Source organism: Lycium barbarum, chromosome 10 (genome assembly GCF_019175385.1).
Source record: "Lycium barbarum isolate Lr01 chromosome 10, ASM1917538v2, whole genome shotgun sequence".
Lineage (NCBI taxonomy): Eukaryota > Viridiplantae > Streptophyta > Magnoliopsida > Solanales > Solanaceae > Lycium > Lycium barbarum.
The window spans coordinates 109,666,414-109,810,592 of NC_083346.1; the positions used below are offsets into that span (position 1 = coordinate 109,666,414).

A 144,179-nucleotide genomic window follows, 5' to 3' on the forward strand; every position below is an offset into this window, starting at 1 on the left:
GTTAGTGGAGGAAGCTCTCATTAGACGGAGATGGCAGTCATACTTCCATAAACTCTTGAACGAAGACGGGGACAGAGACCTTGAGTTGGGAGATTTGGAGTACTCTGAGAGGCATCGTGATTGTGGGTATTGTAGGAGTATAGGGGTCGGCGAGGTTAAGGGTGTTGTTCGTAGGATATGCAGGGGAAGAGCGACCGGACCTGACGAGATTCCTGGGGAATTTTGGAAGAGTGCAAGTAGGGCAGGCTTGGAGTGGCTGACTGGGTTTCTTAATGTCATTTTTAAGACGGCGAAGATGCCCGAAGAATGGAGGTGGAGTACAATGATTCCTTTTTACAAGAACAAGGGCGACATTCAAAGTTGCAATAACTATAGAGGTATCAAGCTGCTAAGTCACACTATGAAAGTGTGGGAAAGGGTGATAGAGATGAGGGTGAGGAGAGACGTGTCTATTTCAGAGAACCAGTTCGGATTCATGCCGGGGCGTTCTACTACTGAAGCCATTCATATTGTTAGGAGATTGGTATAGGGAGCAGAAAAGGGACTTGCACATGGTAATCATCGACCTAGAGAAAGCTTACAATATAGTGCCAAGAGAGGTTCTATGGAGATGCTTGGAGGCTAAAGGTGTACCTGTGGCGTACGTTAGAGTGATCAAGGACATGTATCATGTATCCAAGACTAGGGTAAGGACTATAGGAGGAGACTCGGAGCACTTCCCAGTTCTGATGGGTTTGCATCAGGGATCAGCCCTTAGCCCATTTCTATTTGCCTTGGTGATGGATGGATTGACGCGACGAATTCAATGTGAGGTGCAATGGTGTATGTTGTTCGCAGATAACATTGTCTTGATTGATGAGACTCGTAGCGGAGTTAACTCTAAGCTAGAGGATTGGAGACAGACGTTAGAGTCTAAAGGATTCAAGTTGAGTAGGACCAAGAAAGAGTACTTGGAGTGCAGGTTCAGTGGCGTACCTCAGGAGGCTGATGTGGAAATAAAGCTTGGTACCCAGGTCATTCAAAAGAAAGGAAGTTTCAAGTATCTTGGGTCTATTTTACAAGGAAATAGGGATATTGACGATGATGTCACACATCGTATTGGTGCAGGATGGTTGAAATGGAGGCTCGCTTCCGGAGTTCTGTGTGACAAGAAAGTGCCACCAAAACTTAAGGGCAAGTTCTACAAAGTGGTGGTTAGACCGACTCTGTTGTACAGGCAGAGTGTTGGCCAGTCAAGAACTCTCACGTGCAGAAGATGAAAGTCGCGGAAATGAGAATGCTACGGTGGATGTGTGGGCACACTAGGAGAGATAGGATCAGGAATGAGGACATCCGGGACAAGGTAGGAGTGGCATCGGTGGAGGACAAGATGCGGGAAGCGAGACTGAGATGGTTTGGGCATATGAAGAGGAGAGACATTGATGCCCCAGTGCGGAGGTGTAAGAGGTTGCCTATGGACGGTTTTAGGAAAGGTAGAGGAAGGCCAAAGAAATATTGGGGAGAGGTGATTAGGAAGGACATGGCGCAGTTTCAGATTACCGAGGACATGACCTTAGATAGGAGGTTGTGGAGGGCTCAGATTAGGATAGAAGGCTAGTAGGTAGTCTCGCTTTTTTGTCGCACTAGTAGGCGTAGTTTTGCTCTACTTTTTATTGCCCTTGATCCCTGCTTTTATGTGTTGGGTCTTGTCTTTTCATGTTGTTATCATGACTTCTTTACTCTTGTTATTTCTCATTTTCGCATTGCTTTGATTTGCTTGTAGGTATCTGACTTTTTTCCCTTGTTTTGTTTTTTGAGCCGAGGGTCTTTCAGAAACAGCCTCCCTACCTTCCAAGGTGGGGGTAAGGTCTGCATACACTTAACCCTCCCAGACCCCACACTGTGGGATTCATCTGGGTATGTTGTTGTTGTTGTTGTATCCCCATGGTCGTCAGAGGTAACAAGAACGCATTTACTTCTCCGTATTCAATTAAGCAAGGATAAGCGTTATATTCCTATCCTCATTAGCGAAACGATTATATCGAACAAACCCTATTTATTCTTATTACGCATGCAAATTCCCTATCCCTAGTCCAATTCACACACCACAAATAGTGTTCAACTATTGGCCAAATAATCAAACAATTAATATCAAGAATAAATAAGCAACCCAATGTAAGGAAATTTAATCAATACAATTTGTCGCCAAACCAACTGTCATGTCTTTCGGCACAACCCCGAAATTAAGAGGTTTAGCTACATATGATTCTAGATGAAGAACAAGAATTCATGAATAATATAGGGTTGAAAAGAAGAAAATAAAATAATTCTAGAGGGAGAAAGTAGGACGACAGCTTACAAGTCTTGACAAAATCCCTGCACGTCGTTTACAACTCATAAAATGTCTATTTATAGTCTAGGGTTAAAACTAAAATAAGTAGATCAAATCCCGATCGAAATGGGAAAACGTTGCACGAAATTGGCTTGGGGCGTCGCCCAAGAGGTATTTCCAGGTTCTCTTTTTCTCTTTAGTAATTTCTCCCTTTTGTGCTGGGGCGTAGCCCAGCGCAACGCCTGGGGCGACGCCCGACGCCGAAGTGTCAATTCCTTCTATTTGCAGTGCTTTTCTTCACCTCTTCACGTGCACATTTGGTTCTTGATTCTCAACGTCGACCAAACTGCTTGGTTTCTCATAATTTATCCTCATTGTACCTAAAAACACAAAACATAACAACATAAGCGCTAATACAACAATTCCATCATAGAAAATGCGATTGAAGTCCTAATAATGAGAGGTAAAGTGACGCTAAATATCGATATTTGTACCACATATCACTACCAAACGAAATACTACAGACTCAAAGGGCTAACAAGTGGTAACACTATTTGAAAAGACTAAAATTTCACAAGACATATCAATAAAAGCCTACTACCATCTTTTATACTGAGCAACACATATTATTTCACTTCAATAACATGCAGGACAAGTTCTAGACTAAGATGCAAAATATGAAATATATGCAAGAAATTTTCACCTCTCATAGCACAAGTCTCAATCAAGATGGTTCAATATACTCTATGACAAAAGGGGTCATCGCGAACTACAGAAATAAAAAAAAATAATAAAAAAAAAAACTATAAACAGAGTCACTACCATGAGCCTAGATGTAAGTAAGTTTGCTATTTTATATTAACACTCAAACATCGAAAAAAAAGTACTACTCAAACTTAGGCCTAAATATGTCAGCATCATACAAGTCAAATGGCTTTTCTTCTCTCTCCTTCACTATTCCTAAATAAAAAGCCAATTCTATTTTTTAAAATCACCCGGTTCAAGCTACCTCTCTCGAAAAGAACGAATGCACAAAGTAAAATCGAGAGGATTATTAACTACAATGAATTGAATACTAAACACGGATTATCTCCTCACCCCGCAGTTAAAAATGTGCATTGCTCCCAATGCTCGCCATACATAACAAAATGGTAAAAGAAACTCCTTGAAAGGATAAATGCCGAAGCATTATGAGCTCATGGGGTACTCAGTCTCTCCTAGCACGACATGATTCTTTATGTGGGCATCCCATGCTTAGTCCCAATTGTCTGGCTTGTTTTTGCATACTTCCAATAATTTTCTTCCATACTCATACTCCTACAAAAACAACACTACAAAAAATAACACAATGAAAAAATAAACAAACAACAATATTTTATTTTATTTAAAAAAAAAAAAAACAATAAAGTTGGGTTACCTCCCAACAAGCACCTGATTTAACATCGCGGCACGAAACACTATCCTCTTACACATTTTTAATTTATTGTAAAGTCCTAAATATTAGGGATTCAATCAAAATTTAGTTGATTTAATGTCCTAAATATTAAAAAAATAAGTGAATTACCATTTTGTCTACTGTAAGGTTCATTTATAGAGCAAAAGGCAAGCTACATTTCGCTAAGAGATTTCTTGCTTTCAATATAATATTAGATTAAGTTATTTTCTGTAAAATATTAACTCGATATTAATGCTTTTTAGTTTTTACCTTGTCACTTATCAACTTTTTTCTAGGAGCTAGACAGCCATCCTCTTTGTTCCAATTTTCCAAAAGACGAAATGATTAAATTTTTCAATGTGTTGTTTGAAAAATCTTTGAATTATTCTGATTAAAGTATTTTTGTGTTATATTATCTGATGACTTCAGTGCAGAATTTCTTTGTCCAAATCCACTCCTCAAGGAGAAAGTGTACGCAGTGGTATGTAATATAATTTACCCAATTATGATGGGATCGAATCCCATAGGAAACAATATACTAGTCAATCAAGCAAGTAAGGAATTTTCACTTTCTACACTAAGCCAAACACTTGATGATAATTTGATTTTGAGATAGATTATAACTAATGAGGAAATATAAACTACGCTAGAAAGGAAGTAAAATAATCAATGGCGACAAGCATGGTTACAAGGAACTCTCAAGTAACGATCCAATATATTTTACAATTTTAAAACTAAGAGCGGGTCTATGTTAATAGATAATCATGTCTAAAATCTCATTGAAAGTCTCCCAACCAAATCAAAGAATTTCACTCTAAGCTTTTTCAAGCCTTAGAGTGTGATATTAAGCACAAACAATTGAATATCAAATTTATTTTCCTATTCTTAGCTCAAGTTATCAGATGAGGTTTAAAGCCTCAAACTCTTGTAAATTAATCTTTCTCAAGCTCAATTTTCCTCTTCCGAGCTCAAATAAAAGTAAATGGGCGAGTCCTAGAGTTAGGTAATCCCTTAATAAATATTAAAGAACAAGATTAATTAAAGAAACAAAGACTCACTTCAATGGAAATAAAACTCATTCAATACATAAGCAAAACAAGAGATTTAATCCAACTTTGCAAATGAATATTCCCATAAATAAGATTAAAGTGATAGAATAAAATGCTACACACTTATATATACAATAAAAACAAGAGTTGAAGAAATGGATAAAGAATTTCTCATTGAGTGCCTCCGAATCTTCAACCCCTCAGTGTAGTTTCTTGCTCCTAAACTTGAAAGAATGACCAAAGATGAAAAATAATTTCTCCAAGTCTTGCTTTTATAGTTCCACAATCTTCCCAATCAAAATAAGACCAAAAAACCCCTTAGTTTGTAGATTTACGAATCTGGCCGTTTTTTGCAATTTTAACCACTTTTCTCATTTCTTCGATTTGACCTAATTTGTTTTTCACTTACTTTCTTCCCGATCACTTCTCAACCATATAAAACCTGTAAAAAAATAAGAAAACATAAGTGCATTATTTTCTCGAACAAACATAACAAAAATGTGATCAACACATTCATCATTTTCAGGAACTTATAATTTTTTCTTTAATTTAATTTTATTTTATAATTCAAATACATAGTTTAATATATTTATAAGATTTCTTAATATTATAACCTCAGTGATATAGGGTACATGAGCAGGACGCGTACCATAAGACTAGTATATTTAAAAGTACGAAAAGCAAAAGAAAAACAAATCTTTGAAATTTCTGAAATTTTTGGCATTCTCTCTTAGTGGCCATTTGATAAGAGGTATTAGAGAAAATAATATCGGTATTAGCTTTGGTATTATTTAATCCCCTTGTTTGGTAGTGTTTTCAATTTATGTATAATTGATAGTCTATTGGCTAAGCTTCTAAAATCAGCTTATTTTGAAAAGTGTTCTTTTTCAAAAGTATTTTCGACGAAAAGTAGTTTGTGTTTGACCAATTAATTTAAAAGTCACTTTTAAACAGAAATTAGTGTTTGGCCAAGCTTTTAAAAAGTGCTTCTAAGTGTATTTTTCTCAAAAGTGCTTTTCGACAGATTTTTTTTTTTTTTTAGCTTCTGAAAAACAGCTTCTGCTACTCTCAAAAGCTTGGTCAAACACCTCACTCTTTTAAAATAAGTACTTATTGGAAAAAATAAGTACTTTTGGGGAGAAAAAGCCTGGCCAAACAGGCTATAATATATTTATTGGTTGTACACCCTATTCAGTATTATTCTTATACATATATAGTAAATCAAGATATTAATAGCACTAGTATATACTATATTCCTATTTTAATGCACCATATTCAATACTATTATTAATTATGCAATACATTTTATTTAATACATGTAACACCTCGTACCTTTAAACTAAGCCGCGTCTATGACTCAGGGATCCCGGAAGCCAAAAAGGGAGAGTTTAAGTCGAAAAACAGACTCAGTTCTACAGGTGGCATTCGACGGACTTTCTCAGACTACTGATAGTACGATCGAATCGAAGGACCGTCAATATTACACCGTCCCTAGGAACCTCGTTTTGCAAACTCTCTGGACTTTCTTAGATTACTGACAGTACAGTCGAATCAACGGACCGTCAATGATGTACCGTCAAAATCAAACTCGGACCATCTAAGAAACTCGACGAACGTCGACTCGTCGACGAACCATTAAGTGCACCTTCAATCCTTCCCGATAGCAAATAGTATAAATATAACACTTCATTCTAGAAAATCAGTTCTCACAATTCCCAGGCCCTAGCACCAAAGTTTTCTTCTCCCGTCAATCCAAAACATCAAGGCAAGCTATTCCAAGCCCTTCCAAGTTAATTCTAGTATGTATTCATGTAACCTAACAAGGGTTCATTATTCCTAACCTAGGGTTTTCAATAAAACTCATCTCACGGTTCAAAGTTCAAGCTTTTGGAATCCTATTACAAGTTTTAGACGTTTACATGTATGTAGAGTTATCATTGTTCTTCCCCATGCCACGTTCCTCCATGATTATATGAATGTTTACCAAAATTGGGGTTTGAGCCGTGTTCACCATAATCCTAAAATCATGTACCATGATATACCATGTTTGTATGATTACTTTATTATTGTGTTCTTAACATTCCTTTTTGGTTATTGAGAATCTGTTCTTAATCCATGAAAATCCATACTTTGCCTTCCATGGGTTCTTAAATGGAAGATATGAACTTTTATGTTTATTTTCATGAACTTCTATATGTTTTCCATGTTTTCATACAAGTTACATTATATATTACCTTCATGTTGTAATACAAGCAAGAATCATGCTTACAAACAAGTTATATAATTCATGAGCTACTAAGCCAACTATATCCATGTTCATGTTTTGGGAGTTATACAGATTCCCGAGAAGGCTCAGATAGCGTCAAACTACGTATGCTAGTGTAAGATAAGGATCGCTCCACCCAGTTAGGACGATACCTTCATGTTTACCCATTATGGTTATTGGATCCATTCATGTTCATATTCATGTCTTGTACCCTGACAAGGTACAAGATGGCTTAGCTGGTCGGGTAGAGATCAGATGCCACGTTCTTACGTGGTGGTTACATGTCGGTTGTGCTAATGCTCTCCCACAGATATCTTTACAGACTTAAAATATTTTACTCATGTTATGCATACATACTCATATCATATGATATTCATGTTCATGTTCCATTTATAGTTTCGGTTTCAGTTTCGGTTATATTACTTCGTGTGCCATGCTTTACTTCATTCAGTTGCTTTACATACCAGAACAATTCAAGTGTACTGATGTCACCTTTATTTTCTCGGAGGCCTGCATTTCACGATGCAAATTTACAGGACGACGGATCATCTCGTTAGGATTTTACACGTATCAATTATTCATAAGCCCCATGATGTGCCGGGAATTTATGGCACATTCAAGGCCTTTTTACGAGAAGTTTTACTAGTTTTTAAGCAAGTTCGTGTCTATTTAATGTGTTTTTAGTGTTTTTCAGGTAACAGGACAGGTTTGAAATGAAAACAGTTAAAAGTGCAGAAGTGATCGTAAACTCAGTTTACGGACCGTATTCTTAAATACGGGTCGTTAAGAATAAGAAGAACCAGAAACGCAGGCAAAGGAAATGGTGATTTAAGAACAAATTTTACGGACCGTATTTCAGTTTACGGTGGTCCGTCTTTCAAAGCGAATTTAACCATTTGAGCATCTGGCAGAAAGTCGAAGTTTTGGAAGTTGAAAGACGACTATGCAGTTTACGGACCGTAAATCAATTTACGGCCCGTATTTCAAGAGATTGCAGTTGTTCAAAACTGGAAGGAAGACCTGGTCGTAAACTGGTTTACGGTCCGTATTTCATTTTACGGATCGTATTTCATATCGACGGGGACCAAAGTGCAAATCTGCAAATTTTACATTTTCAGAACCTATAAATAGTCATTGTAGGGTTTTAATAGTCATCAGTTATTATATTTTTGTCTCTTGACTTAGAATATCAAATACTCTCTAATTTTTGAAGGTTCAACCATCAATTCAAGTATTATCAATTCCTCTTTTCTTCCAAAATAAGCAATTATGAATCCTTTAATTTCTTATTTCTTGTTCTTTGTCATGAGTAGCTAAATTCCCTTACTAGGGTTGTGAACTCAATGATGGTGTTTTGTGATTGGGTTTTGTGAATGATATACACATAATAGATTGTTATGGTTTATTTATTCTTCATTCTTCATTCATAATTAATGGTTGCAAACAATGATTAAAGCCATAAACCTTGATTTATTTGAAAAAATAATTAGGGTTGGTAAGAATAAATAACAAGAACTCAAAGCTTTAAACTTTATTTAATAGATTCACTTAGGAATAAGACGAATCTACTTGGCATAATTAACCCTTCTTCATATCACTTTCTTATATTTGGGAAAATCATAGAAAGAAATAATCTTTATTTATTGGGAAATAGTAGAGGTTCACATAGAGGTTAAGTGTATTCATATAGCAATCCATTAGAAGTATATCAAGATCAATATCCATGATTATACACCTCATCCTAAAGGGGACACAACCTTAGTTTCTTTTACCATAAATTTCCACCAAAGCAAGTAGGTAGCAATTAGTCATAGAAAAATAAACTTTTACCAAAATCATCGGATTAAGATATTAGACCTAAATTTAGCATCCTACGACTTTAGTAACCTTTTCACACTATATCCCCTGTGGGATTCGACCCCAACCTTGTTGGTTACTATATTTGACAACATCCGTGTTATACCATTAATAGGTGTAATTTGAGCGTATCACCGTTGCCGAGGAATACGGTTTTGAAATTACTAAATAGTATTTGCTTTTATTGAAGACTTCTGCTTATTCCATCACACCTTGTTTGCTACTCTGTGTAAACTAGGTAAACATGAATCAGAATCAGCAAAATCAACGTGCTGGTAACCAGGGGAATCAGTTGAATAATCAGGCGAATGAATTTGATGGTGAGAATGTTTTCGCTAATCTTGTTCTAGAGTAGGACTATGCATCTGCCATTGTTCAGCCTCGAGTTGGAGTTGCTACCATGAAAATTGAATCCTCTTTATACCAGTTGTTGAAGCTTGAGGGATACTTTCGGAACTCGACCAAGAATGACCCTCAACGTCATTTGCAGAATTTTATGGATGTGTGTGCTAATCACATCCATAACAACGTTCCACAAGATGCTATTCGGCTGAGGTTATTCAAATATTCCTTGGCGGGAGATGCAAGAACATGGTTAGAGAAGCTGCATCAAAATTTGATTACCACATGGGCAGAGATGGTGACTGCTTTTCTCACGAAATGGTACCCTCTTAGCAGAAAGGCTACAATTCATGACAAGATCTATGAATTTAAGCAGCGACCGGGGGAACAACTATATGAAGCCTGGGAGAGATTCAAAGAGTATTTGCAGAAGAAAACGAATCATGGTTTTTCGGATCACATATTAATGGAGAAGTTCTACCGAGGGCTAGATCCAGTGACGTAGTCAGTTGCTAATAATGCAGCTGATGGTTGTTTCATGAACAAATCTTATCGACGAGTGACCAACATACTTAACAAGCTTCACTCATAATCAAGCTTGGCACTCAAACAATGCTGATGTGGTACCGTATAGTAGTGTTATGATCCAGAATATAGTAAAGGATAATCAAGATACCCAGCAAACATTGGCAGAACTTGCAACAAATATTTCCTTGCTAACAAAGAAGTTTGACGAATCCCAGATTAAGAAGGTAAATGTTTGTGAGGATGAAACAGTTTTGCCAAAAAGGATGTACCATACTCAAAATGTTCTGTTCCATGATGGGCCCTCTATGCAGGTTGAAGATGCTAATTATGTGAATAACTCTCAAGGGGATTACCAAAGACAGAACTACCAAGGTGGTTACCAGAATCAGAATCAATGGAGACCTCAGCAAGGTCAAGGTGCTTATAACAACTCAGGGAACTACAACAATAACTATGGTGCTGCGAACCAAGGGAGCTACAACAACAGCAACAATTTTGGGAACAAAAGTTCCAATCCTTATATACTATTGAAAGGGCAGTGAATAGAATAAGGTAGTTCAAAGGTTAAAGAAATGCTTAAGAAGATTCTGGCAAATCAGTCTAAATCTGAGATGACTTTATCTGGGCTGACAGAGACAATGGGTTCCCATACAACGACTATTCAGAAGCTTGAGTCATAGATAAGAGATATCTCTAGAGAGCAGCACCCTCCTAAAAGGGGAGGACTTTCGAGTGACACTATCCCGAATCCGAAGAATGGGGGAGGTAGTGTAGACCGTGTGTTTGCCATCATTACTAGGAGTGGTAAAATACTCCAAGGGGCTGAGAAGAAGATGGTTGATCTTGAGCCGATAGATGAAGAGGATGAGGTGCAGTCTGAAGCACCCATTATTGTTGATGATAATCCTGCTGACAAGAAGGTTGCTGATATTCCAGAGATAGTGAAGGATGCTGATAACACAAGCAAGAAAACTGTGAAAGGGGCTCTCCACCCTTTGACTCAGCTTTTCAAGTCTAAGTTTGAGAAGTTTTACGATCAGTTGAAGTAGTTATCTCTAAATTTTCCCTTCTTGGAAGCTGTCAAGGAGATGCTCGGTTTTGCTAAATATTTGAAGGACCTGCTGACCAAGAAGAAAACGGTTCAACATGAAACCGTAAGTTTGACTCACATTGTGAGTTCCATCATCTCAACTACTACTATTCAGAAAAAGGGAGATCCTGGAGCGTTCACCATTCCTTATTCTGTTGGGTACCATGATTTTGCTCGTGCTTTGTGTGATAATGGGGAGAGTATTAATTTGATGCCCCTTGCTATATACAAACAATCAGGTTTGGGGATGCCAAGGCCGACTACTATAAGGTTATAAATGGCTGATAGGTCTATCAAAAGACCTGTTGGGGTGGTTGATGATGTACTTGTGCGGGTTGGTGATTTTATGTTGCCCACTGATTTCGTGATTCTTGACTGTGCTGTTGATCGGGACATTCCTATTATTCTGGGGAGACCTTTCCTTTCTATAGGGAGAGCTCTAATGGATTCGGAGAAAACTGAAATCAAGTTCCAAGTCAACGATAAAGAAGTTACTTTTCAGGCTACCAAGGGGATGAAGTTACCAAGTGCGTACGAGAGTATTTCGGTAATTGATTTGTTTGATGTTGTTGATAAAGCAATGGAGTTCAAGATGGAAGAAGAAAGTTTGGGTGAAGCTCTAGATGGTATTCTTGTGAGCTTTGATGTTGAGGACATGGCAGGTTATGTGGAGACAGTTAATTCACTTGTTAGGTTGGGTTCATATTCTTACCACCCAAAGAAGCTAAATCTTGATCTGGAAAATAGAACAACTCCTCCAGCAAAGCCTTCGATTATTGAGCCACCTAAGTCGGAGCTTAAGCAGCTCCCATCACATCTGAAGTATGAGTTCCTTAGTCCGAACAATACATTACCGGTGATTGTTTCAGCCCTACTGACTGAGGAGCAGATTCTACAGCTTTTGAAGGTGTTGCGGGAGTATAGACGTGCCATTGGTTAGACTATAGCAGACATTCGGGGTATCCCATTTGGGATCTGTGAGCATAAAATTCAGTTGGAGGAGGATAGCAAACAGAGTGTAGAGCATCAGAGGAGACTGAACGAGAATATGCAAGAGATCATCAATAAAGAGATCATCAAATGGTTAGATGCGGGAGTGGTTTATCCAATTGCTGATAGTAAATGGGTGAGCCCAATCCAATGTGTTCCTAAGAAGGGCGGCATCACTATTGTGCCGAATGCAAAGAATGAGTTGATCCCAACTAGAACTGTCACCGGATGGAGAGTTTGCATGGACTATCGCAAGCTCAACTCAGCCACATGCAAGGACCATTTACCTATGCCTTTTATTGATCAAATGCTTGGTAGGCTAGCGGGGCGTTCCTACTATTGCTTCCTTGATGGTTATTCAGGCTATAATCAGATCAAAATTGCTTTAAAAGATTAAGAGAAGACTACTTTTACTTTCCTTATGGGACGTTTGCATTTAGCCGGATGCCTTTTCGTCTGTGTAATGTACCAGCCACTTTTCAGAGGTGCATGATGTCAATCTTCTCTAACATGTAGAGGACTTTTTGGAAGTGTTCATGGATGACTTCTCTGTTGTGGGTGATTCGTTTGAAGATTGTCTTGGTCATCTGGGTCAAGTGCTGAAAGGATATGAGGAGACAAATCTTGTGCTAAATTGGGAGAAGTGTCATTTTATGGTGAAGGAAGGGATCGTCCTCGGTCACAAAATTTCTGAAAAGGGAATTGAGGTTAATCAAGCCAAAATTAATGTAATTGCGAAACCCCCTTCACCTATCTCAGTCAAGGATGTTTCAAGTTTCTTAGGACATGCTGGGTTCTACAGGCTCTTCATCAAAGATTTCTCCAAGATTGCTAACCCGATGTGCAAGCTTCTTGAAAAAGAGGCTAAGTTTGTGTTTGATGATAAGTGTCGGAAGGCGTTTGAGGAGTTAAAAGAACGTCTCACTATTGCTCCTATTATTGTTGCTCCTGATTGGTCTTTGCCCTTTGAACTGATGTGTGATGCTAGTGGTTTCGCAATAGGTGTTGTGCTTGGCCAGAGGCACAATAAAATTATGCACCCGATCCATTATGCAAGCAGAACACTGAATGCTGCCCAGATAAATTACACAGTGATGGAGCAAGAGCTGCTAGCCAATATGTTTGCTTTCAAGAAGTTTCGGGCCTACTTATTGGGGTCCAAAGTCATGGTATACACTGATCATGCAGCATTGAGATACTTTATGGCAAAGAAGGAAGCAAAGCCGCGACGGATTCGATGGGTACTACTGCTGCAAGAGTTTGATTTTGAGGTAAAGGATCGCAAGGGCACCGAGAATCAGGTTTCTGACCATCTATCTCGGCTTGAAGAGTCTGGGAGACCTGCTAATGAGCTAGACATAGATTATGCTTTTCTAGATGAGAGGGTGTTGGCTGTGTCAATGGAGGTAGCACCGTGGTATGCTGACATTGCCAATTATTTGGTAACAGGCGTAGTTCCAGAAGATATCAAAGCTTACCAAAACAAGAAGTTCTTGCGGGATGCTCGGCAGTACTATTGGGACGAGCCTTATTTGTTCCGAACATCCGCTGACAACATCATTCGGCGCTGTGTTTCGGAAAGTGAAGTGATGGCGATTCTAAAGGCGTGTCATGACTCTCCTGTTGGGGGTCATCATAGTGGTAATCGGACTGCGGCTAAGGTACTTGAATGAGGTTATTACTGGCCGACCATCTTTCATGATGCTAATCTTTTGGTGCGGTCTTGTGATCAATGTCAAAGGCAAGGGAATATAGGCAGAAGGCAAGAGATGCCTATGAATTTTGTTATGGAGGTGGAAGTATTCGATGTCTGGGGGATTCATTTTATGGGACCCTTTGTGAGTTCGGGTAGCATGAAATACATCTTGGTTGCTGTGGATTATGTATCAAAATGGGTATAAGCGGTGGCTTTACCTAATAACGAGGCCAAGAGTGTCTTGGGGTTCCTCAAGAAGAACATATTTACTCGCTTTGGTACTCCGAGAGCTATAATCAGCAATGGTGGATCCCACTTTTGTAATAGAGCTTTCGCAGGATTGATGGAGAAATATAGTGTAAAACATAGGGTGGCAACACCCTATCATCCTCAGACAAGTGGGCAAGTTGAAGTATCTAATAGAGAGATCAAGAGTATTCTGGCAAAAACAGTAAATGCAAATAGAACTGACTGGGCCCGCAAGCTCGATGATGCTCTATGGGCATACCGGACTGCTTTCAAGACTCTGATTGAGACTTCACCCTTTAAGCTTGTGCTCGGAAAAGCTTTTCATTTGCCGGCTGAACTTGAGCACAAGGCCATGTGGGCTTTGAAGAAATTGAATATGGATTGGGAAGAAGCGACCAAGCTCAAGTTGTTTCAATTAAATGAGATGGATGAGTTTCGGTACCAGCCATATGAGAGTGCAACACTGTATAAAGAAAGGATGAAGCAATACCATGACAAGAAAATCCTGAAGCGAGAGTTCTACAAAGGTGATCCTGTCTTGCTGTTCAACTCTCGGTTGAAGTTGCTACCGTGTAAGCTAAAATCACGGTGGTCTGGTCCGTTTGAGGTGGTAGGTGTTTCACCCCATGGAGCGATTGAGTTGAAGTCTGGAGATGGAACTCAGACATTTAAGGTGAATAGACAGAGGTTGAAGCACTATCACGGGATGGTTTCGGAAGATACAATTGTTGATCGATACGGTTGAAGTACCTCCGAACGAACAATGATCTGGTGTACGCAGATAAGGAGTGAATGGGTACCGCCATCGTGTCACGACGTTAAATCAAGCGCTTCTTGGGAGGCAACCCAAGTGTAATGTTTATTTTTTCTCTTCTTGTTTCGGTTTGAATATAGGGTAACGTTTGTTTTGGTGCAGGAAATATATTGCAGAAATTAATGCTGAAAAGTAGGTAAGTTAAGTAGTAAGAGAGACTGTTTCGCAACATTGCAAAATACGCCTGCAGTTTACGGACCGTATTTCACAATACGGCCCGTAAAACAGGGTGTATTTAACAATGTCACAAAACAGTAGCACTGTACTGCAACATGAAAGTTTACGACCATAGAATACAGACCGTATTTCACAATACGGCCCGTAAAACGGATAGTAATCTTTCATGAGATAATACAGTGTACTACCCACTAGTTATCTCTAAATACGGGTCGTAAATCACTTTACGGACCGTATCTATCTAAAAAAAATTATATTAGGGGAGCACCATCTCATTCGGGGTTTTATCTTGTTTATGTTATTTCAGTTATGCAGTAAAGTTATGCCGGGGGCCTTGTCCCAGTAAACAGTTTAGTAGTCAGACTCATGTCAGAGGTTACATAGACTAGTCAGTCATGTTATGTCAGATATTCAGAGTCGTATAGTTATCCTTGGTTCAGTATTTATGACAATTTGTATTCACGTTTAAATCAAGTATTTCATTTACTACTATGACACCTCATGTTTACTCAGGCTCATCATGTTTAAGTTATATTCCGCTCATGTTTATGCCTCGTGTTGATTCAACAAGCCATGTGGTTCGTTCGGTATGCAGTCAGGCACCGAGTGTCATGTTACGCCCAGGCCATAATTCAGGGCTTGATAATAAAACAAACCAGTCGATAAAAAAATAATTTCATTATAACTAATTTCAGCATTACTAAATACTAATACACCTTATTGATACGCCCAAATTACACCTCTTAAAAGATGCAAAGATTTCGTTGTATCAAATATAGAACCCAACTAGCTTGGGGTCGAATCCCACAGGGAATACGATAAGAAAAGTACTAATTAAATGTAAGTCTCGACGTTTAGTCTTAATTTCTAAGAGGGGGAAATAATATTGATTGTTATTGTAGTTATCAAACTACTTTGCAATGCGTAAATGACTGGTTTTAATTAATTAAAGGGAGGACAAGGGTTATGGTACCTTAGGACAAAGTCATGTGAATGAGGTTTTTCTTAGTTTATAGGGGAGCCTTCATGTCTTAATTAATGGGCTAATTAGTTTATCACAATTTTTCCAACCTATATGATAAATTTCCTCACAATCTTTTTCAAGCCTAATGATATGAAATTGAGTACGCCCATTTTCAATTCAAGTTAACTATTATATTCCTAGCTCTAGCTATTAGATAGGGTTTAAAGCCCCAAATCCTTGCTAATAACTCTTTTCCTATTCCTTGCCTTCTTTTCCAAACAAGACAAGAGTTTTAGGCACTATTAATGTTGTCCACCATTAATTAACAATACAATATGAAAAGTTATTGGAAAACATTCAAGGCAATAAAATTAACAAAATGACTACCTTTTGGTGGTTTCCTATCATTTATAGCTACCTTTTAAAAATTACCATTTGTAACTATGTTTTCCCAAATTAAGGTATTTTTTCGGAAGTATTTGATGCTTATAAATACATAGTAACACAGTAAAAAATAAAACATATCCCTTGATTTAAGGCCATAACGGTGGGATCAATTAATTAGCTATTAATTGGTATTTTTTACCATACCCTTCCACAAATCAGATTTTAGATTACCTTTCCATAAGCATTTTCTATTCCTCCATCCAATCTTCAACATTCAAACATAAAAAATCAAAAATTCAAAATTTGAAAACATTCAACAGCCAATATATTTGAAGTTTTCAATATTGATTTCGTTCTTGATTTATCAAACCCCATGTATTATATTTTGATGAAGTCATGTATTAATTGGTATTATATATATATATTTTGATGAAGTCATGTATTTTATATTAAGTCTCATGTATTTGTGTGAGTAACAATTTGCATCACCCATGTATTTTAGCGGTAATGCATTTGAAGTTTTCAATATTGATTTCGTTTTGATTTACACATGTATTTGATAGCATAACCAATGTATTTGAAGTTACCAATCAAACCCCATGTATTTTTATATTAAATCTCATGTATTTATGTGAGTAACAATTTGCATCACACATGTATTTGATGGATTAATTTGAACAAAATACACAAATATATGGAAAACTTACAATGTATTTTCGTCATTCACGTATTTGAAGCTAGATGAATTGATGGAATTAATTTGAACAAAATACACAAATATAGAAAAACTTACATAAACACACCACCAACCACAACAATTGGTAGCTATATCATAGAACATACAAAAATACATATATTTTTCATCTTCTCAAAACCCTAAAAAACCCTAGACCACAAAAAAAACCCTAGCCACAGATCAAATGTAACTGGGTCCAAATTTATGGGGACTGGTCCACGGCCCAAAAGTCTTGGCATTTACAGCTACAACTTGCCCACAATGGGAGATAAGCCCACATCCATAATGAATGCTCATTCTAGTTGGAACATCATTCACATAAAAAAAATGGAAAGGTTTGCCTTCTTATGTTTAATTTGTCCACAAAGCTTGAAATCATGGAAATCAAAAAAAAAATTGAAGAGGGGCGGCCGCCACCCGTGGCAGTGGTGGTTGATAGAAGGAGAGGGAGAATTTTTTAGGGATTTGAGAAATGAAAAATCTGAAATGAGTAGTGAGTGAGAATAGAGAAAGTCAAAAATTTATGAAAAATGAGAGAGAATGGTAATGTATATTAAGTGATTAATATTGTTACCATTAAAAGGGGGATATGGGATTGGGGGTGCTAAATTTTAGGTGTATTTGTGCACCAGTAACTGAAAGTTGCTATATAGCTATATTAGTTAAATTCAAAAAGTATTTAGTTATTATTAGTAATTAAAACAAAAGGTAGTTAATATCACTAATTATGTACTAAAAATAGCTATAACACGTAATTTTTCCATTCATTAAACTAAGGTTATAATCCTTAATCACATACTAAACCCATTAGGCCCTACAACCCTAGCTAATAAATTAGCTACTCATAATAAAGATAAGAACAACGATAATAAATAAAGCATTCATTTCTTACAATTGATTGGAGTAGAAAACAAAAGTATCCCTTGAAAGCTTAAGATTCTTCTTCAATGCTAAAGACTAAAAGTCTTTCAGAGAATAGAACATTTAATGATAAGCTCAAAAACCTACACAAGTCTATTTAGAGGTAAAGGACAAAATGTACAAAAATAGCATAAATGATGGTATGCGGTGACCCGAATACGGTCGCATCAAGAGTGTGTGGCCACATTCTCAAGCCCTAGCTTCTTCAATTTCCAATCCCGTGATTTATGCGGCTTAGTTGCGGTGCCACATTTGTGGGATGCGGTCACATTCTTCCAGAATCGCTACATACCCTTCATCCTGTAGGTCTTCAGTGATTTGACTGCACTTCAAGTATGCGACCGCATAAGCAATATGGGTGTCGTATTCACCTCGCACTTCAGTGCATTTTGTCAAGCTGACTGGTTGCTCGAGTGGAGAGTATGCGGCCGCATTTCGCTTTTGAGGTTCCGCATCTCTAGTAAGCGGTGCAGCATTCTCCCCGCATCCAGTGATTTTGGCCTTTTTTTGCTACTTTATTCCCTTTTTTTCCCTTGACACTCAATATCCTAAAAACAAGAGAAAACCTAACAAATATAGAGAAACAAAACTCAAAAGACTCCTAAAAAGTATAAGGAGTGGATGCAAAAAGTCTCAAAATCACGAGTTATCACTTACACAATATTATTGTTATACACCCAGCCAGACGACCCCTTACGGATTTAAAAAAGGGAAGGGAAAATCAGTTTTCTACTACAAAGTACAAATTATGTGAATGGAATATCCCGAGCACACACAACACGAACCTTTTCTATTTTTGAAAAGATAAAATAATTATTATGTGTTGTAAATATTTAATGTGCATTAACTTGGAAACCAAGTTTGATACGCAGAATTCGTTTAGTAGCTTGGTGACCAAGTTAGTTACTTGGCCACCAAGTTACTTCTCGTCTATAAATAGAACGTTCATATATACATTTGTATATCAGTTCAAAGTTGAATAATTTATCAATCTCTCTCTATATACTTGTTTTGGTGTATTTACTTTATAGCTTTTATTTTATAACATGTTATCAGCACGGGACTTTACCATCTCGAGCAAATACTTTGAAAGCCTCGAAGGTATTGACTTTCTTTTTCTTAATTGATTGCAAATCTTTCTAAACGCAAATATGTTGCCTTAGATATATCTGGCAAAATCTTCCTGTCTTGGGTTCTTGATGCCGAAATTCATCTTGATGCGATGGGTCTGGAAATACCATCAAAGATAAAAATTAATGTAACGACCCGTCCGGGCGTTATTTAATATTTCGCGAAACCATGCCCAATTTAAGTCTAAGGTTGTAGTTAATAAGCTTCATAACATGTTTTAAGAGTTAGGAGTGGGAAAAATCAAGTTCGAAGGGGTTTGGAAAATTTCGGGCCAGAAATTAAAGCGGACCGCTATAGCGGTCAGTGGACCGTCGAAGCGGTACCGCTATAGCGGCCTTAGGACCGCCGCAACAATGGCCGAAATTGTGTACTTAGTCTATTTTCTCTCCTTTTTCAAACATAAGACTCTCAAGGGCTGCTCCTAGGGTTCCTCCTGAAAGAAAAACCATGACCCCCAAGAAAAAGAAAACCATTCTAATCCTTTTTCCACCCTTCCCTACAGATAATATTCGCTCATGGATTCGGATGGAGGTCAAAAGACGAGCAAATTATGGAGTATCAAATATCTATTCGCCAAAGATGTAGGTTACGGTTTACTTTAGTTAGATTTTGATTAGCTAATCGTATATACACTTAGAGTTGACGGTAGAATGCATGCTTAGGTCTTCGGACACGGAGTTTGGTTGGACGGACTTGCAATGTGATTTAAATAGGGTATAATTAGGGCGATAATAATAAGGATTTAGTGCAGTAGAGAATGATGTTGTCACTACGGAGATACCTCATATTTACTTGTTGCAACCCTAGAGGGGGTGAATTCCGTGTGTATATCTTATTGTTTAACGTTTGTGTGGTTGTTTCCTTGTAATCAAGAGGTTGTATAAATTGAATTATATGGAGCTGGGTTTACATTACGACCATCAAGGGCTACAATTATGATCAATTTGTCATGTAGTCTCGTGCATTGCATTTGCATTTGTTCATGCGAAAACACAAGTAACAGGTAAGGCTAAGTATGGCACTGTGTATCCGGCCTTGTGGCTGTGGGATTGAGTACTGGAATTACATATATGTATACGAATTGAAATCTGTGACCGAGGTTCGTTCCGGGCGAAGGTTTGTGCTCGGGTCCGAGGAGTATTCCGGAATGAGTGGTACATGGACACCATGGGTCCCCTGCAGGTCATGGCTACTGAGCAAGGACATCAGCTAGCATGTATGTACAGCGAGTGAGGTTATTGTGGTAAACTTATACCGTTGGGGCATATGTGTTTGTGATGTTTGACATCTTAGTGATTTGATTGTGATTGTCCTTGGCTGACTCGTTGTGATTATTGATATTCATGTCTGTTGACTGGCTTGTTTCTTTCTATTGATTTTATGAAATATGCATGATACAAATCTTAGTCGACCTATGATGCTTACCAGTACGTGTGGTGTACTGATACTACTCTTGTTATGCCCTTTTGTGGTGTAGATGTGTTGCAGGTTTTAGTTGAAGTTTTGCCGCATGGGCTATCGGATATTCCCCTACAGCTTCGCCCATCTCACTTCCGGCGGAGGCAGTGTCAATTATTTTGTCTTCTTGTATTTTAGGAGCTCTTGTACCTGTCTAGACTAGATCCCGGGGTTGTTGCGAATTTACTTATGTTGAAACGGGTCTGTAATAAATGTCTATTTTAATTTTTATTATTTTTAATGATGATTGTCACATGCTCTTTAAGTGTCGGATTCTTTTAGGTAAGGGGTCGCCTACTAGTTCTCGTCGTATGGTAGGTGCCCGCATGACCTGTGGGTTGGGTCATGACAATCAAGCATCGACTCAAGACTGTGCCAAGGCAATGTATTCCGCCATCATCTTGACGAGAGCTTGATAATGGAATATCTCACTGTTAAAGATCCTATTATGCTGTGGAATAATTTGAAAGATAGATATGACCACGTGAAGATATTTGTGCTTCCGCAAGCACATTTTGATCGGATCCATTTGAGGCAATAAGATTTTAAATCTATATGTGCGTATAATTCCACCATGTTTAAAATTATTTCTCAGTTGAAATTATGTGGTGAAAATGTTACTGATCATGATATGCTGGAGAAAACATTCTCCAATTTTCCTACTTCGAGTATGTCCTGCAGCAGTAATACTGAGAGATGAGGTTCAAGAAATATTCTGAAATGATTTCACATCTTCTAGTGGTTAAACTACATATCTCGGGTCATAAGAGAATCAGGTCGATGTAGTTCGAACAAGGAAATGGTAAAATTTTGAGAGGTCCTCAAAATTTTGCCCCAGGTCTGAATTATGATAACACTGGCCTTACTTGTTATGGAGAAGAAGGATTTTAGCATGAATGGAATGAGTATGGTTGTGCTCGGAACTGAGCTATTCCTGCAAGAAACGGAAGTCAGGTTGGTGGGAAAAGAATAGGTTGTTGGAGTTTTGGGAAGGCTTGAGTTGTAGCAATTTTTGAGTGATCCTAAAAATTTTGCCCCAGTGTTGTAGTTATAGTCACACGGGGTTTGGGATATAGAAAAGGTAGTAGTTTCAACATGAACGAAAATAGCTAGAATGGAATACGACTGGCTTAACTCTGAGTACCCTGCGTATTGAAGAGGATAGGAATTAATTCAGATGGGTTTTAAAGAAAACAAGAAGATAGAAAATTTTGAAGGATCCTCAAAATTTGTCCCAGTGTCGAATTATGGTGACACTAGATGTTGTTAGAAGATGTGGTAAGTTTGGAGGGAGAAGATTGCTGATGAAAAAGATTTTGAAGATTGCTGATGAAAAAGATTTTGAAGAAGACGAGATGTACTTTTGAAGCCTCCTGATTATAAATGTGGCGGCCGCAACACACCCATAATCGAGACTCAACACAAATGCATCTATGTGCTGTCATAGGATCATATCAGCCCGTCGCAGAGGATTGACCCTTGAAATTGTCCCAGTATCGCATTTGACGACCTTGATGTGGGAAGAATTTGACTAAGTCTCCAGAATGTAGATTCTCAGAGAAAGTAACTATCCTCTTAAAAACTGAAAGAAAAACTGATTGGCGAGCTAAAGCGGAGAGCAGATTCATTGACTCTAACTTGTGAGTTTGATGTCCTCATCAAGCGGGGGTGCCTCAGTTCGTTGTGTCGGAGATAGTTCCACGTTGTATTGTGTTAACCTGCAAAATATGTACAGATACCCGTGCAGTTCAAAGTTGTAATGTAATAATAATATAAAAAATAAAGTAAGAGATTGTAGACAAACTAGAATTGAAGTCCCCGATTCGCAGAGCTGCTTCCGATTAGCGAAAACTTGACATAATTAAAATCTCCGATTTGCGAAGCAACCGTGTTGAAAACTCTGATTTGCGGAGCAACTCATATTGTTTAATCTCCGATTTCCTGAGCGACTGAAATGTAAAGCTTCCGGCTGGCGGAGCAACTGTAATGTAAAGGCTCTCGGTTGGTGGAGCAACTGTAATGTAAAGGCCCTTGGCTGGCATAGCAACTATAAAGTAAAGGCATCCGGCTGGCGGAGCAACTGTAATGTAAAGGATTTTGGCTGGCGGAGCAACTATAATGTAAAGCTTCCGGCTGGCGGAGCAACTGTAATGTAAAGGCTTCCCGCTGGCGGAGCAATTGTAATGTAAAGCTTCCAGCTGGCGAAGCAATTGTAATGTAAAGACTTCCGACTGGCGAAGCAACTGTAATGTAAAGTACAACCTCCGTTTGGCGGAGTTGTTGGCGAAATTACACGGAGGTCCCCGATTGGCGAGGTCATTGATGTTGTTAGACGATATCCTCGATTAGCGAAGTTAGTTGACGCAATTAGATGGTATCTCTAATCGGCGAAGTTAGTCGCAGTGAGATTGTATCTTCGATTGGTGGAGTAAGTCATAGTTAGATCGTATCTCCGATTGGCGGAGTTATTCGACGCAGTTAGAAGGTAGATCTCCGATTGGCGGAGTTACTCGCAGTTAGATCGTATCTTCGATTGGCGGAGTTATTTAATGCAGTTAGAAGGTAGATCTCCGATTGGCGAAGTTTTATTGAGGAACATGGCTGCTACGGGGGGCCCCACCTTTACTCTGCTCCTGGAGATACCTGCAAATATACACGAAACGTTCAGAGGTGTATAAGTTAAGATAACAAAATAAAATAGGAGAAGGTTATTTTGGCTCATATGTAGTGATAGATCTTGTGACGCCTTCGCTGGAAGCTCATTTCAATGTCCTCTCGTCCCAATTCCTGTCAATCCTGTACTCAAAGAAAAATTCTTAGTTTCGGAGGAGGTGTTGATTTGTGTCGATCGTGGCCCTAGCCTTGTCACTTGAATCCTTTGAGCTTCTTCGGTTGCTGAGACCTCTGTCCAGAGACTTGGTAGGTGGAAAAGTACAGAAATGCACTTGAAAAAAAATGGTTTTTAGAAATCGGATATGTATGTGTATATACTACCTATAAATGCAACAAAACTCTATCATTTTTTAGATCATGACATGTTCCGAAACGCATTGAGCTTCTCCATTTTGACGCTTGCATCCAAACGGTGTCTTTGCATAGTCTGTTCTTCTGATGACGCTTCTTCGTATTCAAGCCAAGTGTCGTGATGTCTTCGATGATGAGATCGATCCTCTAATCTATGGTTACGTTACAAATAAAAGGGTTCCTAAGGGTATGACCGAACCTTTTCAGGTTGCCTACGTATCCCAAATAGGAATCTGTTCTGTACGTAGTTCGGGGGTACAAATGAAAAGAAATGATGTGTAATGTGATATGACAGAGCCTGACTCAGGCTGCCTACGTATCCAAATGGAATCAGGTCATAACGTAGTTCAATTATAAAAGACGTACAGATAAACGATAGCAAAAGGGCGGGCAGGGGAAGAATGGAAAAGCTGCCAACTAATTGTATGATAAATCTTGAGAGCTCTCTCCGATCATTCTTTGAGATAGTGTTTCTTTTGTAGAGATTTGTATGGTCGGTCGTCTTTCCTCGCCCCTGATAGTAGAGATAGGGACGCCTTTCTTCGTGTATTGATATCCCGGTAGCTTGTTGGCATCTATCTGCCGAACATTAGGTGGAGCTTCGATACGCAAGGGTAGGTACCGTATTGGATAGTATTTGCAAACATATCGTCAGCAAGAGTAAGGTGAGATTGATTAGTAGAAGAGACATTCGCGATCGGATTAGAAGCGTAGCTTGGATTTGGGTAAGCGAAGAGATTCTCCGTGTTGGATCTCGTAGTTGTCTCATGTTTGCAAGGTCTTCAAACTATCACTGGTTGTGGGAAAATTCTTTGGCATTGTTACTTCGTTCTTGAAGTAGATTCGCAACGAATTTAGGCATTCGGTACAAGTCAACCTCAAAGTGGAATAATGCTTCTAGGGAAAAAAAATGCAATTTTTGTTGTTAATTATCTTTTTTAAGTGCATGCCTAAGATGAATTTTAGTATGGAAATTCCACTTAGACTGAAGAAGATAGCGAATGCGATGAATTTGGTGAGTAAGAAAAGCTTGCATCCAGAAGAGAAGGATGGGGAGTTAAACATCTCGGTCTTGGTTCGTATCAGATCCTGATTATAGCTGAATCTCGGAGCGTCCTCCGAGAATCTACCCCCGCTTTTGGGAAGGCTTTCTTGATGTTTCCTTGGCGTGTTTCGAGATGATTTGACCGAACATCCTAGTCCTTTAGACCAACACTTGTTCTTCAAGAATTTCACTCGCAACGTCTTATCATCGTTAGAAAAAGAGGGGAAATAAAATTTCCTATTCTAAGGGGATCGAGCCTTATCTAAGCTGCCTACATATCCCGTCGAGGGAAATCAGGTCGCACGTAGTTCCAAGATCGTGCTCTCTTTAATGAGAGCGCGTTGCGTAGGGCGGATCTTGTCGCTTGAGTCTTTCTTCATGCTTTTTCCCGTCTTTTCTCAATCAATTTTTTTTTAATGCGGCGTATAACCCAAGAAAGTCTTGGACATTGAATTTCGTATCCTATCGAAATATCTAAAGCGGTTAGAATATTTATGTCGAAAGGAGTAACGGAAGAAACTTTTGAGGCTACGTCCAATGGCCTCACGGGGTCGATCAGCATTTCAGTGATATCAGTGATTTCTCATTCTATTCGGGTCACTCTGGGCTGAAGTCAGTCGATTCTGACTTGTTGCGTTCTCGATTAGCTGCACGCGAATTCGTCCTCTACTGGTTTAATCACTAGGATCTGACATGTTCCTGAAGTTCAACTCAAATCGATTTTTCGAAGAAGAATAGCATATCGCCGATGACCAGAAAGTCGTTGTGATATGATTGACATTGCTAGAATAGCTGCGATAGAATAGACTAATCATGTGTCGTTCGAAAGAATATGCAGGACTCAAAGGGATTGAGGGGATGCATGTAAGATTTGGATTTCGTCGTGGAGCAAATGTGCTTCTAGGTTAGAAAACCAGTGAATTCTGAGGACCCATGATGGGTGGGTGGTGGGCTAAGAGAGTAAGTAGTGTTAGCGGATACTCCAACACAATATGATGATTAGTTAAATCGTAATATGTCTAAGATATGTAAGTAACTATAAATTTAAACTAAACGATCCATCTTCCTGCAAAAGGAAGACGACGTTAGTACACTTGGCAGCAAAAGTTACGCAACAAAATAGATCACTCAGCAAGCAGTCTAAGCTAACAAACAAGTTACACAAAATTTTACTCTTCCTAAGTTTGTGCATGACCTCTTTTTGCTGGAGGTAGGCTTACGTTGCACACAAACTTATGGTAAATGATCCATTTGACACATTTGGATTCAGAAAAAATTGTAAGCTCTTCATTAATAAAAGTGTGGCTTGAAAAAAGGTAAGGCCGAAGAAGTCCCAATAATCCTTATGAAAATACCATGAGATGCCATGAGGGAGTTCGTTTGGTAATGAATAAGAGAAGCGAGTTGCATGGCAGTTTATAAGGAATGTAAGAGAGAGGATAAACCTTAAATCCACATCGCCGAAAGAGTGACACAACAAAGGATGTCAAATGAAGGCGGAGCTTTTAATAACTCCTCATCTGTTGATGACTAGGAAAAAGGGGAGTCAAATGTAGACGAAGTTTTGGGAATTCTCCATGTTTGTTGACTCAAAGAGGATGTTGGACGTAGGTGGAGTCCTTGAGAATACTCCACGTCCGTCGATTAAAAGGGATGTCAAACGTAGGTGAAGTTTTGAGAATACTTCACATCTGTTGACTAGAAAAGGACGTCAAATGTAGGCGGAGTCTTGATAATACTCTACGCATGTTGACTCAACAGGATGTCGAATGTAGGCGGAGCTTTTAGACACTCTACATCCACGACATGGATGAAACTTTAAAGAAAGCCAACATGTTTGATCTGAATCCGTAGTGTCCAAATTTTGTGGATTGTTTTCATTGTTTTACACAAAAAGATATGTTGTTAGGTCTCGAACCTTTTGACACAAGGGCGGTTTCCTATTTGCAGCGACAATACCTTCGATTGTCCTGCCTAGGGTGTATGCAGCATGACTTTCTAAGAGTAGATTATTTTTTCTAGATTTTGAGAGTGGGACCGGACAACTGTGAGGTGGCTCGGAGTTAGGCTCGTATACCGACCTCTGAAACTAAAGAATTTAAAAGAAATTCGGAGAAGCACAACTCGCGTGTACATTGTGTGTATGTGTGCGACCAAGACTCGATAGGAAGTGTGATGACAGTGTAAGGAAAGCAGTAACATGTAGTGCTTTTCAACCAAATAAGGAACGCAAGTTTGGCTTTGGCTTTCGTCCTTTCAAATATAGCAGTGAAGCAATTAATAATATGTAAACAACAGGTAATAACAAATACATATAAATAAACAAGAATCTCTCAAGTATCTACTTCGTAAACTAAGTCTGCTAAAGTCAAAATCTAGATTATCCCCAGCGGAGTCGTCATGCTGTTATGTCCTATTTTTAACGGATTAAAACTAGTTCACAACTTATGACTATGTTTCCTTTGGTTTTGCAAATTTCAGAGTCGCCACCTAATTTTAAGAAATATTAGGAAACCATTTGTAAAAATGTAAACTCCATTTTTTAGTCTTTGAAACCTGTGGGATTCTGCATAAGGGTTTTATTTACCTCGAGGGGAAGGTGTTAAGCATTCCTCAGAGCCTATCCGAAGACAGTCTTTAAACTTAGCTTAATTAACACTAGAGGGGGATTATTTAATTATTTATTATTTATTATTACCTATTTAAACAATTGCGGAAAAGAAACTACTCTCTCAAAACTATTTGTATAAAAAAGGGGTTTTAAGGTAATTATAACTATGTGAGTAAATGCATATTTATAAAGGAAATAGTTAATGCTAATCATATGTACGACATTTATCTTATATAAGAGTAGTATGTATAATATAGAATAATGAGGGGGTGTAATTTTTATAAGAAAATAATGTATATATGCGACATTTATATCCTATGAAAAAAAGGATATATAATTGTTTAAAAACAGCTATTTGTGATATGGAAATAGTATATATGTATACACGTGATGAAAATATGATTAAAAGAATTACTGAAAATAAGATAGTATGTATATATACTTGTATATAAAAATAGTATATAGATATACTCATGGTAAAGGAAAATAATTAATACGAGATATACATGTGCATGTGATGAGAAAAATCATTAAAGAAATACATGTAAAATAATATCTTTGTCTATAAAGTAGAGTATATACCTTGTAGTTTTTAAAAATATTTAAGCCACTATACTTGGGCCCTAATAGGAATCCTTGTATTATTACATTTAGCCTGCTCAAAGTGTTAGTACAAACTGAATTCTGAAAAGTAAAGATGTGTTTGGACTTTTATCTTTAAACATTTGGGCCAGATCCATTAAAGTGCAAAAACTCACATTTTAACTACTGTTTTACCGAAATTTAGAGCCACTAAAATTCTCATTTTTAATCCTCCAAAACTAGCGTTTTTTCTCACTTCTAAAAATCCATATGTGAGCCTTTGCATATTCTATACCTAACTCTTACTTGAAACACTTGGAAAACATTGTCAACAAAATCTTTATTTGAAAAGAAATCTCCAGTTTCATCTTTTAAAAATCCCGATTTCCTTGCATCCTGAAAAGGTTGATATGATTTATGAGATTACTCTAATAGGCTGCAAACACAAGCTTATAAATACAAACCACAAAAACGTTAGTCAAAAGTTGTAAACAAACATGTGCGTATGATAATATATAGACACAATAATTTTGAAGAAAGGAGAAGGGATATGGACTCGAGACACGAATGAGATGGGATTGCTAGCTCGAACAAAACCGCAGTTACTGTTTACTCCTAATTCCAGGCTAAACTTGGAGTTGCCACAACTCCAATATTCTCCCAAGTGTGTTCATGCAAAAGAAAAAGGAAAAGGAATTAGAAGCAGTCTTAACAAAAGAAATATAGTAAGTAAGAAATGCAATAAATACAGCTAGTTAATTCCACAACATGTCTTCAATACATAAAACTTTTCAAACGCAGGCTGCAACTTCTAATCCAAAAGAATAGGATAGCAGTTAGCCAAAGATAAAAAGTAGTAAGACAAACTAACAACATTTAACCGAGACAATAGAGATGAGTTCAGACGCTTCGGGGTAACCAAAACACTTAGCAAGTAAAGGGAAGCCTACTGTTGAAAGCATGCTTTTCCTAGTTTCAATAAGCTAAAATGATCCCAAAATACATGACTATATCACAACAAACTAACAATCATCCTATCTTGTGTTCAAATCCTTCTTTCTCACAGAACCTAATAACCAAATGACATAAAAGACGTCGCTATCCCAGGTTTGTAGAAAGGATTATTGATTTTCTTATATTTTTTTTTTAGGATTTGTTAGCCATGACTTTCCAGAACATCAAAGCCCAAAATTTATAACAAGAATGGAAACCTTTCGTCAAGTAAAACACATTTTTTAACATGTACTGTAACAAATTCTATCTGAAAGTAATCCCTGGTAAAAGTAATTCTAAACAAAAGCATAGCGGGACTGTTGCAAGTGTAACCTCAAATCTGTCCAACCAACTTATTCTAAAGCGCTAGAGCTCACATGAATATCCCCTTCGTCAAAATAAACAGAGATGAACAAAACGAGACCAAAAAGTCACACTAAGTTCACAACTACAAAACTCGAAGCTAGTAATGGACTCACACAAAACTCTATATGTGTACAACTGGTTCCAGACACAACAGGTCTTGACAGCATGTAATTACATAACAATCCCAAAAACAAAGGGATTGCCTACTACCTTATAATTTCAATTCTGTTTCATGTGATAAAATCTCAAACTTGACCATTTGAACATTATAGGAAGCAAAGTTTAAAGACGTAAAGCTCAAAAGTACTGCCCAAGCAATCATAGAATGTAAATCCACAACGCACTTTCACTACTTGGGGGGATTTAGCTAAAGAGATATGCTACTAAGTTAAAAACCTTTCCAAAATCTTATAGTAGTGATTTTAAAACGAGAAGACTAAAGTCACAACAAACCTACTCAAAATTTCAACATGAACCAATTAACACATACCTAAAACAAGGAAGATTTTAAAACCAATCTTGGCATTCTTACTGCCTCGTGAACTTATTTATATTTCAATATTGCAGCATTTCAGAATCCATACGAACACTGGTTTAGACGCAGGTTTACATCCTAAAGGGTCGGCAAGTTGGCTTTTGAAACTCACAACTTACGCCAAAATCTTTATGTAATGTTTTCAGCTAGAATTATGATAAAAATAGTCCCTCTAGATTAATGGATGGAGTTTAAAAAAAAAAAAAAAAAAAAAGACAACAGGATGCTAGTATGTTTGAGATGTTAGACTGCCATTTTTTGCCAAGTGATGTTAGCTCATCTCAACCATTCTAGTAACAAACAGAAGACAAGCAGGTTCAAACAAACATAACTGAATAAATAATAAGAAAAATCACTACGTTTTCTTTTTAGTTTGATAACCTGAAAAATGAAATGTAAGCCGCGGACGAAGATGATTACTATCTTAGTTAGCCATATAATGAGAGCAACTCGCAAGACAGAGAAATTAGCCCAGCGACGAAGTTAAACACAGATTTGACGAATTTAATTTTCGCGAATCGGTAACTTTTTGGTTCGACCAAAAATGGTAACTTTTCTTTTTTCTCTAATCAAAATAGTGACTTTCCTAAACCTACAAGGCCATTCAAAACTGATTTATTTTAGTGACATTATAGCAAAGCAGTAGCATCCGAAACAGCTCTTATGTCTTATGAAGTTCTCATTAACCTTCCCCAAAAATAAATACAACAAAAGACCATAAATTCATGTGGAGAAACTGTGGGGATAGCGTGTGAACGAGCAGAAATAACAAACAAAGAACACAACCCCCTTTTTTACCTGATAAGGATTCTTTGAAACACCTCATCAGACACACAAAAAAAAAAACAGAGAGAAACGAGGGGTAGTTACAGCAGGTATGTTCCACTTTTAAAATTCATAATCTACCATTTTTTCTTGTCGCATATTGATTCTCTAACACACAAAAAAAAAAATCTCATGAGTAACGAAAAACAACATTTTTTAGATGAAGTGAACACTACCGCACATAGTCGATTAGGTAGTTGACAATTCCTAACTGTAGTTCATATTCCTTAACCATTTTTATGAGACAAATTAGAGCAAATAAGGAAGTAACTGGGTTCAAGTCCACAGAATCAGACAAACAGCCACAACCATTGACCGATCACATTTCAGTCCGTTAAACCCGGAGAGAAGACGAGTGTGATTAACTTCTCTGGGACAGTGAACTGAGGCCACTATCATCGTTGAGTCTTCGAATTCGCTCAAAGTAGTTTGTTGTTTAACGGAGAACTTGAAAGAAGATTTTGATAACCCAAAAAAAAAAAAAACTTAAGAGTTAACAATAGAATTTTCTGAGTGTTAAGAAGCTTAAAAAAACAGTGGGGAATTTTCAGTTGTTTATATTAAAGACAAGGGATCTTTTTTTTTTCAATTGTCGAAACTTAAGGTAATTTTTGGTTGTCAAGAAAATTATGAAATAAAGGGATTTTTTCAATTGTTCACCCCTCTTTAACAGCCCATGGATGGTTGTATTTATAGCTGAAGGTTGGGGTGTTTCAACAGCTTCTTCAAGAAGCTTTTTGCCTATGAATTTTGAATTAAAGAGGGGAAAATTCTAAATTTTCGAAAAAATGAAATGATGAAGAAAAAAAGTGACGGATTCTCACCTTTTCAGAACGATTTGAAGGCTAGAGGTCCGAATCTAGTGGATTCTTCATGGTTTTAGGCTCCAACAGACTGAAAAGACCCTTTACCCACCAGGTTGAAGGAGATTCGAGCTTGAAACCAATGGTTCATTGCGCTCCTCTTCTACAGAGGTTTACATGACCTCCTATTGGCTCTGCCACCACGTTAATCAAAGGGAAAGGAGACATGGTAGCAGTGGAGGCGGCTATCGTGTTTGTCCGGCGGTCTGTTGGGCGTGGTGGTGGTGAAGTGAAGTGATGTGATGTGATGTGATGGGAGAAAGGAGTGGCAGCGATGATTGAGGAGAGAGGAGATGAGAGTATAAATTAGGGCTGTTTGGTTTTTGATTGAACGGAAAATGGGTCGTTTAGTTCATTTGGTTGAAGTGAAAAGTTTAGGTGGGTATGGGCCGGGTAAACGGGTTGGTGAATTGGGCTGGGGCGGTTGGGCCACAGATTTTGGTTAAGGGGAAAAGGGAATTGGCCCAACATTATGGGTAGATGATTTAATTTCTAATCCCTTTTTACTTCAATCAATTAATTAAAGTATGCTTCTTTGTCCTAATTAATTCCCAAAAATATACATCTATCTAAATTACAATGCAAGTAATTTAATATACATATTTAGTTTAAAATAGAGAAAAAGATGATTAACATAGTAATAAATAGGATTAAAGGAAAAATTCCAACTCCAATATTGATATAAAAATACCAACACTATTTTTGAGTGATTTAATTATAAAGTATGATGTTTAGTAATTTTTAATTATAAAATAGTATGTTTGGTAATTTTCAAGAAACAATAAAAATGATCTTAAATTAGAGAAATAACATCTCGAAAATTAGTGTAGTAATTAATTAAAATATTCCAAACTCATTTTGGGGAATTTTCAGGACTGAGAAGCATAGTGAAATTAATTAAATGAAAAAGGGGGGATAAAATTGGGTGTCAACATACTATATGGAAATTCCTCAAATTTTGTTTGGATCAATGACCAATCATGAAGATATTTGTGTGATTGACAGTGGAAAAACGCATGTCATATTCAAAGATAAGAAATACTTTTCTGGCAATTTGAAATTGATTGAAGGCTCCGGAAGAGCTACCATATTTCTGCATAAGGGGACGAAACTTGTTATAGAAGATGCATTATTCTCTTCTAAATCTTCAAAAAACTTGTTAAGTTTCAAAGATATCTACAGTAATGGGTATCATGTTGAGACATTAAATGAAATAAATAATGAATATCTTGGCATTACAAAGAATATCTCCGGCCAGAAATATATTTTGGAGAAATGACCAACTTTGTCTTCTAGCCTGTATTATGCAGAAATTAGTATAATTGAAGCACACTCAATCGTAAACCAAAAGTTTAATGATTCAAGTACTTTTATGATTTGGCATGACAGAATAGGTCACCCTGAATCAATAATGATGAGACAAATTATTAAAAATTCAAATGGACATCCACTTGAGAACCTGAAGATTCTTAAAAGTGGTGAATTTTCATGTGCCGCTTGTTTTCAAGGTAAGTTAATAGCTTAGCCATCACCAATGAAAGTTGACATTGAATTCCCTGCCTTTCTAGAATGTATACATGGGAATACATGTGGACCTATTCACCAACCTTGTGGGTCATTCAGATATTTTATGGTCCTAATAGATGCATCTTCAAGATGGTCTCATGTGTGCCTCTTATCGTCTTGCAACCTGGCTTTTGCAAAATTATTGTCACAAATAATACGCTTAAGGGCACAGTTTCCGGATTATCCCATTAAAGCTATACGCCTCGATAATGCCAGAGAATTTACGTCTCAATCTTTTGATGATTATTGTTTGTCAATTGGGATAAAAGTTGAATATCCTATAGCTCATGTTCTTACCCAAAATGGCCTTGCAGATACATTTATTAAACGACTACAATTGCTAGCAGGACCAATACTTATGAAAACAGGATTGCTAGCTACCGTTTGGGGTCATACTATCTTACATACAACATCTCTTATTCGTCTCTGACCGATTCATTATAATAAATACTCCTTGACAAAATTAGTATTTGGTCGTGAATCAAATATTGCTCATTTTCGAATCTTTGGTTGTGCTGTATATGTTGCACCACCACAGCTTACTAAGATGCGGCCCCAAATAAGGTTAGGAATATATGTTGGGTTTGAATCACCCTCTATTATTCGTTATCTTGATCCATTAACGGGAGATTTATTCATTGCTCGATTTGCAGATTGTCGATTTGATGAAACAAATTTCCCACAATTAGGGGTAGACAGAAAAGAAATTAAAAGAGAAATTGCGTGGAAAGTTTCATCACTTTCTCATTTTGATCCACGTGCCCCTATATGTGAACATGAGATCTAGAAGATTATTCACTTGTAGAAAATAGCAAATCAAATTCCAGATGGATTTACTAATTTGAAAAGAATAACTAAGTCACATATCCCTGCAGAGAATGTGTCTATCCGAATTGATGTCCCAAAGGGACAATATACAAGTGTCACTCTGTATCTCATACACGCCTGAAGCGTGGTATGCCATTGGATTCCAAAGATGAAAATCCTAGAAAAAGAAGCACAAAAAAAGATCAGAATGACACTATGAAAGAATATCATGAAAATATTCAAGATCTAGTTAATCCTGATACTCCTGAAGATATCAGGGAACCCGAGACTCAAGTAAGTAAAGAACTATTATTAAGTTCTTCCAGTGATGGGATAGATTTGAATCAATCGAAGATTATCGTGGATAATGTTTTGGCATATAATGTTACATTCAATCTGCCAAAGAATGTCGACGAAGATATGATTGGCCAAAATGGTAAGAGGCAGTTCAATCAGAAGTGAATTCAATTGATAAGTTTTTGGACCGGTAGTCCAAACACCTAATGGTGTAAAATTAGTTGGCCACAAATGGGTCTTTGCGTGGAAAAAGAATGAGAGAAATGAAATTGTAAGATACAAGACAACCTTGTTGCATAAGGATTCTCTCAAAGACCCGGTATCGACTATGAAAAAATATATTCACCCGTTTTGGATAGCATAACATTTCGATATCTCATCAGTTTAGTTGTATGTGAAAACCTTGAAATACATCTTATGGATGTGATCATAGCTTACCTTTATGGTTCACTTGATAATGAAATTTATATGAATATTCCTGAAGAATTTAACATGCCTAAAGCAATTAGTTCAACGTCTCGGGAGATGCATTTAATCAGATTACAAAGATCATTATATGGTTTGAAACGATCAGGGCACATGTGGTATAATCGCTTGGGTGAGTACTTGATAAATGAAGGTTATACAAATGATGTCATTTGTCCATGTGTTTTTATTAAGAAAACAAAATTAGCGTTCATTATACTTGCTGTTTATGTTAATGACATAAACCTAATTAGAACTCTAGAAGAGCTCCAAAAGGCGATTGAATATTTAAAAAGAAAGAATTTGAGATGAAAGATCTTGGAAAAACAAAACTTTGTCTTGGATTGTAGGTTGAACATTTAGCAGACGGAATCTTTATCCATCAACCCGCTTAGACCGAAAAAGTTTTAAATATTTTACATGGACAATGTGCATCCATTAAGTACTCCAATGGTAGTTCGCTCATTTTAAACGAGTAAAGATCCGTTCCGACCTCAGGAAGAAATGAAGAGCTTTTTGGTCCTGAAGTACCACGTCTTAGGGTAATTGATGCACTAATGTATCTTGCTAACGCTAGCGTTCTCCGTTAATTTGGTAGCAAGATATAGCTCTTCGCCTACAAGAAGACATTAGAACGGAGTTAAGAATATATTTTGATATCTGAAGGGATTTTATGCTAACAATAGCATTACAGATCTCGTTGGTTATGCTTATCTGATCCGCATAAAGCTCGATCTCAAACAAGCTATCTGTTTACATGCGGAGGTACTACTATATCATGGCGATCTACAAAGCAATCCATTGTTGCTACTTCTTCGAATCATACTGAGATAATAGCTATTCATGAAGCAAATAGAGAATGTGTATAGTTGAGATCAGTGATATATTTTATTAGAGAAAGATGTAGCTTAAAGTGTGATACAAAAATACCCACAGCATTATATGAAGACAATGTTGCATGCATATCTCAATTAAAAGGAGGCTTCATAAAAGGAGATAGAACGAAGCACATTTCACCAAAGTTATTCTTCACACATGATCTCCAGAAGAATGGTGATATTGTTGTGCAACAAATTCGTTCAAGTGACAATCCTATAGATTTGTTCACTAATCTTGCCAACATCAACTCTTGAGAAGATGATATTCAAGATTGGAATGCAAAGACTCCGACATCTGAATTTTGGTCTTCGTCAAGGGGAGTGAAATACGTATTGTACTCTTTTTCCCTTAACCAAGTATTGTCCCATTGGGTTTTCTTGGTAAGGTTTTTGATGAGGTAGCATTCAAAGCGTATTACTAGATATGTGAACTCTTTTTCCTTCATAAGAACTTTTTCCCACAACGTTGTTCCTAATAAGGTTTTAATGAGGAACATTATCTAATAATGGACATCCAAGAGGGAGTGTTGTAAATATTTAATGTGGTTGTCCATTAACTTGGAAACCAAGTTTAACTTGGAGACTAAGTTCACTTAGAAACCAAGTTTAATACGCAGAATTCATTTAGTAGCTCGGTGACCAAGTTAGTTACTTGGCCAACAAGTTACTTCTCCTCTATAAATAGGACGTTCATATATACATTTGTATATTAGTTCAAAATTGAATAATATATCAGTCTCTCTTTATAAACTTTTTTTGGTGTATTTACTTTATAGCTTTTATTTTATAACATTATGGATAATAAATTTTGTCAAAGAACTTGTAAAGATAGAACTTCGAGAAGTAGTAAAACTGTAGTATACCATATTTAGTAGTAATTAGTTTTGTTGTTAAGAAATTAGATCTTAATTTCTCTCTTATTGATTATTGAGTAGATATTTCTCCCTTATTGATTATTGAGTAAATATAATTCTTGGTTTTAAAGTTAAAATGAAAAAAGAGTCAATAATACCTTCATCGACGGTATCTTAAAGTTATTTTGTGATTTGAAGCAATGTAATCAATTTGAGATAATTACATCCTATGTTAATTAGGGTAACAATGCTACTAAAGTTGACCCATTTTTATAAATCTTACAAAAAATAACCCACTCACTCCTCTCTCTCTCTCTCTCTCTCTCTCTCTCTCTCTCTCTCTCTCTCTCTCTCTCTCTCTCTCTCTCTCTCTCTCTCTCTCTCTCTCTCTCTCTCTCTCTCTCTCTCTCTCTCTCTCTACCCACTCCCTCTTCCTCTTCTATTTTATTTCTACATACGCACTCTACCCACTCCCTCATCCTCTTCTCTTTTATTTCTACATACGCACATGAACACCCTATCTTTTCTTCCACCAAACAAGCCTATGTGTGACAGTGTCTTCAGTAAAATTTCAACAATTCAGAGAAAATAATGAAATGAAAAAAATATTAACAACAATACTTGGAGTAATTAATTTTATTTAAATACAAGCCAAGTATATGACAAAGCTCAATTTTCACATTTATAGATTTCGAAGTTGTCTTTAATTTGGTTCGAGGAGTTCGAATTTGTGGAATAGAATTTGTTGTTTGAAGCCAAAAAACATGATTATCTATTGATTTAACATGAACAAGAAGGAGAAACTCCGTAACTGGCCATTGTTGAAGCTCGAAGCTCCAAAGTCTGAAATCAGGTTTCCATAAATAAGCTCCATTTTAAGTGGGTATTGTTGCAAAAAATCGGGTATGTATTAAGGAATCTAAATTTGAAATTTAGGGTGATGTGGTGTAGCTTTTGAGGTGTTTTGGATGGATTTGGTGCTTAGATTTTCAAGGAAGTAGATGAAGTTAGTTTTTGTACAGTAGTGTATAATAGCGTATATGGGTGTATAAACACCTCTTATAATTTTGTATAATGTTGTAGAGTATTGTATAATAAAGTATATGAGTATATAAACACCTCTTATAATTTTGTGTAATGTTTGTATACTGAATGTATAATATTGTATATCGAGTTTTTAAAAATTGTTGTAAAAAAAAAATTGGAGTTTTGTATAATGTTGTATAATATGTGTATAATAATTTATACTATATTTTTGGATAATTGTGTATAAATGTGTATATGCGCGTATTTTCATGTATAATATTGTATAATTATATTTTTTAGTGTATATACCTACACATTATACAATATTTTTATAATTGTGTATAAATGTGTATATGTTCGTATTTTAGTGTATATACCTACACATTATAAACCTTCAAACACTTAGATACATAATGTACCTATCTTTTATATATAAGTGTATAATACTGTATAAATGTGTTTTTGGGCTAAAGCTTTGCAATGTAAATTTTGAGCTATTCTTTTGCAATGTAAGTGAGCAAATTGTATATTTCTGAAATTTCCCCATAAATTTTCTTATTTTATGGCATTATAATTGTTGTAACTTAACTTTATAATCAAGGATTATATCAACAAATGTTTATCCTACTTCAATTCGGAAAAAGACTAAGAAATCAAAATATTTCCTATTTTCTTTGGAAAAAGAATTATATTGTTATCTAAATGAAAATTGATGATGGAGTTACTATGATCTTATATTTATCAGTTAAAAAAGTGCACGGGGTAGTTTTATTTTCATTGATAAAACAAGACTAAGAAGAAAAAAATTGCTTCTCACTTTTTATTTAGGTAAGGGGATTTAAAAGAAAAGAAACAAGAAAATGTTTCTTTCAAAATAATATTTTATTAAAAAAAATGTGTTTAAAAAGAAAAGAAAAAATATGTTTATTAGAAAAAGGGCATCGTTGACCCAATTAAGTACTAATAGGGGCATTTTTATTCAATTTAGCATAGTTTAAAGACATTTTTGTTCAATTTCACATAGTTTAAAGACATTTTTACCCTTTTCCGTATTGCAAATTACCTAGCCGTGCTAAATCATATTCTTATCCTTTTTTAGTTTGAGTTGAAATTAGGTGTACTTATCGGAAATGGCAATGAACTTTAAATTATGTGTAGCATATACCACACAAAAGTCAAGACACAATTATTGATTTTGTTTTTGCATAATATGTCAATTATAACTTTTGTATAAATTACAAAATGTCACTAGCGACTCCACATATTTCATCAATTCATACAGACTTTGTCCGAAAATATTCGTCTATATTTTACTTCAGAATTCAAAACAGGTATTAGCTCAAAATCATTTGACTAAATTAAGAGAAAGCCTATACAACAAAAAAGATAAGAGTCGCAAAACGTAAATTTATGACTTTACATAAGAGTATGAAATTTTCAACACGTACCGCATAAATCCGTGTACAAAAGTGTTCGATATATCAGTTTAATTTTCAGAAAGACAACGTTAGCACATATTTTGGAGAATATAAAAATTTAATACACAATCAGATTTGCATGCAGGTTTCTCTTTTCTTTGTTGATATACAGTCAAACCCCTCTATAATTATCATTCGTTATAACAACATTTCACTATAACGGTCGGATTATCTTCGGAACCGATTTTCATGTTATATTTTAATTATCTATAATAGCAGTGACATTCATTATAGCAATACACTCTTTGTAAAATTACCTCTCTATAACATTCATACTAAGCCTGTCAAGTGGGCCAGGCCGGGCCGGGCTAAAAATTTAAATGTGGGCCACATAGGGTCGGGCTGGGCTGGGCTGTTGTTAAGGGGCTTGGCTGGGGGGCGAGCTGGGGGAGGAAAAAGGGTGTCCGGCCCAGCCCCTACCCGGATAGGAGCTACACCTCGGGCTAATTAGGCTGGGCTGGGTTTTAGTTAGTGGGCCGGGTCTCTCTCTCTCTCTTTTTTTTTTTTTTTAAGTTCTAATACAAAAATAGACATTTACATTTACCATTTACATCTAATGATAAAATTTCTAAACTAAAAAAAAAAAAAAAGTTTAGTAGTTGTCAAATTCAAAAAGCTAGCCGTTGTAAATTTAAAAAACTAGTCGTTGCCAATTTTATTTGAACCCTTAAATTTATGAATAACTGCACTTTAGTCATATTTTCAAACTATAAATAGCCCTTCATTCTTCTTCATTTTCACACAATTCTCTCTTTATCTAAATTTGTTATTCAACTAGTGTACATTACTACTTTTAACTTCCATGGATAATCCTCCACCTCCACCTTCTCCTCGAGTCCAAAGATCAACTCCAAGTGTGGCGTGGATGCATTTTGAGCGAGTAAACGAGAACATGTTAAATGTCAACATTGTGGTGACATATATTTTCACAAGTCCGGAGCGCTGGGTATTAGCCTATTTTGGGGGAGGGGGAGGGGGTGGGGGGTGGAGGAGGGTATCGGTTTGTTGTGTAGGCACTTGTGAAAAGGCATGAAATTGAACTTTGAAGCTTATCTCTTCTTTAAATTTGCCCATCGATGTTAGCCGTTTAATTTGTATCTTTTGAACTTTTGATTTGCAATATTTCGCCGTTCAAGTTTGTATGTTTTGAATATGTTATCAATTTAAGTTTTATTTTAAATTATTTGTGTAGATGTTGATACGTCTATTTGACTGGACACGAAGTTTAAGAAAGAAGAGAAAACTTTCAAACTTGTGGTGTTAAATGAGTCACATATATTTTGTGTGGCTATAAATCATTGCATAAAGGTAAATTGTTTCCAAATATAGAAAGAGGTCATTCTTTTTAGCACGGACTAATAAAGAAATAGGTTCACGTAAATTGAAACGGAGGGAGTATTATATTTGATATAATCTACGTATCCACAGTATATATGACATGCTAATGGAATTTTACGTTTATATAAAACTATCACAATCTAATATATATATATATTGAAAATGTATCAAAGGCATATTTGTTGAGAAAACAAGATTGTGTAGCTTTAAAATACATTTAAAAAAAAAAAAAAACTAAAGTGCTCCGTAAAAAGAGACTCCTAATTTATTGGGATACAATGTTTTTAAAATATTTATTATTAGTAATAAATGTAGTACTTATCTTTTTTTTTTTAATTTGAAGTGGGCAGGGTCTGGCAGGTGCCCTGGTGGGTCGGGCTAGGGGGCTGTCCACCTTGTCCGACCCAGCCCCCTAGTAAATCTCACCTAGCCCAGCCCCTTACACCTCTTAGTGGATTTGGGTCGGGCCGGTGGTGGGCCGGGTTTACCAGGCCGGGTTCGGGCTGGCCCGGCCCACTTGACAAGCTTAATCCATACTCAAGTATTGTGTAATAATATTTTGTAAGAAATATACTATGTGTAAATTTTCATTAATGTTATGCACATAGTAAATTTCAAGAGACATCGCATGCGAAAGGTGACAACGGAAGCATTGATAAAGGTCCTCAACCTACTGCTACTTGGGGTGAGATAGAAGAGTCAACTGTTAAACTTTTAGAATGTCTTCAAGGGAAAGCTATTGAATTCCCTTTTGCTGAAAGTTTGTACAAAATTCTTCATCAATTCAAGCGTTGAATTATCATTAAAAGATTGGAGTTTACAAAACAACCTACAATTGTAGAATTCTTAGATCAAATTTGAAATAATTAAATTCTCAATTAATTTTTCATGAATATGTTCCTTAGATTTTAATTCTCTATCGTACTAGTTATGAATTAATGAGTAATTTATTATTCTTTTTAAGTTTTAATTAATAAGATATGAAAATCAATTGAGACATTAAAATTAACGAGTATATTATTTTCATTTATAACATAAATAGTACAGAAAAAATTGTTTACGTACTTTTGGTTATAACAGCTAAATGAGATCTAAACATCAAATGCCAGTACATATACATAACAGTACCTCAGTATAGCAGCCATAAAATATCCGGAGAAAAGCTGCCATTATAAGGTTTGACTATATTCCCAACATTTCATATTAAAAACAAAATTTATCCTTGAATCATATGGACGAAAGAATATTTATATTAAACCCAAAATAATGTTTGAACATATTTTATAAAAATAAAAGCTAAATAGGATGTGATGACATTTTTGCGTAATTAATAAACACTATATATAGGAGTATATAAGTTGTATCCAAGAAAATAAAATATCCTATAGGAACATTCCAGGATATTTGGCCAAGTAACATGAAGTGGAAGGAAGACGTGTAACATTTGTACAAAGGATCGGGAAGATTATATTAGATGGCATGGAAACTCAAAAAAGTGTCTTCATGGATGAATTAAAAGATAATAAGCAGCCGTGTCATACATGGAATCTTTTCTCACTTTTCTGAAAACTATCACAAGTAGGACTAACATGAGATGACGACGATAACATGCTCAGTGAAATCTCACAAAATAAAAAAGAATATAGTGTATGTAGATCTTATCTATATCTTGAGAGTCAGAAAGGACTAACAGGAGAACTTTATGACAAAATAAAATCACTTTTTTTTTTTTTCGTAATTTCATTCATTCAGAAGCATATCATAGATGAGTAGCAAACAAGTATAGAAGCAGGGTGTGCCTGCGAAGAATAGATATGAACTTTAAAACGTTCGCAACTAATGTAATGGTTAATTATGGGTTCACATTAACCCTATATGACAAGGTACGTACATAAATATATAGTATGTGTGTATACGGTAAAAACCAGATATGAGGCAAACCGGTGGAACGAGAAACCAGGGGAAAGAATGAGGATGTGTCGGATACTATTCGCCCTTGACCGGGGTAACGCTTGGGCCGGAGCTGAGCAAGGGTACCGATGGGTCTGCCTTCGACGTTGTTGAAACAGCCAAGCCCGGTGACCCGAGCATTCAAGCCCGGTGACCCGAGCATTCAAGCCCGGTGACCCGAGCATTCAAGCCCGGTGACCCGAGCATTCAAGCCCGGTGATCTGAGCATTCATGGCCGTTGGTCCGAGTAGCCGTTGCATGCGGGCCACGCGCCAGTAGCGTCCTGTCACGGTCAACTACCTACCATGCGTGTGTCAGACGGCGCCGTCAGTCTCATCCCACCAAATTCGTGCAGAGCTGTCCTTGTTACTATTATTTTATTAGTTCCCATTGTATGAGACCCATGGAGGTGGCACTATAAATAGGGCATATCCCCCTCCTTTGTAAGGGTTGGCTCCATTACTCACCAAGAACATTCATAATAAAAGAGTTCATATATACAATCTCTCTTTCAATATCCGATTCGGCCAGGGCCGTTTGTTTCCATTTATATTGTGTTTATTTGTGTTTATACCATCAAATATTAAAGAGATTATCATTGTTAGCCGTATTCTCACTACGTATTCACACACTTATTTTACACCATCAAATACACATCAAGATCCAAGCGTATATCCTATACCCGCGTACAAATTCAATTGGTTTCCCAAATTCGGGGTAAACAGTTTAGCGCCCACCGTGGGGCTAGGATAATAGTGGTCTTTGGCCTTGATTTCTATCATATTCGTCAAAATAAAAAACGTCCCTGCCCGTCTCTACGAAAACGGACTAAATGGCTGACATCGAACAATCCGACCATGTCAATAACACCGAGATTGTGGCGGAAAACGAAGGAAGCGGACTACGGGCATTGCCAAACCACGCTGACCCGAACCCCGTCGATTCAAGGGAGGGACTCAACCGGCAAAATACCGTGGATCAAGAAAATGCCGCCCTACCGGCCACTGATCCTCTAAATACTCACAATTCCGTTACATTGTCCCGGGATCGGGGCCGGAGAGAGCCGGACGAACCAAACGACGGTGTTAACTTACGTTTAATTTTTGAAATGTTGTAGGAACAAAGAGCGGAAATCGCCGAGCAAGGAATAGCAATTGCCCAACTGCAGAGCGGAAAGGGTGAAGCAGGGCCAGAAAAGACAAAGGGTACTGCCGAAACCGGAAGAAACGAGGCACGAATGGTTGAGAGCGACGGCTCCGGAGCCGGCTCCTCTACCGAGGTCCTAAAGATGCTCGAAACTTTGGCGAAACGGGTAGATTCGACCGAAAAGAGGGTCGAGACATACAATTCTCGGGTGAACCAGATACCGGGGGCTCCACCTTTGCTGAAGGGGCCGAATTCGAAAAGGTACATCCAAAGGCCTTTTCCACCGAGTGCGGCCCTGAAACTGATCCCGAAGAGGTTCAAAATGCCCGATGTACAGAAGTATGACGGTACAACGGACCCGCACGAGCACGTGACCTCATATACTTGTGCCATAAAGGGCAATGATATGGAAGAAGATGAGATCGAGTCGGTGTTGCTGAAGAAATTTGGGGAAACTCTGTCGAAGGGAGCGTTGACGTGGTATGACCACCTACCCGAGCACTTGATCACTTCTTTCGAAATACTCGCCGATGCCTTCGTAAAGGCACATGCCGGCGCCATAAAGGTGCAGGCCCGCAAGGCCGATATCTTCCAAATAACCCAAAGGGACAATGAGCTACTGCGAGAGTTCGTCAACCGGTTCCAGAGGGAGCGGATGGAACTCCCCCCGGTGTCGGAAGAATGGGCTGCACAAGCTTTCACAAGGGGGCTCAACATGCTAAGTTCAGTTGCTTCGGCCAAATTGAAGGAAAATTTGCTGGAATACGAGGCCGTGACATGGGCCGATGTCCACAATCGGTATGAGTCAAAGATTCGGGTGGAGGCTGATCAGTTCGAGCTCTCTTCGGTGAGGTTGAAAGTGAATAGAAGTTTCGAGAAACCGAGGAAGGGCTATGTAGCGAAGTCCGAATCATCAAAAGAAAGGTTTCGGCCATACTGTCACACCCCGATCTCTCTAGGGTGTGATGGGCACCCGACCCCATATTCGGAGCCGAGCGAACCCGCTGACTCTTATTACATATATAACCTTTTTAAACCTTAAATCAAGTACACATAATAAAATTTACTGAAATATTCTTTTGTTGCTTTCAAATCAAATAAAATCTGCAACTGTGTAAAACTTATATCATAATACAAACTGACTCCCGAAACCCACGACTCTGTCTGCAAAGTCTCTAACTTCGAACAAAGCGTCATAGCACATGTACTCTGACTCGGCAGCACTCCAGGACAAGTGGAGCCTATCAACTCCGCTGGAACTCTCCTATGCTAGCTTCAACTCATCTGGGTGTACCTGCGCGGCATGAAACGCAGCCCCCGAAGAAGAGGGGTCAGTACGAGCAATGTACTGAGTATGTAAGGCATCAATAGCAACATAGTAAGAGATGAACATACGAGTATTAACTGTATAGGAATATAGTACATATCATAAGATAAAGGAGTCACCTGTACATGTGAGTGCCCCTTAGGGTGGATGCCATGCATGCTTATCTGGTCATATCATATCGTATCATATCATATCATATCATATCATATCATATCATATCATATCATATCATGTCATATCATATCATATCGTATCGTATCATATCATGTCATATCATATCGTATCATATCATGTCATAGCGCCGAAATACGTCAGCTCGCCCATATATCCCGCGTCCGGGCATCCCGCATCCGGGACGATATCATGTCATACAGTGCCAACTGATCAGGTGGATAGCGTCTATAGCGCTCTGCCCTTTTCCCATCTTCCCCATATACATATACATATATTAACGTCTATAGCGCTCTGCCCTTTTTCCCATCTTCCCCATATACATATATAACATGCATGAGAGCCCAAAGAAAATCATGTATCCATCGGAGTGACGTAAGGTCGGTAACCTCCGATTATATTATGGAATGGCCATGGGTGTCGCGTCTCACCTTGAAGGGACTAGTATTATAAGGCGAGACTATCAATGAAGAGTGTCATCATGAGAAAACATAAAACAGGATCATAAGGCATCGTTTCATATACTTGGAACCTTTAAAGTAGTCATTGTCCATAGTAGAGTTGAGATGTCAAGAAATAGTTTAACATTTTCATATTGTCATATTCATGGTAGGAACATATCGTCAACATATTTATCATAGACACTTTCTCATATTTGACTTCATCGTTGTCATTATAACATCATATTCATCATCTTAGTCATAAGAGTTTCCTATCTCTTAAAACTTGGTTTTCGGAAAATATGGGCATTTTGAAGAAAAACAATTATGAACTTTTAGGAAAAGACTTATACCTTGGAGTCATAGACTTATAGCTTTTGCAAGTAAAGAAAATATATAAAAAAAAAACATTTGAGACATTACGACTTGAGGATCATGCCTTTGGAAGAAAAGGGACGAGCCTTACATACCTGTGCCGCGCCTTACTAGCTACGCTTATTCGTCCAACTTGTTAGTCTACATGCAAGAAGATTGACATTATAGTTAGATTCATTGACATATACTTGTCTTAACCTTTCAAGTACATTCACTTATGGTCTGCCAAAATTTCGGTAGCACCTCCCCTGTAAATACACCATCCCCGAGATTCCAACTCGACCAATTTTAAATCAACAACAATCCGGGAATTCAACCCGGCCAAACTATCAACAATACCAACAATTATTCTAGCAACACTTCAACATTCAATTCTATTCAATTCAATTCAATTCAACTCAATTCACATGACTTTCAAAACGATTCAATCAACATACTACTTCGTCCAACACTTTCCAAATTTAACAAAAACAATAACAACTTAATTCCTTCTTTCAATTTAATCACCACAACCCAACTTACAACCTTCCAAACAAATGTCTCACTTTCAAGTTCATGCATTATATTTATATCCTACACATTATCACATATAAGAAACCATACCAATGTCACACTAACTTTTTCCATAATGCACAAACAATCACAACTTCACTTCTAGCCATTAAATTCTCATTTCACCTCATGGAATTCACAACGACATCAACTAGAATATCAAATGAAATCAATTCATCATAGCTTACCAAAACATCACCATTTTCGGCCACAACACTACATACATATTTCCATGAATTTTCCATCTTTTTCTATACATGCAAGAACATCATATTCAATTTACATAAACTTCCAAAACAAGCCTCCAACTACTAAAACTCCACTAAAATCATCCAACTTTTATTATCAACATAGCATCCATAACAACAACAACCAAACACTAAATAAAATAATTAAATCATTATTCCTACACCTACATATACATGCACGGCCAAACACCATATATATGGCCACAACATACATCTCTATTTTCATGATTTTCATTCACTTTTGCATGCTACCACATACATAATCATCCATAACATATAAGAAAGGGATTAAACCTCACCTTTTTCCTTGATTCTTCACTTGGATAGAACTTACAACTTGTATGAATATAGGTTTTTCTTGCTTCAATAACCACTCCACTTTGTTAAGGACCCTTCAAGGGATTGTTTGGCTAGGAGAAAATAATTTTTGGCAAATTTTTTTCAAAATTTTTGTTGGGGTTGAAGGTGGCCGAATGCCCCTTTTATTTTTCTCCTCCTTCTTTTGTTCTTGGAGCTTCTTGAAATTTCTAGGGAGATAAGTGAATAAGATGACTTAGTCATCTTTTATTTATCCATTAAGCTTCTAGATGGGCTAAGCCCACTCCAATTGGATGGCCCAAATGGCCCCTTTAATTCCAAGCCCATTTTTTTTTATTATCACTTCATGACAATTTTTAATTTTTCCAAATTCCAAATTTGCCCTTCACCTTCCTCCATATTTCCACGAGTTATATTGCGAATTTACCTTTTTGCCCCTAACCTTTCTTAATATTTCCGCTTCTAAATTCTTCATAAGCAACTCATATGCCAAACAAAATAAAAATAAGGCCTTGCTTGTTATCTTCCCGCAATTATCTTGAATTATCCGATCGTACAAAATGCGGGATATAACACATACTCCCACTCAGAGAGACCAAATTGCAGGTCGGAAAAGTCAAGGGAGAGCCCGAGCCACTTCTCAAGTCGAGGTAGCAAGCGGGTCGAGCACCCGTCAAACAGCCGGGGACTCTCGTTCAGGAGCGATGCCGGAAGTTCTGCCAGCAATAAGGGTCCACCAAAGATTTCGGAGTACAACTTCAACGTCAGTACTTCGGACCTTGTTTCGGCCATTGGCCGTGTCCCGGATGTGAGATGGCCGAAACCACTAAGGTCAGACCCGGGACAACGGGATCCGAACATGGTGTGTGAATATCACGGAACCCATGGTCACAGAACCGAGGATTGCCGCCTGTTGAGAGAAGAGGTAGCTCGGTTATTGAAAAACGGCCATCTCCGGTACTATTGAGCGAGAGAGCCAAAAATCACTACAAGGAGAGGGAAGCTCATCGAAGGGTCGAACCGGTCGAACACCATCATACAATCAACATGATAGTTGGGGGTATTGACGTCCCTCGGGGTCCGGTAATGAAACGGACCAAGGTCTCTATTATTCGTGAAAAACGCATCCGAGACCATTCAACAGGGGGCTCTATTTCCTTCAATGACGAAGACGCGGAAGGCATCATTCAACTGCACAATGATGCACTGGTAATTTCTATACTCATCTTTAAAAATAAGGTTAAACGTATTTTGGTTGACCTAGGTAGCTCGGCCAACATCATCCGATGGAGAGTAGTCGAATAGCTAGGGCTGCTCGATAGGATCGTATCGCTGGCTCGGGTGCTCAGTGGGTTCAATATGGCTAGCGAAACTACGAAGGGAGAGATCTCGCTGCCCGTGAACGTGGATGGAACCATTCAGCAAACGGTGTTCTATGTGATCGAAGGGGACATGAAATATAATGCGTTATTGGGCAGACCTTGGATACATAGCATGAGGGCAGTTCCCTCAACACTGCATCAGTTGCTGAAATGCCCCACCCCGGAGGGGGTGAAAACCATCCGGGGTGAGCAGCCCGCAGCAAAGGAAATGTTCGCAGTGGAGGAGGCGGTGCCCCGGCCCAAGGAGCCGGCTCAGGAAAAGAAGGGTGTAACTGGGGGAGAGGTCCCCCAATAGCAACCAAAGTATACCGGGCCAGATCCGGTGCATGAAGAAGATGACTTCGGGATACCCAGATCCTTTGTCATGCCGGATGACTCGGACGCGACCAAATCGACCGTAGAGGAGCTGGAGCAGATCGTCCTGTTCGAGTTCTTACCGGACAGAAAGGTATACCTGGGCACGGGTCTTACCCCGGAGCTCAGGCGCAAATTAATTGAGTTTTTTCGGGATAACGCCGATTGCTTTGCATGGTCGTATATAGATATGACAGGTATATCACCAGAAATAGCATCACACAAACTCAGCTTGGACGGGAAGTTTCCCCCGGTGAAGCAAAAAAGGAGGCCCATGGCGGAACCAAAACACGCCTTCGTGAATGACGAGGTAACAAAGCTTTTAAAAATAGGTTCCATCCGAGAGGTGAAATACCCGGATTGGCTTGCTAACGTGGTGGTGGTGCCCAAAAAAGGTAACGAATTTCGAATGTGTGTCGATTATAAGGATTTAAACAAGGCATGCCCGAAGGATTCATATCCATTGCCTCACATCGATAGAATGATCGATGCGACGGCCGGACATGAAATGTTAAGTTTTCTCGATGCTTAATCCGGGTACAACCAAATCCGGATGCACCCGGAGGATCAAGAGAAAACATCCTTCATCACCCGTTATGGGACTTACTGTTATAACGTCATGCCTTTCGGATTAAAAAATGCCGGTGCAACTTACCAACGCCTAGTTAATGGGATGTTCGAAGAACAAATAGGGAAAACAATGGAAGTTTATGTTTACGATATGGTTGTTAAGTCCCTGGAAACAGAGGACCATTTAAAGCATTTGCAGGAAACTTTCGATGTACTCCGTAGATACAACATGAAACTCAACTCGGAGAAATGTTCCTTTGACGTAAGGTCTGGTAAATTTCAGGGGTTCATGGTGTCAAACCGGGGAATTGAAATCAACCTAGACAAGATCAAGGACATCGAGGACATTGAGGTCGTGAACAACATAAAGGGGGTACAGAAGCTCACCGGGAGGATAGCGGCGCTGAGTCGCTTCATAACGAGGTCCTCGGACAAGAGTTATCATTTCTTCTCTTTGCTCCGGAAGAAGAACGACTTCGTTTGGACACCGGAGTGCCAAGAAGCCCTACGAGAGTTGAAGAGGTACTTGTCTAGCCCCCCGTTGCTGCACACACCAAAGGCCGATGAGCCACTTTTCCTCTACCTAGCTGTCTCCGAAATGGCGGTAAGTGGCGTTTTGGTCCGAGAAGAATCAGGTACGCAATTCCCTATCTATTATGTAAGTAGAACTTTGGGGTATGCGGAGACCCGTTACCCCCACTTGGAAAAGTTGGCATTAGCACTGGTAACCACTTCCAGAAAGCTCAAACCTTATTTTCAATGCCACCCCATATGTGTAGTAACCACTTACCCTTTGAAAAGCATCATGCATAAACCGGAGTTGTCAGGTAGATTAACAAAATGGGCTATAGAAATTAGCGGTTACGATATCGAGTATAAATCTCGAACGGCCATTAAATCCCAAATCTTGGCCGATTTTGTGGCAGACTTTACCCCGGCTATGGTCCCCGAGGTCGAAAAGGAACTTTTGCTAACCTCGGGAAAGACCGCGGGCATTTGGTCTCTACACACGGACTGGGCCTCGAACCTCAGAGGTTCCGGGCTAGGGATTGTCCTTAGGACCCCGGCCGGGGATGTCATTCGACAGTCCGTTAGAACTGCTAAATTGACTAACAATGAAGCCGAGTATGAGGCTATGATTGCAGGTTTGGAATTGGCTCGAAGCATGGGAGCCGAAGTAATCGAGGCAAAGTGCGACTCGCTTTTGGTCGCAAACCAGGTGAACGGTGTATTCGAGGTGAAGGACGAACGGATGCAGAGGTACCTCGAAAAAACCCAAGTGGTACTTCATCAATTTAAAGAATGGACCATGCATCACATACCGAGGGAGCAGAACAGCGAAGCCGATGCATTAGCAAATTTGGGATCCTCGGTCGAGGGGGAGGAAATCAACCTCGGGGCAACGGTGCACTTATCAAACACGGCCATAGAAATCGGGCACGCCGAAATATACACAATGGGCTTAACCTGGGATTGGCGCAATAAGTACATCGACTACTTGCGTGATGGTAAGCTCCCAAATGACCCGAAGGAGTCACGATCACTACGGACCAAGGCTGCCCGTTTTTGCTTGGTGGACAGCCAACTGTATCGACGCTCTTTCTTCGATCCTCTGTCTAAGTGTTTGGGCCCCGGTGAAACGGAATACGTGATGAGAGAGGTACACGAGGGAACCTGCGGCAACCACTCCGGTGCAGAAGCTCTGGTTCGAAAAATTATCAGGGCCGGTTATTAATGGAACCGGATGGAAGAGGATGCGAAAAGTTTTGTCCGAAAATGTGACGGGTGTCAGAAGCATGCTCCAATGATTCACCAGCCTAGGGAGTTGCTGCATTCGGTGATCTCACCTTGGCCTTTCATGAAGTGGGGAATGGACATTGTTGGCCCATTACCTTGGGCACCAGGTAAGGCCCGTTTCATTTTGTTTATGACTGACTACTTTTCTAAATGGGTTGAAGCGCAGGCCTTCGAAAAGATAAGAGAGAAGGAAGTCATCGACTTCATATGGGATCACATCATCTGCCGTTTCGGCATCCCCTCCGAGATAACTTGTAATAATGGTCCTCAGTTCGTGGGTGGCAAGGTCAACAATTTCCTCGAGGGGTTGAAGATCAAGAAAATCGTGTCAACCCTGTATCACCCATGTGCAAACGAACAGGCAGAATCCATGAACAAAACGATAATCCAAAATCTAAGGAAAAGACTTGAAGCATCGAAGCACCATTGGAGGGAGATATTGCCGGAGGTGTTGTGGGCTTACAGAACCACATCCAAATCGAGCAGGGGGGAAACCCCGTTCTCATTGGTTTACGAGGCCGAAGCCCTTATCCCCGTAGAAGTTGGCGAACCGACCCTCCATTTCAGGTATACCACCGATGAATCAAACGAGGAGGCCATGGCCGTGAAGCTCGACCTCGTAGATGAACTACGCGAAAGCGCGTCGGTCCGCATAGCGGCCCAAAAACAGAGGATGGAAAGATACTACAACCGAAGAGCCAACTTTCGGCATTTCCAAGTTGGGGATTTGGTACTTCGAAAAGTTACCTTGCACACCAAGAACCCCAACGAGGGAAAGCTGGGTCCGAACTGGGAAGGCCCGTACAAGGTAACCGGTGTGTCGGGCAAAGGATCGTACCAATTGGAGTCCATGGACGGGCAGCGTCTGCGTAATAACTGGAATGTGGCCCACCTAAAGAGATACTACTGCTAAGGTATGGTCTCCCCATATTCTCTTATTAACTTTTCTCTTTTGCAGGAAGTCGAGAGCGGGACAAAATTAGAATCTAGACCTGAAAACACGTGTTGCACTCTTTTCCTTAGTACGGTTTTGTCCCAAAATGGGTTTTCCGACAAGGTTTTTAATGAGGCAACAAGTACAACGTGTTACTTAACAAATATGAAGGGCAAGTATCCGGATACCGGTGTCGCATCCTCCGATTGGGTATATAATAGTGCTCACCCGACCTCGGAGTTCGGATAAGTGCTAGGGGAGTACTATGCCCACACCAAAGATGACCCCGATTAAAGCAAACGGAGAAGCTCAACATTTGCTACGATAAAACTAAGGCCCGGCCACCGGCCATAGCCTTCGATGTAAGGACCAAACGATCATAATGAATCGTGTCCCATTTTGCATTTGCTACAGTAAAACTAAGGCCCGGCCACCGGCCATAGCCTTCGATGTAAGGACAAAACGATCATAATGAATCGTGTCCCATTTTACATTTGCTACGGCTAAGGAAGAAAGAGTTAAAATTCTCATATGTACAAACATTTTGCAAACACAAAGTTATCAAAAGTTAGGATAACAGCTTTCTGTTAAATATACTTTGCCTGGTTGATAACCACCGTATTTCGATACTGCCTCATTCGCATACCCTACGTCGGGTACCGTGGTCGAAATTCGACAAAGTCAACGAGATCACAATGATCCAAGCCAAAATTTGATAAGCCACCGGCCCCAAAATGTCAGATAAGACCTACGGGCACGATGAATTAACGACTACGAGTCGACTTGTCCTAGAACGGACCAACAATTATAGCAAAAACAATAGCGAGCATTCAAAACGAAGAAACAAGAAAAAGACATTCTTTATATATACAAAGGATGCTCTTTGCATCAAAAAACCCAAATCCTACTAAGGCAAAAAACAAAAACAAAAGACAAAGCACAAGCCCTATGCTATCCAGCATGACTGGAGGAAGACGAGCGCTCGGACTCGGTTCGCTCGGAGTCGTCTGACTCGGACCCGAGAGCACGATTGGCTTCCTCTTCCATCCCCTTGGCCTCAAGTATCAGGGTCGGAAGATCCGAGAGGCCGTGCTCGGCTTGCTTGAGGGTGATCCGCCGAGAATTCCACTTCTCATACTCGGCAACGATAGCAGTGTGAGCCTCGGCCGCCTCAACACTTCTCCAGGTTTCTTCCAAGTAGGCCTCAGCCTTGGCCAGTCTTGCTTCCAGACCAGCCCGGTTATCCTCAAGAACACTTATCCTACCGGTGGCTGCCTCTAGCTCGGCCTTAAGGCCGTCGTTGGCAATAACCGCCTCCTCGAACTCGGCTCTTAGGCCATCACATATCCGAGATCGCTCATCGGCTTTTTCCTCGAGCACCCTTCTACGCTCATGGGATAAAACAACCTCGAACTCTAGCTGCCGGTTCCTTTCGGCCAAGCCCGTAGCATCAGCCTTCACCGAGTCCAGTTCCCCCCGGAGTTGGGAAACCGTGGCCTCAAGCTCATCTAGCTTCAAGGAAAACTGGGCTTTATCCTGGCTAAGGCCGATCTTGTCAGCCTCAAGGCTCTGGTTATAATCGGTCATAGCAGCCAGTTCACTCTTCAAATGACGGTTTTCGTTCTTAGCCGCGTCGAGCTCGGGACGGAGATTGGCCAGCACGGCCGCCCGGTTCAACTCTTCCTCTTTCTCCCGAAGAAGATGCTGGTATTTCTCCGTTTCTCGGCCCTGGGCGTCCAGTTGCCCTCGAAGATCATCTATCTCATGTTGAGCACGGATGAAGGCTTCATTGACCAGCACCACACTCTGCAGGTAAAACAAGTTAGAAAACTTAGGCAAAGTAGGGATAAAATCCTCAGATGAATTATACAAGAGTGGCTAAGAAACTTACCCGGTTTCCCGCATGCATACCCTCATTAATGAGGCACTGCCAAGTGAGCCCGGTCATTTTGCGCCTGTCCGAATCAGAGACAAGGGGTCGCAAGTAGCTCGCTACGCCCACCGGACACGACAGAAAACTGCAGTCCTCAGGAACGGTGACTACGGCCGACCTGGTTCTCCTCGGCTCCACGCTCGAGGCCGGGAAGATATCACTAAGCTATCCCTGGCACCAGACTCGGACATCCTGTTAGCTGGCGTCGTGGCCCGAGGAATAGAGAGATGACCAAAGCCCGAAGCTTCGCCGGTAGCAGGGGGAGTGCTCGAGAACATATCATCGAAATCATCGACCCGCGGAGCCGGGGTAGATGAGCTTGGAGCAGCCCCAATGTGTTCGGCCAGGGCCGGGGGCTCCGCAGTTTTAGCAGGCTCATGCTCGGGATACGGATGAGCGCCTACGGGGGCCTCGCTCTCTGGCATTGGGACGGTTCTTTGCAGGGGAGTGTCTTCCGAAGAAGTTTCACCTGAAATGTCGACAAAGTCAATCGACCGAAGAGGAGCCGGGGAAAGTATTTCTTAAGCACCTGAATGTGGAGCAGGAACTAAGAGACCTTCGCCGATGGAAGGAAGGGGTGGAACGGAGACCGCCTCTTCCGGTATTGGAGCCACGGAGGGAATAGAGCCGACTCTCCAGACGATGATGTCGGGCTCCGTCTCTTCCCTTGAAGACCGAGCGACGCTTCTTGCTTTCTTCCTTTTTGGCGTCTGCCCCTTTTCGGAGGGCCGCTTTCTTTTTGCAGCATCGGCGAGAACATGGGAAGAACCCGCTGTGTCAAACTCGGACGCCGGTGCTGGGGGAGCGGTCCCCGACTTCGATCTGGGGGCTACCGAGCCCTTAGGCAGACCTGAAAAAAAAAGATGTTAGCTAAGGTCGAAGGTGGAACGAATAAAGGAGAAAGTAGCAGAATAGAAGTAAAAGGCTACCGTGATTCTGGGCGACCCATCGGCCACGTGACAGGTGGGCCCATGTCCGGTCATCATAAGGATGCTGGTCGAGGAGTACGGTAACCCAGTCACTCAGATCCCGGATGACCGGAGGAACATACCCATTGGCTGACAAAAGTAAGGAAGAAACAGTGAGAAAGCGGAATCGAAATTTGACGAAGCAATGCTAAAGCAGTTATTCGAGGCTTCGAACATACGCTTGTTATTCCATTTCTCCGGGAAGGGCATGTGTTCGGCTGGAATAATGTCCTCGGTCTTCACCCGGACGTATCGCTCCAACCATCCCCGGTCTCTGTCTTCATCCATTTTTTAGAAGAATGGATTCCGGCTGCGTTTGGCCAGCTTCATTACACCGCTCCGGAACAGCCTCGGGGAATATAGGCTTATCAGGTGGGCCAGCGTGAACCCCTTCCCGACATTGTTGGCCAACATCCGGAGACATGCTACGACCCTCCAAACGTTTGGGCCGATCTGGGCCAATGTGACGCCACAAACCCGGCACATGTCGAGAATGACCGGGTCCACCGGGGGGTCGAGTTTGAGCATGAAGGGGTATGTATAAACATACAGAAACCCTTCATGATGGTCGGTAACAGATTCGTTTGGCCCGGGGGCAAAAACCCGAACTGGACGGGTGTCCCACCCGCAGTCGGCCCGGACTATGTCAAGCCTCTCCTCGGTAATAGATGAGGGATACCGCCTCACGTCGAATCCCCTGTCTGAAACAGAGGAAGGCTTTTCGGCCTCAAGATCTTTGTTGAAGTTGAATTTAGCTGGTATAATGTCCGAAGCCGTGGGCTCGAACTTAGCTGGAGACGCAGGCTCGGCCCCCGGGGACGACACCGGTGGAGCATCATGGGAAGTGGATTCGGACATCTTGGAAATATGAAAGAAGGAAGTTTGAAGAGAGGATTTTAAGAAGAACAACGGAACTGATGGTTCGAGGAAAGGCAAAGTGTGAAACAGCGGCGCTCGAGCAAAGAATATTCGGCAGAAATGGTGACAAAGTTGGTCCTTTTGCACGTAGTATGAAGCAATGAATCAAGAGGTAGACCAAATGTGGAATTAATTGTGTATGATTCAAGTGGGAAAAATGCAGAAATGAAGTGGAGTTGAAGAAGTTGCAGAGCGTAAAAATGGTAAAGTGAAGGGGTAAAGGGCCTTATATAGGCATAGAAGAGGAACGGTTATCGAGGACGACCAATCAGACGGCGCCACGTGCCCCCATCATTAATACGAAATGACGTGAAAAAGGCGGTTGACAGAAGTGGACCACCAGGGGCGAGACACGTGGCCGATAAAAGGGGATGCGTTATGCAACCGTTCCTGCCAAAATGTGAAGATAATGACGAGCTAACAGAACCACCGGTTTAGAAAGGTATCCACTCCCCGTTACTCCGATGGATCGGAGATCCGGGAAGTGTGGGGGCTATCTGTATACGGTAAAAACCGGATATGAGGCAAACCGGTGGAACGAGGAACCAGAGGAAAGAATGAGGATGTGCCGGATACTATTCGCCCTTGACCGGGGTAACGCTTCGGCCGGAGCTGAGCAAGGGTACCGATGGGTCTGCCTTCGACGTTGTTGAAACGGCCAAGCCCGGTGACCCGAGCATTCAAGCCCGGTGATCCGAGCATTCATGGCCGTTGGTCCGAGTAGCCGTTGGTCCGTGTGGCCGTTGCATGCGGGCCACGCGCCAGTAGCGTCCTATCACGGTCAACTACCTACCATGCGTGTGTCAGACGGCACCGTCAGTCTCATCCCACCAAATCCGTGCAGAGCTGTCCTTGTTACTATTATTTTATTAGTTCCCATTGTATGAGACCCATGGAGGTGGCACTATAAATAGGGCATATCCCCCTCCTTTGTAAGGGTTGACTCCATTACTCACCAAGAACATTCATAATAAAAGAGTTCATATATACAATCTCTCTTTCAATATCCGATTCGGCCAGGGCCGTTTGTTTCCATTTATATTGTGTTTATTTGTGTTTATTCCATCAAATATTAAAGAGATTATCATTGTTAGCCGTCTTCTCACTACGTATTCGCACGCTTATTTTACACCATCAAATGCACATCAAGATCCAAGCGTATATCCTATACCCGCGTACAAATTCAATTGGTTTCCCAAATTCGGGGTAAACAATGTGAAAATTAATAAGATGTCAATAAATATTAAATTTTGAATCTATAATTTTAAAAATATAATTGATTTAATGCTAAAAAAATTAAAAGTTAATTTGACTACATTAAATAAAAAAAAAAAATTATCGCATATTATGACACATGCATATACCGCGTTCAAATAAATTTTTTCTACTTCACTTTTGTCTCACATGTGCAGGGTTCTCTTTCTAAGTTTTTGACCTAAATAATACATTATTTAAAACAATTAACAAGAATAATATAATATTTTTAAAATTTACGAGAATAGAATAAACGTAGTTGCTAGTAGTGTTTAGTTAATATTTTTGGACTTCTTGTATAAGCTATAGAAAGGGCGAGACTGATGTCTGGATTTTTTTTTTATTTTAGGCACAATGTTTTTAGGTTGTTTCTCGTCGCATGTTAGTTCCAATTTGACTTGTTATGAGATCTACCAACAAGTCACTAGATCACTGGTTCCAATTTATTTGCTTCAGTTCCAATTTTTTGTTTTATTGTAAGCTATAAAATGCACGATAATCTAATGACTTGTTATTAGATCTCTTTGGGCATTTATTACAAAGTTATTTTATTAAGTATCAACCAATTTCTAAACCTAGCAATTTTATGAATTGGAAAAGTAGTCATTCAAGAAAATTTCCTTGAAACTTCTATCTCTCAAACTCATGAATTGGCCGGTAAATTCTCATTATTCTTGTCTAGTCAGCCACTTACATGAGGATATATGGGAAGAGTGACACTGGAAGAGATTCAATGTAATTATTATTATTTAAAGGGCAAAGTGCAAATATATCCCTTAAATTTGCAATTTAGAGCAAATATACCTCTCGTTACAAAAGTGATGTATATATACTCCTGTCGTTACAAAATGGCGCAAATATACCCCTGTCATTACAAAATGATGCAAATATACCCCTAACGGGATTTTTTTCTTAAAAAAATCATTTAGGTTATTTTTTAATTAAAAAAATCCCACGTGACTTTAAAAAAAGTCTACCTATTTTTTTTTTTTTGAGTAAACATATTTTTCTAAAGCCATGGTAATTTTTTTTTTCTGGTGTGCCGGGTATGGTTTTGTTATATCCTGTATTTTCGTACGATGAATTATTCATAAGCTGAGGTGGGGTCCACATGTCGAGATTTTTTTTTAGAACATATGACAAGTTATATGAATAATATATGCGAAGTTAAACACAACCCAAGAAGGACCCTTGAGCCAAATCAAAGTGAAAGCCCTCCAAAATAATATTTTTAAGAAAATGTTTTCGGGTGACCTGACTTCGAGGGGAAAGAACGGTATTATAAGTTTGGAATTTGGAAAAATACCAAGAGATAGAAGTTGTAGATAATTAAAATAGCTTTCCAACCATAGGTTGTGGGTCTTCATGTGACATCGGGATAAGGAGATATGGACATTTTAAGGCAGAAAGGTCAAGCTGGGCAATGAATTCGGCCCAACCCGATTCCAAGTCGGGTCAGGCCCATTTTCTTTGCCATTTAATGAAAAAATTCGGCTTTCTCTTTCATTTTCAGACCTCAACAAACCCAGAAATTTCAGAGGTAGAGAGAGAGAGAAAGAAACCAAATTTTGATCACAATCTAAGCCCCGAATCGCGAAGCTCCTGAAGAGAAAAGTGTTGTACGTCGCGTTGCCTTCAATTTGAGCTAAAACTCAACCAAGAAAGAGAGGGTGGAAGTGGTTGCTGCATATTTAAGGTAAGATTAAGGTCCATTTTTCATTGTTAACAAGTTTATTTAGAGTTTTAACGGATTAGAACGGAGAAAATAGCATTATAAACTCGTTTGTTGTTTTGTTGGGATTTATGGATTAAGGGGCTGTTTTAGGTGGATTAAATGGATGGAATTAGCTGAGTTATGATGTATAATAATTGTTGACATTGTTGTTGATGTTGTTGATAAGTTGTTGTTCTTGAATTTGGGAGAATAAAGTGTATAAAGATATTGTATACAAAGCGTATACCGGGCTGTTTTGTGCCGATATTTGGGGCAGTTTTATGTAATTTTCGTGGCTGTTTATTGACAATATTTTGGGGCTGTTTTATGTAATTTTCGTGGCTGTTTTATGACAATATTTTGGGGCTGTTTTATGTAATTTTTGTGGCTGTTTTGTGACAATATTTTGGAGTTGTTTGGTATAATATTTGTGGCTGTTTTGCGATGATATTTTGGGGACTGTTTTATGGTCGTTATGGACTGTTTTGTGGGCTGGAATATCAGAAGATTGGCTGTAGTTGTTGTTGTTATATTATGGATATACGGAAATAAAGAAGTGTATACAAGCATTGGCATCCGAATGTATATTGGGTTGTTTTGGAAGTAATTTAAGAATGGATTTAAGTCTAGTTTGATATGAAATTGTTGGTATTGTTGTTGTTGGTATTTTGATTGATGTTTGGCTAAGTTGGAATTTCGAGGATTGTTAAGTTTACAGGGGAAATGCTGCCCAATTTTCTCTAGAATTTACGACGCGTCCTTATAATCTATTAACTAATGTTAATATGAATTCTCCCGTGAAGGTAACGACGTGACATTGGGGAAGAGCAAGTGAACGATAACATAGCTAAACGACAAAGGTATGTGAGGCTAGTCCTTTCTTTCTAATGGCATGAATCCTATAGCATAAGTTCTTTTCCTCTTCATGAGTTCCTATTTTCCGGAAAGCTAGAAGCCTAAGTCCATAAATGTCTATATAAGATAAGAGATATGATATGATGATGCCATATTGATAATGATGCTATTTATTTCTTACACTCACCTTATGTACTAATTCCTTCAAGGTGAGGCAGAATGTCAATAATTGCTCCATAATGAAATCGGGGGATCACGACCTTACGCCACCCCGACAGAGTATAGTTGATCTTGAGTCTTATGCATGTACTATGATAAGCATATATGATAAGCATATTATTACAAGTATTTTTTTATGAGCATGTCATGATCATATTACACCGCGCCTAGTTGGCCGGGCAGTCACCGCCAAGGCGGGCAGCTATACGGATACACCATGACCTTTTGGCATGGGCAGACACCACTAGTGGGCGGCATGAGATGGTACCCCGGACGCGGGAGGCCTGGACGCGGGCTAATGTTATTGATTATTACACCGTTCCGATATGGACGGGCAGCTTGCATATTATGCATATATGAAATTATGATGAGTATGAGTAAGACATCATGCATTACTTCTTTTATGATTGTCATTCAGATTCAGATGTTTCATATTGATGTTCACATTATATTAACATTGTCTTTCTTTATTATTTATGCCTCTCATACTCAGTACAATGTTCGTACTGACGTCCGTTTTCTTTGGACGCTGTGTTCATACCCACAGGTAGACAGGGAGGTGAGCTTGGTCCAGACCCTTAGTAGCTGTCAGCTGATTGAGAGCACTCCATTGTCCGGAGGTGCTTATGATTCTTCTTTTGGTATATATGCATATTTTGGGCACGACGGAGTCTTGTTCCGTCTATATGTTTAGTATGTCAGTAGAGGCTCGTAGATACGCAGTGTGGGTCAGATGGTCTCACAAGATGTTATTATTATGTATATATTATTTTGATGGCCGAGAGGCAAATGTATATAAGTATTTCTGTTTCTATATAAAATATGATTTTCCTACAATTCGTGTATAAAATTGGTAAAAGGGCATTAAATGAGTAAGATGAGTATTAGAACAAGTGGTGCTCGGTGGCTAGCCCCGGGTACCCGTCACGGCCCCTAGCTGGGTCGTGACAAAAGTGGTATCAGAGCAGTTCAGTCCTAGGAAGTGTCTACGAGCCGTGTCTAGTAGAGTCTTGTTTATGGTGTGTAGCGCGACACGCTAATAAACAAGAGGCTACAGGGCATTTAGGAAAAATGACCGTCTTTCATCTTAAGAAATCGTGCGATAGAGCCAAGTTAAGGATGCAACTATCTAATCTTTTCTGTTTAATTTTCAGCAATGCCTTTGAGAAAGAAGAAGAAAGTCAGCACAATACTAGGTGCTGTGGGAGAAGGCACCAGCCGAGAGCCCCCGGTTGAACTAGGACCTAGTGAGTCTCAGAGTGCCACTCCCTCGCATGCTACCTCTATTCTACCAGTAGCAGAAGAGCATGAAGAGGTCTCCGCTCCAGCTCCAGTGCATCCAGTCCCTCCACCGGTTGCTTCGGGTTAACAAGTGACCGAGGCCATCCATTTACTGACACAGTTGATTGCCGCCCAGGCACAACGGCAGAATGCGAGTTCACGTGATCAGTCAGCTAGTACTAGAGCTCGTGATTTTATAAGTCTGAAGCCTCTGGAGTTTTTCGGGTCAAAGCCGGATGAAGACCCGCAAGGTTTTATTGATGAGATGTTGAGGACATTGAAAATTATTCATGCCTCCGAGACTGAGTCCGTGGAGTTGGCGTCTTATAGACTCCGGGACGTGGCCGTGTTATGGTATAACAACTGGGTGCTGTCAAGAGGATAGAATGCGCCTCCGCCTGTATGGCAGGAATTTGTGGATGCTTTTATTCGTCACTACTTGCCGCCCGAGGTCCGCCGAGCTAGAGCGGACTGGTTCTTGAATCTAAAGCAAGGAACCATGAGTGCTCGAGAGTATAGCCTGCAATTTAATTCCTTAGCCCGGTATGCCCCGACTATGGTGGCCGACATGGGGGATCATGTGCATAGATTTGTGAGTGGTTTGGAGCCACACTTATTCAAAGACTGTCTAACAGCCTCGTTGCAAGCAGGGATGGACATTGCCCGTATACAAGCTCATGCTCAGAATCTAGAAGGACAGCAACCTCCGCAAAGGGGTGACCGGGATATTGATCGAAGGCAAAACAAGAGAGCTAGATCGATGGGAGCAAGCAGTGAATATAAAGGGGGATCAAGGCAAAACTATTCTAGTCACTCAGGTCAATCAGTGACTAGTGTACCTCCACGAGTTGCAAACCAGGGGTACGATTTCTCTAGTCATCCCGGATCGGATCAAAGTTTTACAGAGTCGGGCTCTCGATATAGGGGAGATTATAGCCAGAGAAGACCCCCAGCACCGCGGTGTAGTCAGTGCGGTAGACTACATTCCGGACGGTGTCTCCAGGGATCAGATGCTTGTTACGCCTGTGGCCAGGTTGGGCACATGATGAGAGATTGCCCGTCGATGAGTGGTAGAGTTGGGACTCAGCCCACAGGTTCAGCAGTTGGTTCTTCATCAGCATGCCCGACAGCACAGACTCCCCAGATAACAGCAGGCCGAGGTAGAGGCAGAGGGGGAGCATCTACTTCAGGTGCCACTCAACCCCGTATATATGCTCTAACGGAGCGACAGGATCCAGAGTCATAGCCTGATGCCATCACAGGTACATCTGCACCTTTGATAATGTGTGAAAGGAGAAATGAATATTTGTAATATTAAGCAAGTATGAATTGAGAGGTTTTATTCTATGTAGCGACGGTAATCGATAAAGTACGATTTGTGATATTAACAATGTTTATATATATATATATATATATATATATATATATATATATATATATATATAAAAGAGTGACATACGCTACCAAGTAAGTTAGTTATGAATGAAAGCTCCCTTATCATGTAAACTATATTGTCAATATGTTTTATGAAGATGAGAGTATGAATTTTAAGTATCCACACTTATTCCAACCCCCGGGAGAGATTCTAGATGAAGCGCTAGCACTATGAGGTATGTGTGCTTTCTTTCATGCTTTTGGTCGTGTTGGGCCAATTTATAGTTCTATTGTATTATGGCCCTATGAGGCACAGTTACTATGGGTTGTTGTGACAGGATGGTAGTGTCATATTATAGGGGAAACTCTGGCGAAATTTTTGTAAAAATTCCCGCATAGTTTAACATTCGAGGACGAATGTTCCAAAGGGGGGAAGGATGTTATATCCCGTATTTTCGTACGATGAATTATTCATAAGCTGAGGTGGGGTCCACATGTCGAGATTTTTTTTTAGAACATATGACAAGTTATATGAATAATATATGCGAAGTTAAACACAACCCAAAAAGGACCCTTGAGCCAAATCAAAGTGAAAGCCCTCCAAAATAATATTTTTAAGAAAATGTTTTCGGGTGACCTGACTTCGAGGGGAAAGAACGGTATTATAAGTTTGGAATTTGGAAAAATACCAAGAGATAGAAGTTGTAGATAATTGAAATAGCTTTCCAACCATAGGTTGTGGGTCTTCATGTGACATCGGGATAAGGAGATATGGACATTTTAAGGCAGAAAGGTCAAGCTGGGCAATGAATTCGGCCCAACCCGATTCCAAGTCGGGTCAGGCCCATTTTCTTTGCCATTTAATGAAAAAATTCGGCTTTCTCTTTCATTTTCAGACCTCAACAAACCCAGAAATTTCAGAGGTAGAGAGAGAGAGAAAGAAACCAAATTTTGATCACAATCTAAGCCCCGAATCGCGAAGCTCCTGAAGAGAAAAGTGTTGTACGTCGCGTTGCCTTCAATTTGAGCTAAAACTCAACCAAGAAAGAGAGGGTGGAAGTGGTTGCTGCATATTTAAGGTAAGATTAAGGTCCATTTTTCATTGTTAACAAGTTTATTTAGAGTTTTAACGGATTAGAACGGAGAAAATAGCATTATAAACTCGTTTGTTGTTTTGTTGGGATTTATGGATTAAGGGGCTGTTTTAGGTGGATTAAATGGATGGAATTAGCTGAGTTATGATGTATAATAATTGTTGACATTGTTGTTGATGTTGTTGATAAGTTGTTGTTCTTGAATTTGGGAGAATAAAGTGTATAAAGATATTGTATACAAAGCGTATACCGGGCTGTTTTGTGCCGATATTTGGGGCAGTTTTATGTAATTTTCGTGGCTGTTTATTGAAAATATTTTGGGGCTGTTTTATGTAATTTTCGTGGCTGTTTTATGACAATATTTTGGGGCTGTTTTATGTAATTTTTGTGGCTGTTTTGTGACAATATTTTGGAGTTGTTTGGTATAATATTTGTGGCTGTTTTGCGATGATATTTTGGGGACTGTTTTATGGTCGTTATGGACTGTTTTGTGGGCTGGAATATCGGAAGATTGGCTGTAGTTGTTGTTGTTATATTATGGATATACGGAAATAAAGAAGTGTATACAAGCATTGGCATCCGAATGTATATTGGGTTGTTTTGGAAGTAATTTAAGAATGGATTTAAGTCTAGTTTGATATGAAATTGTTGGTATTGTTGTTGTTGGTATTTTGATTGATGTTTGGCTAAGTTGGAATTTCGAGGATTGTTAAGTTTACAGGGGAAATGCTGCCCAATTTTCTCTAGAATTTACGACGCGTCCTTATAATCTATTAACTAATGTTAATATGAATTCTCCCGTGAAGGTAACGACGTGACATTGGGGAAGAGCAAGTGAACGATAACATAGCTAAACGACAAAGGTATGTGAGGCTAGTCCTTTCTTTCTAATGGCATGAATCCTATAGCATAAGTTCTTTTCCTCTTCATGAGTTCCTATTTTCCGGAAAGCTAGAAGCCTAAGTCCATAAATGTCTATATAAGATAAGAGATATGATATGATGATGCCATATTGATAATGATGCTATTTATTTCTTACACTCACCTTATGTACTAATTCCTTCAAGGTGAGGCAGAATGTCAATAATTGCTCCATAATGAAATCGGGGGATCACGACCTTACGCCACCCCGACAGAGTATAGTTGATCTTGAGTCTTATGCATGTACTATGATAAGCATATTATGATAAGCATATTATTACAAGTATTTTTTTATGAGCATGTCATGATCATATTACACCGCGCCTAGTTGGCCGGGCAGTCACCGCCAAGGCGGGCAGCTATACGGATACACCATGACCTTTTGGCATGGGCAGACACCACTAGTGGGCGGCATGAGATGGTACCCCGGACGCGGGAGGCCTGGACGCGGGCTAATGTTATTGATTATTACACCGTTCCGATATGGACAGGCAGCTTGCATATTATGCATATATGAAATTATGATGAGTATGAGTAAGACAGCATGCATTACTTCTTTTATGATTGTCATTCAGATTCAGATGTTTCATATTGATGTTCACATTATATTAACATTGTCTTTCTTTATTATTTATGCCTCTCATACTCAGTACAATGTTCGTACTGACGTCCGTTTTCTTTGGACGCTGTGTTCATGCCCACAGGTAGACAGGGAGGTGAGCTTGGTCCAGACCCTTAGTAGCTGTCAGCTGATTGAGAGCACTCCATTGTTCGGAGGTGCTTATGATTCTTCTTTTGGTATATATGCATATTTTGGGCACGACAGAGTCTTGTTCCGTCTATATGTTTAGTATGTCAGTAGAGGCTCGTAGATACGCAGTGTGGGTCAGATGGTCTCACAAGATGTTATTATTATGTATATATTATTTTGATGGCCGAGAGGCAAATGTATATAAGTATTTATGTTTCTATATAAAATATGATTTTCCTACAATTCGTGTATAAAATTGATAAAAGGGCATTAAATGAGTAAGATGAGTATTAGAACGAGTGGTGCTCGGTAGCTAGCCCCGGGTACCCATCACGGCCCCTAGCTGGGTCGTGACAGGTTTGTTTAAAAAAATATCTCTGTGACTATAAAAAAATAAGTCTATCCATTTTTTTTAAATGAACAAGACCCGACCCATCAGAAAAAAAAATTACTATGTGGCTTTAGAAAAGTATGTCTACTAAAAAAAATGGGTAGACTTCTTTTTTAAAGTCACGTTGCCTTTTTCTTAATTAAAGTCACGTTGCATTTTTTTTAAAGTCACGTTGCATTTTTTTTAATAACCTGAATGATATTTTTTTTAAAAAAAAATACTCTGTTAGCAAAAATGGTATATTTGCACCATTTTGTAATGTCAGGGGTATATTTGCACCATTTTGTAATGTCAGGGGTATATTTGCACCATTTTGTAACGGCAAGGGTATATGTATAGGACTTTTGTAATGAGGGGTATATCTGCTCTAGATCGCAAAGTTGAGGAGTATATTTGCACCTTTGCCCTTATTTAAAAAAAAAAAACTTTTAATCAAATTAAAATTAGTTAAAATAAAAAAAGACTATAACAAAAACTTGCCTGATCTTTGTTATTATTATTCTTTTAATGTATCATTCATAGAGACAAAATTAAAGAACAAATCTAATTAAGTTACTCCCTCTTACGTGGCACAAAAAAATATCATCTTTTTATTTAGAGACAATTTAACTTTATGAGATGATTTACAACCATATAAATATTTAAGGCTTATTTTGAACCACAATACTTTAGACTTGCATAAGAATGGGACATATCATTTTGATCTTACTACTTCTTTTGTCCAAACAAGAAGAACAAATTGGAATGACAACTATCAGAGCATTTAACAATTGAAATTACACATTAATTCATTAATTAAATAAATAAAATTTACATAATTAAAAGATACACCTGAATGTTCAAACATTGCAGTTTTATAATTAAAAAGCACGGAAAAGGATTAAGAACAAATGCCCCAATGTATTGAAAATGGTTCAATTTTACCTTATTTCACCAATTACAAATATCCCTCCTTTTATTGAAATTATGAGATGGCATATGTTGGACTTTAAAAATCTTGCCGCATTAATTTATATCGGATTCTACAAAAATAGTATTATTTATGAAGTATCCGTCTCGCACCCATCGATATTTTCAAACAGTCCGAGCAACATAGTTGCATACGCTCTCATACATTTTATGATAAGATACTTAAGACTTCCTATAAAAATCATTCCTACATATAATTGTTATTTCTATTTTTACAAATCAAACGATTAAACCCTCTGTATAATGAAAGTCATACACTACAAATAAAGAACATCATCAGTTTATTACTTAACAAAAGACTTATGTGAAAGCGAGCACCTCTTCCCCGAGATAATCCGTTTAAACATAATTCATCTAATTATATCAATTAAAATACTAAAATCAGAATCATAAAAACTAAGCTAAAATAAAAAATAAGAAATTTCTATACATTCATTCAATACTATAACTCTTTTAGAAAGGCACAAATAACTTATCTTCTCAAAATGTAAGGAAGTTATTAACTACTGCTAGTAATTGACACTCCTATCTTATACTTCCTTCTATCAATAGTATATGGTAGTTTTAGTTTTTACATTTAGTCCAAATGACTGGTTTTTACATAATCAAGAAGTTGTTTTTTCCAAATTAACCCTCATTTGGATAAATGAGTTTTTACATAACCAAGAAATCATATTAATAGGTACTACTTAATAAAGGGTAATTTAGTAATAAAAATCTTCTACTTACTTTTTAGGTCAATTAATTGATTTCTTAACGGGTGTGCCCGAGCTAAAAACACCAATAAACCGAAGAAAGTAGTAGTATTAATTAAGTAATTTATGGTCATTTCCTGTTTTGAGAGTTTTGCAAGATAAATACTTAATAAAAAAATTACATTAAGCAAATTAAGACTAAAGATGTGACAAGGAACACGTTAATAAGCAAAAGATAAAAAATGGACTGAACAAAGAAATAAGCTTAATGAATCATGTTAGAATGATATAATGCTGACATTAAGAAATAAATCTTAGGAGTGTGTTAAAAAAAAAAAAAAAAAAAAAAAAAAAAACGCGTGCTGTTCGTTATGTAAACGCTACCCCTAGCAACGAAAAACGCGTTTTCTCAATTTGAAGACAAAAAATGCAGATAAAACTTTCCAAAGGAACTACTATTATATACTCAAATTAAAATTTGCTCACGTCCATAGAATTTTTACCATATGAAGGAGGTTAAGTGTACAATTTTCAAAAAAGTTTAAGTGTTTAATTTTAAAAAGAAAGAGTACGTATAAGATCAAGGCATACATATAGAGGGATGTCCAACGTATATACCTTTTAATAAATACATGCTGCTACTTCAGCAGTTCCGTAAAAATCAGTATGGAAAGCTGCAATTCTCTTGTGAAAGTTTTAGCAATTCCGACATCGAAATGGAGTAGGTTGCGTTTGCTTATCCAAGCAACTGGAATCCTACGTGGCGCTGGCCGATCTCCTTTCGAGGTACGTATATATTCTGCACTTCTGCACAGTACGTAATAATAAAGTGTCATCAATCAGTTGATTGTTAAACCCATTCCACCCTAATAGTAATCAATAGCAGGGGTGCATGTGAACTAAATACTTTCGATACAAATAGGATTTACAAATATCAGTTTTACAAATAACATACAGCTTTTCTATCCCAGCAAGGTAGGGGTAAGGCCTGAGTATACACCCACCCTCTCCAAACCACACTTGTGAGAATATTACCGAGTATGTTGTTGTTGTTATTGTAGTAGTAATAATTCATTCATCAGTTCGGAGAGACAACTATTAAGTTTGTACTATCATTTTGATGTCCCTTGAGGATTGTACAGTAGATAGAGGGTAGTACTTGTATATATGTTTAAATGTTTAACATTTTCCAATCTAGAATTTTCTTTAGAACTCAACTCTCACCTACTACTCTCATGTATAGGATGAAGTTTGTTCCATCCTCAGTTTGTGTAGGAGGATCGGGAAACCAAGCCATCTCTACTTTTGTAATATGTTCTTATTGTATATCATCAAGTACCAACATTCAAGATTGAATTCATAAAACTTAAATCATGAATCTGCATCTAATCTAACCAGGAGACTAACTTTACTCTAAAACCCGACCTCTTGTCAGTTTATTTTCTGATTGTTGATTCTTCTGGGTGAACAGGAAACTGCAGCAGTTGATTTGATGTTGGACAATGACATGGACCTTCAAGAACAAATTACCAAACCTTTTGTGAACCATTCTGACCAGCAAGCAGGTGAGAACAAGAAGTTGACCGGAATTTTTCTTGAAATTAAACACCATGTTTTAATATTTCATTATTTTGTTACTAATACGTACTTACATGGAGTTTGCGTTGTGGTAAATGGGTGATCGGATTTAATTTGGGCAGGTTAAAAATAAATTACAGAGAAAATAGATGATCATGATTTAATCCGTCTGTAAGTTTACGGGCCAAAATTAAAACAGATTGGGAGATTAATACTTACTAAATAGACTAGGTTAAAATGGATCGACCCAGCTTACGTAATCTGAAAACCCCATTCTATTTTACTTACCAATCACTAATATTTTATCAAGAAATTTACCTATAATTACTTAACAAGTAACCCTGGTATAGATACTTTAGGGTTTAAGTATACTTTAGGGTTTAAGTATTAATATGTAAATGTAAGAAATTTTGTACATTATCAGGTCACTCTAAAAGAATATCTACAAATAAGTCTCTTTAAAATGTGAATTTGTATTTTTGAAAATAAGACAAATTACCAGCTAGAACAGATAAAGGTGATCGGATAGTATAAAAATTTCTTACATTGATGGTGCATGTAACTTAAACTCGATACTAATAAAACTCAGAGTTTAAGTTCTCATACTGACTCTATATAAAATGTTTAAACATCGCTTATTAAGTAATTACTTATAAATTTCTTAAGATATATTAATTGGTATTTTGATTAAAAAAATAATAACTAACATATAATCATTGGTTAAAATTCACTGATAATATCAAAAAATTACTTACACGTACTATCAATATTTATAACTTAAATCATTAATGGTGACAATAACTAGGTGAAACTTACCCACACCGAGCGTTTCCACCGCACTAGCTAGTGTAATTTACTGAAGTTAAGTAATTTAATATAGTAAATATATACATTTACCAACCATGGTTAATTGATGTTATTATATATTGATACACATGACATGCATTCATTGATTTGGTGTAAACATCCGGTACAGGTAAGTTTTTAGCGTGACAACTATATATGTTTTCTTAAATAGAAAAAAACTTTTTTTTTAAAAAAAAAGTAGCTAAAGGAGCGCATCATTTTTGACTTTGTCAAAACCATTCTAAAATTCTATAAAAAACGCGTACTGTATATATTTTTCTCCTTTAGTTTGTGAGGAAGCTACCTAGCATTGCGACATATTTAACATGCACAATAATCCATTCAACTTCTCATAAGGGCGTACATATATTTTTCTTTTTTTCCCTTCCTTTTTTGAGGTTAAACCATAAAAAGGAAAAAAGGAAAAAGGGTAAGAGGATGTTCGGAATGATCTCATTTGCTAAGTTTATCAGCGAGTCAAACTATCTTATTACTCCGTATAAGTTTTTTTATTATTATTTTTATATGTACGTGTTTGATAAATATCATAAGTGCTTATAAGCTAAAATTAACTACAAGGCATGAGTTGGTCACTCTCGACTTATAATAGCTAAATTATAGGCACTTTTATATTAACCAAATCTTTTACGATTTTATCCCTAATATCTTTTGAATTTAATTCCAAAATACTCTTCATTCACATAGTAACTTTTAATTATGTTATATTCCGCCATTCGTCCTTTTTATGTAAGCATATGTTCAAATTTATATTTTTCGAAAATAGCTTTGAGGACATATCAATCATTTTAATTTTTTTAAAAAAAAGTGCTTATCAACATCTTTTACCAAATATATTAACTATTTATTATTAGTTTCAGAACATTTTATTTATAAAATTAGTTTCAGCATCTAAAAGTATTTTTGAGCACTTGATGCTTGTCGCTACTTTTAATCAACTAACTTAAACGAGCTCTAAATCGAGAAAAGTATCAGCATTTATATAAATATAGAGGGTATAAAATTACAACCTGAAACCCTTTCATTTTTCAGTTTCAGAAAAACCGATTGGGTAAAAAACGGGAGGAATTAGAATAAAAATCAGAGGATATTTTTACAAGTCCTAGATGAAAGGAAAGATCGACGAAATTTTATAAAGAGAAAAATGAATAAAAACGAAATAAGTGTTTTTCTTCTAAAATAGAAAAATGAGGGCCAAAGAAAGTTATCCAATTTTTTCATGTTTGGTTGGCCAAATTTTTTGAGAAATATTGTCTCTAGGAAAATAAGTTTTTTAAGAATAAGGATATTGTCTTCCTTCCCACCCAACCCCCCCCCCCCCCCAATCCCCAATAGCCCCCACCTCCACCCAAAGGCGGATCCGGAATTTAAACTTTAAGGGTTAACCTTTTAAGATTTTTAGTTGAACCCATTGTATTTTAAAAGTTATAGGTTCATATTTATTATTTATTATAATTTTAATAATTTTTTACTCATAAATTTATGTTCCGCGTCGAGAGTTAGGGGTTCAATTGAACCCCCACCTTTAAGCCTACATACGCCCCTGCCTCCACCACCCATATACTCTTACACTCACTCTCATCTCCATAGTGTCTCGATTTTGTATAAATTCTTTTGAGACTATATTTTCTACTTGCTTATCAAACATCAGAAAATAAGTTAGAAAACGACTTATGTTTTTCCTTCATACCACACATACCCATACCCTAAATTCTGCTATTACATTTTTTATAAAAATTTCGAAAAACTTTGAGCCCTTATTCCCTTCGAGATTCCTACATCTTTGTTCAACTTCCACCATGAAGATCCTAAAAAACAGTTAAGAATCAGACGTTTTTTAAAGAAAGTTGAAAGTTGGCTGACGTTTCGAGAATAACAGGTCCAAGTGGGGCGGAGCTAGCCCTTCGTGGCCGAATCCAGTAGCTTTTGTCCAAACCATATATTTGTATTAAATTTTTTATCGAATATGTATAAATTAATAATTTAGAACTCAATAACTTTAAAGAATTAGAACCCCCAATCTATAAGCTTCGAATATTGGTTCCACCTCTGGATCCAACTAGCATTTACTAATCAGATGACATGAGTTTGGGTAGGGTTAGAATATTAAAAAAAACACGTGCTCGAATAATATATTGATTATTAAGTATTAATTGAATGCATGCCAAGGAAGAAGAAACACACACTTTATAGAGACATGTAAATCAAGAAACACCTGACTGCGAGTTCAATAATCGTGCATGACTGCATGTAGATAGGTAAAAAGAATTATGCATATACAGTGTATAGAGGCGGAACTAGGATTTAAAACTTATAGATTTGAAATTTTAGTGCTTTTAAACTAGTTCCAAATAAATACTTTCTCCGTCCCATTTTAAGTGTTTTAGTTTAACTAGCCACAGAGTTAAAAAAACACAGAAAGATTTTTGAATTTTGTGGTCCTAAATTAAAGATGTGTGTAATGTACTAAAATGTTTTTTGAATCTTGTGGTTATTAACTTGCCACATAGAATGTTTAAATTGTCAACTTACTAAATATAGAAAGAGACACTCTTTTTGGGACAGACTAAAAGGAAAGTAAGACACTTAAATTGGAACGGAGGGAGTAATTTATACATATTCAATGAAATTATTAAGAGAAATACAGAATTTAAATCAAAGTTACTGAATTCGGCTGAACCCGTAAACCGTATGCTAACTCTACCAGGGTAAGAACCAGGTGAGTTCAAGTGGGTTCGGTTGAATCCGCTTCACCGAAATAATTTACAATTTTATAATAAGAAGTACTGTTAGAAAAGAATAAGTAATATTAAAAAGAGAGAAATTTGAATCCGCTTGGTGTGGCGCAGTGATTGAAGCTAGGGAACCGCACCAAACTGACAATTCGAATCAAACCGAGAAAAAAACCCGATTAGTGTTTTGATTTGACTTCGTTTGGTTTTAAAAAGAAAAACCCGACCACCATTGGTTTGAATTGGTTTTAACTAAAAAAAAAAAAAAAGTCGAACCAAACCAATCCGACATTATATATACAAAGTTTAATAAATATTTCATACATAAAAAAATCTATTTATAATGTTATTTATAAATATTTCTTAAACTTTTTCATAGTTTTTTTGTCTTTTAACATATTATTTCAAGTTTGGACTTAGAACTTTGAATGGTCAATAAGTTTTATAGCCCATAGACGTTAGTAACTCAGATAAAACCCAACAAAAAGTCAAATCAATACTAATGCTAACAAACGAAATTCAATTCTAACACTAGGAATGACAATAATTTTGAATATCTATTATTTAGTTTTATGATTTAGACAGTGAAAATATATAACTTAATTTTATTTTTTTCTTTAATATTTAGCCTTGTAATTAATAAGTATTAGCCTTACTTATTTTAACATGACTTAATACTTTTAGATTATGATCATTTTCTATATGCCTTATAAATTAGTAGGATTTATTATAACATGACTTAGTACTTTTAGATTATGATCATTTTATTTTATGCGATTTCATTTTATTTTTTTTGTAGAATACTTTAGGACAATTTCATCTCTCATCTCACATTTTGTGTTATTTTCTTAAAACGTATCTTAATTAGATAGCCATATCTTACTGTAACTAAAAAAAAAATTGAAATACAAGTTATATGTTTAGTATGAAGATTTTACCAAAAAAATCCAAGCAACCCGAAAAAATCGAGAAAACCCGAACTTGAAAAACCCGACTTTTGTTGGTTTGGTTTGATTTATAAATTTAAAAACCCAATGCAATTGGTTTGGTTTGGTATTTGAAAAATACGAACCAACCTGGTCCATGTACACCCCTAGTTGAAGCGGATTCATTTATAGGTCTAACGCCCGAATCAGATCTCAAGCACCATTGCAAAACTGCCTTTCAAAATATTGTTTCATAACCTAGTCGCTTGGTTGACTTTTACCATGACTAAAAAGGAAAGTAAGACTCATTTTCATTAGCAATAACAATTGACAAATTATCTTTTATGCAGGCAATAGGCATACATGAAACAAATTTTGTAGACAAATTTAAAAATTAATTGTTTTGTTTATGTTATATTGAAAATGTTGTTTAGTTTGAAGGTCATTATCTTTTATTATTATGTTCATTTTAGTTATCTCTTGAGATTTATTTTAGTTTATAGAGTAATAAACTCAGATTGCTACACCAGTTCCCTTGCGCGCGTTTATTATCACTCCCACTAATAGTTATCGTAGTGTGTCTGAATACGTTTGCACAAATATTCTTGGTCTGCCACTCTCAGCCCCCGATACTATATTTTGAATCCTCCCGATTTCTCGTATACTTACCTCCTTATATTTTGATTTCTTTTGGTGAAAATTCTGACTATAACGCCACTGTGTCCAATCGGTAGCTAAACATATTTAATTCTGTGTCCTATCCCTGCTAAATATATTTAATCATACTTTCATGAGTTATTGACCAAATGTTTCGATCATTGCAGGAGATAAAGTTAGAAATCCGAGACAGTCCTGGGTGAGGATCCTTGCACTTGTTCGTTTCATTGTCGTGGCCAAATTAGCTACCAGACGACCTTCTACGACCAGCTATGTCCAGGCAAGTAGCTATTTCCTCACTCCCATAGACTGGTGCATAAATATACACATGGTCGGAAATTACGCTGCATGTGTAATATTTATGCATGCGTGTAATAGATGTTGAATGTTATTGACTTCTTCGAGTGTTCATTTATATATGCTTTGAATTCCGTTACTAGAAATTCTGGCTCTGACACCAAATACACTATGACTACAATTTAAATTTTCTTACGAACTGTTGGTGCCTGTTATGGTTGGTTAACATGGGCTTGTTCGAGCAGTGAACCAGTGACCGCAATTAATAAGGGCAGGTCTCTTATTTTCATCCTTCCTTTAATTTAGCTTGAACCCGTTTATAGAAACAAGTATCTTCCTACAGCCTTATTTGCCTTTACTCTAAAATTCACTCTAGATTCAAAGAGCAACTATTCAAATTTCTTGAGTAGCCAAGATACTGAGCAACGAACATTTGATATCTTCAACACATTTTCAAATAACAAACACTATGTTACTGATGAAAATAACATGCTAAATACGTGGAAGCAATCCAAGACAAGCTTACACAGACGATACATGTTTCGAGTTTCATATATCATAAATCAAAATACCTCCTAAAGCGTACACAATGATTGTCCTCCAATTCCACGACATTCTTTTGTGTTATCCGATTAGTTATCGAACTATGCAATACTACTTGTATGGGCAGGTATGTTTCACGAAAACCCTTACCTCGCAAGATATAAAAAACTCTATATTGTTAGCTACACGTGTTGGGGTTAAACCCCCTTTCCAAACCTGTTGGGTTTTCTTTTTCACCAAAGAAAGGATTTCATAAGTCCTAATTTTGCCAGATACATCAGGGAACATAGAATTAATTGCTTCCTATTATGGAAATTTCTTTGTTACTATATTTCACTAAATCTTTTTTCTGGACAAAGTCTTAAACCACTAACCTCACCTTACCTCTAGGCAGAGAGGCATGTCACTCTTACTTTGAAAATTCATTCGTTCGTTAAAGGTGTGTTTGGTATGACGGAAAATGTTTTCCAAGAAAAAAAAAATTCTCAGAAAATAAGTGCTTTCCCAACTCATTTCTTATGTTTGGTACGTAAGTTGAAAAATGTCATTTTAAGAGCATTTACATATGTTCAAAGCAACACCAGTGTAAAGATTTTGAATTCAGAGTGCAACTTCTAGGGTGGAAAGTAGTTGGGGGTAAGAAACAATTATCAAAAAAATAGAAAATGGAGTGGATGATAGGGTGGGTGGGTCGTGGAGGTGTTTGGGGAAAGTGGGACGGGTGGTGGCGGAAGGTGGGGTGTGGGCTGGTGGTAGGGCGTGGGGATGTGGTTTTTGAGTGGTGGGGTGGGTGAAAGGTGGTGGGGGGGGGAGGATTTAGGGTGGAGTGAGGGGGGTTGGTGGTTGGGGGGTGTGGTTTTTGGGGTGGGGTAGGGGTGGTGGTGGGGTGTGCGTGGGTTAGGGGTGGTGATAGGGTGTGAGGGGGTGGACGTGGTGGTGGGTAGATTTGGAGCGTAGGGTTTGAGGGGCGGGTTGGGAATGCATTGGTGTTTTTATTAATTTGGAAAATGTTTTCCCTCAAATTCTTATGGAAAAATATTTCTCCTATTTTGAGGAAAACATCTTGCATAGAAAAATATTTTTCAAGATATTTAGTGTAACCAAATAAGAGAAAATAGGAAAACATTTCCTGTCGTACCAAACGCAAATGTTTGAAGATGCAAGCCTCCCCAAATGTTTTCCTAATTGAATAAAAGAGAGAAATAACATAAAAACGGACCTGCTATTCATGGCTGAAATTTGAAGATGCGCGCCTCCAAACCATCTCCACCTTTCAAATCCAAGAATCAGATGTTGAGGACTCTCAAATCAAAAATCAACTCGATCCGACGGTGAACCAAGCGAGAAGCGCAATTTGAAAAAGCTTGGTTCACATAGAGATTTCTGGGCCAGAGCAACAAGGGGTGTGTTTAGTATGACAGAAAATGTTTTCCTATTTTCTCTTGTTTGGTTGTACTAAATATCTTGAAAATTATTTTTCTATGAAAAAATGTTTTCCTCAAAATAGGAGAAAAAAAATTTCTTAAAAATTTGATAGAAAATGAATCAATAAAATCACACCAACGCATCCTCAACCCACTACAATACTATCCACCCACCCCACTGCCACCTTACCTCCGGATCATGGCGTCTATCCACTGGTCTCGGTGAGTATCTTACATTCCATCATCATAACTTTTAGGTAGAGCTGTCAAAACGGGCTGTCCAAACCCAACCCAGCCCCAGCAGGCCAGTGGGCTAGGAGGGGTGGCCCTTTTTACTGAAGGGTCTTTAAAATAGCAGCCAAATCCAGCTCTGAGTGGGCCAGGAGCTAGGACGGATTGGCCTTTCAATAAAATTTAAAAATAGACTGAAACATAATAACAGAAAAAATGTGACAATGATCTTCATTTGCATCCACAACATTGCATAACATATGCATCAATGCAAAAACTTCAGTCACCTCACATGTATATATACTCGAAAAATATATATTACTAAGCAGTAAGCAAGATAGTTACTAAAAAATCACCAGCCATTATAGGTCTTCATTTTAATAACAGGTGTGTAACATAATAATTAATATTGACATGCTTAAAGTACACCTAACAAATGGCGTAAAGTGGACGCTGTCAAATATAGTAACCCAACGAGGTTGAGGTCGAATCTCACAGAGAATGTGGTGTGAAAATGCTACTTTTGTAGTGTATGTCTTGACTCTAGTCGCAATTCTTATTCCGGTTAGTTGTAAGGAGAGTTTATGTTTCTACTTGCAATTTTGCCTTGAAGATATTTTAATCGGAGAAAGCAAGGTTGTGTCCTCTTTTGATAAGATGTAATACTATAGGTGTTATTATGATATATTCCTAATGGGTCATTCTAATATATACATTTAGTAGGCGTTTGACCATGAAAACCAAATATTTTTCACTTTATTTAGAATTTTAGAGTTGGAGCTGAAGTTGGAGTTGAAAAAGGAGTTGTGTTTGGTTGCAATAAAGCTTTGCCCCGTTGTTTAATTATTTCGGACATTTTAATTAATAAATTAATTAAATCCAAACCTCACGTGTTGCCTCGGCCTAGCCTCTGAGGGCCTTTGATGCTTACGGGCAAAGTGATGCCGGACTTTTGAACCTCACTTCTAAATGGGCTGCAAAAAAAACTTAGCCCAACCCCAGTTAATGGATAGGGTTTGGCCAACTTCATGGGCCAAGTCGATTTTGACAGCTCTATTTTCAGGTTCTTCACGTCAACTAAAAAAATATACATACTCATTAGGATAATAATGTGTTGATTTTTGTTTTCCCTAGTAGAACTTCTACTAGATGTTTCTGGAGCATCTTTAGGAACATGAACACAAGTTTCACACCCAATAACTTTCAAGTGATCATTAGAAACATTCTTGGCAAATCAAACTGAATATCACCATCCAATTAGCAACGGCAAGAGACAAATTGATACATAAGCTTCCTCAAATCACAACTAACGAGTCGTTGGTGAGCTTCCATTGGTCATTAAAGAAGGCATTATAATAACCTTCAACATATAGTTTTCCAACAAAATCAAATTTATATATATATATATATATATATATATATTTAAATATATTATGGGCATGTTTAACGTTTTGAGCAACTAACGTCGAACCCTTATTAGTCTTTAAATAAACTGTGCCAACATCAATCACTTTAACCTCACCAGCATTGTTCATCATTTACACTTCAAAGGACGTGATATGAGATGCAGCTCCAGAATCTACTATCCAACTAATCTTATGGGATACCAAAATTGATGGCATTTTCATCACAGGCAAAGAGAAGAACATCTCTCTTTCCTTCTCTAGTGTCTTGCTTAAGCTTATCGAAGCATATTCCAGTATATATTTTCTTGCCACAATCATTAATTGCACCAATAAACTAGGGCCACCTTTGATTCTGCAAAATTTTCTTCATTAATCACTCGGGATTCTTTCATTTCCATGTAATTGTTACCTAAACCTTGACTTGCTTATGCTTTGACCTCCATTACTTGGACCTTTTATTTTATCTCTCTTTCTGGCTATAAATAAAACATCTGACTGTGAGGACAAACATTGAGATTTTCTCCTTGCTTTCATATTCAACACACCACTCTCGATATACTCCACGGTTACCTTATCAATAGGAATTTCTCAAAGAAGCATGTAGAGTTTCTCAAAGAATCTAGCATAGCATTAAGAAGTCAAAGTCTATGTATCTTATCATCAAAATTAACACCCATTCTACACAACTATTTAATGAAACCTTGAAAATTACTTATATGATCAAGAATAGGACTGCTACCCCCTCGTATTTAAAGGTCATCAATTGCTTTAGCAGGAAGACTTTTTATTGCTAGTTTTTTCAGCATGAAGTGTCTTCAACTTTTTCCACTATGATCTAGCATGTATCTCATTTATAATATAGTTACAAAAATTATCTCCTATTGTCTTATACATGCACATACTTGTTGGTGCTCAAAACCCAATTTTCACCAATCATATACTCGATTTATTATGAGGAGCAGCGAAAAATGGCTAATGCATCTTCTTCACAAATATGAGCAGTAAGATATGTTTAAAATAGGAACGGAAAAGGGCCATATATACCATGTACTATCGGAAAGGAACCAGATATACCCCTCGTTATACTTTCGATTCAAATATACCTCTGTCGCTATACTTTCGGTCCAAACATACACCTTCTCCGTTAAAATTGTCTAAGGTGGACACAAGGTCTGGTGTGGCAATGACAACTCGGTGAGGTGGAAACCACGTGGCATGCCACCTCACCACGTCAACCCAGATATCCCTCTCTTTCCTGCCACCTGTCTACTCTACTTGCGGCAACAGAGGTAGCAGCAATGACAATGGAATGTCACTCGACCGTTTTCCCCTTCCGACAATCTTTCCCTCCTTTCCTTTGGATTGTAACGCTGTGGTGGCGGACTTCAAAGACCTGCTTAGAGAGCTCCAGTGAACCATAATCAACTCTCCGGGAGTTGAAAGCTCATCCAAAACCCTAACTTGTAACTGATTAACAGATGGGTAAAAGGTCGGAAAGTTGATTTAGGACATGAGTTTCGTCAAATGAGTGGGGAATTTCTACAGGTGGTTTAGAACATGGTAGTGATGAAATTGAATGACAAAATATAGGAATTAAAGAGGAAACACTCAGAGAAGTGGACCTGGAAGTGAGGAATCTTGCGAGAAGCATTTTAATTCCCTATTGATTGGACAACCACTTCAAAGTGCACTGTGACAATCAGAGAGTTGATGATGGTTCACCAGAGCTCCCCAAGCAGGGCTTTGAAGTCCATCACCACGACGTTACAATCCAACGGAACGGAGGAAAAGATCGTCGGAAGGGGAAAACAGCTGAGTGAATATGAATCATCCGCGCCGCTACCACTGTCGGCGCAAGCGGGGGAGATAGGTGGCGGGAAGAGGAGGCTAAATGGGTTGACGTGATAAGGTGTCATGCCACATGGTATCCAACTCACCGAGTTGTCATTGCAACATCAAACCTGGTGTTCACCTTGGACAGTCTTAACAGATGAGGGTATATTTTCACCGAAAGTATAGCAGCAAAGGGTATATTTGAATCGAAAGTATAACAAGGGGTATATTTGGCCCCTTTTTTGAAATAGGAATAATCACAACATATGAAAAAGCAAGACAAAAATTGTACCAACATCAATCACTTTAACCTCACCAACATCGTTCATCACTTACACTCCAAAATCATTAGGAACATAAAATGAAAAAGAGTATTTCTTAGACGTGATATGAGATATAGCTCCAGAATCTACTATTCAATAGGTCTCTTTAGATATCAAATTTATAGAATTTGAGATATCAAATTTATAGAATGTACATCACAGACAAAGAAAAGGTCATCTCAAATTACAGCAATGACATTGTTTCCATTATTTTCAGTTCTCTTTTCTTCTCTAGTTTCTTGCTTAAGCTTGTGTAACGTTATTTGTTATGTCTTTTTGCCACAATGATTGCTCAAATAATTCAGTTACCTGGACTTTTATTTGCTTATGCTTTTACCTCTATTTCTTGGACCTTTTGTTTTATCTCTCCCTCAGTCTTCTAAAAATAGAACATCTGACTGTGAGGACGAACCTTGAAATTTTCTCCTTACTTTTTTATTCAACACACCGCTCTTTGCATATTACATGGTTACCTTACTGTAGGGAGCTGAATTTCTCAAAGAAACATGAAGTTTCTCAAAAAATCCGTAGAGTATTAAGAAGCCAAAGTCCATGTATCTCATCATCAAAATTAACACTCATTCTGGTGAGTAACACCTTAAAAATATTTATATGATCAATAATAGGACTGCCACCTCCTTGTATTTCAAACTCATCAATTGCTTTAGCAGGAAGACTTGTTATCGCTAGTTTTTTAAGCATGAAGTGTCTTTCACTGTTACCACAATGATCTAATATGTATCTCATTTATTACGACCATTGCCTTGACCTCATTGTCTTATATATCCACCGACTTGTGGTGCTCAAAATCTCCACTTTCATCGGTCAAAGACTCAAGTTTATGAGCAGCAAAAGTGGACAAATGCATCCTCTTCAGAAATAGTAGATCTTTCGCCTTGCTTTTTCATATATTGTAATTGTAATTAATCCCATTGAAACACAAGGCCTTATATAATTTGATAGTTTGTTGATAACTAGCTACACCTAACTCCTAATCTAACTAACTCTAGGACAATTAGTTATAGCTAACTAACTAACTGTATGAAATTACAAAATTACCCTTTCAGAGTTCTATTTCATATCTTAACACCTATCTTATGTGCTAAAGTCTTTTAAAACTGATACCAATGACCATGAAATAATTCTCAAAGGTTACTCTCTTTATAGATAATAAATGGCTCTTCTCTTAAAGCCAAAACGAATTTCAAATAGGAATCAAAACCTAAATAAAATAAAATTAGGCTATATCTCCCCTCCATCCAAGGGGCCAAATGGATCTTCAAGTAGAAGAATTATGGACAGGCTTCATGCCTGTCAAATATCTACAGAACTCATGCTTATCTGTAGCCACCACTTTAAAAAAATATATCTTTCTTTGCTAATTTTCTCCAGTGGTGAAGTAACTAACTGATCAATTACTCTAGTGTTTCGACAGGATTTAGAAAGTGGACCAATTACTGATGATGATGCAGAACTTGAGCCTTGGGATGACGAAAGTTGTAGTGAGATGCAAGTTCTCCAAAGGGACTACATTAACCGTATTGTCCAAGAGAAGGACTGGGATGAACTTCATGACTTCGGAGGAGCCATTGGATTTGCTGTAGCATTGGATAGTCACCTGGAAAATGGAATTGCTGATGACACTGAAGATATTCGCCTGCGCAACGCAATGATCAAGTCTCCTCAGACATGTATATATGTTGTATCCATGTTCTTCAACTTGTTGTTTGAGGCACTCAAAGGCTGGACTATTTCCTTGCTTGCAGTGGCTACAATACTTTCTTTTGCCTTTGGAATTGACGAAGAGGGGATACAGAATTGTTGGCTTGACAATCTGATTCTACTTATGTCCCTACTTGGACTTATTATGTTTAAGTTTGGGCGGATATATTGGGAAGACAAAATATTGATGAAGAAGATGGAGGAGCGAAAAGTGAAGATGCATCAGGAGACAAAGGAGGTCCGTGTTATTAGAGGAGGAGTTGAGAGTGTGGTTCAATTCTCTGATCTTGTTTATGGTGATATAATTTTTTTAAGAAGTGGAGACTTAGTCCCTGCAAATGGGATATTTGTTTCTAATTGTGGGGAAGCTTTAGAGGTACGAGATGATGATGACGACGATGACGTGGAGTTGTGTATCAATGAACAGAACCCTTTTTTATCACTTGGTTCCAAAGTGATTAAGGGTGACGCTAAGATGATAGTGACATCATGTGTTGGTGATGAGGCAGATCAGTGGACTGAAAGAATGAGACAAGCAATTACCAAAAGTACTTCACATACGGGTTTCGGTTTTGATGCTTGTTTTGAGAAGTTGCGCATTAAGATTAATGTAGCTGGGCTTGTCATTAGCATTCTAAGCTTTGTGGTTTTGTTCGTGCGCTTTAAATTACGGCAAACAGATGAAGAGCATGAATACGAACTAGAAATTGAGAAAGAACCAGCCAAATTTAGTCAGATAGTAAATTCCATCACAAAAGTTTCTAGAGATTCCAAATTAAGAACCCTGCTGTGTGTCTCATTGGTGGGGATGACGGAAGGATTATCTCTTGTTGTTTCTAGAGCAATCGTCAATTGGAAACGAAAGATAGTATCCTACAAGGACTATTCCAAAATTGATACACCATTGCTTCTCAAGTTAGAGGCATCGGTTACTATTGTTTGTTCTGTAAAGAATGGTTGGTTAACACAGCAAAATCATCAGGAAATTATCAGAGATATTGCTGTTAAAACTCTCACAGAAGGTGAAGTGAAGACAATATTCGTCTCCGAAGATGATGCTGATGTGTGGGGTCCAGTCCTCTATCCCATATTTTAAGAAAGGAAGATTTTTCTTCCTTTGACAAAATCACATTGGTAGCAATTGTGGAATTGGCCAACAAGTCAATTCTTTTGTTCACATAGCCGTGATGTAAGCGCTTACCTCATCTTAGTCGTGATGTAAGCGCTTACCTCATCATAGTCGTGATGTAAGCGCTTAGCTCATCATAGTCGTGATGTAAGCGCTTACCTCATCATAGGAAATTCATTCCTATAAATAGGCGGCTTATGGTTCATTTGTATCATCACCAAGATCATTTGCTATACACACCAAAATCTCAGACAATACATCTGAGTGAGAGCAAAGTGAGGTGTTCCATAGACTGTGAGAAAATAGTTTGTGAAGAAAAATAGAGTGTGAGTGATATTATAGTAAGGTGGGAAATCAAAAGAGTGTTATTTCTTTTGTGGGTGTAGTTGTCTTAGGAGTATTTATACTCGTTACTACACAGTGTAAAATTCCTTACTATAGTGATATCAGCTGCTCCTCTTGGCCGTGGTTTTTTCCCTTATTCAGAAGGGTTTCCACGTAAAATCTTGGTGTCATTATTGCTGCATTTTATTCTTGCTGATTTAACCATAACTTAGTGTTCCGCGTTTATCACTAATACCGTGAATATTATTTTGCGGGTCTATTTTATTCCCATCATGATGAACTTAAAAACATCATCCGTGAAGTTGGATTGATTAATAACACTGACTCGGACGATGCTCTGGTGGTTAATGGTGAGGATTTTCATAAAATCACCGATGCGGAGAAGATGGAGAAAATAGATAGAATCTGCATTATGGGAAATGGCTCCCTCCCTCACAAGCTTCTTCTCGTAAAATGCTTGAAGCTAAAAGGGGAAGTGGTTCTAATGCTTGGAGAACGCACGTCTGATGGTCTAGTAATCCAAAAGGCAGACTTTGGCATGTACATAGATACTTGGAGTTTCAATTACCTGATAGGTATGTTGGAGCTTGGAAGATTTATTAGTGGGAATATGAGAAAATTTATCCAAATAGAGCTCATTCTGACTCTTGCTAGTTGGTCAATAAACTTGATAGCAGTAATGATTATGGGAGATGCTCCATTAACGACTCTTCAATTAATCTGGCTCAACTTTCTTGTTACGTTTCCTGGAGGCCTAGCATTGTTCTCAGGACAATCCTCAAGAAAACTGGAGGATGAACGACGTCGCCTCTCTGACGTCAAAACATGTAGCAAACCCCTAATAACGAAGGCCATGTGGAGGAATGTTATAATTCAAGTTACTTATCAGATTGTCATAGTTGTGGCCCTTCTATGCAAAGGAAGAAACATCCATGGAATCAGTAATCAAGAGGTTTGTAAATCCATAATATTCAACGGGCTTGCTTTCTGCCAATTTTTCAGCATTTTATGTGCCCGAGAGCCGGAGAAGAAGAACATCTTCATTGGTTGTTGTAATTATTTGCTTTGGGCAGCATTTGGAGTTCTTATTCTTTTGCAGTTGGCATTTGGTCAGGCAGCACCTCTATTTAGTGACACTTTGCGACTGAACTGGAAGCTATGGGTTGTATGCTTTTTAATTGGTGCTGCTACATGCCTCTTTGATTGGGCAGGGAAGTGTGCATCAGAATACATTGCATAATATTTTGCTTCAATATCTACTCGTCAAAGCCCACTTGTGAATGAGTACTTTACACGCTGTGCAGCTTATAGATCCATGTAAATATTTTATTTGGAGATTACTGCTAGAGTAAATTCAGAATTTTGAGTTAAAATACTCTCCTCATAGTTATAGGGACCATGGACCTTAAATTTGAAGCCCTTCAAGCTTTGATGTGAGCTTTCTTCATTTCCATTACTTCCTTTTCCGAACTGCTTTGAATTATTTTTCCTTGAGCTGAGGGTCTATCGAAAACAACCTCCCTAACTTCAAAGTAGGAATATGTTGTTTGTCATAAAAAAAAGTAGGAATATGTTGTTGTAAGCTTGGATTTGAAATTTGTTTTTTCTTTCAGACAAGGAGGAATATTCTCATGGTGTTATTTTAACTCGCTCATCGTAGGTTTTCCTTTCCATTAGCCTTATGTATTCCCTCTGTTTCAGTTTTACATATTTTACTTTTTCTAATTGGTATAAAAAATATTTATCTGTTTCTATGTGACGCACTTTTCTTTTTAGTTTTTCAAAACAAATGTCACATTTCTATATTTAGAAACAATTTAACTTTTAAAATGATTTACAGCCACACAAATATCTAAGGATTGTTTTGAACTACAAATTTCAAAAGTCTTCATTTGTTTCTTAATCTTCGTGCCTAATCAAATGGTATCACATTAATTGGGACGGAGGGAGTATCACTTTTTATATTTAATAGTTTTTTAACTCAAATATCCCACCTGACATGTTTAAATCACAAGATTTAAGGACATTTTAGCTATATTATACACATCTTCAATTTAAGATTATGTAATTAAAAAATCTTTTTTAATTTTCTTAAACTATCATGTACTGTCAAACTAGGACATATAAAATGAAATGAAGAAAGCATCAAAATTTGATGAAAAGCATTTCAGAAATGTGGGCAATTGAATTTAAATTACCTTTGATTTAGAAAGTTGTTTTCCTTCCTCCCCCGATCAACAAGAATCATAGTGGTGCCGTTATTTTTCACATGACTCGAACCTTTGACTTATTATTTCGCGGCGGAGGTGTTCCTGCACTAGAGCAAACCTCACTCGTATAGGTGATGAAAATAATTCTTTCGACGAAGAATTCAAAATAACCGAATGCTGAAAAATGAATCACTAAATAAGAAAAACATTTTGTACGCACATCACACAATTTAAAATTTATATCTCAGTATGGAATAACAAGAGTATAACTAATATAGCAGTAATGTTAAAGATATAAAAGCATTATTTACCTTCATTAGAAATGCACGAACTGATTCTGACGACCTCATGTATGTTAGCACGCAACTGCAGATTTAACTTTAGCCAAGTCAACCAGTCGTTTTGTCATTCTTTGCAGTATTGATAATTTGTCATGTCGTTTCTATAAGAAAAAGTCATTAAGGATAAATTGAAATGGTGAAATTAAGAGGTTATCAAATATAGATAAATATATCTTTTAAACTGATTAAAAAGGAATGTAAGATACACAAATTGAAATGGAGTAAGTATATACACACATACACTATTGATTTAATATAAATACATTAGGTGTCATTTGGTTAGGAAGGGAATTACTTATGTACTAAAACTAGCATAGTTAATATACTATATTTGATAAGTAACTTTTTGGTTATTTTTCTATAAAATTCAACACATCAAGTATGGTGTTTGATTATCAATTTACAATTAAATGAAACACGGTTAAGTTATGAGTCCATTCATGTATTATTTTATACGAGATTGAAGATGAATAAAAATACGAAAAAGGGCCAAAATTACCCCTGAACTTTAAAAAATAGTTCATTCATACCCTTCGTTATACTTTAGGGACAATTATACCCTTACCGTTATACTATGGGGTCAATTATACCCTTATGTCTAACTGCTGCCACGTGGCATCATTCCAGCCCTTCAAAATTATTTTACCCTCAAATAATTTTTTACCCACTAAAATAACTCAATCCAACCCGATTTTTTTTTCCAGCCCAAACTAATACGGAATTATTTTTATTTTATTTTTGCTGGAAAAATTATCCGTATTAGTTTTGCTGGAAAAAAATTTGAGTCGAGTTGAGTTATTTTAGTGGGTAAAAAATTATTTGAGGGTAAAATAATTTTGAAGGGCTGAAATGATACCACGTGGCAGCAGTTAGACATAAGGGTATAATTTGACCCCATAGTATAACTGTAAGGGTATAATTGATCCTAAAGTATAAAGAAAGGTATGAATGAACTATTTTTCAAAGTTCAGGGGTAATTTTGGCCCTTTTCCGATAAAAATACTACAATGATAATTGTACCCTCTATCACTTCATACTTAAATCTTTTCTTTTCGAAAGAAAGTATCATATTCACCTATACGTAACTCTTTGGGGAGGACCAACATGGGTTGTGGTGGAATGATTAGAATCTCTTCATCCTTATAAAAAAATTATTCCGAGCACCGCCTCAAGAAATGGGCCAAACAATGCATGTTCCGAATTTAGTCGGACTCTAATACGGAACCGGACACTAGCTGAAAAACAAACAAACAGAATATTTTATTGGAAGAAATTATTTTATAATATTTTATAGGAAGAAATTATTTTACTTTAAAAACTAATAATATATGATAATTTCTACACAAACATCCATAAATAATTCATGCATCGTAATCTCTATATAATTTCATAGTAGGGATCTTAATAGCTCAGTTGGTTGTCTATCTGAACTTTTACCTTGTTGGTGAAGGTTCGAATCTCCACATAGTAATCTCCTTCCCATTTCCCGTTTCCCTACCCCCTATGTGTAATCTCCTTCACAATTTCCCCTTCCCCTATCCCCTATGTGTAATTAAAAAAATTGCAAAAATAGTGTGTAGAATGGGAAAAAAATACAAAAAAAAATCTTAATTCATTTTGGATTTTGTTTTCTCTTCTTGTTTTTGTAATTATATTTTTCAATTGAGACTACGCACTCTGTTTCAACATTTTTCTTTTGATATCCTCCCTATTTGTTCCAATTATTTGGTTTGTACGAGTAAATATTGCATCCACTTGCTCTGTTTTCCTATGCAATCCGGGTTTCCTAGTAAAAGGTAAGCGAAGAGAGAGGGCAGAGAATTGTTGGTAACTTTAGTTAATACCAGGTACTATTACTTTCTTCATTTCAAAATAAATGGTGTTTTTATCTTTCTATTTTTCCTTCAAAATAAGTGGTGTTTTTACATAATTAATAAAGGATTAATGATGTTATTCCAATTTTACCATTCTTCTAATGAAGGGAGCTTTACATAACCAGGAACTACAATCTTTTCAAAATATTTATGAATTGTAAGTTAATAAAAATACATCTTATTTACTAAGAATGAGTTGGCTTGTTTAAAAGATGTGTTCCAACTAGAAACCTCACTTATTTTAAAACGGAAAAAATATTGAGTTACCAAAATGAAACGAGTCCATTAAACCAGTAAAAGAACATGTGGAACTCATTTAGGATAACCCCGGAGGAACCGGAGAGATTTACTACTATAGAGGAGCTAGATCCCAAATGTACACGCGAAGACCGTTGATTATTGTTGACCAGGCTAAAATGGTTGTATTCAGCATACAAATCTGGACCATTGATTTTTAATTTTTTTAATCTGGACCATTGATTATTTTAGAAAATACGTGTGATTATTACTCTCCATTTCAAAAAGATTGTATTCCTTTCCGTTTTTATTTGTTCCCAAAAGATTGACACTTTTTTATATTTAAAAATAATTTAACTTTGAGATAATTTATAATCATACAAATATTTAAAACTTATTTTGAATCATACATTTTAAAAAAAAAATCTTTATTTTTTAAATTTTATGTCAAGTCATACTAAAATAATATTTTTGGAATGAAAAAGTATAAGATAAGAACCCAACAATTCTACTGTCTTGCAACGCGGACCAGCTCATCTACAGCTATAATTGGTTGTCAAGTCAACATTCTACAGCGCTTGTCAGCACATCAGGCCCCACCAACATGGAAACACCAGGTCAAGGAACCAAAACACCCCTGTTTATAATGTGTTTTCGAGTCCTTAGCATTTTACACCCCCGACGTGTGCACTCTTTCGTAACTTGCACCGTATCTCCTTATTTTTAATGATTTATTTTCTTGCAAGACAATAAAAATCTATTTTTGTTGAATTATTCATAACAAAAAATACAAATAAGATAAAAATGGTGCAGAAGAAAAAATACAAATAAGATGTGGGGAAAAGGGACTGATTTGCCCCTCTACTTTGCGAAATAGTTCATATTTATCCCTCGTTATACTATCAGTCCACTTATACCCCTACCGTTAGAATAGTTGTAATATTCACCCCTATATTTAACCCTTGTCCACTGTGGCCAAGTCGTGGGGGTAAATATGAACCATTTCCCAAAGTAGAGGGGCAAATCAGGCCCTTTTCCCAAAATGAAAAAGAAACTAATTTGACGATGATAATTAAGTTGTTCCCTTTCACCCCAATTAACTTTTTATCTCAAAATCTAGCTGATAAATGCACACAAACAAAATTCAATACAATAATATCATTCAATTTACGTCCTCGTCTTTTGTACGAACCAGAAAAAAAAAGTAAGCACCAAAACAATAAATTCGTGTCAAAAAGTAGCATCACAAGTTCACAACAAATTAAAAGTAAAAAAGAAAAAGAAAAATCACGCTTTGAAGCACCAAGGGTTGTAACTATGGTGGCCGTGGTTGTGGTGCTGTGTTGTAGTTTCCTTATCAATCAATTCTTGAACATGTCGAAGACAGCATTTTAATGGTGAAGAAGAAGGCACATAAGAGGCCATGTCAGCAATCCCAATTAAATGAGTCTTAAAATTAAAAGACCAAATGATGCCTTCTTCTTCACCATTAAAATGCTGTCTTTGACATGTTCAAGAATTGATTGATAAGGAAACCACAACCACGGCCACCATAGTTACAACCCTTGGTGCTTCAAAGCGTGATTTTTCTTTTTCTTTTTTACTTTTAATTTGTTGTGAACTTGTGATGCTACTTTTTGACACGAATTTATTGTTTTGGTGCTTACTTTTTTTTTCTGGTGCGTACAAAAGACGAGGACGTAAATTGAATGATATTATTGTATTGAATTTTGTTGTTTATGATCTGAATCTTGATATGTTAGTTAATGTGTGCATTTATCAGCTAGATTTTGAGATAAAGAGTTAATTGGGGTGAAAGGAAACAACTTAATTATCATCGTCAAATTAGTTTCTTTTTTCATTTTGGGAAAAGGGCCTGATTTGCCCCTCTACTTTGGAAAATGGTTCATATTTATCCCCCACGACTTGGCCACAGTGGACAAGGGTTAAATATAGAGGTAAATATTGCAACTATTCTAACAGTAGGGGTATAAGTAGACTGATAGTATAACGAAGGGTAAATATGAACTATTTTGCAAATTAGAGGGGCAAATCAGTCCCTTTTCCCTAAGATGTGCAAATCTTGTTTCATTTCTGGTCTCTCTTTCTGCGTCATCAATTCCTATTCACCTCTTCAAAGGATAAAGTTGAACCTTTTTTAATACCATCAATATGCTAATATCTTCCCTGCCATCTCTTCTTTGAAGAAGATGATACCTGATAAGGTATCCCTTCATCTAACAAGAGAAAGGAGGATATTTCCTTCTCCTCCGTCCTATGATATTTGTGTCAACTTCTTACAAAATTATTGTTTACAGTTTTTGCAAGAGAATATCTGGTAATTTGAAGTAAAAAAGTGAAAATAAAATTTTAAATGTTTTTCAAATTTCACATATAAAAGTTGTATTTGAAATTTTCACGGCCAAACACAAATTTTTAAATAAAATGAAAAAAAAATCGAAAAAAACTAACAATTCTCATAGCAAACGGGTCCTTAGTTTTTGCTATTTATAATTTAATTTTATTATATGTATATAATCAGTGAATTTCTCAAAATATACATGACTTGGACCAAAATTATTGAATTCCGAAGAACATGTACTTCTCATGCCATGACAAAAAAATCTCTATTTTCTCACTAATTTCCCACTAATTGTCAGTTGGAAAAATTTAAATAATAATGTTTTCACACGGCAAAAGTATGAAATTTTCCAGCATTTCAATAGAAATTTATTTCTCGCCATACATTTTTCGAGTGAATTATTTTGGTGAGAATGAGATGAAAAAATCATATTTTATAGCATAAATTTCTCACCAAATATGAATGGAAAATTATTTTTTTTCTAGCAGTATGCTAGCTACGCCCATGTTAATAGGTGTGCATTTGATATGGATGTAGTATTTCAGTTTGCGTGGTAGCAGGCATTTTTGTTAGTCTCTTTCAAAAATGGCAGTTTTCTAAACTTGTAAATAATATAACTTCAATTTTTTATTTTATCCTTAGTGACAAGTTCTTCGTGATAACAAATTTCGATAATCTTTTATGATCGTTTCGAAAGTTTTGCTTTTTTTTCATTAAAGTTTTGTCCTATATAATTATATCATGTCAATTGAAAACAGTGAAAATATCTTTTAGCTCCAGCCTTCTTCTTCCCCCTTATCTGAACTCCCCTTAATCTCTCATTTTTCTATGTATCCTCTCATTAGTAAGTGCTCCCTCTGTCTTTCTTAACCTCTTTTTTTTCTCTTAATTTTCTTTTTCATTTGTGGCAATGAAAATTCTACATATTGATGTCTCGCCAGTGGGGGAGAAGTTAGTATTGTTTAGAAATTCACGTGAATTCAGTAATTTTTGTTCAAGTTCCCCATTCTACTAACATCTGCAATAATAATTTAACTGTGTATTTAGGTTAACACTACTGCATATTAACTTAAAATCGTCGTAGGAACTTCTATATTTTAAATTCTCTTTATCGCTAGACTATGCATCTAACCGGAGTTCGAGAAAGTCCGGAACAATCTCAGTTCGTCAGGCAGGTCTATAGAAAACTAGTTAAACTATGAAATGAAAGAGCTAATTAAGCTACGAGCACACAAACATAAAAGTTTTCAAAATCATGTAAAAGTAATACATAAGAAATGCAGAACTAAAAAGTGACCAGTTCATAATAGAGAGCAGAATGAGACACATGTACCTTAATTAAAATTGTACAGGGCGAGAGAGCCTTCAGAGAACATTGTTGTTGACAAGTTAGGAAGAAGGCTTTGAGGGGAATTACTAACTGGATATGCTGCGGTTCAGGAGGTAATATATACTCCAAAAAGAGTAGACCTGAGAAGGTGAGTCGTCCTTTCATAGTTGAAAAGTCTTTGAACCTTTTGATCTCTCTTCAAAAAGGTGCATGGGGTGCAAAGGACTCCCCTTTTTCTATTTTCTTTCTTGAATGATTTGTTTTCTCCTCTTAACTAGTAAAACAGTCCGCACTTCGCGCGGTCGTGAAAAAATAGATATTCAGAAATACTTTAATTTATTCTGCATCATAAACATATTAATTCTCAAAAATAAAAATACTTAAATTATTATTAGCCATTTATTGAGAAGCTACAAAATTTATTAGAAACAAAAAATCAATAGGAAGACCAACACCTCGTACCCTTGTAAAATGAATTTACAAGTTCTATATTGAAATCATTTTTTTTTAAAATGTGTTGAAATCTTATTCTTTAAGTGTGTGTGTCTGAAAAATAAAAAATAAAAAATAGATCAATTTATACGTGTATTGTTTTCAAATTTAAAACTAATCGAATGTTAGAGTTATGCTCATTAAACCTATCTCTATGCTGACTCATCCAATTAAGCTTCTTGTCTAGATTGAATTATACAAATCTTGCTACATATGAAAAGATTAAAAAGAAAGCGTCTTTTGCTTTTGTGAGGGTTCTTGCTCATAAATAATGGTGACGATAATGACTAAAGTTAATCCTCATCTTCACAAGAGTAGACATTCTCACCGTTTTAACCATAGATAGTTAGCTTCCCTAATTGTTCGGAAAGAGTGAAGACGTTAATTAGTAGTTTTTTTTTCTCTTATTTTAATAACATAAAAGATCTTGAATACAAAAAGTACCACAAGTTAGAAAGAATGACTTTCGAAATTCTCAAAATAAGAATGAGAAATAAACTAAAAAACAATTAAAAAGTGACAGAAAAGATAAATGTGTGTAAAATAAAGAAAAGAAACAATCATTAACAATATATTGCATGATATTTTACGAAGTGTGGTTCTTTGTAAATCGAATAAGTTATAAATTTTGAGATAAGATTATAATTTTGCATAAGTTTATGTGCAAATATATTGCAGCATTTCTACTTTCATGCATAAAAAGAGGGGGAGGAAAATTAGAGCAACATTTCTACATTTTTTTTCTTTTTGCCTAAAGAGTGGATTATCATTAAGCAACAATAACATCAAAACAAAAAGTGCAAAAGCCATTTGAGTTTTAAAGCTAGCTCCCCTCTAATTCATCATACCCAACAAACCCAAAAAATAAACAAAAAAGGAGCAAGTATCATGGGGGAAAAGAAAGAAATCATATATAAATATATCTAAGATATTACACATCTTCCCCACCATTAACAACGTCCTTCGGCCATCATCCTCCTCTTCCCCATTACTTCCGCCTTCCTCGTGAGCTTCATACTTTGACTCATCAAATCCCTCATCTTCCTCAGTACTACTATAATCGGTTGTTCTTGTACTACTATCATATCACTATATTCAAAAAGAGTGATATTCTTAACTAATGTGATCATTTCTTTTTGCAACAAAGTTTACAATGTCTCTATTTATAAGACTACAATATGGAATACCAAATGGTGTCATGAACATGGCTATAAATTATTTAGGGGTTATGATAATAAAAAGTTGTGAGAGTAAAGACCATTAAATTTTTACATTAAAAAATATGAATGAATAGAGGAGTAGTAATTGACATGTAAACAAACTATTAGTTTTCCTCTAATATAAACAATTTAACTGTTGCAAGTTGCAACCATTCAACTAATGAAAAGTATGCTTACGACGGTTAAATTGACATTATGATGGTATATCAATTAGTTCCCTATTTTTTTAATGCACACGTTCCTCTTCCTCCCCCCATTGAAAGCCATTACTTCCGGTTATCACACACTGCATCGTTATTGATTTTGCAAAAGGTGTAATTAAGAGAATTAAGAGGTGTAATTAATAGAATTAAGAGAGTGATTTTTTTGCTTTTTAATTAATTTTAAAATGAGGAAAAATTTAAAAAAAGGAGAAAAAAGATAAATAACATTCTAGGCCTTAGAGAGGTGTCACATAACCTTATCTATGCCTAGCTTTATATAATATATAGATTTGCTGCTAGTCTCTTCGTTTTCGTCAGATTGTTTTGTCCTTTTTACTTTATATTTTTTGTAATTTCACATGTTGCTTTTGAATTGGGATACTCCCATCCATGAAACTTCTTACCAATTGTCCAATTGTTGTCTTACTTGGGGAAGTTTGGTGCGGGATTCAAAGAAGTGTTTTTTAGAATTTTGGATTCTAAGGTTTAATTATTAGGTGGCATGACTTTTTTTCAAGGATTAGTGCTAATTGAGCGGAGATAAATTAGCTAATCATCAAAACAAACCCTGAAGTTTTAAAAAATATACTTTCATCCAATGATTTAAAAATAAATAAAAATAAAATTATAACTATTTGAAGCTTTCATATCAGCCTCCAAGATTTAAAAAATACACTTTTGATCTAAAGTAAGAAATAAAAATAAACCAAAATAAAAATCTAAAAATATTAGTATCTTTTACCTTATAAAAAAAATTATATTCCCCTCTCAATTCATTCCCACATTTTTTCCAGCTACATCTGAAATATACTTCGTTGACAGCTATTGCTGGAACTCTGAGCTTCAAGCTTGAAAAAATGAGTTTTCGAAAGAATGATTCATTTCAGGTGGGTATTGTTGAATTTTGTTGAGATCTTTTGATAAGTTTAAATCTCAAATTTTAAAGAGTTTCAAGAAAATTTAAGGTGATTTTGAATTAAATTTCATATTTGAGCTTGAGGATAGCCATTGTTGAAGCTTGATCTTCAAACTTGAAAAATTAATTTTATGAAGGAGTGACTAATTTTAAGTGGGTATTATTGGGTTTTGTTGGGGATCTTTTGAGGAGTTTCAATCTCAAATTTAAGCAATTTTGGAAAAGATTAAAGGTGATTTTACATAAAATTTCAAATTTGAGTTTAAGGTAAAGGATGAACATTTCAGATTTGAGGTTGAAGATGAACACTTCAGATTTATAACCAAACTATAGACGAGATAATGTTTATGCATAGACTATTGAACTATTATTAGCAAAAGACATTCATTAAAAGCAAAATAAAAGGGTAAAGTTTATGCCTAGACCAACAACAAAAATACATTCACTACTAATCATGCCTTCATGAATGTTCTTGTACCACTTAGTCTGTCTCATGTCTTTACCACAAAGAGGTCATTACCAATCAAATCCTAGCAATACCTTTTGGCCTTCTCAAGAAGTGGAGACTGATAGTAGTTGAAACTAGTTAATGAGATGCTTTGAGATAGGAGAATGGGGTCCTCAAAAAAATTATGTTACCACACTTGCGTACTCTGCTAATAAGCCAGTTACATGTTATTGGAATCTACAACCTAACACTTGTTTTTGGAACCAGAAATGATATTTTAATAAGAAGTGAACTAAGTTTAGATTAGAAAACTTATATTCATAACTAAACAATACGTTATTACCATGAAATTAGTGAAACAACAGTATAATAATCTAAAATAATGATTATTAATGAGTAACGTTAAAGAAAAAGTTGTGATGATCATAGTTATGTCTAACAACTTGGAAATTATGACATAACTATATGTGAACATCACATATTTTTCTTAGTCATGTTGCAAATGGATATTATACTACATATGAACTATATTGAAATTGATGACATAATTACACGTAATCAATGTGAACTGTTCTTGTCTTTATTGCAATAGGTGACATAATTACGCGACCAACTTGTAATGTTTAGATTAATAGCGAAGGACTTGTATTATTTCATTGATATTATTATTTATATCAATAATGATGTTATAATTTTGTTAATATTCATTTAAATGCCAACAACGATAAGTTTCAAGAATTAATTCATCAATTTTCAAGATAATTTCATCCAAATCGTAGGTTGCTTACAAAAATCATAGTAACTTCTAATAACCGTAGTCGATTCTTAGTGGCTAAAATGTGCCCCTTTCACTTAGTAGAAACTATATGATGCTAATAAACCTATTTTAGACCTGAAAAGATTCTGCAAGAGTATTTCTAGAGTGTTTTCTTCTTTCTTTTGGACAAACAACTGTTGTAATTGATTCGGAATCATGTCAAATCTTAAAAAATGCTTGAGAAACTTATCAACGCCTAGTTAAGCAGATGCTCAAGGAACAAATAGGGAAAACAATGGAAGTTTATATTGATGATATGCTAGTTAAGTCCCTGAAAACAGAGGACCATTTAAAGAATTTGCAAGAAACCTTCGACATACTTCGCAAATACAACATGAAGTTGAATTCAGAAAAGTGTGCCTTCAGAGTAGGCTTGGGCAAGTTCTTGGGCTTCGTGGTGTCAAATCGAGGAATAGAGATCAACTTGGACAAAATTAAGGCCATCAAAGATATTGAGGTGGTCGATAATGTGAAAGCAGTGCAAATGTTAACCGGGAGGATTGCAGCCTTGAGCAGGTTTATCTCTCGGTCTTCCGATAAAAGTCATCGGTTCTTTTCACTGCTGAAAAAGAAGAATGACTTCGCTTGGACATTAGAGTGTCAACAAGCTGTGGAAGAGTTGAAGGAATACTTATCGAGTCCACCTTTGTTGCATACACCGAAGGCGGACGAACAATTGTTTTTGTACCTGGCAGTATCCGAGGCCGCAGTAAGTTTTGTACCTGGGGCAGTATCCGAGGTCGCAGTAAGTTTTGTACCTGGCGTTTTAACAAATATTATCTTAAGAATATTAAGGTTTAACTAAGGATGTTCAAACCTAAACTAAGGATGTTCAATCCTAAATTAACAAATATTTCATAAATAAAAATATAAAGATTAACAATTCATTATCATACAATTAACAATTAGCTAGCACATAGTTAACGAATAAACAATTAATTAATGAAACTATTAACAAATATTAATAACTAATTAACAAGTAAACAATTAGCTAATCCGACAATTATGAAATACTAAATAAATAATCAATAAATAAACAATTAGTCATCAAACAATTAAGAATTAATTAATAAAAAATTAACAAATAAACAATTACCTAACAAATAATTAACAATTAATTAATAAAAAAATTAAAAAATGAAAAAATGGCAATGGACTGCCCATTTGCGCACAAAAAAAGTGTGCAATATGTTTTCGTAAACCGCAACTATTACACAACAATCATGCTTAGCATAGTAATATATCTAACAATGTAATACAAAATTCGTCGTGAAATACCTAGATTGAAGGTGGTTTTTAGTTTTTGAAATCGAGTTCTATGCTGCATTATTCCGAAATCAAAGCTTTGAAACTTATTCCTTACCTTGAATATACCAAGAATATTGACTTTCGGGTTAAAAAAATAACACGAAAAGGATGTTTTTTGATTGTGGGATCATGTTTTTTTGGTTGAAATGGCGTTTTTTTTTTTTAAGGTTGGGGCAATCATCGGGTGGGGAAGACAAGGGTCCATGTTTTTATACTCCTATTGGGCACTAATTTAGCGCGCAAAAGGCATTTTGGTAACTTTTTTTTAATGGGGTATTTTGGTACCTTTTAATACTTTTTGGGCTATTTAAGTTGTGGACTCATTTTATTGGACTAAAAATTTTAATGGGGATTGGCTATGCGCATTTTTATTTATTCACTTTCTAAAAATAGATTATAGACGCGTTGAATTAGGATGTTGTTGAATTGTTGGTCCCTCTAGTTCGGGTAGATTGTTAGTTTGACCCTCCAATTTTGACTTTCTTTATAAAAAGGGGAAAAAGTTTAGGACTATTGCTAAAATGCATGGCGCTAGTTTGAACCTCCAGTTTTTTTCTTACTTAAAAAGTAGAGGTTAGGCAAATTGACTTAGATGGATACAAGCTGCAATTCTCTTGACAGTTTTAGCAGTTCCAACATCAAACTGGCACAGGTTGCGTTTGCTTATCCAAGAAACCGGAATCCTACGTGCCACCGGCCGATCTCCTTTCGAGGTACGTATATATTCTGCACAGTAATAATAAAGTGCCATCAATCAGTTGATCGTTTTATTTTTAATTTTGAGTGTCAGATTCGGTAAAATCTAAATTTAAGATTCATGGGTGCGTATCCGGTTATGGATACGGGTGCGGAGATTCAGCTAAGAAAATTCAAAATTATATAAAAAATAGAGCTATAAAGATATTACAAATTTTGAGAGAGATTCTTGTGAAAAACTTTCATGTATATGAAATAACAGTACTTTTTGGTTTATCTGAAACATGAAGCAACATATATGAAATAAAAGTACTATAATATTGAATGTATGTCATTTTAAATCTGTTTTATTTTTAATTTTGAGAAATCAAAATCTCAAATTTTTCCACCAAATTTGTCGACGGACTCCGGTCAAAGTATCCGTATATGATTGATCGCATTCAGAACGTTTGCCGTTTTGACACCCGCACCCGTCCATATCCTGGACGGGGACGGCCCTCAAAATGGCGAGTCCATGTAACTTAGGTATCATCAAGTATTAACGTTAAAGATTGAATTCATAAAACTTAAATCATGAATTCGCATCTAATCAGGAGATCGAAACTTTACTTTAAAACCCAACCTCTTGCCAGTTTATTTTCTGATTGTTGATTCTTCTGGGTGAACAGGAAACTGCAGCAGTTGATTTGATGTTGGACAATGACATGGAGCTTCAAGAACTAATTGCCAGACCTTTTGTGAACCATTCTGACCAGCTAGTAGGTGAGAACAAGAAGTTGACCTGAAATTTTCTTGAAATTAAACACATTTGTTACTAATACGTACTTACATGGAGTTTGCGTGGTGGTAAATGGGCGATCGGATTTAATTTGGGCAGGTTAAAAATAAATTATAGAGGAAATAGGTCATGATTTAATCCGTCCATAATTTTACGGTCCAAAATTAAAACAAATACTACTTACTAAGTGGGCGTTTGGCTATAAAAGTTATTCACTTTTTCCGGAATTTTTTTCACTTTTTTTACTTTTAGCGTTTGACCATAAAAATTATTCACTTTTTTCTGGAGTTGTATTCCGGAATACCAAAAATAAGAAAAACTTGTTTTTCAAAAAAATTTCACTTTTTTACACTATATTTCACAAAAAATTACAATTTTAAAAACTATGGCCAAACACAACTCTAACTCCAAAATTTCAAAAAAAAAAAGTGAAATATTTTTTGATATTTATGACCAAACGGCACCTTAAATAAATTAGGTTAAAATAGATCGACCTAGCTTACATAATCTGAAAACCTCATCCTATTTTACTTACCAATCACTAATATTTTATCAAGAAATCTACATATAACTACTTAATAAGTAACCCAATGGTATAGATACTTCAGGGTTTAAGTAATTAATATGTAAGAAATTTTGTATATTATCAGGTCACTCTAAATTCTACCTACAAATAAATCTTTTTAAAATGTGAACTTGTATTTTAAAAAAAAAGATAAGTTACTTGTTACTTGTTAGAACCTTGATGGTGCATGTAAATTAAACTCGATATTAATGAAACATAGAGTGCAAGTTCTCATACTGACGCTATATAAAATGTCTAAACATCACTTATTAAGTATTCCATGCATATAACACAGCAGATGTAATGTTTCTTTGGACACTGGAAAAAAAAAAGCTAAGTATTCATTGAATTTACAGAAGTGTACAAATGCATTTATGTTTTAAAAAATTAGTATACTTGCTCGCGCTTCGCGCGATTAAGAAAAATACGTCAAAATAGGTCTATCTAATAATGTCTTAATTCTTAATCAAAGGAAACTAAATCTTTAACATGCATCGAAATTCTTTGATAGAATTATAGAAAGAATGTTTCTCAAAGCTCCAAACCAAATATGATCATTTGACTTAATATACGCGAACCTGATTAAGAAAAGAGGAAATAAAAAATAATGAAAAAGAGAAAAAGATAGTAATATAAAAATACGGGGATGTAAAGATGTGGTGATGCACGCTTTTTCCTTCTCGCTCTCAAGGCTCTCTTAGTACTATGTTACTTAATCGTTGACACTTATTTCATAATAAAATTAACATTATTTTATATTCCCCGAAAATAAAAATTATAATAAAACTAATAGATAAAGAACATACACAAAAAAATAAATAGAAAAATAATGAAAAATATAACGTCACACCTATGTTTATATTTTCTCTACTATAATTATTTATCTTATTCAATTTTTCCTCAACTTGTTGCCTTTCTTACAATAAAATTTTCTGTGTAACACGCACGTACTTCAGTTATAGATATTTTTGGCTTTATATCAAATCCTTATTTTTCTCAATCCTTGTGTACCTCAATTACATGTAAAATTGCTCTCTATTTAATAATTTGAGCGTGATCGTAATCAACATTCAATTTGACTTTTATCCTCGTGGGTTATTGTTAAAGATTTCAGTCATGAACGTGCTTAAAAGCAATACACAGACAACTACGGAAATGAGGTTTGCTCATATTTTGAAAAGAGAGGAGGAAAAAAAAAAAAGCAAATTCTGAAAGTGCAAGAGGGGGGGGGGGGGGGGGGGAGTGAATTGTTAAAAATTTTCGATCTGTTAGTCGACTAAGTTAAATCAGTAGTCGACTACCTACTCAGTGGATACTAAAGTAAGGTGCAGAAAATAAATGACACACATATTTTATACTGGTTCAGATTCAATGTGAATCCTAGTCCAGTCCCCTTGGGTTGCAAGGGTGTTCTCTGCAGCTCTTTTATAAGGTTTGGTACAATGAAGGTTTTGAATGAAGTTCCTACGTCTACACTCAAAATACTCTTATTTTTTTTTATACAAAGCCTCACAAACTATAACTCTCCTTTCTCTCTTATTACACTATGAATCGCTCAGACTAACAATGTTTATTTAAAAGTAAAGCAGAGCAATGGAGGTAATGAGACTGTTGCATAAATCTTATGTTTGTGAAGCAACCCTTTTTATAGTGTTTTAGGCTCTTCACGCAGAGAGAGCAACCCAAGAGATTTGATCCTTGGAAATGGAATTAAAAATCCTATTTCCAAGAATAAGACTTAGCTTTTGTTGCTTTCCTTGTGCGTTGAGGCTGCATCAGAATTATTACACTTCATGAGATATGCCTTTTAATGTTGGAGATGACTTTTCCTTCTTTGAAACGATTTGATGTTGTTGGAATATTGCGTCTTTATTGTCCAGATATCTTTTCCTTTCTTGAAATATTTTGTACTGCTGAAGAGTACTGCTATTTGCACCGTTAGGGCTGGGAAGCCATTTCTCGAGTGAGCCCAGCTCGTTGGGGCTGTTCTGTGGGCTTCCATTTTGTTGGGGCTGTTTTTTGGGCTCACATATATTCCTTGTGTGATTTAATTACTATACTTACACAAGTAAAATTGTCATCATAAAAACTTGACACTAACAATCTCCCCCTTTTTAAGGATGACAATTTTAGATAATATGTAGTCAACTTCCCTATAACGGATGCTCCCCCTAAATGGGTGGAGGATCCCTCTGACTAGTCGACTAGTCCTTGTAGGCTTCCCCTGAGCAGTTGACTGTCCTTCTCCCCCTTTGGCATCACTCAAAAAAACAAAAGCAAAGAAACAGCAAACAACCAACACAACAAAACAGGCTAAACCAAAGAACAAATAGCAAATAGCAACTAGCAGCACAACCAAACATAAGTCCCACAAAAACATTGTTTAAACAGTTCAAAAAAAAACAACCAACTAAGAACTATTCTTAGCGGCGGAAGACTGGACGACGAATAAAGTAGGCTAATGTATTCACAATAGCATCCTTCATTTCAGTCAACGGAGTATTAAGACGTTCAGGCATGGCGGCAACACTGGCTTGAAGCTTGGCGGACAGTTTGACCGCTTCCTTAATAACAACATCCAATTTCAGCCGCAGCTTAGAAACATCAGCACCTGTTTCCTTATTCGCATCATGAATCTTATCTACTTGAAACAATGTGGATGCCATTAACTCTTTGATGGACTCAATTTTTTCATCCATAGAAGAAAGTTTGGCGAGAAATTCTTCATAGCATTCAGTGGAGACAACAGAAGGATCTGTTTTTTTCCCTTTGGTGGAGGGACCAGGTTGAGATGCCTCATAGACGTCCTTTAACAACCAGGAATCATTTCTCAAAACATATCCCATGCTACCAAATGTCCTAGAGTTGTAGCATTGCTTAACTAGAGTGATGGGATAGTCGACTAAGTCAATTTTGTGGACTTCTAGTATGCGGGAGATAAGCATACCATATGGAAGACTAGAAGGATTTGAAGCACACTCAATCATGTAATTGATAATGATGGAGGACAAATTTATTTATTTTCTTGTAAGAAGGCAAAATGCAAAAATAGCATCACGTTGGGAGATAGTAGAGTAGGACCCAACACGAGGAACAATGGTAGTTGCAACCATATGAGCAAGCACACGAGCCTCAAATGAGATATTGGACGGACCAATTTGAGTAGGAACGGAGGTGGAATTTGAAAGGGTTTTCTTAACATCGTCAAAAGACACTTCAAGAGATCCAAGCCAAAAGTTTTTGGGTAGTTCGGAAAAAACAGAGCAGGTGCAACCAAAAATAGAGTCAAGGACACTGCAATTTAGCACAATGTGAGTGCCATGAACCAATGTTTCGAGTTCATTAGCTTTAGAAGACCGAAGATTGGCATAGAACATACGCACAGGAATTTCATACACACGAAGAGAGGTTTTAAAAAAAAATTCCCATCCTTGATAGACAAATAATTGTTTAACCTTACAACTTAAAGAGAGCATAAGGTCAAGATCGACAATGGTTTTGTCCTTAAGAGACGAGAACAGTACTTGATGATGATCATCCCGAAATTTTTTTCGAAGATCAAGAGGTTTATCACATATTGTTTTGAGTTTCTTGGAGGAGGTAGAGCATGCAGCCTCAGAAAGGGTTTGATTTCCAAGATTACAAATGGGAACAGAGTCGGAGTCGTCAGAGGAAGGAGGGTCACCGGAGATGACGGAGTCATGAGGAGTAAAGGAGAGAGTCTTACCCATTTCCTGGAGCCTTGAGCTTTGACGTGTGGAGAGAGTAGGGGTTTTCACGTTTTTCACCATTGAAGAGATGAGAAGACGGACGGAAGGGTTGGAAGGGAAAGGTGGAAAGGGTTTATAGGGATACGGGTAAAACAAAAGGTTTTATGGGAAACGTAAAAAGTAAATATGGGAAGATGGGATTGTCATAAATTTGATGGGAATACAATTTATGGAAAAGATTTGAGTAGCCGAAAATCTTGGCACGGATTGTTAAAAATTTAGACAGATTTATCAATAATTCCCAAAGATCTTCTTAGCATACAGAAATGTTCCTCAAGAAGGGGTTTAGTAAAAATATCAGCAAGCTGGTTTTCAGTGTTAACAAAAACTATTTCAAAATCTCCTTGAGCAACATGATTTCTGATAAAATGATGCTTAATATCTATATGCTTGGCCCTAGAATGATGCACAGGATTTTTGGACAGACAGATAACACTCGAATTATCATAGAAATTTTTTACAGGTTTAACAAACAAGTCATAATCACTTAGTTGATAAGACATCCAAATTAGCTGTGTGCAACATTGACCAACAGTAATATATTCAGCCTCAGTGGTAGATAGAGAGACTGATCCCTGTTTTTTGCTATTCCAGGAAATAAGAGATTTTTCTAGAAGCTGGCAAGTACCATGATAACGTCCAAATCCACCCTATTAATTAGAATGGGCACGGTCGTATGCAAATATAATTTACCCAACTATGAGTCGGGGTCGAATCCCACAGAGAACAATATGTAGGTGATTTAAGCAGATTAGGAATTATCACTAACAATAGCTATGCCCGAACGCATCAATGGTGGTTTTTTTTAAGGTTTTGATAAAATACGGAAATATAAATTCTAATCTAGAAAGCAAGTAAATTGATCAATGGCAACAAGAATGGAAGGAGGGAAACTACTTCTCAAGTAACGATCCAATCTATTTCACGAATTGTAAATAATAGCAAGTTTATGTTATTTAGCCTTGGATAATGACTCTAAATTAACTTCTTCCGAAGATTAACTAGACTACCCAATTGAAGATCCCTCAAGCAATTAGGAGCATTAAGAACACCCGAATATGGCTACAAGTGGTATTGCCTATTCCTAGGTCAACTTCCATTAGATGAGGGTTAACGCCCCAAATTCATGTTAATTATCCTATCCCAACTCCGTTTTTCCTCTTCCGAGTTTCAAACAAAGTAAATGGGCGAGTTCAAAGGTTAGTTAATCCCTTGAAAACATTCATGAACAAGAATAATTAAAATAGCAAAAACTTACTTGATTAAGAACAATGCAAATGAATAAATAAGCACAACAAGAGTATCAATCTTAATTGTCACCAAGAGATTTCCATCAACAAGGATTAAAGAGAAGAGAGAACATTTTTGTAGGAACCCTAGCCTCCAACTTGTGGGAGCTGCCAAAGATGATAACGTTTTTGCCCTAATTTTCTATTTATATGAACTGGAATGGAAGAAATCGTCAAAATCCGAGTTCTGGTCGAAATTTCCGAAAATCCTTCAACGCGATCGCGTCATGTGTCTGCGCGATCGCGTGGATGACGTTAGCTCCCCTGCTCCCTTAATCGCGATCGCGTGTCATTACAGAGCGAACGCGTGGAGTGCAATTCCCGCGTGGGTACTCTGCGCGATCGCGTAGAGTATTTTTCCACGGTATTTTCCAGAACTTCCAGTTATTTCCAGTTTTGCAACTTTTTTGCTTGTTTTCCACACTTAGGCTCTAGGGACCTCGTATTACCTGAAACATGACAAAAACTACGTAAAATGACATAGACTTGCTTAAAAACAAGTAAAACTTATAGTTAAAAAGCATCGATTGTGGCGTAAAATCACGCCACATCAACACCCCCAACTTAAAGTATTTGCTTGTCCTCAAGCAAGCCATACAAAACCATGACTCAATCTAACACCTAGATATTATAGAATAACAATGTCTACATTGGTTTTGACTCTGAACTACCGGCATGCATGTTTTCCTTTAAACGACCACCCCAACTTCCTACTTTAAAGCAATATGCACAACTCAAGAACACTACGACTAACAATGAAGCTTCAATGAATGACATTACATTATCGAACATATTATGGTGCACACAAACGCTACTTTAGGCGGTCACTTTATTTTGTTCAATTCTCATCCTTATGCCCTCACATAGACCAAAGAATGTCCCAACACACATATATACGACAAGAATGGGACGAAGACGAAAGAGAAGAGAAAAACACTCACACTCACAAAGAAATTCATATCTACACATGCAAATACCATAGGCTTGCCCTTATTTTCTATGTTCTCATCCTAGGCTCGTTCGGTTGTGATCACATTAGGACTTTTTTCGGCTTGTAATGTAGGTTTAGGGATGGGTCGGATACTTTTTGGATATTAGTGACTCACCCTCCTTGAACACTACAACATCTTGTCACCTTAATTCGCCTCTTTTCTTTTCACCCCTTTATTTTCTTTCAGTTTTCAACCTCGATGTGGTTTTACTTCTAACCAACTTACAAATCTTTTTTTTTTTCAACAATTTGGTGATTTTTTTTTTTTTTTTTTTATATATATATATATATATATATATATATACGCAACTACCACATCGAATCTCCACTAGCAACTCCACCACCCCCAACTTATGTTTTTAACATGTACTCCACATTTAGTTCACCCCCAACTTAGGCATTTTGCCTCATCTAACTAGTAGCATCAAGGAGGGAACGGGTGCGAAGATGGATTAATTTCACAAAGGGTAAGGTTTCATAATTGGCTAGCCAAGAAAAAGGTTAAAAAGGCTCAAAAGGGAAACTAAGGGTATTTAACACTTTTGGTAAGGCTTATTTAGGCAAAGTGACTATTTCAACAAAGAAAGCCTAAGATCATCTCACAACCAAACTAACTTTCGGATTTCATACAAGACCAACCAGGGAAGTTCTAGATTATACATGCATAAACAGAATCAAACTAACAACTCACACACACATAGGCATAAGGACAATAATTTTTACACTTGTGACCTCCTAAGTAGTAATTCATCACACACAACACCCCAACAATCATAATGTCATATAAAGAATCAATCATGTCAGACAATAACTGTTCTAAGTATGCATTTTTCAAAATTTCGAGGGGTCTAAAAATTTCAACAAAACACAATACATGCCATTAGTTACCAAGTAGTACCAAATAAAACAAAATTACTCTATTCAACCTAAGTAACATCCTAAACATGCCAGTTTCAACAAAATAAAACCCCCCTCAGGAAAAGAACTCTGGCAAAAAAAAGCCGAGGAGGTTCCTACCCCTAACTAAAAAAACTTGCAGTGTCCTCACTGCAGTACATCAACACAGAAAAACTTTTTTTTTTTTTTCATACCTCCTAGCACTGCGTGCTAATGGTCATCTCTGCTCACCCTCTGAACTGGAGCTGCTGGGCTCTGGCAGGACAAAATCGTCCTCATTTTCCTCCTCTTCATGTTGTGCTCCGCATACACTCCTCAGAATGCTCATCATTTTGTTCAGAAATTTGCTTTGCTTCTTGGCGTGCTCTCTTGCCTTTTTCTGCCTCCTCTCTATCTTTCCCTGCTTTTCTTTGATATGCTTCATGTCCTCCACCACACCTGCTAATGTCGGAACAATAGGAACAGAGGGAGCTGTAGATGTGCCTTCTCCATGTGGGCCCGAAGGGAGACTAGCCACTAGCTGCTGAATCCGATTGTCCACCCCATGGACCTGGGTGGAGATATATTGGAAAGGCCTGGCGGCTTCTTGCAGTGGTGGCAAAATTGGTATAGCCATGGGGGGAGCAGATGCTCCACCAGTCGCCTCTGATGCAGTAGAGGTGAACTGCCCAAATGATGATGTTGCTATATCAATCTTCCTTTTCTTCTGTACATTACCAGGCCCTCTCTTTTTCAACGGATAAATCGGTCCAGCAGGCCCTTTTTCTCTGTCGCCTGGTCTTGTGGGCACTCCATCAGTGGAGCACAAGTAAGTGATCAATGATGGGAAGAATAAGCTCTTGGTCCGTTCAAGCACCACCTCCCGAATTTCCTGCATAATGAGCCTCCCCACGTCAACAGGCAATCCTTCCATCACAACACAAATTACTTTAGCCCTCTCAAGCGGCACCTCTGAATCATGTTTTGAAGGCAGCACCCTGGATGTGACAATATCAAGCCAAGTTTTGGCTTCAGCGGTGAACTCTGCAGAGTCAATCCTTTTCTGCATTGTGTTTAGCCACTTTGGTTGTTCCCCACCGTGAAGGTGGGTCACAAACCATTGTTGCCGCAGGTTTTCGTACATCTGTGCCATCTCGCTGTTGTCACCATCCTGGAGATTATAATAGGCATTGATTCTTGAGGCATTGCACAGGACATCCACACCTCTGACTTTGACAATTGCCCTATGTGTAATGTCTGCCTCTGCAGCATTTGCGTAGAATTCCCGCACCAGGGTATGATTTTCCCTGATTGGTTCATCTGTAAAGCGTATCCAACCGCTTGTTACCAACTTTCCATAGAACTCGGGCATCTTTTCTTCCAAACTTTCTGTTACAAAGCCCCTCTCTTCAATGAAGCTCTTTCCCAGCTGTCTATCATATAGCTTCGAACATTTTGCTGACTGGAAGGTGGTGGTGTCATAATATTCAATCAAGGGTACTTGGGCAGCACTGGATGATGAAGCCATTTTTTTGAGTTTAAGTACCTACAAAACAAACACAATGCATATGAATACCTAAAATGATGTATAATGAGGTAACTAGGCCAGAGAAATTGGTTGTCAAAGTTTTGGGCAGCTCTGTACTAGCTTTCTGTTTGTGAACTGTCGGATTTCCTTCAGCGCGATCGCGTGACAACCAGGCGCGATCGCGCCAATTTTAGACATTCCTTCAGCGCGATCGCGCAAGGAACTGGCGCGACCGCGCAAATTTGAGCACTTTATTAACCGCGATCGCGTCTAGTATATGCGCGTTCGCGCAATTTGAGCCATTTATTCAGCGCGATCGCGTCTTATATAGGCGCGATCGCGCTGACTCGTTTCAGATTTCTCAAAACATTTTCACAAACAGGTGGTGTGCATGATTTTTGGGGCTTCGATTCAACGATTTTAAGCTTGTATTTTGCCCCATTGTTTTCATATATCAGCACCCAACTCTCAACTCACATCACTCAATCAACAAACAACACTTTATATAACAACCAATTCAACAATTTCATCATATTTTCATGCTTAGACAAGTAAAAAAATATAATTTTTTTTTTCACAATTTCTAACATCGAAAGATGATAAAAACAACCGTAGGAACAAGACAATGAAAGAATCACATACCTTGTGGTTGCAAGTTGAAGAATTCTTCTTAAAAATTGAAGTTGAATGTGAGAGAAAATTGAGAGAATTTTTGACAAAAAGTGAAGGAAATGAGGGGTGGAAATGGGGGGTTAAGCCGTTTTGCCCTTTTTAATTCTGTTTTGATAACTGGACACGCGCTTCGGCGCGTTCGCGTGTCCTTACCGCGCGATCGCGTAGCGTTAAATTTTTTTTTTTTTTTTACGCGATCACGAAGAGTAAAATTTGCCCCTATTTTTCCAGATTCAGAAAATAAGCACAGAAACCAGTCTAACATATTACAGAAACCAGCAACTACTGATTTGTGGCTGTTCTGAAAACCCAACCTGCTCAAAACAATTCCAAAAAATTTGAAATTTTGTAGATTAGTCACAAATCATAAGCTAAACAGTTCTAAAAAATCAAATTTCAAAAATGATTAAAAAAAAATTAAAAACGATGGGTTGCCTCCCACCAAGCGCTTAAGTTAACGTCGCGGCACGACGGTTACCAACTTTACCGCTTTTCTCGCCATTTGGAGCTTTTGAATTGGGCACCTAACTTGGAATCAAGTTTGTGACCACGAGCAGTGGGGGTGGTAAATATCTGATCACCCCAAGTAAATTATTGTTCATTCTACACTTCTTGGCTTTCAAGTGAGGAATGTCATTTTGCCTTGTTGAATTTTCATATTGCAGAATATAAGGCTCTTGAACTTTTTGAACTATGACATCCTCTTTTTCCCCCGGATTGGGGTCAACACCAACCATATTGTTCAGAACAATGGTTGACTCCCATTCATTTTTTTCTTTGGCATTCCCAATAAACTCATCTTCATGATTTACCCTTTTATCTTGAGCATTGGGTAGTTCATAATGATTTGCCCGTGGAGGATTTTCTTCTTCTTTCATCAAACCAAGTTGGAGACTAGTTTCCAAGTACTCTTCAAAAGCTTTTTGGTTTTCATTACCCTCACCTAGTAGACACTCCATCATGAATTTGAACTCACCAATTTGGCCATGCTCACAATAAAAGTCATTACTAAACAAGTTTTCATGGAAAGATGCCATTTTTTTATTTTTATTTTTATATAAAATAAAACACAGAAAACAACTACACAAATATTTACGGGTTCGGATCAAAGCAAGTTAGATTATTACCTAGATTAGCCAAAATACACCAATTCTTCCCCGGCAACGGCGCCATTTTTGATAACGTCCAAATCCACCCTATTAATTAGAATGGGCACGGTCGTATGCAAATATAATTTACCCAACTATGAGTCGGGGTCGAATCCCACAGAGAACAATATGTAGGTGATTTAAGCAGATTAGGAATTATCACTAACAATAGCTATGCCCGAACGCATCAATCGCGGCACGACGGTTACCAACTTTACCGCTTTTCTCGCCATTTGGAGCTTTTGAATTGGGCACCTAACTTGGAATCAAGTTTGTGACCACGAGCAGTGGGGGGTGGTAAATATCTGATCACGCCAAGTAAAATATTGTTCATTCTACACTTCTTGGCTTTCAAGTGAGGAATGTCATTTTGCCTTGTTGAATTTTCAAATTGCAGAATATAAGGCTCTTGAACTTTTTGAACTATGACATTCACTTTTTCCCTCGGATTGGGGTCAACACCAACCATATTGTTCAGAACAATGGTTGACTCCCATTCATTTTTTTCTTTGGCATTCCCAATAAACTCATCTTCATGATTTACCCTTTTATCTTGAGCATTGGGTAGTTCATAATGATTTGCCCGTGGAGGATTTTCTTCTTCTTTCATCAAACCAAGTTGGAGACTAGTTTCCAAGTACTCTTCAAAAGCTTTTTGGTTTTCATTACCCTCACCTAGTAGACACTCCATCATGAATTTGAACTCACCAATTTGACCATGCTCACAATAAAAGTCATTACTAAACAAGTTTTCATGGAAAGATGCCATTTTTTTATTTTTATTTTTATATAAAATAAAACACAGAAAACAACTACACAAATATTTACGGGTTCGGATCAAAGCAAGTTAGCTTATTTCCTAGATTAGCCAAAATACACCAATTCTTCCCCGGCAACGGCGCCATTTTTGATAACGTCCAAATCCACCCTATTAATTAGAATGGGCACGGTCGTATGCAAATATAATTTACCCAACTATGAGTCGGGGTCGAATCCCACAGAGAACAATATGTAGGTGATTTAAGCAGATTAGGAATTATCACTAACAATAGCTATGCCCGAACACATCAATGGTGGTTTTTTTTAAGGTTTTGATAAAATACGGAAATATAAATTCTAATCTAGAAAGCAAGTAAATTGATCAATGGCAACAAGAATGGAAGGAGGGAAACTACTTCTCAAGTAACGATCCAATCTATTTCACGAATTGTAAATAATAGCAAGTTTATGTTATTTAGCCTCGGATAATGACTCTAAATTAACTTCTTCCGAAGATTAACTAGACTACCCAATTGAAGATCCCTCAAGCAATTAGGAGCATTAAGAACACCCGAATATGGCTACAAGTTGTATTGCCTATTCCTAGGTCAACTTCCATTAGATGAGGGTTAACGCCCCAAATTCATGTTAATTATCCTATCCCAACTCCGTTTTTCCTCTTCCGAGTTTCAAACAAAGTAAATGGGCGAGTTCAAAGGTTAGTTAATCCCTTGAAAACATTCATGAACAAGAATAATTAAAATAGCAAAAACTTACTTGATTAAGAACAATGAAAATGAATAAATAAGCACAACAAGAGCATCAATCTTAATTGTCACCAAGAGATTTCCATCAACAAGGATTAAAAAGAAGTGAGAACATTTTTGTAGGAACCCTAGCCTCCAACTTGTGGGAGCTGCCAAAGATGATAATGTTTTTGCCCTAATTTTCTATTTATATGAACTGGAATGGAAGAAATCGTCAAAATCCGAGTTCTGGTCGAAATTTCCGAAAATCCTTCAACGTGATCGCGCCATGTGCCTGCGCGATCGCGTGGATGACGTTAGCTCCCCTGCTCCCTTAATCGCGATCGCGTGTCGAGCCTGCGCGGTCGCGTGTCATTAACAACGCGCGTGGGCGCGGTCGCGTTACATTACAGAGCGAACGCGTGGAGTGCAATTCCCGCGTGGGTACTCTGCGCGATCGCGTAGTGTATTTTTCCACGGTATTTTCCAGAACTTCCAGTTATTTCCAGTTTTGCAACTGTTTTGCTTGTTTTCCACACTTAGGCTCTAGGGACCTCGTATTACCTGAAACATGACAAAAACTATGTAAAATGACATAGACTTGCTTAAAAACAAGTAAAACTTATAGTTAAAAAGCATCGATTGTGGCGTAAAATCACGCCACATCATACCACTGGTACTTTTTCAATCATCTTTATCACCTGCAAAGTCTGCATCTGAAAAACCTTCAAGCGTAAAATCAGTGGTGTTAGGATACCATAAACCATAGTTAGTTGTTCCATGAAGGTATCTAATGATACGTCTAACAACAGTAAGATGAGATTCCTTTGGAGTAGCTTGGAATCTAGCACACCTGCACACACTAAACATAATATCTAGTCGACTAGCAGTTAGATAAAGCAGTGATCCAATCATACCGCGATACTTGGTTTCATCAACAGGTTTTCCTTTTTCATCCTTATCAAGAGAGCAAGTAGGACTCATTGGAGTTCCCATAGCTTTTGAGTCAGACATCCCAAATTTTTGAACGAGTTCTTTAGCATACTTACCTTGACATATAAATATTCCAGTGTCAGTTTGATGGATTTATAGTCCCAAGAAGAATTTTAATTCTCCCATCATACTCATTTCGAACTCGCTTTGCATAAGATCAGAAAATTCCTTGCACATAGAAGGGTTAGAGCTTCCAAAAATAATATCATCAATATATATTTGTATAATGAGATTTCCTAAGGAGTATCGTTTAATGAAAAGAGTTGTATCGATCTTACCTCGAAAAAATCCATGACTTACCACGAAGGAGCTTAAGCGATCATACCATGCCCTAAGTGCTTATTTAAGACCATATAAAGCTTTACTTAATTTAAAGACGTGATAGGGAAATTTTAAGTTTTCAAAACATGGCGGCTATTTGACGTACACTTCTTCTTCAATGAACCCATTTAAGAAAGCGCTTTTGACATCCATTTAAAAAAGTTTGAATTTTTTAAAAGAAGCATATGCAAGAAAAATTCTAATGGATTCCAACCTGACAACAGGAGCAAAAGTTTCATCATAGTCAACACCTTCATGTTGTGAATATCCTTGAGCAATGAGTCGGACTTTGTTTCTAACTACTTCTCCAGCCTCATTTAGCTTGTTTCTGTATACCCATTTTGTGCCAATGATTGAAGCATTCTCAGGTTTGGGAACTAGATTCCACACTTTTTTCTTTTCAAATTTATCAAGTTCCTCTTTCATAGCCTTGACCCAGTATTCATCTTTTAAGGCATCACCAACTTTCTTTGGTTCGTATTGAGAAATAAGAGCAAGATTTACATTATTTTTACTAGATGCTCTAGTTTTCCTCCATTCATGGATGTCTCCAATAACAAATTTCTTTGGACAATCAGGTTCACTTCTCCATTCGTTTGGAACTGTTCCAATAGTAACATCAGTCGACTGAGGTGCATCAGAAGTCGACTCACAGGGTGCCTTTTCTTCAGTGGGTTTTGTAACCACTGCAGTAAGTGTTTGACTGTCTTCTTCATCTGCAATTTTCCTTTTCTCGGTCAGGTGATTAGTATCATCAAATACAACATGAATAGACTCTTCAATAGATAAAGTACGTTTGTTATAAATTCTATAAGATCTACTAGTAGGAGAATAACAAAGAAATATACCTTCATCACTCTGAGGATCAAACTTACCAAGATTTTCTTTCCCATTATTGTGAACAAAACACTTACATCCAAAAGGATGAAAGTAGCTAATATTTGGTTTCTTACCCATCCATAGCTCATACGGAGTTTTCTTAAGAATTGGTCTAATTAGACATCTGTTCAAAATATCACAAGCTGTACTTACCGCTTCTGCCCAAAAGTGATGTGGTATGCTTATTTCTATGATCATTGTTCTTGCCATATCTTGAAGGGTTCTGTTCTTTCGTTCAACTACACCATTTTGTTGCGGAGATCGAGGTGAGGAGAAATTGTGTGTGTATCCTTGATCATTACAGAATTCTTCAAAAGCTTTATTTTCAAATTCTCCTCCATGATCACTTCTAATGGAAGTGATATAATATCCTTTCTCACGCTGAATTTTCTCACAAAAAAAACTTTAAAATTCTTTAAGGTATCATCTTTATGAGCAAGAAATATTACCCAAGTAAAACGAGAGAAGTCATCTATTATAACAAATGCGTACCTTTTTCCTCCAATGCTAGTGGTTCTAGTAGGACCGACTAGATCCATATGAAGTAATTGCAGGGGCTTTGATGTAGACACAATATCTTTCGAACTAAAGGAGTTTCTAGTTTGTTTACCTTTTTGACACGAATCGCATAAGTGATATTTTGTGTAGTTGAGTTTTGACAATCCTATTACAAGATCATATCTTGCTAGTTTTTCAATTAATCGCATACTAGCATGCCCAAGCTTCTTGTGCCACATCCACGGATCTTCTCCCATTGATGTCAGGCATATATGACCTTTAGGATTTTTGACAGTCCAGAGTGTACACATTTTTATTTCTGCTTCCAGGAAGAATCTTTGTCCCAGAGGAGTCTTCTATGACACAACCTGATTTACTAAATCTTATCTCAAGATCTGAATGTAGCTGACTTACACTTAACGAGTTATACTTAAGTCCTTTTACCAACCAAACATTTGAAATGCCACAGGTAATATCAAAAGCAATAGTACCAATACCAATTATCGTTCCAGTTAAATTGTCTCGAAAAGTTACCAATCCTCCATCAAAGTCAGCGACTGATTTGAATAAACTTTTGTCGCCTGTCATATGTCTTGAACACGCACTATCTAGATACCATTTTTCCTTTTTTTTTTTCTTGTGGTGTTCCTGCAAGACAAAATTTTTATTCTTGTTTAGGTACCCAAGAGTTCTTGGGTCTTTGATAGTTAGTTTCAAAACATTTAATTTTCTTGGGATTCCATATCCAACCAGGTGCAGTTGAAAATCGAAATCTACAGTTATAATAGTTATGGCCGAGTTTTTCACAGCAAAAACATGTTTGAAAAGGTTTTCTTTCCACTATATAGGAATCGGTTGAACTATGCATTCCAGATTTCCTTTCAGTCCTTTTAAGAGCTCTAGTTGACTTATCAGTGTTTAAAGAACCAGTTTTCTTTCCTTCAAAATTGCTAGTTATTTGCACAACCTTTTTCGCAGTGAACTTACATGTATAAGTTGATTGGTTTGACTTAACATGATTATGGTTGGAAGGTGTCAATAAAATATCTAATATAGATTGTAAATTGTAAACTTCATTTTGAATTGAATTTTTTTCTTTTTCGCAAATTTCTAATCTTGATTCCCATTCCTTTTTCTCTCTCTTCAGTTTTCCATATTCATCAAAGACATTATATAGGTCTATAAGAGTTTGATCTAATAATTCTTGAGTTTCTTCACATTTAGCACAGGAATGAGAACTTACCTTACTGCCTCCTTCGAGAGCCATGAAACACATATTTTCACCTTCTTCAGATTCTTCATCTGAGATCTCATCTTCACTCGAACTGCTGAAGGCTCTTTGTTTTTGATAACCTCTGGTTGGTTTCTTTCTTATCTCAGGACATTCAGATGCAATATGGCCATATTTTCCACATTCATAACATTTTTCGTCATTCTTTTGCTGTCCAATGGGGGTCTTGCCTGTTCTAAAGTTTGAGCTTCCTTTTCTGTTATTTCTTGATCTTCTCATGGCTCTATCACATGCCTCGAAATCATAGCTACTTCTTCTTCTTTAAAATCATCCTCAGATTCTTCAACTTGAGCCTTGAAAGCGACTACTTTCTTCTTTTCATCCTTCTGGTATCTTTGTATATGATTCTTTTCAAAAGCTATTAGATTTCCTCTTAATTCATCATAGGTGAACTTATCCAGATTTCCGTCTTCAAGAACAATGGCTTTGGTTTCCCAAGTCTTTGGCAGACTTCTAACAAGCTTTCTAACTTGTTGTGAGTTGGTATAGGTTACTCCAAGCGATTTGAGTTCTCCAATAATCTTGCTGAATCTTGTGAACATTGATTCGATGTTCTCATCGTCTTTCATCATAAATGCTTCATAATCGTGTCTTAAAGCATCAATTTTTGTTTCTCTTACTTTTGATGTTCCTTCATAAGTGACCTCAAGTTTATCCTACATTTCTTTGGCAATATCACAATTTGAAATTTTTGCATATTCTTCTCCGCTCACTGCACAGCAAAGCAAGGCTATTGCCCTTGCATTTATTTGCAGTGTCTTTTGTTGTTCTTTAGTAATGTCGTGTGACTCTAGATCAATTGTTGAAGTTTCTGCATCTTCTTTGTTTCAGTGTCCGCTCTGGGAATGGGTTTAGGTCCTTTTTTAATTACGACCCAGGCTTGATAATCAGTTGATTGCACGAATATTTTAAACCTTTCCTTCCAGTGGCAATAGTGTTCACCATTAAAGTATGAAGGTCTTGTTGTGGAGTGACCATCTTGCAATATTGCTCCAGGAATTTGATATCCAACCATTTGATCTTTTCTCACGTGTGGTTAAGCACTGAAAGTGAGACCTTGCTCTGATACCAATTGAAAGTGCAAGAGGGGGGGGGGGGGGGGGGGTGAATTGTTAAAAATTTTCGATCTGTTAGTCGACTACCTACTCAGTGGATACTAAAGTAAGGTGCAGAAAATAAATGACACACGTATTTTATACTGGTTCAGATTCAATGTGAATCCTAGTCCAATCCCCTTGGGTTGCAAGGATATTCTCTGCAGCTCTTTTATAAAGTTTGGTACAATGAAAGTTTTGAATGAAGTTCCTACGTCTACACTCTTATTCTTTTTTATACAAAGCCTCAAAAACTATAACTCTCCTTTCTCTCTTATTACACTATAAATCACTCAGACTAACCATGTTTATTAAAAAGTAAAGCAGAGCAATAGAGGTAATGAGACTGTTGCATAAATCTTGTGTTTGTGAAGTAGCCCTTTTTATAATGTTTTAGGCTCTTCATGCAGAGAGATCAACCCAAAAGATTTGATCCTTGGAAATAGAATTAAAGATCCTATTTACAAGAATAAGATTGAGCTTTTACTGCTTTCCTTGTGCGTCAAGGCAGCATCAGAATTATTACACTTCATGAGATATGCCTTTTAATGGTGGAGATGGCTTTCCTTCTTTGAAACGATTTGATGTTGCTGGAATATTGCGTCTTTATTGTCCAGATATCTTTTCCTTTCTTGAAATATTTTGTACTGCTGAAGAGTACTGCTGTTTGCACCGTTGGGGCTAGGAAGCCATTTCTCGATGAACCCAGCTCGTTGGGGCTGTTATGTGGGCTTCCATTTTGTTGGAGCTGTTTTGTGGGCTCACATATATTCCTTGTGTGATTTAATTACTATACCTACACAAGTAAAATTATCATCATAAAAACTTGACACTAACAAATTCTGCTCATAATCTCCAATTAACACTGAGGATGGTAGTGTTATTAGACAAATTTATTAGAGGGTAAGAACAAACAGATTCGTACAAAGAATCTAATTATTTTTAATATCAATAACTTTTACCATAAAAATATATATTGTCAAAAGAATAAATCTAAATTACATATTCTACCCCAACCAAAAAGCTCATAAATCTCCAACCAAACAAATTACTGCATTTTTCTGTAAAGCTCTTGAGACGAATTTTAACGACAACACAACATTAATCCAGATTACCTTGAGAATGTCGGCTTGGGCCATCACTAATTTGGCAGAAAAACAATGACCAGTTATGAGTCTACCGTCTACGTGCAAGTACAGAAGAAAGAAAATTGAAATAGTAGAATGATTGAGGTTAGGGGTTGTGAATTTATAGGGATAAAAGGATCGTTGGTGACAAAGCTTTGATTGGTGTTTACCACATATAAGATAACGGCTTCCGAATGTGAAAGCTTAAGCGTTCATGCCTATAATTGATGTTTACTATGTAATGTGTAGTAATTACAAGATAACCGTCAGATGATGGAGGCAGGCATGATTAGTACTAGTTGAAAGCTGATGATGTTTGCGATTCTCCAATATAATGCAACATAACTACAAGCAATCAATTCCTGCACAGACTTTTAAATATGGAAAGTGAAAAATAAATGAATTATATATACTTTTTGTCATTTTATAATTTGAGAAAAATTTCAAAAAAAGGAGAAAAAAGATAAATAGTATTCTAGGCTATAAAGAGGTGTCATATTACCTTATTTATGTTTAGCTTTATATAGATATATAGATCGCAAAAGGAGGGCTAAAACTACCCTTAATGGAGGAGTTTCCCGTTCAGCTGAATTGACTAATTTGCCCTTAATACTTTGTCTTAATTCCTTGTATTGCTGCCAAAAGAAGTGCACTTGTGGTGGTCCCATTTGGCAGTCATTTCCTGACCTCGCTTCGCATCTGTTTGCTATTCTCTTTAACGCGTGGGTCCCAGATATAGTATTTCCATTCACCACTGACGTCGTAGAAGGTGCACAACGTCACCAATTTTATGATTTCACGTTAGAACTTTTTTTATTCTTCTTTGAAAAATTACAATTATTTTAACTGAATCAAATTTCAATTCCACTGCAATTAATTGCTATAATGCAATATGTGCTCTTGCAAATGTGAGAGAAAAGATATAATGACACTTGAAAGCCTTTCGTTCCCTATACGTTTTTTTACTGGAAAAGCATGGCTCCCTTTAAACATCAAGCAATGACAAGGCCATCACACTAAAAAATATTAATGTGTTCCCAAAAAGTATAAAATATGTTGTAGTAATAACAAAAATTGATGAGAAAATAATTATTTTTTTAAAATTTATTCCTTCATTATTCATTTATGACAACAAAAATTAGAGAAGAAAAAATCATGTTCGCTATAGAGGTTGGGCCGGTGCTTTCACGGGCAAATCCTTTCTAGTTTCTATTTTTACTATAATAGAAGCATGAGTTTTCTAATAAGGATCGTCGTCCTCATAGGGGCTCAATGGGAATTTCAATGTTTTATGCTTACACGTGAATGTTGTAAATTTGCTTTTGGTTGTTTCCTCAATTCATCTTGTGAAGAGTACTCTGGGTGGACATTTATTGTTGGTTTGTTGTGTAATCTTTTAATGATCTCTTGTGGTGGGTCTCATGTCCATTTCTACTTTTGCAGGCTATTATTGCCCTCGCCTTTTTGTCTTATTATTTGTAAATAAGACCATCTTTAATGCCTGACAATTTCATTGTAAGAGATGACATGCAAAAGAGCCACAGTATATATGACATTTGGGAACTTCTCCTTTTGAGGCCGCCTTTAAAATTGCTCGACTGTAGAAGTAATATAGCGAGCTTAAATTTCTATTCCTAAAGCATTTTTTATTACAATTGTTAGAATCACATTTAAAAGCTTAAAAATAATTCCAATCTTTTAGAAATTTGCTGAAGTTTTGTTTTTCATCTCAAGTATAAGTTTACTTGGGAGTATGTGGAGTTTTTAACGTTTATATATAATCCATAATAAATAACTTTTTACATAATTGAAAAGGTATTAATTATTTGTAAAATTTATCCTTATGTAGATAAGTAAAGTTTTATATAACCAAGAGCTCAAATTAAATTGGTACTATATTTAATTAAGAATAATTTAGTAAAAATGCTTCTTAGTCTTTAGAGGTGAGTGATTTCTTAAGGAGGTGTGCTCAAACTAAAAATACTTACAACGTGGACTGGAGGAGTACCTTTTACATTATTTGTCCGTATACATTAATTTAGGTGATTTTGGGCAAAATTATCTGTTATTACCGAAACATTTATTAGGTCTTACATTTAAACATATCACACGTCATATGTTCCTCTCCGTATTCTTCTCTCTATTTGTTTTGAACTTCCAAAATATGAGCTTATAAATATAGAAAGTAAAAATTGTTACATGGTGTCATATAAGGTTGAAAATGAAGGTGGCGTTATCGACCAAAATCGAGTTGTCTTTAAAATCTCTTGTGTGGTTAACTAAAATTAATTTTTTGAAGCATAATATATATATATATGTATATAGATTCTTGAGTTCATTTTAATGAATTTAGGTTATTTCTTGAATTTCGTCTAAAACTAAGATTAAAAATCACTTTTAACTAACATAAAGACTTGACACATAAAATAATGAGTGAAAATTAATACATATCAAAAGAAATCCATTACTCACACATTCATAAAAATACAAAAAATATTATTCATTTATGATCTTCCTTGAGTTGTAATTATCACATTTTATCATGTTAGTTTATAAATATTGAATCATTTGCGTCCCTTTGGTATTTGGGAATTTTCCTACTAACCTTGCTTCCTCATAAATAATTTTTTTTTTAAATTATCCAATTAAATAACAAAGGAACTTCAATAGTTATTAAAACATATCAAAAAGATGTGAATAAAAGGAGTTTCAAAAAACATGAGTCTTATTATTGTATAAAAATAAAATAATTAATATATGTTGAGGCCGGGCTCCAATATTACTACTATTAAGAAGCATGGGTTGGGGCTCCTTTCGTCGTCCGTTGTGCCCCCCCCCCCCCCCCCCCCATGGAAAAACAAAATATATTTTGGGCCCCTTATTAAATAGCCCATAATAAAAACAATTGTAAAAAAAAAAAATTGTGGGCCCATATTAAACACCAACCAGTATAAAAATAATAATAATAAAAAAAAACTGTAACCCACCACATCCAAACTCATGGGAGACAAGTGAGGGATGGCTCAGTGGTTAAGCACCTCTACCCACGACCGGTAGGTCCTGAGTTCGAGTCACACTGGAGGGGAAGTGTGGAAACACTATAAATCCTCCTAAAATGGGAGGGGAAAAAAAAAAGACTCATGGGAAAAAAAAAGTGAACCCCATATTAACAAAATTAAGCAATATTAAAAAAAAAAAGTGAATCCCATATTAAAAAAAAAACAATGTTAAAAAAAATGTGGACCCATATTAAACACCATGCTTATTCGTAGCAAACACTAATATAATAAAGTTTTAAATACAGAGCACAAATTACAATGTTATATTTATCGTGTTTTGAACATAGTTTCCCATATTGACAAAATCAAGCAATATATATATATATATATATATATATATATATATATATATATATATATATATATATATATATATATAAATGAATCCCATATTAAAAAAATAAACAATGTAAAAAAAAAAGTGTCGACTTTGTATTCTTAGCAAACACTAATATAATAAAGTTTTAGATACGGAGAACAAATTACAATGTTATATCAATCGTGTTTTGAACATAGTATATATATAAGTATATATATAGTGCAAACTAATAATGTTCAAAAGAGTGGGCCTCATACTAAACAACACCAAACAATATAAAAAAAAAAAAAAACTATATAAAGCATGGGTTTAGACCCATGTTTCATCGTCTGTTGTCCCTTAAAAAAAAGGGTGGGCCCCATACTAAATAACACCGAGCAATAAAAAAAAGGAAGAAAAAAAGTGGACCCTATATTAATAGAATCAAACAATATTAAAAAAAAAGTGTGGGCCCTATACTAAACAATACCAAACAATATAAAAAATAAAAAAGAAACTATATAAAGCATGGATTTAGACCCATGCTTCATCGTCCGTTGTCCTTTAAAAAAAAGGGATGGGCCCCCATACTAAATAACACCGAGCAATAAAAAAAAGTAAGAAAAAAAAGTGGAACTCACCACATCCAAACTCACGGGAAAAAAAAGTGAACCCCATATTAACAGAATCAAGCAATATTAATAAATAAATAAAAAGTAAATCCCATATTAATAAAACAAACAATGTTAAAAAACAAATGCTTAGAAAATCAAACAATTAGATCATTAATGATGGACTCATTGCCACATGCGTATCAACCCATTAGTGAGAGCAAATGAAATTATTGTACAGCAACATACTTAAAATACTCATGAAAAAAAAATGGACCCATATTAAAAAAAAAAAAAAGGCAACATCAAAAAAACAAAAAAAAAAAACCGTGCACCCCATATACTAAAAAATCAAAAAATATTCATGTAATTTCCAAAGTATCCCCATCAAGTCAATAATAGTGGATTCATTGCCACATGCATATTAACCCATTAGTGAGAGCAAATAAAATTATTGCACAACAAAAAACATGGACCTCATATTATTACTTTTCTTCAAAATATTTAATTGCTGTATTTGCTATTCCGCCATGTCATTTATTTATTATATTACTAAAATAAACATACTTAAAATATATATTTCTAAAAAATAAGATACAATTTAATTACTTTTTTATTTTTATTTTTATTCTTACTCTAATAAATGTGAAAAGAGATTAATATCAAATGAAGATCAAATAATGAATAAGATAAATTAGTCAAATTATAATTCTAATTCACGTTTTCTTAAAAAACCATGCAAAAAACGACATGACAAGTAAAATGAGTTAAACCGAAAATATTTACTAAAAATTAAAAAATGGAATTTCTTCGTTTAAACAGAAAATTAATTTCTACTTTGTTTCGTTTCAAACATGTAAAATTAATTTAATAATGTGAATTAGAATTATCCAAATCAAAATTTGATAAAAAATAATAAGTACTTTACACTTTTAAATTAATCGAATTATAATTGAAAATATCAACTGATACTTAAATATTGCTATTATTTTATCTCAAAGTGAGAAAAATAATTTTCTTTTAAACAAGTCTTCTCTTTTAAAAAGTAGTAATAAATTTTCGTAGCGAATACGAATAAAATAAAGTTTTAGATACGGAGCACAAACTACAATATTATATTAATCGTATTTTGAATATAGTGTATATATATATATATATATATATATATATATATATATATATATATATATATATATACTATTATTATTATTTAAACACAACTACATATATATATAGATACATTATAATCTGAAATGTTGGCGCACGGGCATAGGCCATCTAATCTAGTTTAAGAGAGACTCAGACCAGAGCAGGTTTTCTTTTTTATTTTTTTATTTTTTTATTTTAATGAATTTATTATTTTATTGATAAAGAAGCTTTATAAAGTCTTTGCAATAAACTGAAAAGTCTTTGCACTAAATCAAAAACAAGAGGTAAGTGGACCTACATGGTTTCCGTGGAATAGAACAGCTGGAGGCTGCTTATAAAGTTTCACTTGACTTTACTATAATATCCTTCTACACAGAGAATTTAATTCTAGTCTAGGGATAAAAAGGACACGTGCTGTCCATTTTGTCGGCATTGACGCGTAGAAGTATCTGGATTTTTTGGAATCCGCAACTTTTATATCACAAAAAAATTAAACCAAATTAACAAAAAAAAAAAAAAAAAAAAATTACATATATAGGTTTCGCGCACTAAAGGACCAAACTACAAAAAATAAAATTTGCCCTTTCATGCACTAAATTCGTGCGTGAAAGAGGCCAACAAAACTCGACCCCTCCTTCCCCACCAGTGAACCCGCCATAAACCTCCATCGCAGTGGTCCCCAACCCCCCAAAACATCTTTTTCGTATTGTTTTTTCAACCTGAAAGTCAATATTCTTGGTATATTGAAGTGTAGGAACAAGTTTCTAAGGTTAGATTTTGGAATAAAGCGGCGCAAAGGTCATTTTGAAACTCAAAAAAATCTTCAATTTAGGTGTTTCACTAAGATTTTTTTTATTACATTGCTAAATATATTATTACCCTAAGCATGACCATTGTGTAACTGTGGTGGATTTCCCGTTTTGCGCATTTTGTTTGTGCGTTTTTTGGGTAGTCCGTATGCACTGTTGGGACGACCCTTTTTTTCTTTTTAATTTTTTTTTTGTTTTTAATTTGTTTATCTATTGTTAATTAGTTAATTATTTATTATTTTTTTATTTAGTATTTGTTAATTTTTCGATTAGCGACTTAAGTATTTATTAATTATTAGACTAGCTAATTATTTATTTAGTTTTTGTTAAGCCAATTGTTTATTTGCTAATAATTTCTTAATTGTTTCATTAGCTAATTAATTGTTTATTTGTTAAATATACGATAATAATTTATTATTATTTTTTGATTAGTTACTTAATTGTTTATTTATTAAATATATGATAATAACTTGTTAATTATTTGATTAGTTAGTTAATTGTTTATTTATTAATTATTTATACTACTTGTTTGCTAACTAATTGTTAATTATTTGACTTATTAATTTTTAATCTTTATATTTTAGGATTGAAAACCCTTAGTTTAGGATTCATAACCCGTAGCTTAGGATTGAAAACCCTTAATATAATTTTTGATAAAAGATTACATAACTAATATTACTTGCTAATGATTGATTTAAAATACGTAAAACAGATGGGTCACCACAATCCTTAATAAAATTTTCGATAAAAGATTACATAACTAATACTACTTGTTAATGATTGATTTAAAATACGTAAAACAGATGGGTCACCACAATCCTTAATAAAATTTTCGATAAAAGATTACATAACTAATACTACTTGTTAATGATTGATTTAAAATACGTAAAACAGATGGGTCACCACAATCCTTAATAAAATTTTCGATAAAAGATTACATAACTAATACTACTTGTTAATGATTGATTTAAAATGCGTAAAACAGATGGATCACCACCCTCTTGATCCGAGGCCCTTCGACCGAGAGTTACTGTATCTTCAGCCTGAGCATAGGTCGCAACATATATGGACATCCGACCTGCAGCCTGAGGCTCCGGTCCGTACCCGATTAGGGGACTCAGCATGGGAGATCTTGCTGCTCGCCCCCCCCCACATCCTCGTGTCCTGGATATACTACGTCGGGGAGGTATCTACTGCTGCGTCGAAGTTGATCGGGTACAGCACGATAGGTCGCTAGTGACGACATTGATTAAGAAGTGGAGACCGGAGACGCACACATTTCATCTCCGCACCGGTGAAGCTACCATTACCCTTCAGGATGTGGAGGTCAGTTATGGGCTACAGGTTGATGGACGCCCATTGTATATTGAGGAGCCTCCTGTGCTGCCGCCTTACCAGGATGAGTTGACTAGGCTCACCGGTTTTGCGGCTCTGGATGGTCATATTTCCGGCCAGAGTCAGCTTTTGTTGTCGTCCCTTTATGCTCACTTGCGCCTCACAGACATGCAACATCCGGTTGGAGAGGACATGCCTCAGGTTGATGTTGACCGACGTGCGCGTCTATACCTACTCATCATATTCGGGGCCATCCTGTTCCCGAACACTTCAGGTTCGCATGTGAGCTTGAGGTATCTTCGGTATATCGACGATCTCGCTGAGACAGGATGTTATAGTTGGGGCGCTGCTGTGCTGGGCTACATGTATCAAGGATTCTGCCGATGTTCTATGGGCACGAGGGTAGAGGTCCTTGCATTTCGCTCGCTTTTTCAGGTAATATATTTAAGTGTGTGTAATTAAACACAAAGTATATTTTTTTTAAATGGCGACTGATAAAATATTTTTTAAATGACTATATCAGATATGTTTGTGGACTAGGTTGAGACCTTTTCAGCCCATACCATCTCACCCTCCCGCTGACTATCTTACTGTGCTGATGCCATACGCGCGGAGATGGTCGCGAGACGTACGCCGACGTGCGGAGACGCATCACAGCCTTCTCCCGTTTAGGGATCAGCTAGACCGCATGACGGCGCAGTCGGTATGTTCATATTTTGGATCCACATGCTAGACCACATAGCAACTATTTTAGTCTTTTATTGTTAACTAGTTCAATTCTTTTTACAAGCTTTTATATGGACGCCGTATGATCATATTTTGGATGAGCTGCCAGCGTTTTATAGGGCTGGTCATCACATGTGGATGTTACGGTGTCCATTGATACATATGGATATCGTTGAGTATCATGCGCCCGACCGCATGTTACGGCAGTTTGGGTGTGTACAGAATATACCTGTTATATCTCGTATTTTTGAACGTCGGATTATTTGTGAGCTGAGGTGGGGACCACACGTCAAGAATTTTTAGAACATGTGACAAGTTATATGAATCACATATGTAAAGTTAAACACAACTCATGAAGGATCCTTGGGCCAAATCAAAGTGGAAGCCCTCCAAACGAATATTTTAAGAAAACGTTTTCGGGTGACCTGACTTTGAGGGAACAAAAAGGTATTATAAGTTTGGAATTTGAAAAAATACCAAGAAATAGAAGTTGTAGATAATTGAATTAGCTTTCCAACCATAGGTCGTGGGTTCCCAGGTGACGTCGGTACAAGGAGATATGGACGTTTTAAGGTCGAAAGGTCAGTGGGCTAGGCCCAACTCGGAGCCAACCGAGTTAGGCCCATGACAAAAAAAAAAGGAGGAGAAGAGGCCCAATAGGGGCCATCCGGCCATGGTCCATAAAAAGGACCCAAGCCCATGGATTTATTTAATTTCCATGTGCTTAAATTAGCTTCATTTATTAGAAGCTTCAAGAGAAAACAAGAGAAGGAGAGAAACAAAAGCAAGAGTTGAAGGCCATACGGCCAAGACCCTCCAAATTTGACCCCATGAAATCTTGCTCCAAAAATTATTTTCTTCATGTATTCCTACTAATTCAAGGGTCCTCTACAACGTGGTGTAGTTATTTCGGAAGATAAGTTGCTTGTTTCGTCGGTTTAGCACCTTGGTCAAGTGAAGAAGCTAAGAAGAAAAAGGTAAGATTTTACTTCTTTTGTCTTGGAAGAATTATATATATGTGTTGTAGAATGTGGAAAGGGGTGTAGAGTATGAAAATTGTGTGTTATAGGTATGTGGGTGTGTATGGCCGAAAATGGAGTTGATGGATAGGGATGATTAAAATTTTATTTGTTATGTTAATTGTGTTGTTGAAGCCTTGTGATGGAAATGGAAGAAAAATGGTTCAAGTTGGCATGAAAAATTGTTGAAAATGATTATAGGAAATTATGTGATTTTAATGTAGTTTCTATGTAATTATGGAAGTGGAGTTCTAAATGTGAATTGTTATGTTGATTGATGAATTTGGAAGGATGCTAGTCCATATTAGCATAAAAGGTTGGTTGTTAAGTTGTTATGGGAAGTTTTGTGATTTTATGGTAGATTTATGTAATTATGAAAATGAAATTGTTAAGGTGCAAATTATGATTATTGTTAATGAAATTGGAGGACGAAAATGTGTTATGAATATTTATGTCGAAGATTAGAGGTTTCGGATGAATTATGGTTTTGGTGGAATTTTTGTATATTTTGTAGAATGATATGAAATGCTTCCGAATTGTATTGGAATGATCTTAAATTAGTACATGAATATGAAAATGGTGATATTGATTTGAAAGTGCAAGTTGGTTTGGAAGTTGTTGCACCATTTAGAAAAGAAGACAATTTATGTTAGAATGCGTTTCAAATCGATTGCTGATGCTATTGGTATTGTTGTTGGTATGGTTGTTGATATTTTGGCTGAGTTAGAATCTCGGGGATGTTGTATGTATAAGGGAGATGCTGCCCAAATTTTTGTAGACAAGTATTGGTTAAGATTGAATTCTTAAAGTTTTATGATTAATATTTGGCAAATGTGACCAATTGTAGATTTTGGAGGAAACGGGAATTGAATTCGGATAAGCGTAAAAGGCAAATAAGGCATGTAAAGCTTTACCTTTCCTTCTTTTGGCATGTCTCAGATCTAATAGGTTTGGATACGAGCCTCGGGGACGACTCTATTTCTATAAATCCGAGTTTGAATTTGACCCTTTTTCATTCAATAGAATTGAATTAAGTACTTTGTGCATTGTTGAGATAATTGCCTAAACATCTATAATTTGCCCAAATGGAACCGGATTATACTAAAACTTTCATAAGTGGTTCCATAAAGCTTTATGTACGTAATTTGTGTGTGTGCTACCTCAGTTGACCGAGGTGGGCCCACTATTTCCAAATCCCCTCCTATTGTGCTATTGATTTGTTTTCAAGCGATATGTAAAGAAAATCTTTAGTTATTTTTCCGTCTACTAAAAGATAATTATTGTAACTATTCCATTGAGTCCTACGACATATTTGACATGTACAACCGATCTCAAAAAAATTTGTTTTGACATAATTTGTCGGAATATCCGAAAGGTACGTACTGCGACCCTCGTCTGATTTCTTATCTAAATGACCGATCGTTCGGACTATCTTATCGAGTCTTTGTAAATGTTTTATGATGCATATAGTATCTCACTACTCTACTCGTGGATGTCTCAAAGCTTCCTTCACTGAGCCCGGGCGAGGATATGTTATCACGCGTATTCCACTACATTGTTCGCCGTGCCTCGATGTGAGGGGAAAGGTATACATGTACATGGGTTATGGAGTATGCTGTGCCATGTACACACATTCTGATATATGATAATATGATATGATATGACCATCTGATATGTTTGCTATGTGCACATTCTGATATGATATGATATGTTACGGAGCTATTCCCTACTCTGGAGTATGCTGTGTTGTGGCGCCAGTGACGGGGTGGAGACCACGTTCTGTTCACCGAGTCCCATAATGGGGGCTGGATATGGCATATGCTCTGACATGTATTATCTCTGTTCTGTGAGTAAGCATTTTGACATTCCGGTTACTGTACTTATATTTTGTACCCTTTGTTCAGATTATGATTCTGTTTATTGTACTTTATGCTTTACATACTCGGTACATATTCCGTACTGACCCCCTTTCTTCGGGGGCTGCGTTTCATGCCGCGCAGGTACACCCAGATGATGTGAAGTTGTTATAGAGGATGTTCCAGCAGAGTTGGCAAGCTCCATTTGTTCCTGGAGCGCTGCCGAGTCAGAGTTTGTATGTATGCTTTCTGGATTGATGTTAGAGACTTTGCAGACAGAGTCGTGGTTATAGTATGTCAGTCGTGTAAGCGGCTTCATCAGCCGATACGTCCTTCTGTATTATGTGTTAAATTTTGTATAATCACAGATTCTGTTGATTTGGAAAGTACCGGGAAGGAATATTTTGAGAACATGCTATGTATGTTATTTTTATTTGATTTAAAAGCCTAATAAGATTTTGTATGCCCCAAAGGTCCGTGGGTTCGCTCGGCTCCGGATATGGGGTTGGGTGCCCATCACACCCTAGCGGAATTGGGGTGTGACAATACCCGCGGCTATGGATTGGGAGCATGGCCACTATGTGAGGGACGAGCGTGCGGGCGTCGATAATGCATGGCGACTTCATATGCAGCAGTAGGTCCAGAGTTGGGATGTGAGGATGACGAGCCTAGCGGTGGTCGTACATGACACTCCGATCCATGTGTACATGGAGTAGTACATGCGGATCACTCGCATCATTATTGGCAACCCTTCTAGGCGTCGTCTAGATGGCCTGGAATATGTAGCTCTTGCAGGAGCATACGAGACGCTTGTAAGTTTTATTAGTCTTAAACTTAAACCTTCGTCTTATATACTACTTTACAAATTTATTCAATTGTTAATATTTGCAAACATATGCAGGTACGGACCGTTCAGACGATGCGTTATGAGAGCACTGCCCGTATGGAGGCCCCCGAGACAGCGAAGTATACAGGACGGATGATTGAGCTTGCGGAGACTGGTATGAGACAGGCACATGACTTTGAGCATCTCCATGAGCGTGTTCCCGGTGCCCCACCTGGGGCAGCAGGTGGTCGTGGTCACCGAGAAGCTGGTGGCCGTCGCAGAGGTGGTAGGGCTGGCAGAGGTGATGAGGCTCCGTCAGCTTCAGAGATCCCGCCGAGCTCTTACCGGCCGGCGACTACAGATATCCCATCAACTTCTCATTCCGGCCGTTGACTTCACAGACACCTCTGTATACGCCGGACCCTTTTTCAGATTATGTGCTCTGGCCTTCATTTCCACATCCACCTGTACGTGATGCACAGGGTGAGCGGCCGGTTCGTGATCTACAAGGTGGCCTACATCTGGACTTCGACGACTCCATGTTCAAGGACTTCGTGTTTGATACGGCACCATCTGCATCTCCTGCTCTAGGGGCCGCTCAGAAGCCTTCTCACCAGGCATCTCAAGAGGCCGTCGACACACAGGTTTGACTTTTACAATAAAGTAAAATAATTTATTAATTATTTATTTTAGGTTCATTTTAGAATAAATCTAAACTAAATTGTTTATATATTATTTCAGGTTCATGCTTCTACGCTTGTGGACCCATCTCCTGCATCGGGGCACACTCAAGAGACCGTTGAGGAGCCAGTTCAGGAGCCCTCTCACCAGGCATCTCAGGAGGCCGTCGACACACAGGTTTGATTTTTACGATAAAATAAAAAAATTAATAATTAGTTGCTTATTTCATCTTTAGTTTAGAATAAATCTAAATTAAATTGTTTATATGTTATTTTAGGTTCATTCCTCTACGCTTGTGGATGGGCTCCTAATGAGATTGACGAGGAACCATGTAATGAATCGGCCCCACCGCCCACCGTCATTTCCCATAGAAAGCATGTTATGAACCGGGGTCCGGGTCGAAAGAAGGGAAGAAAGGGAAGCAAAGATGATCATGCCATAGAGCATGTACAGATTAAGAGGAGGAACGGGGATAGAGATGATGGTGGTGGTGGTGGGGTTAGCCTTAGGCCTAGCCGAACTCTAAAGGCTCCCACTTGTGGGACCTGAGATTGTGAATGTTGTAAATAAAGTGTACATTTTATGTTATTATTTTTTTAATGATAATTAGTTATCTTAATAATAACTCGTGCGACGTATGGAAAAAAACGTGATTTTAATAGGTTAAAAAAAACCAATATTAATTACAAATGAAATAAAAGTGTAAGGTGGAAGGGGACAATTAAACAAAAAGTACATGCTCTTTCATGCACAGAATCTATGCGTGAAAGTGCAAAAACTTATACTACCTTTCACTCACAAAACCTGTTCATGAAAGGCGTTTTTCTTCTTTCACGCACTAATTTCGTGCGTGAAAAGGTCTCCTTCACCTGTCAAAATTTCAAGAATCTATAACACATAAAGGCTTGATTTGACAATACATTACTGCATTATTTGACCGTTTTAATACGACTTATATTGCGTACCATTTTAATGCGCACTATAAATGTTGATTTGACAACACACCACGCATGACAATTTCAGAAATCTATGACACATAAAGGCTTGATTTGACAATACATTACTGCATTATTTGACCGTTTTAATACGACTTGTATTGCGCACCATTTTAATGCGCACGGTAAGTGTTGATTTGACAACACACCATGCATGACAATTTCAGGAATCTACGACATATAAAGGCTTGATTTGACAATACATTGCTGCATTATTTTACCGTTTTAATACGACTTGTATTGTGCACCATTTTAATGCGCAATGTAAGTGTTGATTTGACAACACACCACGCATGATAATTTCAGGAATCTATTTAACTTGAAAGCTTGATGAGTGAAAAACTCATCAATTTCATAAGTCTAAGTCTTCCAAGTCATTCAAAAAAAAAAAAAACTTCATAGAGAAAATGTCTCAAAATGCTTCAACTGTTAGGGTTTCACTATTTTGGGATGGAGATATCGTCGAGGACAATTACTCCGTTCGTTATAGTATCAAACCAAAAGCCCATGTTAAATTTCCAACAACTTTAAATTATGAAATACTAGTCAGTTACATGCACAAAAGAATGAAAACTACACCCACTGAGTTTGGAATCTCACTAACTGGCAGATATCCACAAACAATATCAAACGGTGTAGTGCGTTATGGCATGCACAATATCAACGATGATGAATCTTTGAGTGATTATTTGGGATCGCCGGAAGAATATCATGATTTAGTATCCATTAATGTTCTTGAGATGTATGTTGAAAAGATACCTCGAGAAGAAGTCCCTCAAGTCCAGCCTATTCATGGTAACACTTATGGGGACTTTAGTTTTTATGGAGACATTTTGAGTGGTCAAGGGCCGCTGGAAAGTCTAAGCCAGCAATTTAATCAAGCTTACAATGAAAATTGGTAAATATGGATTTTTCATATTATTATTATTATGTGTAGTAGCACGTGTTTGTTGTATGAATTGGTAAATAACCAGTTTTCAAATCTTTATAGGAACTATTCTCAAAACTCGCCAGTGGTACCAAATATGGATGTTGGTCAATTATCTCAGTTCGGTGGAGTTGATCATTCTCCACACATGGGCGGACCCATGTGTAAAGTTTGGGTGCTCCGGCACCCATTAAACTTAATCAAGGAGTGTATAATTATATAGAAAATATAAAGGAAACAAATATAAATAGTTAATAGAGCACCCCCGAACTCAAAATTCCTGAGTCCAGCACCCCCGAACTCAAAATCCTGGGTCCGCCTCTGTCTCCACACCATGACAATGCTTATGAACAACAGTAAGTCCATCACCTTGATATTAAATTATATATATATATATATATATATATATATATATATATATATATATATATATATATATATATATATATGATGTTGGTATTTAAAATATGTTACTTTTCGTGTAGGAGGATGAATGCACTTGATAATGAAGATTTTCCTAATTATTATGAGTCATCATCAAGTGATGACGATGAAATAGCTAATAATGCAGAGGTAACCGATGATGAAGATGATGATGATGTTCAAGTTGGTATGACCAACAATATTCCTCAAAGCCAAAACCAACAAGAACCAATGCACCACTACGTACCACCACCGATGGCTGAAAACCCAACTTCTGAAAGCCCAATTCAGTGGCATTCTAACAATATCTCTTATCTTGACAGCCTGCAGGGTCGTGATGATGCATTGTCTTCACAAGAGAAGATGATGATAGTCGCCTAAAAACCTGGATTGAACCAAAGGATCTCAACAAAGATCGATGCTACCTTGCAAAAGGAATGTTGTTAGCATCCAAAACGGCATTGCAACGGGCTGTCAAAATTTATTGTTTTAAGGATATGGACACTAGTTTGTAGATGACGGTATCAAGGCTGTGAGTGGTTGCTTCGGGGAATTGTTAAGCCTGATGGTATGTGGGCTATCACAAAATTCCGCAAAAGACACACTTGTGATATGGAAGAAAATCGAGCATATCATTATAATTTAGATACAAACATGATTGCTCAAGTGTTACTTTGCCGAAACGCTAAGGTAACTTATCCTACCTAGTACATTATATGTCTTATATCAATTGAAAGATCATTACTAAATGTTATTTGTTTAAACTTGTGCAGGTTCCCTATCAAAGATTGTATTCGAAACATTCAAACGGTATATAGTAAAACTATAAGCAACAGAAAGGGATTTCTCGGGCGTAGACGTGCTTTTGAGATGATCTTTGGAAATTGGCATACTTCTTTTCAATCGCTGCCAAGGTATATGGCAGCTCTATAACATTTTAATCATGGTATTGTTGTAGAGTGGCGGCTTATAGATGGTAAAATGTTCAACTTCATATTTTGGACATTCAAATCATGCATTGATGGTTTTGCTCACTGCCGACCAGTGATATCTATAGATGGTACGCATGTATATGGTGCCTACGACATCAAGCTCCTAATTGCAATAGGAATGGATGCCAATTGGTCAATATTTCCTCTTGCTTTCGCAATTGCCGCTAACTAGAGCAACGACACATGGGGGATCTTTTTGACCCATTTAAAAACTCATGTTATTAAGGATCGTACCGGCATATGTGTGCTGTCTGATCGTCATAAAGGCATATTGCACAATATGGATAATTTACCGGGGTGACAGCCTCCCTTTGTTTACCATCGCTATTGTTTAAGGCACTTAAAGGAAAATTTGCAATCAAAGTTTCACAATGGTACTCTAAACAAATTGATGTGGGGGGCTGCGATGGAGCATCAACAACGAAAATGGACTGCAAAAATGGATCTGATCAGGGCAGTGAGTGAACGCGCATACGTTTGGTTGATGAAGCTCGAAGTTGAAAAATGGACGTTTCATGCTAATTGAGGCAAAAGATGGGGCATGCTCACAACAAACAGCTCAGAGTCTTTCAATGGCTTGCTGAAATCTGCTCGAGGACTACCTGTCACCGCAATGGTGAGAATGACTTCAAGCAGGTTGTGGAGCGATTTGTGGTTAGGACAAGGCAGGCCAGAGCGATATTAGCCGACGGCGGGACATGGATGCCAAAGCCCTTCAAAAATATGGAGCATTATAGAAAAAATGTGAGCATCACCAGATGACCGAGTATGACCCAATTCAACATGTGTATGAAGTTAGGACGAGTTATTCCAACGGTAAAGGTGGAAACGTGCATACCGTTTATGAGGCAACAAGAACATGCACTTATGGTAAGTGGAAAACGTACCACATGCCGTCTTCTCATGCTATCAAGTGCTTCGAGAGAATGAGAAAAACGGTAACAAGTTATGTGGCGGGGGAATACAAGGTCCACAGTTACCTTAGAGCACATTCTGGCCAATTCCACCCACTTGGTAATAAGGTTTATTGGCCAAACGAGCCGTTTTCGATGGTTGCTAACAAGGATTACATCAGGAAATTGGGCATTAACTCACGGAGTGGCAGACCCAATCAAATGGATGTTAGTGAAAGAACTTACTCTCGCAAGTGCTCTACGTGTAAGCAATATGGCCATGACAAGCGATCGTGTGGGCAACAAGGCAGTGGTAGTATAAGCACGTCTCGAAGTAATAGAGCTTCTAGAACTTGAAGATTGTAGTGTTGTTGTAATTTATTATTGTATTGCTTTGAATTAGTATTGTAATTAAATAGAATGTTATTTTTTAATTAGTATAAACCTATCGTATTGGATGAATTATTATTAAATCAAATATTTATATTTGTACATTCAAATATAATAAAACACTTAAATCAAAACCGTATAAATATGACAAGTTTCAAAAATTACTTCGGGGCACTTTAGAACCCCTAAAACGATGATTCAAACGTTTAGGTGGACTTGATATAATGAGCCGACATTATTGTACGCAAAAAAAAAAAAGATATTAAGTTTTATATAAAATACTGATATTTTGGAGTTTTGAAACATGACTAATCTTTGCCCAAAGTATGGAAAAAAACGTGATTTGAAAGGTAACACAAAAAAAAGGCCTCTTTCACGCACGAATTTAATGCGTGAAAGGCCAAATTTTATTTTTTGCAGTTTGGTCCTTTCACGCACTAAATTAGTGCGTGAAACCTAGATATGTGTTTTTTTTTTGTGTGTGTTAGTTTGGTTCAACTTTTTTTTTGTGTTACAAAAGTCGCGGATACGGATTTTTTGCCATAACGTTTGAACACGACTGGTTGAGAGGAGACTCAATATGGCTTAAATGATTTTGAAATATACTCCATTTGTTTCAATTTATGTGAATTTATTTTTTTATTAATTCATGTCAAAAAGAATGATTTCTTTCTATATTTAGAAATACTTTATCTTTATATAATGATTTAGTCAAATGGATTCACATAAATTGAAACGTGAGAGTATTTTCCTAAAATAATTTTGTTTATCGTAGACTGATTCAAAACTTTGAAATTATAAGTTGATTCTATAACGACCTTAAATTAATATTGATAATAAATGACTTTACAATTTTATATTTATATATAAATATTTAGTCAGTTTCGTAATATAAATATATTATTTGAGCAAAAATTACGAAGTTGACGTAAATCAGTATTTTAAGGCTAGATGTGTCTCTATACTTTCACAAAAGGAGGGAAGTCAGCAAGAGAAAGGAAGTCATTCTCGGAGATTTCAGCAAGAGGAGGGAAGTCATTTTCAGAGGAGGGAAGTCATTTGCGGGGATTTTAGCAAGAGGAGGGAAGTCATTTCGGGGATTTTATATTTTGGGACGGAAAGAGATGAGTAATTAATATAACGTCTCAGTAAGTAATTAAGGAAATAAAAAGCTTATGCATTAAAGGTGTTGTACCATTTGCTGCAATTTGTGTACATAGATTTGGTAAGATTGAAAATGTCTGTCTGACGTGCCATTTCCAATTGGCCGTTCTTACCATGTGCATATAGGGCCCACAGTTAATATAGGCATCTTTTGCCTATATCCCTCGTTATAAAAATAGTGTATATATACTCCTATCGTTATAAAATGGTATAAATATATGACGATCACGTGACTTTAAAAAAAAGTCTACCTATTTTTTCGTTTGAGTAGACATATTTTTCTAAAGCCACGTGGTAAAAAAAAAAATCGTGTGTAGGGTCGTTCTTTTAAAAAAATATCTTTGTGACTTTAAAAAAATAAGACTATCTATTTTTTAAACAAATCAGACCGACCCATTTCGTAACGGTAGGAGTATATTTACATCATTTTATAGCAATAGGGGTATATATACTATTTTTGTAATGAGGAGTGTATCTGTTCAATTGCAAAATTGAGTAGTATATTTATACCTTTGCCCTTAAAAAAAAAAAAAGGTGCATATATTAAGGTGAAGAAGGCAAAGGACTCCCTTTTTCTATTTTTCTTTCTTGAATGATTAGTTTTCTCCTCTTAACTACTACTAGTCTGTTCGTTTTCGTATTTTGTCTTTTTTACTTTCTATTTTATTGTAATTTCACATGTTGATTTTGAAAAGGGATAATCCCATGAAACTTCTTACCAATTGTTGTCTTACTTAATAACTAGCGAATTCCTTCCCAAAAAGAACTAAATATTTTTTTTCCTTTCAAATATACAAATATTTTAAAAAATAGCCTTCAAATTCAAATAGTTTAGTTTCAAGTTTTAGTCTAATTTATTATTAACATTTAACTTTTAGCTTTCTCTAATTTTCCATCAAAAAAAAAAAAAAACTCAAACTAAAATTAAAATTACATAAATTAACAGGAATCAATTTGCATCAATTCTATTTTAGAAATTTTTGCTTCTTCTATTTGTTGGCATATATAGAGACGGATTACATCTTAGCCATCCAACGGTATTTGAAAATTGCTCGAATTGATATATTTTGCGGGTCTGTCCTTTATGTTTGGTAGAAATCACATGGTATTCATAAAACTCAAAGTAAATGCATAATAAATGAAGAGAAAATTAAAGATCCATAGTTTCTTCGCCGAAGTAACTTACCAAATGAATTAATAGGATAAAGTGAAAAGTCATTTTCTAGCATGCATTTAATTGATACAAGCATTCTTCCTTCTGGCAGTAAGGCGGAGCATAATATGCTAATTAAAGCTCCAGTCATAAATAAATCTTTGTTTACCCAAAAAATGGTTTAGTTGAATTTGTGTTCGTGGTCTAAGATACGTGGATCAATATGACCAGTAAGCAATGTAATCTGCTATTAAAATTAATATAAACGATATATAAGCGAAGTAAAGTTAGGAAAGTCTGAACCTCGATGAAGCCTAATGCTAACGACTTGCACTACTAAAAAAACAGGTTTTACCGACCTCAAAAAATGGCTATTTCCGACCTCATGAGGTCGGTTTTGGCCAAAAACCGACCTCAACATCAGGTCGGAAAACAGCGGGTCGGAATTATTACCGACCTCATGAGGTCGGTAAAGTTTTTTTTAGCCGGGTATTAATTAAATAAAATACCGACCTCATTAGGTCGGTAAATTATATTAATAATATAATTATATGAGTTTACCGACCTCCTGAGGTCGGTAATTTATATGAACATATGATATATTTTGCATAAAACCGACCTCATTAGGTCGGTAATTTGCAATTTCTGGGAATATTATGCATAAAACCGACCTCATGAGGTCGGCAATTTGCAATTTCTATATAATTTTGCAAAAAAACCGACCTCATGAGGTCAGTAATTTGCAATTTCTGGAAATATTTTGCAGAAAACCGACCTCATGAGGTCGGTAATTTGCAATTTCTGGAAAAATTTTCCAAAAAACCAACCTCTTGAGGTCGGTAATTAGCAGTTTCTGGGTAAATTTTGCCCATAACCGACCTCATGAGGTCGGTATTCTGCAAAAAAAATTGTAGCACCTAACTGTTACTCCAGCTGCCTCCCTATCAAGATGAAAATAATTTTACTTTCAACTAAAACGAGCCCAAATAGCTGCCAACAATACACCAAACTATAAATACATAAAACAATAAGCTACTATTACAACACATATATTACAACCACCAAAACATCAAATTCAATTCGAAACTACTTCAAAGTTGAATAAAAACATCAATCAAACATTCACAAGAGACATTAATTAAGCTACTTCAACCTTCGCAAACATCAAAACAACATTAAACTACTTCAACATTTGTAAACATCCACAAAACATTAAACTAGTCTACACTAAGTTAGTCTACAACATTAGACTACTTCACCCTCGCAAATCCACAAATCCACCAAACATTAACATTCAAACATTCTAATCGCAAGGTTCTCTGGTGGTCTCCGGGGAACCGCTGTCTCGTTAGCCTTCTTTGTTTTCTTACCCCTCTTTTCACCTGCCATCTATACAATAATATATGTAAGTATCGCGAATATAAATTAATAGAAAAGGGACAGCTTCAAAATTGTTTAAATAATTCACCTATTTAACTAAAATCAACGAACTACATAGTACAGATTATTTGAAAATAGACCAGTTACAAGTTAAATATGTTGAGCCGAAAAAAGAGTCATGGTATCTCCGAACAAAAAAAAAAAAAAGAGGGCAGGGAGAAGTCACTAAAGCTGGATAATACACAATGGAATTGATTCAGGAACTTCTCACTACGTAAGTTGCAAATTCTAACAATGTTCAACATACATGTGATATCTCATACTATGCAGCAAATGAAAAAAATGCACTGGTACTGGTTTTCTGCATCACTAAAAAGCTAGTTTAAGCTTCAGTTCCTGCAGTTTTCTGTTGTTTTTAGCTGCTTCTTTCATATTTTAAACTGCAGAATTTATTCACATGGGAAATGATTTAGGTGTTGTTAGGTAAGACTGAGACTGTGATTTTTCTCGTAATATTTCTTGATACCTTTCCTATAATAAGTAGTGAAATTAAAACAATCAAGAATACTAACCATTCAATTTTACCAAATAAAAAGAGATATGAAGGCCAAATATAAAGTCAATATAGAAGACTTAACATGTCCTCTGTGCAAACAACAGCCCGAGACACTAGAACACCTGTTGTTTGTGTCCAATAGCAATAGGGTGTGGAACAAGTTGGTTGAATGGCAAGGTGTACTGAGAAGCCCCACTGGTTGGGCTAAGGAAGTTGAATGGGCTATGACTAATGCAAGAAGTAACTTGGCAAGATGCATGATCTATAGAACTAGTTTAGCAGCTAGAGTATATGAATTGTGGAAGGAGAGGAACATGAGATTATTCCAACAAAAACCAGACCTGTGAACTTGGTGATAACTACAATTGTTCAGAAGGTTTACTGTTGAGGGGCAATGCAAAAGAAGTTGGCTGGCAAGTTGCAACACTTAAGACATATATCCATACTAGTTTATAATAGCAATACCAGTTCAACACTATTACATATATAGGATTTTTTTTTATTACTGGTGTTTTAAGATAGCTGTACATAATTCCACTTTGTTTTGTGAATAAACACAGTAAGGAACCATAATTATTGTCATGTTGCATGGTGAAGAAACTAACTCAAAGGCCACAGTTGCACTTGCTATCAACAATAATAAGGAACCATAATAAAGCATGTCTTTTTTGAATATTTTATTCATGGAATTCTGGTTATTCTGGATTAACGCGTTTTATCACATTTTGGAAGATTACAATCTTATTTTCCGCTTGAAACTGAAAAAAGCAACAAAATTCATATCACATGCAAAGTAAGAATGTCCAGTTAAATAAATGATAGCCCATTTTTTTTCTTCTCCTCCATCCACACACACCCAGCTTTCTTTTTGCAGAATGTGGACTGCATTCGACTCGTAATGAACAAAGCAGCCACTCCTAGAGTTCTCTACAGCTTGGCGCCCCCCACCCCACAACCAATTTCATTATTAAAAAAAAAAAAAAAAAAGTAGATAAGTGACAGAACAAAAAGCATGTTGTTCAGATAACTAAAATGAAAACCTGAATTGAAAGAAAATAACAGAAATTTTTTCTGGGACTTATAGAAGAAAGTCCGACAATTGGCATTTTGAGGCAAGCTTACCCATTGGCTCAGAGATCAAAATATCAGCTTTTTCAGGTAACTCTACATCTTCAACCTTTCCTTTGATTACCTAAACATCCATAGATGAAACATTAACAAAAGAAAAATAAGAAGCACTACCAAGATACTATATGAATATCGGATAGCCTTGGAAAAGACACAGGAAAAGGCAAAAGATCAATAAATCAATCAACAACACCTCAATCCAATACTAAGTGGAGCCAGATTAAACAAGTAAAAGAACACTTATTGTAATTCTTTCATTCAGTGATGGATTTCCAGCAATAAGTTTTCTTGCATAGTCGGCCATTTCAGAAGCCTCTATGGCATAAACATGCTTTGCACCAGCCTATGATGGTTTATGGATGTGAAGAGAGGTAAGGAAAAGAAAAGATACAGAGTAGAGATATCAGCATAACTGACTGCCATGGTTGATATCATTATCGAAAAACACAAGATGCTTTGTTACAAATAGATCACCTGGGCTGCAAATAATGACAAAATGCCACTACCAGCGCCAACATCAACCACTACGCGACCAAGAAAATCAGCACGGTTCTCAATTACAGCAGAATAACAGGTTCCTGCAAGTTTTCATGTTTGCCAAGTCATACTCTGCATAATGGGATCCATAACATTAAGAAATGCAAAAAGGGAAGAGTTCCATAACATTCTAGGAGCAACAAAAGAGAGCACATCATCTCATTGACACATTATGAACCTCCATAAGGAAATTCCCGGGTCATGATACAAGGGAAAAAATAGAAAATATCAAAGTTCAGAATACCTGTCCTTACAAAATCCTGCAACATATTCTGCTGATGCAATAACTGTCCATAGTAGTGAAAGTACATTTTGGCAGAAGATGCCTCTATTTTGTCATCAAATTTGCTTTTTGAAGTTGATACTGCTCCATTTATCAAAGGACATTCTGAAAGAAAGACAAAAACAAGTTACATTTATACAAGTTCAGCATTATTTATTTTTAAATCAGCAATTTCATTAGCCCATTCTTGTGGTGCTTCTCGTGGAGTAAGAAACATCAGTTTAAAATCTTAAAAGATCGAAAAGCGGTTACATCACAGATTTCTTTTTCATTAAGTAATTACAATTAGCCTCACTGAGTAGAGCAGTATGACAACATGTCCTTAAATGCAATTGATCTTACGTAATTAATTCATCATAAAATGGGAAAAGTTATGCTATGGTGAAACATTTCTAAGTTTTTGACAGGACCACGTTTTTTGTTTCTTTCTTATTTGCAGTAAAAGAAGTTCCCTTTTTATTTATACGAGCTAAAGAAAGAAAAATCATTAACTATATACTAAAAGGAGAACATACAGGGAGAATCTCAGCAACATTTTTGAACTTTTGACTTTGTATACCTAGTTTAAGCTAAACATAATTAATACTGTATCTTCTTTTTCTTTTTTGATATGATAAACACAATCAAATATCTAAAATCAGCCTTTTCTCATAAGGAAGTCCAATATCTAAAACTAATAGTCAAAATTCTAACTTCTGTGGGGATTAAAAGCAAGTAGTTAGAAAAACTCAAGAAATGAATCAGTAATCCAAGAAGACCAATAGTAGAAGCTTGATGGCAATAACTAATCAAATGTTAATAACACTCGGCCGACTATAAAGCTCTTACTACCTCAGGACATGTTAGAAAAGTAATTACCTAGTCTATCCAATTCAATAACTATGCTTCCATCTCAAGACTACCTGCATTCTCCTGACAAGTGATACCTTGTATAGCTTACACAGACATTACTATTTATCAGTATTGGAGAAAGATTAACAAGCAAAGGATAAGCCATAAACAAAGTCCAGTGACAGTGAAGATTCTTTCCAAAACACTTCAAACATTCACAATTCGGTATCTAAGTAAAAAATGTCACATTGAGAATGGTATCTAAGTAAAAAATGTCACGTAGAGAATGGTATCTAAGTAAAAAAATGTCACGTAGAGAATGCTATCAAATAGCTGTTATTTTACTTAGATACCATTCTCAATGTGACATTTTTTACTTAGATACCGAATTGTGAATGTTTGAAGTGTTTTGGAAAGAATCTTCACTGTCACTGGATACCATACAGAACCATGAGACTAGCATCTCAGCAATCAGACAACTGCAAAGAATCAACATGAAAATTCAACAAACAAGACAGTTATTGGAGAGGAGAATGTGGCTACTCCACAACGTGGCATGGAAACTTGGTACAGAGCAATTGCAGACATAGACCAAAACAGACCTTGAACAACCACTTCCTTCTTCCATTGCTCAAATGCACAAATCGAGTAAGAAACCCCAGTTCACTAACACCGACTTCAAACATTGAAATCGGAATTCTAAAATCACAGAATATGAAGAATGTTGAGTTCTTCAAGCATGCAACAGATTAAAACAAACTTTAAGCTCAAATAGTATTACACAACAAGGTTTAGCACAAGCAAAGATCGTATTTCAATTTTCAGCAGATTTATGGCCCAAATAGAGATTCCCAACACTTAACCTTCAAAGAAATTAAAAACCCAAAAGATTTCAAGACATCCAACTTCGATTTTAGCACAAAGAAAATAGTACAAACCAGATTTTAGCAATAATAAGCAAAAAAAGACAGATTTATGCACAAACAACTCCACAAAAGATCCCAATTACTACCCCAAACGCACTCTCCTGTCTCTTCTCACTTCTCTTTGTCTATACTCACCAGAAAACCAAGAATCCGACAGCATACCTCTCCGGAAAATCAAGAATCGGACCAGAATCTCACCGGAAAATCAAGAATCCAAGCATATATCACCCAAAAGTTGCCGGAAAACCCCCATTGTGCTTAAACATTCAAAAACTATACTCATTGAATCTTCCCTTTTGTTAACTTTTACTCATCACAGAATAAAATATTCAAATACTAGTGTGAATTTGAAGTGATTGAAAATTGGAATATACACATGCAGTGAAGTGATTTTGATTACTGAGTAAGATGTCTATTTACGATGCTGTGTTTGTGAACAATGAGTTATCGAAAACCACTTCTATTTTTGGATTGAAACTTGGGGTAGTAATTGGGATCTTTTGTGGAGCTGTATTTGTTCTCATACTCGAGATTGTGGATAGGTTTAGGAGAGAGGACCTCAAAAACGTGAGAGGGAAAGAGACAAATGACAAGGGTTTAATTGGGGTTGTTTTAATTTTATTTGGTTAATATTACCGACCTCACGAGGTCGGCATATTTAATTATTTTATTTTTAATTTAAAAGCATACCGACCTCGTGAGATCGGTATTCTTTTAAATTAAAAATAAAATTATAATATTTATCGTCAATTAAATTTCCGATCTAGTGAGGTCGGTACATTATTTTTTTAAATTTTGATACAATATTACCGACCTCATGAGGTCGGTTTATTTTAAAAAAAATTAAAAAATAAATATTACGATTTTACCGACCTCATGAGGTCGGTTTTTTTCCGGCCTCAACTGAGGTCGGAAAATCTAGTTTTTTTAGTAGTGTTGGGCACTGCTTGTAATTTCATCCTTGTTGGTTTCTAAATAAAGTAAAACGGAGTTTTAAAATGAGGCAAGTGTATAGTATATGTTGTGTTTCTCACTTGGATTTCATGTCCTTTACAATGAAATGACAAGCCTTATTTATACATAAGATTTTGGGTACATGTTCCATGAATCGTGCCCCTACTAATAATGAGTATTATTTCATAGTAATGATAAACAATAAAGAGGACAATAAAGCCTATTAATGTTCCATGGAATGCATAAAGCCTGATTTGTAACGGCAGACCGTTGGTTTCTTTTCTGGAGCCATCCAACGGTCTTCCGGTGCCAGATACGCCTCCAGGCACAAAGAACTTCCTCCAAGGAAGTTACCTGCTGACTCATACTTGACTCATGTCTCTTTCCATGTGCCGTCATGATATTGGTCCAGCTGTATCGTACGAATTTAAGCCAATACAGATAATCCCCCCGCTTTCCGGTGACTCGAACATGTGTGACCGGGAAGGGGAAGCGGTTTGTACTTATCTGATTGAATGGTTTCTGTCGATTGACGAGATACATCCCACAGAGGCCTGACACCCCCAAGACACGTGCTCCTTTCTGAGGGGGTACCGATCTACATTCTTCTTCGCTGAGTCTCGAGGCTCGTGGTGACCCTTGGTATTATCTTTGCCTATAAGTACACTCTAACATAACCCAATCCTCTTTACTCTTTCTCTTTCCTATCAAAATTCTCCTCTTTGCAAAGATATACCAACTTCTCTCACAGAGAAAATAAAAGCTTTACTCTTTTTGCCTTCAGCTTTTCGAGACAAAATGGCCACACCAAGCAATCCCAAGCACACCATTGTTCCTAATATTGCCACTACTTCTGCCACTGTACTTCATCGCCACAATCCCGTGGTGGTGAAATGGGAAACCCTCTGCTAAGTCCATTCTGCCAAAAAATTAGCACTGGGATAGCGACTTCACCCCAAAACTGTCATCCTGGGTCAACCCGGGGTTTGAGATTCCCATATCGATGATTATCGAACCCCAATTACTGCCAACATCCTTCCTAGGGTAAAGGATGATTGTCGATGGAAAGATGCTAAAACCTCCTATCGACCCCCCAAAAAAAGGGTTACTTCTTACCTGCCCGGGTATTCATTTGTTTACACCTACGCCTTCTTGGTGAAATTCGGGAATGACATTGACGAAATGAACCTTGAAATCTGCCCGCGCTATAAGGTTTGTATAGCACAAATAAGTCCTTCGATGTGGAGGGCTATAGCAAGAATTAGGTACTTTATGGATCAAGCTAAAGTAGGGTTTACCCTGGCCCACCTGATCCGAGTATACTCTTCGAGGATCTTCCGAGGAGGGGTGATAAAGATTTCCAAAGGGGAGGCAAGTGGCGGCTTACCGACCTTGACGATGACCATGACAGAGGTTGGCCGGAGCACTTTGTGATCATTGCTACCGCTGACACCTTTCCACCCGAAGGCCAGACCATCCCAGAGAAGTGGAACCTAACTCGTAAGCTTTCAATTTTCCTCCGATTTTTCTTTTCAATATGTAAGACCTTCTTTCTTTGAAACCTCTACAGCTACAACCTGGGACCCTCCAGAAATTGAGAACCTTGAGAAATGGATCCAAAGCATCCTGGATG

At 36.8% G+C, this 144,179-nt stretch overlaps 1 protein-coding gene and 2 long non-coding RNA genes across 7 annotated transcripts; 1 reads left to right on the forward strand and 2 right to left on the reverse strand.

The window, feature by feature from the left end:
* Positions 1-67,321: 67,321 nt before the first annotated feature.
* Positions 67,322-91,476, reverse strand: LOC132614247 (uncharacterized). Of its 3 annotated transcripts, XR_009572221.1 has the most exons (6): positions 91,223-91,476; positions 85,387-85,517; positions 85,064-85,177; positions 76,067-77,865; positions 75,672-75,835; positions 67,322-67,662 (listed from the first exon to the last, which is right to left on the reverse strand). It is a non-coding gene; the product is annotated as an uncharacterized LOC132614247 (long non-coding RNA). The 3 variants fall into 3 exon arrangements; XR_009572219.1 differs by lacking the exon at positions 76,067-77,865 and having other exon boundaries at positions 91,223-91,467; XR_009572220.1 differs by lacking the exons at positions 75,672-75,835; positions 76,067-77,865 and having other exon boundaries at positions 91,223-91,459.
* Positions 91,477-97,159: 5,683 nt separating this feature from the next.
* Positions 97,160-118,327, forward strand: LOC132615053 (uncharacterized). Its single transcript, XR_009572537.1, has 3 exons — positions 97,160-97,336; positions 97,988-98,081; positions 118,088-118,327. It is a non-coding gene; the product is annotated as an uncharacterized LOC132615053 (long non-coding RNA).
* Positions 118,328-137,020: 18,693 nt separating this feature from the next.
* LOC132614569 (probable histone-arginine methyltransferase CARM1) lies at positions 137,021-142,176 on the reverse strand. 3 transcript variants are annotated; one of them, XR_009572345.1, is made up of 6 exons: positions 141,728-142,176; positions 139,797-139,940; positions 139,490-139,593; positions 139,209-139,358; positions 139,010-139,079; positions 137,021-137,340 (listed from the first exon to the last, which is right to left on the reverse strand). XR_009572345.1 is itself a non-coding variant. In XM_060329036.1 (5 exons), the coding sequence occupies exons 1-5, from the start codon at positions 141,750-141,752 to the stop codon at positions 137,330-137,332; spliced, it is 354 nt and encodes a 117-aa protein (XP_060185019.1). In that variant the 5' UTR covers positions 141,753-142,176; the 3' UTR covers positions 137,021-137,329. The 3 variants fall into 3 exon arrangements, 1 of the variants encoding a protein (XP_060185019.1); XR_009572344.1 differs by having other exon boundaries at positions 139,010-139,358; XM_060329036.1 differs by lacking the exon at positions 139,209-139,358.
* Positions 142,177-144,179: the final 2,003 nt, after the last annotated feature.

Bases quoted from the DNA above. Each gene is read 5' to 3' on its own strand.
- LOC132614569 (XM_060329036.1), bottom strand. From the start codon at position 141,752: ATGCTGTCGGATTCTTGGTTTTCTG. The intron at 139,941-141,727 runs GTGAGTATAGAC...TCTTTCTTTCAG, and splicing joins GTCGGATTCTTGGTTTTCTG to AATGTCCTTTGATAAATGGA. The intron at 139,594-139,796 runs GTATTCTGAACT...GAAAACTTGCAG, and splicing joins GCAGGATTTTGTAAGGACAG to GAACCTGTTATTCTGCTGTA.